The sequence below is a fragment of the Prosopis cineraria genome, unplaced genomic scaffold, assembly GCF_029017545.1.
Source record: "Prosopis cineraria cultivar Desert tree isolate PC_DT_omini unplaced genomic scaffold, ASM2901754v1 PC13, whole genome shotgun sequence".
In the NCBI taxonomy this organism is placed as follows: domain Eukaryota; kingdom Viridiplantae; phylum Streptophyta; class Magnoliopsida; order Fabales; family Fabaceae; genus Prosopis; species Prosopis cineraria.
The window spans coordinates 8,523,988-8,658,519 of NW_026555344.1; the positions used below are offsets into that span (position 1 = coordinate 8,523,988).

The 134,532-nt window shown below is 31.1% G+C and overlaps 13 protein-coding genes and 1 long non-coding RNA gene across 16 annotated transcripts; 4 read left to right on the forward strand and 10 right to left on the reverse strand.

The window, feature by feature from the left end:
- The first annotated feature begins 6,061 nt into the window (after positions 1 to 6,061).
- Positions 6,062 to 6,845, forward strand: LOC129291558 (MAPK kinase substrate protein At1g80180-like). The gene has a single exon (XM_054929008.1). It carries the CDS (start codon positions 6,215 to 6,217, stop codon positions 6,584 to 6,586), a length of 372 nt encoding a protein of 123 aa, XP_054784983.1. The 5' UTR covers positions 6,062 to 6,214; the 3' UTR covers positions 6,587 to 6,845.
- Positions 6,846 to 22,596: 15,751 nt separating this feature from the next.
- On the forward strand, positions 22,597 to 25,546 carry LOC129290826 (probable polygalacturonase At1g80170). Of its 2 annotated transcripts, none has more exons than XM_054927838.1 (9): positions 22,597 to 22,938; positions 23,397 to 23,528; positions 23,616 to 23,786; positions 23,889 to 23,909; positions 23,991 to 24,198; positions 24,543 to 24,624; positions 24,707 to 24,815; positions 24,907 to 25,023; positions 25,256 to 25,546. In XM_054927838.1, exons 1-9 carry the CDS (start codon positions 22,726 to 22,728, stop codon positions 25,544 to 25,546), a joined length of 1,344 nt encoding a protein of 447 aa, XP_054783813.1. In that variant the 5' UTR covers positions 22,597 to 22,725. The 2 variants fall into 2 exon arrangements, with proteins under 2 accessions (XP_054783813.1, XP_054783814.1); XM_054927839.1 differs by having other exon boundaries at positions 22,663 to 22,938; positions 23,357 to 23,528.
- Positions 23,751 to 24,174, reverse strand: LOC129290828 (uncharacterized). The gene is made up of 2 exons (XR_008588570.1): positions 24,033 to 24,174; positions 23,751 to 23,954 (listed from the first exon to the last, which is right to left on the reverse strand). It is a non-coding gene; the product is annotated as an uncharacterized LOC129290828 (long non-coding RNA).
- Positions 25,547 to 26,087: 541 nt separating the features above from the next.
- Positions 26,088 to 29,612, reverse strand: LOC129290827 (peptide deformylase 1A, chloroplastic/mitochondrial). The gene is made up of 4 exons (XM_054927840.1): positions 29,118 to 29,612; positions 28,404 to 28,493; positions 28,232 to 28,299; positions 26,088 to 26,563 (listed from the first exon to the last, which is right to left on the reverse strand). The coding sequence occupies exons 1-4, from the start codon at positions 29,526 to 29,528 to the stop codon at positions 26,323 to 26,325; spliced, it is 810 nt and encodes a 269-aa protein (XP_054783815.1). The 5' UTR covers positions 29,529 to 29,612; the 3' UTR covers positions 26,088 to 26,322.
- Positions 29,613 to 36,559: 6,947 nt separating this feature from the next.
- Positions 36,560 to 37,709, reverse strand: LOC129291549 (glyoxylase I 4-like). Its single transcript, XM_054928979.1, has 3 exons — positions 37,443 to 37,709; positions 37,235 to 37,340; positions 36,560 to 37,150 (listed from the first exon to the last, which is right to left on the reverse strand). The coding sequence occupies exons 1-3, from the start codon at positions 37,595 to 37,597 to the stop codon at positions 36,899 to 36,901; spliced, it is 513 nt and encodes a 170-aa protein (XP_054784954.1). The 5' UTR covers positions 37,598 to 37,709; the 3' UTR covers positions 36,560 to 36,898.
- A 15,158-nt stretch (positions 37,710 to 52,867) lies between these two features.
- LOC129291278 (uncharacterized protein At2g34160-like) lies at positions 52,868 to 55,378 on the forward strand. The gene is made up of 5 exons (XM_054928555.1): positions 52,868 to 53,066; positions 53,348 to 53,396; positions 54,693 to 54,755; positions 54,906 to 54,970; positions 55,109 to 55,378. The coding sequence occupies exons 1-5, from the start codon at positions 52,950 to 52,952 to the stop codon at positions 55,208 to 55,210; spliced, it is 396 nt and encodes a 131-aa protein (XP_054784530.1). The 5' UTR covers positions 52,868 to 52,949; the 3' UTR covers positions 55,211 to 55,378.
- Positions 55,379 to 57,074: 1,696 nt separating this feature from the next.
- Positions 57,075 to 61,111, reverse strand: LOC129290170 (pentatricopeptide repeat-containing protein At1g52620). Its single transcript, XM_054926877.1, is given in 7 exon segments — positions 57,075 to 57,226; positions 57,399 to 57,596; positions 57,679 to 57,842; positions 58,082 to 59,343; positions 59,345 to 59,457; positions 59,460 to 60,491; positions 60,494 to 61,111. Coding segments are annotated over 4 exon segments (2,466 nt in total). The 5' UTR covers positions 60,843 to 61,111; the 3' UTR covers positions 57,075 to 57,226; positions 57,399 to 57,596; positions 57,679 to 57,842; positions 58,082 to 58,371.
- A 5,447-nt stretch (positions 61,112 to 66,558) lies between these two features.
- LOC129289856 (uncharacterized) lies at positions 66,559 to 67,269 on the reverse strand. The gene has a single exon (XM_054926620.1). It carries the CDS (start codon positions 67,267 to 67,269, stop codon positions 66,559 to 66,561), a length of 711 nt encoding a protein of 236 aa, XP_054782595.1.
- Positions 67,270 to 70,232: 2,963 nt separating this feature from the next.
- LOC129290492 (uncharacterized) lies at positions 70,233 to 75,053 on the reverse strand. Its single transcript, XM_054927276.1, has 8 exons — positions 74,896 to 75,053; positions 74,278 to 74,390; positions 73,852 to 73,923; positions 73,408 to 73,443; positions 71,777 to 71,822; positions 71,482 to 71,569; positions 70,563 to 70,620; positions 70,233 to 70,399 (listed from the first exon to the last, which is right to left on the reverse strand). The coding sequence occupies exons 1-8, from the start codon at positions 74,972 to 74,974 to the stop codon at positions 70,349 to 70,351; spliced, it is 543 nt and encodes a 180-aa protein (XP_054783251.1). The 5' UTR covers positions 74,975 to 75,053; the 3' UTR covers positions 70,233 to 70,348.
- Positions 75,054 to 77,201: 2,148 nt separating this feature from the next.
- On the reverse strand, positions 77,202 to 79,840 carry LOC129291509 (RHOMBOID-like protein 5). 2 transcript variants are annotated; one of them, XM_054928908.1, is made up of 5 exons: positions 79,340 to 79,840; positions 78,325 to 78,488; positions 78,061 to 78,236; positions 77,720 to 77,976; positions 77,202 to 77,599 (listed from the first exon to the last, which is right to left on the reverse strand). In XM_054928908.1, exons 1-5 carry the CDS (start codon positions 79,684 to 79,686, stop codon positions 77,563 to 77,565), a joined length of 981 nt encoding a protein of 326 aa, XP_054784883.1. In that variant the 5' UTR covers positions 79,687 to 79,840; the 3' UTR covers positions 77,202 to 77,562. The 2 variants fall into 2 exon arrangements, with proteins under 2 accessions (XP_054784883.1, XP_054784882.1); XM_054928907.1 differs by having other exon boundaries at positions 79,166 to 79,840.
- Positions 79,841 to 81,169: 1,329 nt separating this feature from the next.
- LOC129291057 (DEAD-box ATP-dependent RNA helicase 15-like) lies at positions 81,170 to 89,540 on the reverse strand. Its single transcript, XM_054928175.1, has 12 exons — positions 89,388 to 89,540; positions 89,168 to 89,284; positions 88,456 to 88,556; positions 87,895 to 88,067; positions 87,466 to 87,697; positions 87,227 to 87,345; positions 86,783 to 86,839; positions 86,487 to 86,671; positions 82,407 to 82,551; positions 82,168 to 82,251; positions 81,980 to 82,043; positions 81,170 to 81,544 (listed from the first exon to the last, which is right to left on the reverse strand). Exons 2-12 carry the CDS (start codon positions 89,281 to 89,283, stop codon positions 81,534 to 81,536), a joined length of 1,287 nt encoding a protein of 428 aa, XP_054784150.1. The 5' UTR covers position 89,284; positions 89,388 to 89,540; the 3' UTR covers positions 81,170 to 81,533.
- A 14,588-nt stretch (positions 89,541 to 104,128) lies between these two features.
- On the reverse strand, positions 104,129 to 105,477 carry LOC129291373 (embryo-specific protein ATS3B-like). Its single transcript, XM_054928678.1, has 3 exons — positions 105,293 to 105,477; positions 104,986 to 105,093; positions 104,129 to 104,858 (listed from the first exon to the last, which is right to left on the reverse strand). Exons 1-3 carry the CDS (start codon positions 105,410 to 105,412, stop codon positions 104,583 to 104,585), a joined length of 504 nt encoding a protein of 167 aa, XP_054784653.1. The 5' UTR covers positions 105,413 to 105,477; the 3' UTR covers positions 104,129 to 104,582.
- A 1,427-nt stretch (positions 105,478 to 106,904) lies between these two features.
- On the reverse strand, positions 106,905 to 110,081 carry LOC129291374 (uncharacterized). The gene is made up of 5 exons (XM_054928679.1): positions 109,921 to 110,081; positions 108,970 to 109,083; positions 108,296 to 108,375; positions 107,656 to 107,780; positions 106,905 to 107,278 (listed from the first exon to the last, which is right to left on the reverse strand). The coding sequence occupies exons 1-5, from the start codon at positions 109,971 to 109,973 to the stop codon at positions 107,207 to 107,209; spliced, it is 444 nt and encodes a 147-aa protein (XP_054784654.1). The 5' UTR covers positions 109,974 to 110,081; the 3' UTR covers positions 106,905 to 107,206.
- Positions 110,082 to 125,416: 15,335 nt separating this feature from the next.
- LOC129291372 (phospholipase D alpha 1) lies at positions 125,417 to 129,558 on the forward strand. The gene is made up of 4 exons (XM_054928677.1): positions 125,417 to 125,573; positions 125,924 to 126,023; positions 126,852 to 128,751; positions 128,877 to 129,558. Exons 2-4 carry the CDS (start codon positions 125,931 to 125,933, stop codon positions 129,308 to 129,310), a joined length of 2,427 nt encoding a protein of 808 aa, XP_054784652.1. The 5' UTR covers positions 125,417 to 125,573; positions 125,924 to 125,930; the 3' UTR covers positions 129,311 to 129,558.
- Positions 129,559 to 134,532: the final 4,974 nt, after the last annotated feature.

Sequence of the window (134,532 nt, forward strand, 5' to 3'; positions counted from 1 at the left end):
TTTTCCAAACAACAAGGCAACACATAACCATTCACAAACACACTCATCACAATACATTAATAATGGTTACCTTGTGTTTTGAATAACAAGTTCCCCTTCACAACTCTTCTTTCACCACTATCTTTGTCAATATAATCTACATAATTATTTCACAATACTATATATTAATTTTACATTAAAATAAATAACTCTAATTTAAAGAGTTAGAAAGTCTTAGATTTATAATCCATATTAACACTAATTTAAGATTTATGCCTCATTTAACTTTTCAGATTCTTTTCTAAAATTCTCGTACCCTAATAAACTATTTTTTATCCTCAAATCACTTCTAGTATCACAACTTCATCCTTCTATATTCTAAAAATTCGTCCAAAAATAAATTAAAAATTTTAGAATTATCCTGAAGCCTCAAATCACCTTTCTATAACCTCAAAAATACCTATTCATACTTAAATAAATATTTAATAATCAGAGGTTCATCCCTACATCTCAGATTCCACATAAATTCAACCATATAGATCTAGATTTTAACTCAAAACTTCTTAAACATGAGTTTCAACCTCAAGAAAATATTCTATAATATTTATTATATCTCTAAGAGTTTTAACCTATATTTTTAATCCATCATATCATCAGATTAACTATTCTATAGAAAAATTCTAATCAGAATATTTACTCTATCCTACAAAATAATCACATCACTAGAAAGCTAATATTATTTAGAAAATAACAATAAAATTAATTTTGTAATTAAATAAATTTTTAAATGCTAATCTAAACAGGAAAGTTAGAACATACCTGAAGAAAAAGAAAATAATCCCCCTTGCAAGAAAACGCCGAGCAACGTGAGAGGAAGAGAGAAAAATAATATAAAAATGAGATTGTGGGTCCCAAAATTATATTAAAAAAACTATAGGTCTGAATTTAATTATTCAAACCTTTGGGCCATAAGTTGCAATTTTTTTTAAATTGCATCTTAGCCTCTCATGCTTCCTAATGCACACACCCCCTCCTTTTTATACATGAAGGCACCTCTTCTCTTCCCTCATCTAACCAATGTGAGACTTAGAAACAACAACCTTCCACCCCCCCTTTTTTTGTTCCTTCTACCTTCTTTTTTTTAACACACACATAAAAAAATTATTTATGTATTATATCTTAACTAAATATTACTTATGTGGTTTTAAATTTAAATTTTTAAATTTATAATTAAATACCTAACCATAATATTATTTCTAAATAACCTCAAATAATATAAATTCCTATTATTATCATTTTTTTCTCAAAACCTAAATTCCACAATTTTTTTATTATATAAAAATCAGGATGTTACAAGGTCAATGAGTAGTAATTTGGAGATGAAATTGGATGATCAAATTATATCTCAAGTGAAAAAGTTTAGATATTTAGAAGCGATTATTCAACATAATAAAAAATTGATGGAGATATTGCACATAAGATACAAGCTATGTGATTTAATGGAAGAAAAGCTAAATGAGTTATTTGCGATCGTAAGGTACCTAATAAATTTAAAGGAAAGTTTTTATCAAACTGCTATAAGACCAGTAATGTTATATGGTAATGAATGTTAGGCTTTAATGTAACAACAAGAGCATAAAGTTAGAGTAGTAGAGATGAGAATGTTGAGACAGATGTGCAAACATACAGGAAAAAGTAGGCGTCACATCTATTAAAGGAAAAATGTTAAAAAATCTTTTAAGGTGGTTTGGACATGTACAAAGAAAACCACATGAGGTACCTGTGAGAAGAGTGGAACATATAATTTTGAGCAATGTCAAAAAGGGCTGGTGAAGGTTAAAGGGAACACTTTTAAAAGTTATTAATGAAAATCTTCTAATTAATAATATTTTTAAAATCTTAATAAATGATAGAGTACAATGGTGTCGTATAATCTATGTAACCGACCTCAGCTAATAAGGCTATTGTTGTTGTTGTAATATTATTTTTATTTAAATTCATTAATTATAAAATAGAATATAATGTAAATTTAAAAAATAATTTAAATAAAGTAAAATTAGAAGCTTATTTTATTTTCAATAAAGTTAATAACTTAAATACTTTATTTTATTTTATTTTGACGAGGTGGTTGAATGTATTTTCAGGGACCAGAGGGAGTATGGGTTTTTGATTGTATTTTTTCTTATCCGATGAAAGTTGAGGTCCTTTAAATTGACTCCGCCAGCATTAAATATTGTATTTATATTTTTCTTTTTCTTTTTGGTAGAAATTGCATTTACATTTTTTATATTAGAGATTAGTTTTTTGTCTGGGAAAGAAGACTTGATATATATATATATATATATATATGAACATGTTAAATCGTTTAAATTTAGTTTATATTATTTTATATATTTTTTAAAATATAAATGACAATAAGTTTTAAATATATATTTAAAAAATGGTTAATGAAAATCTTAAATCTTAAAACTATTGCGTAAATAATATTTTGAATCATGAACTTTTAAAATATGTAAAAATTCTCTTTAACTTATAAGTTCTGAATGCTTGAAACATTACTGTTTAGTTGGAGAAAAATCAAAAATGGCTATTCCTTTTTGTAACTGTGGGACTCAATCGCATATTGATATATCACTCATTTTGATTCTTAAAAATAAATTCTAACTATTTAAAAAAAATAAGAAAAGTTACACTTAAATCTCACAAAAAATAATTTATCATTTAAAAGTTACATAAAATTTATAAAATATTCTTAAATCCAACACATTTATAATTTGATAATGGACATTTACTTGCCAAAAAAAGTAGCCTCGATAATTGTTAAAACGTATAATGTCATGTATAGATGTCTCTGCGGACAATATTTATATAAACGATATGAAGATTCAATGATGTGATGTTATATTGCAACAAACACATGAAACAAGCACATGAAAAGCTCCCTCTCTCTTTATCAAAACCCGCACGTATTGCCTTCGCTGTGTTTGGCTGATTTGATGGAGCCAACTCTGATCTTCCGTTCGCTTCACTTTTCTTATTTGTTTCCACTTAAAACAATCTAATTGGTTTTTATATTAAAAAAACTAACTAATTAGCTTTCTACAGGACATCCCCAGCACAAGTGCATGGGACTAATTTTGTGAGGTACTAGGGTTTTATTTAAGAGGTTGACATCTCCCAAGTCTCAACAAATGATATTCTATACATACGGTTTAAGCAGAGCTGGTAATTCGGGTTAAGCACGACGGGTCAAGCCGAACCTGTTCAAGAAAAGTTAGAGTTGAACTTGATTATATAGGCTTTTTTAAAAAGTAAGATATTTTAAACTCGGCCCAAATAAGGTCAATTGTCAAAAATATTACCTCTGTATGTATGCAGAGTCAGTAATTCAGGTTAAACCAGATGGGTTAGCTTGAACACACCTAAAAAAAGTTAGAGTTGAGCTTAATTATTTGAGTTTTTTTAAAGAGTATGATAATTTAAGTTTAATTTAAATAAGCTGGCTCGAATAAGCCCACCTTGCCCAACTTATCAGCTTTAAATTTAGGAATCAAACCATAGTCTACACTAAAAAAAAAAAATGTTGATCCATCAATTAACACAAAAAGACTAACAACTTGTGGTGGTCTGGTTCGATATGAGAATAGTAATTGGAGATACAGATTCTTGAAGAAACTAGACTACCTCTTTGCTATTGTTATGAAAATGATGGGATTGAGAGAATTTCTTCGTAACCATTGTTGGAACTAAGGTTACATAAGAATGAAAGTGTTCTTCCAAATCTACTCAAGCGCTGTATAACATATTTAGCCTCTACTCTAGGAACCATCTGGCAGTTAAAATAGCTGAAGATATAAGAGGATTGTTCATAAGGGATTAAAATATATCCCACAATTATAATATCAGAATTACAATTAATTTTAATTTTAATTGGCTAGCGAAATAGGCTAACAATTAATATGATCATTGAAGAAATCATCATTGGAGAGCCCCTCCACAATGCATGAACCTTTGTGAGGCTCAATTTAATTAGGAGCAGGTTAACTCCAACGAGTTAAAATAAAAAATCAACTAAATAAGAATCAACATTTTCATGTGTCACTGCTAATTAAGAATTAATCCAGATTATTGTATGTATATGCATATACACCATTAGGATATTATCAAATTCTATTTAATTTTTTTCTAAGCATCAATTCCGTGTATCCAACATCTTGTTTCACAAAAGTAAAGAAGTTTTTTTTAAAAAAAATTACTCACACACCCTACACTTTTTCCATAGAAAAGTCCACACACACTCCACATTATTTATCAGAACACTAACTACTAACTAATTTGAACTCGCAATCTGTCCTATTCAAGGTGTCTTGGTGCCACTAGAATAAGTCAATGGCAAAGAAGCGGTTTTTTTGAAATGTGAAAAAGAATTAATCATAGAAAAAAATGTTTATAATTACCACGAAAACAATTAAAAAAACCTTCACTAATTACATGGTAATCACAACTGGAAAAATATTTTTAAAAATCAAATATTCTCTATCAAATACTATCAATTAATTTGAATTTAAATTAAAAAAATTCTTATGATATTTAAATTGCACACTAACGAGTGTGTGTCTCTATTAGAAAACATGATAGTAGATAGCTTAATCAGTAATCTCGTGTTCAGATATTAGATATGCAATTACTCCCAACTCAATTTCAGTTAGTTGAAATTAAATGTAGTTTTCGAATTTAGGGTGCTTTAGATTTAAAATAAATAAATTAAAGGGTTAAGATATAATTTTGCTCTTAAACTATTCTTGCAAGAGCAATGTTGCTCTTAAACTATTCATGATAGTAATGTTATCTATAAACTAATTAAATCAGAGCAATTTTGCTCCTTCGGTTTAAACATCCGTTATTGTAGCTAATAGGACCCGTTTTTCATAAATTAAAGTGTAATTTTATCTTTAAACTATTATCAGAAGAGTAGTGTTACCCTCACTATTTAAAAATTATAAAATTAAATAAAAATAAAATTGTAATAATATTAAATAAAATAATATTAAATTGTATATAAATATAAAATTATAATAATATTAAATAAAAAAAATATTAAATGTCTGTATAAAATAAATATAAGAAAAAATATATATTATAATTTTATTACTTATCAAATATAAGTGAATATTAATTAAATTAGATTTCAGTAGACTCAAAAATCTCTATATTTGCACCTATAACTATCGACATCTTTATAAAAAATGGTTTCAAATCATATTTTATACATATAAATTATTAAAAAATAAAGTTGACTTTTAGTAGGATCTAATTTTTAAATTTTTTTATTTTTTAAAATTTTTTAAGATTTTTTTAATGTTATATTTAAAATCATCTAATTTTTTAAAAACCGTTCGAGTTCTCATTTCAACTTTAGTTTTCGACTTAAGAATAGTTTAACTCTTGTCCAATCTAACTTATTCATAAAAATAATTTTTGATCTAAATCGAGTCGTTAACAACGCCTCCTGTCAATAGTTATGGGTGTAAATGCAAATACTTTTGAATCTACTCATATCTAATTTAATTAAGATTTAATTATATTTGATGAGTTATAAAATTATAATTTATAATATTATTAATTTATGATATTTTATTAACATACTATAAATTTTTTTCTTATATTTTTTATATATACATGTAATATTACTATAATTTTATATTTATATATACATTTAATATTATTTTAGTTAATATTATTATAATTTTATTTTTATGTAACTTTATGATTTTTAAATGATAAGGATAACATGACTCCTCTAAGAATAATTTAAAAATAAAATTACATCATAATTTATGAAAAGTGACTCTTACTAGCTACAATAATAAATGTTAAAATAACAAGAACAACATTATTTTTATTTGATTAATTTATAATAACATTATTATAATAAATAATTTAAGAACAATATTATATTCTTAAAAATAATTAAAAAATAAAATTACACCTTAACTTTAAAATAAAAAAAACAACTTGTAATTTACTGTTTTACGCACCGAAGGCAACTAAAGATTATAAAATGGCACAACACATTGACTTGGTCACCAATATTGCAAAAGACTTGCTTGACCTTTCCTACATAAACCACTTCTCTTCTTTTCCTTTCATCTTCTTCAACAACTCTCCCCTGCTTTTCTCTTTCCTCACCAACAAATAGTAATAAAACTCACAAAAAGCTTCCAAGATCTCTTCCATGGCTGGTCTTCAAAGATCCGCAGTCTCTTTCAGAAGACAAGGCTCATCTGGCTTCGTCTGGGACGACAGGTTCTTATCAGAAGAGTTGAACAGAGCCAACCAGAAAGATGAAAACGAAAAACAGCAACAAGAAGACGACCGTGAAAAGTCTGAGATTAAAGAACTTAACGCAGGCACAAGCGTCCCACCAATCAATACGATTGACCGTAGTCGTTCAACCGGCGGCGGACGGGGGTACCGGACCGGAAAAGTGTCTCCGGCAGTTGAGCCGCCGTCTCCAAAGCTCTCTGCTTGTGGATTTTGCGGCGCTTTCGGGAGAACAGGGGACAACGGTCACAGAACAAGGCCTGGTAAGCACAGATCGAGGTAGTTCGTGTTCTATGATTTTCCGGTGAACGGAGACAGAATGTTCCGGCGGATATGAGGGGTAGGTCTCATCAATTCGTTTCGATTAAGCGTATGTCGAAGTTTTTAGGTCCTATAAAAGGGTTGAGTTCATGTCAGAAGAAAAGAAACAGAGTACTCTGTTCTGGTTTAAGTTGTTATCTGTAAGTTTTGGAGAAAATGTATATTTTTTTAGATACGGTGTTTTAATTAATTATATATTATTTAAATTTTACTGATTAAAATGTGCTTGTCGGTTAGTTAAAAAACAGAGAATATTGAAGAATAGCTTATCCTCCAAATGGCAATTGAGGGGAGGGTTGTAATTATGAGTAAAGTTGTGGGGTTAATAAGAAAAAATGATCTGAATGTGGAGAACAAATCTGAAAGAGGATCTATTTCACATGATTGTGCAAGGTTGTGAATGCAAGTTGAGCATGATTGACTTTTGCTTTTTTAGAAAGACCATTATGGTGGACACAAGATTATTTTATGGGATTGAAATTATTTATTAATAATGTATAGGCATTATTGTTATTATTAATTTTATACTCCTGCAATGTAAGAATGTGTAGTTATAAAATTATAATATTTGAATTACAATGTTTGAAGTTGTATGGGAATCCTATCTGACAGCTGTGTGAAGAGACTTAGGATGATGATTTTGTCAGAATAGATTAGGTGGTTCTTGGGATTAGCAATGAAAAGGAGGGGAAGTTTTATGCTCTGTTCCCCTGTCATTTCTGTTATGTTTGTTTATCCCATTTTCTTATATTCTCTTTATCTGAATTTATAGTTTGGTTATATTTTTTTATTAAAATATTTTAAAATTTTATATTTTTTTATTTAAATTAAAATATTTTTATTAATTTAATTAATAAAATATTATTTATTTTAAATTAAATATTATTTATCAATAGGAGTACTTTTAAAAAAGATAATGATTACATTTCAAAAAATTAAAATTGTTTTACATATTTAAACATTTAACTCATAAAAAATACTTTAAAAGGAAGGAGTGTAATTTTATTTTTTATGAGTTTTTAAATTACCCTTTATTAATAACAAAGAGTGAAAAAATTACTTAATGATTGAAATAGGGAGGCATAATATTGAAATAATAATTATTAATAAAATATTATTTTTTTAAAAAATATTTTGTATTTTAAGATGCTAAATGTAAAAGGGTATTTCATTTCTGTTTTGTTTGCCTAAGTTTTTTTAACCCGATGTTTCGCGAAGTTGAATCCAAGAAGAAATCATGAACACTACTCATTCTTCATATTTAGTTCAATGTAAAGGGGTTAAAAAAAAAAAAAAGGTACCTAGTTACTTTATATTTACCTGGGCCATAGTTTCTTTTATTCTTTATCATCGGAATGTCGTTGATTTGAATGTTTTTTTTTTTTTAATAAACTCTCAGGTTGGTAGCTGGGTCTTTCCCTCATGTAAATATCCTTTACAAGCCGTTAGGAACTTCAAAATAGATACATAAAGAGTGGTCTTCAACATGAGCATCTCTAGCAAAGGATAATCAAAAGTATAATTTGGTTCGATTTTGATTAAAACATAAACCAAATCAAATTAATCAGTTTGCACAAATAATGAAACTTGATCTATTTTTTATTAAAGTCAATTTGGTTTATACATGGATTAAGTTTTAATATTTTTTTGACTCTTTTTTTCTTTTATATTATAAAATCAAGTCATATTTTCAACTTTATTATTTATGAATAAAAATGAATATCATATTAAAAATAAAAATATCCAAATTGTGTTATTAATAAACATCAGAGTATATTCATTATAAGTAACATTAACATGAGTTAAATTTCATTACAAATTATCATAATGTCTATAATGAAAAAAAAAACTTATTTTAAATCAATAAAAAAGAAACATGTTTTAGTAGCATGTAATAAAATATTTGATTCTCCTTAGTCAACAATAACAATACACCTTTTGTTAGTTTGGACCATATTTCACTCTGAAAGCAATTAGCAAAATTAATAAAAGTAAGGTTATGAAAGTATTTTGCACTTGGACTAGACTTCAGTTGAGGTTAAAATTTTAAAAATAATAAATGCTAATTAATAGTCTAATATTAATTATAAAAAATACACTTAAAAATATAAAAAGGTATGGTTTAGATTTGGTTAAGGTTTCAAAAAACAAAAATTAAAACTTAAACCAAATCATTCAATTTTTAAATTTAGAAAACCAAATCAAACCTTACCAGTGATCTATTTTTTTATTTTAATTGAATTGGTTTGGATTGATTTGATTTGATCATTTTTTTTTTTGCTCACCCTTATCTCTAGCCCAAGCTTCATGTGGCGAATGTAACACTACATAGCTGTGATTGAATTATTTGAATGGGACTTAATAAATCAATTTTTAAATTTATTATTTGTTGGCTCAATACATAACATATTACTCAACTTAATCTTATTTATAAATCACTTCTAACTATTTTACTAAAATTATTGAAATGTAATTAAACTATTGATGTTGTCAGATTTTTTTTTAATTTTATCCTTATTAAATGTATTATTTTTAAAAAATAATTTTTCCTTCTAGTAACTTTTCACTCTTTACTTATCAAAATCGTGAAATGATAAAATTGAAAGAAAATATTTAATGGTTCACCTTTTATGCAAAGTGACTTGTAAAAGTTCTCGTAAATTTTAACTTTTATATTCCCCAAGTGTAAGATCCATTGATGCAATAAACTATAATTACCAATAAAATAGATATTTGGTCTCCCATATAAGAACTAAATAACTAATTTACGTGGATTAATGAAGTTGGTTAAAAGTAGCTGTCATAATTTCTTCCCAAATGAACAAAACGCCAACAAAATACCATTTATCTAGACTAGATGGGTATTGTTTTTTAATTGAGTTACTAAATTTTTGAATAACTTTTATTTTTAATAAAAAATGATTTTAAATACATATGTACATATGTTTAACACCCTAAAATTTACTAGCAAATAAATAAACTAGATTTTATAAATAAACATCAATCTTTGAAAATTTGGCGGAAAAGGGAAAAATTAAAACGATTATTATTAGTTAATTTCAAAGTGAATACCAACTACCCTTAGGCCCTTACACATTGAAGCCCAAGCCCACAAACAAATAGTCATATAGAATCAAGATCCAAAAAATGCTCACACAATATCAGACCCAATGAATGCATAAATCATCCAAACAATTCAGACTCATAAGATCAAAATGTAAAATCATTAACAAAATGCCAAGTTGTAAACAAATCAAATTACTTCCACAGCCATACCTAAAGAGTACTACACAAAAAAATTATCACAAGCATAGTTTAACTTACTAAATCATACAATCCAATTTAGTATTAAACAGTAAATTCAAGACTAATGCAATGCAACACATCCTTTTAGTATTTACACACTTAGAATCACAATAAAACATGTATAAATTACGGTCAACCAACATACTCAAAATTTCATTAAATAAGAGTGTATCTTGAGCAGAGTATAATAAAAGCAAATAATAATATAGTTGAAATCAAACAAGGTTCAAATTGCACAAACCAAAAACAGCCTTTTTTTTTTCTTCTGAAAATGGTCCAAAAATGAACTCATCAAAACTCGCAATTTAAACACATTCTTAATGTAATAGGTATTTTAAGACTATTCATAATAATCAATCAAAGGTTTCCAGTATCAAACATCATAAAAACCCAAAATTCTAATACTTCACTCTAGGGTTTGGTTTCAAAACCAAAATCTCAAACTTTCCGCTGATTAAATTCCTTTTAGAACTAATAACAAACTTCATGCAACTCCCTAAAACATTATTCAAGAAGCCAACGATCCAAACAAGTCAGATTTCAAGCAATCATTTTGGATCCAACTTCGCAACACAAAGTAATTACTTCACTGATGCATATTGTAAGCATTTGTGGTTTAACTGTGCCAAGAAATCTAAGAATGAAGAATATTGATGGAGAAACATTTCATTAATCAACAACAATAATTACAAACAATACAACAATCCTTCATTTAAAGGATTACAAATCTAATCATCCCTTAATTTGAGTGATGAATTGTCAGTTTTGAAAGAGGAAGACTTACCTGTTATGTTGTACTGGATGAGTGACCACCAATGAAAAAGAGAGTCATGGATTCAGATTTAGTTTTAATTACACAACAAACACACATCTTGAAAGAGAAGGCAAAGAGGGAGGGAAAAATGAGAGTTTGTACTAGAGGTGAGCAAAATCGAATCGAAATCAAATTAAATTGAATTTTATCTATTTGATTCGGTCTATTCAGTTTTTCAATTTGATTCAGTTTTCTTTTAATGAAAATTTTAGTTGATCGGTTTGATTCGATTTGAGAATTCAAGAATTAAATTAAACTGAACCGACCGAATTATCCATAATTTTCCTTTCATATTTTTGAAAATGTGAATAAATTCTCATCTAGTGAGTAAAAAATATCTTTCTATTACTTGCAGTAATAGTATTTTTTTTTGGTTTAATGTGATGTTCTAATTTTTTTATTTCTATAATTTAGTTTTTTAATGCAATAGTACTGAGTCTTATTAATTTTATCATAAATTATGATATAAAATTGTTATTTTTTCATTGGGCCTTCAACATCGAGGAAAAAAAATTGGATAGAAGAATATATGAACAATTAAATTGTATAAATCCAAATCAAAGCTCATAAATTGAATAGACCGATTGAACCAAATCATTAAAATTCAGTTCAATTTTAATTCAATTCGATTATGTATTTCGATTTAATTCAATCTAAAGTTTTTATATAATTTGGTTGGTCGGTCTTAGAAAAATTAAAACCAAAACTGATCAAATCTTTCGAATGCTCATCCCTATTTGTACATATAGAGATAGTAGAAGAGTGCAAACATAATACTGTACTCTCTTATACAGGATGCTCAACTGACCTCCACACACGCACGCATTCTTGAACGTGCTGGAGTTGCTAAAAATTATTCCCACCAAAAACGCCAAATTGAACAATGAAAAGTGCACACAAAGGTCCAAAGCATATTACACTTAGGTACCCAAATTTTTTCATATTTCTAATAAAATTTCATGGGCTTCTATTGGGCTAATCCACCAAAAATGGATAACCCAATATGAACAAACCCCAAACATGGGGACTAATTGTGAGATGAGGATCAAGTTAGTTTTTCTCTTTGAGACGGGATTTCAACCCCCTAACCTTTAAGCATGATTTGGCACTCTTTATATAAAATTTAGAGTTCACAATTAACTAATGTGATTAACATTAATCACACACTAATACTCTAACATTCCAACAAACAAGTGCCAGACAACTTATATTTTTAACTCATTTCAAGAGTATTAAAGAATTCTACGGCTATGATTACCAGGGGAAAAAAAAAGAATGCTACGGCCATGTCGGGAAGAAATTTAAGATATTTGATGAAGCCCTTCCTATTCATGTCAGATCATTAAGAATTTCCACTTCAAATGATTGTTGTCCTATATTAATTTATTTTTTTGGCATCCCTATATTTTTTTTTCCGATATATGAGAAGAGGTCAATGGCATGACCTATACTCTCTTTGAAAGAATTGCATCTTGGCCTTTTCTTTTGTCTTATGAACTAACAGCCTCATTTCATTGTGGTCGAACATTTTTTTTTTTATATCAGGAATACACAAACACATAATTAATTAAATTATGAGCGGGTTTATCCAATTACATGATTTTCTACATATAATAAATAATTGTAGTGATAAGAATGAGCACATAAATTCAAGTCATTGTCATGTTCATTACTCCTTCTAATCTTATTTATAAATCATATTTTAAAATATTTATTTGATCCTATTTATAAGTTACAGTATAATTTTTTAAGTAATATTTAAAAAATATTTTTAAAATTATCCTTTATAAAAAAGAAAAGATAACATAACATTACTTTTTAAATTTATTATATATGGACATATTTAAAATTTTACATATTTTTATTCTTTGAATTTTTTATATTAATATTAATCAATTTAGTAAAAATGACTTATAAAAAAAATTAAATGAGTACGTTATTAGAGCAAAGTACCTGTTATATGATCTATTAGTTAGGTTGTTACAATTAAAATGTTAACTACATTTAAAGAATACAAAGTACAAAAACTATGGGCCAGGATCGACATCCTAGCCATCATGCAAGTTTGGCCACCGCGAATACGCTATCTTCAAGAACTGGTCGGCTAAAAAAGCGCTATCTTTCCTCTTATTTTCCACCCTAAAAAAAGAAAAAACCAATTTTTAGATGAAACTATTGGAATGTTAAATATGAATTGAGTTGATTTAGTATAGGAAATAAATCTGGCCTTGAATAGAGTTGAGTTACATAATAGATACATAAATAAATAAAAAAAGCTCATAGATTTAATGCCTTAAAATTTTTGCAATATAATGTTATATTTATTTATATGTGTTCTCTTCAATTCCTCATCTCTCCCTTTTCACATGCTATCGGCCTAAGGATTATGTACTATAAAGTATTATTATATATTATATTTATTAAAATAAAAATTATAAAATAATTTTAATAATTTTTTTATTTTTAATTTGGTTTAGATTTAATTTAGCGGATCTAATTTAATATTAAAATTTTTATAATTAATATATATTGATTATTTATTTGTACTTTACACAGTTAAATATAAAATAATTATTAAAATTATTTTATAATTTTTATTTTAATAAATATAATATATAATAATTTAATAATATTTAAAATTTAAATTATACAAATTAAAATTTTGAATAGTTTAAACCTCATTTTAAGGATGAGCAAGAAATCAATTCTCACATAATATTGGGTCCAATAGAAACCACCTAATGCCCCAAAAAGAAGGCAATGGATGCTGACTAATTTAAATTTCATTTTTTTTGGCTGTGGATATCATAATTCAACCACTTTTCTCACCTTTTTTCCCTTTTATCTCAGGACATCTGTGATTGAAAAAATTATGTATAGGTTTTATAAAACAAATTTATTTATAAATAAATTTTACAAAATTTAAAAAACCACATCTATGACTATGTCCCTTGAAATTTAAATGTAATTTCAAATTAAAGTATAAAAATAATAATATCTCTATTAAAAATAAATTATATTAATAAAGTAATTTACAACTCTTAGATATGGGAAATTATAATTGTAAAAAGTTGGAGTGATAGTTGTAAAATACTGATTAAGTAATTATAAATAATTAGTGTTAAACTTTGTTAGTTACATGTGATTGATTTAATTATTAAATATATGAAATTATAGTTATAAAATATTGAAGTAATAGTTATAAATTACTAATGAGATGGTTTTAAATAATTAATGTTAAACTCTGTTAGCTAGTAGCATAGAAATGCATGATTGATTTAACTATTTGATATACAAAGTTATAGTTATAAAATGTTAAAATGATAATTGTAAATATTGATAAGATAGTTGTATATAATTAACATTAAACTTGTGACACATACTCTTTTCATCTTTATATATAAGATGACTTTTAAAAGTTTATTTTGTCCATAAATATAAGTAATATGTCACGATATTATTGAGTAATAAGAAAATTTAGCCCTTGTCTTGAAAAATAGAGTAGATATTAATTGTATGTTTTTACCCACGATCATCATAATATTAATTGTGACATCATTATAGGCAAAATTGAAATGTCATTGTGATTTTATGTTATTTCAACTAAATAATAAATCTTTATTGGTATGCAAAATTATATTAAAAATACTTTATATATAGGGATAAAGGAAGTGATCAATTTAATTATTAGATAAATGAAATAACTTTGTAAAAAGTCAAAGTGATAATTATAAATTACTGATAAAGTATCATAATTAAATTACTTTATTGAAATAATATATTTTTAATACAGGCATTATTGTCTTTATACCTTAATTTTTAAATTATATTTAGGTCCCAAGAGACTTAGCTATGGTATTTGAATTTCACAAGATTTATTTGTAAATAAATCTACTCCATGGGACCTACACATAATTTCGTCTCTGTAATTTTTATCAATGTAAACAGCAATCTAGAGGTCATCAAATGGAACTTTAATTTTTCTTCATGACAAATGAGTAAATAATACTCCTCTGCTCTTATTTATAAGGTACAGGCAAAAGATTAATTTTGATTATATTTATAAGGTATTTTACTAATTTTTTATATTTATATTTACTTTTCTGCCTGTATTAAATGTTAGAAAACAGTATTAAAAATAATTCTTTTTGTTCTTATTAGGGGATATAGGGTGAAATTTGTTAAAGTTTAAAACAAAATTAACAAGATTTAAAATTTTTCTTGGTTCTAATGAAATATGTTGGAAATGACTTATAAATAGAATTGGAGAGAATATATAAGATAAATACTCTATTATTCATATAATCTCTTTGGTCCCTATTATAAAACATTTTTAACTATCTTACTGAAATTAAGGAGGAGTGGCTAAGAAATTAAATTTGCCTGAAAATAAAATAAAATTTCAATTTTACCTCTATTTAGATGAAAGTTTTTCAAATTTATATTACATTATATTTCATAATTAATGAATTTAAATACAGATAATATTAAAAAATATAATTAATTATCTATCCAATGCCTTATATTATAGAGCAAGGAATCCTTCTATAAGATAACCGATAATAGGAACCAAAGGAAGTATGCATTTTAGATACAAATTTCGTCATAAGACGCACAGAACTAATAGAAGGGTAACTGTCTTTTTCTCATAATTTTTTTGGTTCTAAGATATTCCTGCAATTGATAGTTATAAGATTAATCCCTTAAAAAATTTAAGCACCATTTAAAAGGTATTTTGCTCATAAATTTTAATTCATCGTTAATAAAATGACATAAATAACATTGAATTGTAATTTGTAAATAACAGTTGATATGAGCATGTTTGAATTTTCAATATGGATAATTTAGACATTTAAAGTTCCCAAAATATACACGCACACAATAGTATTGAATATATTCCATTATTAATATCTGTATTTTATATAAAATTTCAAAAATAAAAAACGCATAGAACTTTAGATGGATTCTAGTAATTTTTCTCGTAAATGAATTTTCATCAATCGTAAGTAATAAAATGACATAAAATAGCGTTGAATGGCCAAAAAAAAAACGCTTGATATAACATAAGGAAAATGACAATCAAGTTTCAAAAGACTAATTTTATACTAGTTAAATCCCAAGTAATTCTAAAAGGCCAGTGAAGTTTCAGAGTCCTTAAGTGGTATTTTGGTGTCACGGAAAAAGACTGAAACACCCTTCTTCTCAAGTAATTGTTAAATGCTCGTTTTCTTCTCTACTGGAACGAGATCCTATGTAGGACGAGCTCTCATCTCTGCTCGGTTTCTTCTCTGCCTTGATAATGAGTTCCTATATGTGCGACGAGCTCTTTTCTTTGCCCTAATGACGAGCTCTCTTCTGATCTTCTTTGCCTTACTGAGGAGCTATTTCAATTGATTGATCAGAGGAAAGCTTCTCTGCCCTAACATGAGCTCTTTCGATTGATTGACCGTAGGAAAGCTTCTCTTCCTCAATGTAAGCTGTTTTGATTGATTTGTCGGTACATTGCTTCTCATCTGTGTCTATTCTCATCTTGTCATCTTTGTATATTACTCCTCGTCTCTTCTCTGTTTTCTCTTTGCCCTTTCTTAAAAGTCAGTATGTCATTCGTGTGCTTCTGTCTTCTTGCATAAGTTATGGTTTTCCATTAATTTCACATAACCTTTGCGTCTATTATTGTTTATGTTTTGTCTGACTGTCCTTAAGCTGCCTGTATACTCTGGCTTCAGACTTGAGTTCTCTAAGTTGGAAGAAGTATGTATAAATCTTTCAACAACAAAATTTTTAGTTTCTGTGTTTTCTATATTGGAATTGAGCTTGGGGATATTTGATTTGGCTAATGGACTTTGGTTCTATATCATATTTAAGAGCCAATCACAGTTAAATGCAAAAAATAAAGTTACAGAAGCAAGCTATAGGTTGTAGGGATCTTGTAAAGGGTTCTATCCTATGATAGAGCAGTAGGTTAGCAACTTTTACATGTGTGAAATTGCAAAAAAGAATGACAAGGGAACCATTTAATCTGATGATGGGTACATGTGCAGCCTTCTACTTTATCTAACCATAAATATCAGTACTTCGTATCCTTTTCAACCACATTTCAAGCAGGCTTAAAATTGCCATTAGTCCTATTGTTACTTTTGTCTGTCATTGGCAGAAACTAAGGCTAGTAACGTATTTACTTGCTGAGACCATAAGTTATTGCTTATTTTATGTAGTTTCTGGTTGACAATCAGTTTTGTGGATACACAAATTAGAGATAAATTAAGTGTTTGACATGTGTTTTACATGAAATTTGATTGCAAATGCTTATCAAATTAGAAGAAGCTGAATATAATTTTAGCCTGTTATACATATACATGCACACATACATGGATATATACACATCTGCTTTATTAGTATATTGTCATAAATTCAGAATCAAATAAAAATATTTTAATATTTAATAAAATGTCTTCCAAATCATGAAGTGTGAATTACATTCCATGTCATTCAGAAGTTGTTATCATTACAATTGTGATGTAATGGCAGCTCTATAAATAAGTTTGACATAATCAATATCATACCCCATTAGTTACTCGTTTTTTATCTTTTAGGATTTCTTGTAAGAACAACATGATATGCCTTCTTAAATAGAAGAAAAGCTTGTCAGTAAGCCATATAGTAATTTTGTGCTATTTTAAAACTAGTTTGTGTTATAAACTCATTATAGTGAATGCGAGTGACTTTATCCAATGGTAATTAGCATTTGATCCTGCTGTTTTATGTTTTATTAACTTTAAAGTCTATATTAAGATGCAGACTAGTCAATTCATCAGCTTTGCAATGTTGTTATGCAAATAGTTGTTTAAGTGTAGGCTTATGCTTTTATTTAGGTGTTAATTTTTGTAACAGAATATGGCATATCACTATGGTGTTTCCAATTTGAGTACATTTTGTAAGACCCAGTTCTTGTTTGTATCTTTTAGGCAATCTTCTATGTTTATTTTGCTTCCTCTTATGTGAGGTTCTAAGTTTGTTACACCAAGAGATAATATGTGCATTGGTACCCTACCCATTTATGATTATAGTAGCCAAACTATGATGAAATACATTGAAATATGAAGAATCTTTTAGGTGGTGTTTGGTATGTGCATTCTTTACATTTGTATTGGGATGATATTTGTAATGATGTGGCTTGGGACTGTAATCACTGCGTATACATGTCCTTTACGTTTAGCTTATCTATAATCACAGTGGCCTGATGTTTTTGAAAATGACCACTATTAGCCCCTTTCTCCTCTCTCATATTTGCCAAAGTTTTAATTAATCCATTAAAAGCTGTTACCCTACATGTTCACTATTCCATGTCAGTGTATATGTATATGGTGTGTTTTTGGGTGTAACATTTGGCTGAATCTATTTCATTTGCTTTTGTTGCAGACCAAAAAAAAGTAATTTGCAACTGAGACACTAAGAAATTATGGACAACAAGAAAGCTACAACAAAAAAGAAGTCTGGATACGACAACTTCAAAAAAGAGTTTCTAAAAAAATGAAGGAAAATTCAGTGGTCTTATAGAAGCCAATGATTCAATGTGAGTGGCAAAAATTATCTATATAACGTGTATTTCCTGCCAATTGAAACAGCTGGGCTGTTACTTATATTACTTTAATCATATGGTGATCCAATTCAATGTAACAAATGAATCATGGAATTTTCTAATTTTCTTATTATTTTAGGACAAGTGAAGTGATATAAAACACTCTTTGTGACTATCAAGCAAGCTGAACAAGCAACCAAATCAATTATATATAGCCAATGTTGCAACTGTTTGTCAAAATTTTGGGTGAAATAACTATTGAATTTCTTAAAAAAGTTATTATTCTAGGATAAAGCTCCAGTAATTTGCAACTGAGACACCAAATTTTGCAACTTCGTTAGGAAAATTTTGCAACTGGTACTCAAAATTTTGGATCGAAGAACTATTAAATTCCTACAAGAGTTAAATCTTTTACGACATGGCTCCAGTAATTTGCAACTGAGACACTAAATTTTGGAACTTCTTTGAGAATAATTTATAACTTATAAATGAAATTTTGGATCGAAGAACTATTAAATTCTTACAAGAGTTATTCTTTTAGGATAACATTTCAGTATTTTGCAACTGAGACACCAAATTTTGCAAGTTCCTTAGGAATAGTTTGCAACTAGTACTCAAAATTTTGGATCGAAGAACTATTAAATTCATAGAAAAGTTAAATCTTTTAGGACAATGTTCCAGTAATTTGCAACTGAGATATCAAATTTTGCAACTTTCTTAGGAACAATTTGCATCTGGTAGTCGATATGTTGGATCGAAGAACTATTAAATTCTTACAAGAGTTATTCTTTTAGGACAATATTCCATTAATTTGCAACTGAAACACCCAATTTTGCAACTTTCTTAGGAATAATTTGCAACTGGTACTCAAAATTTTGGATCGAAAAACTATTAAATTTGTAGAAAAGTTAAATTTTTTAGGACAACGTTTCAATAATTTACAACTGAGACACCAAATTTTACAACTTCCTTAGGAAGCATTTGGAGCTGGTACTCGATATTTTGGATCGAGTAACTATTAAATTCTTACAAGAATTATTCTTTTAGGACAATGTTCCAGTCATTTGCAACTGAGACACCAAGTTTTGCAACTTCCTTAGGAACAATTTGCAACTGGTATTCAAAATTTTGAATCGAAAAACTATTAGATTCTTACAAGAGTTATTCTTTTAGGACAACGTTTCAGTATTTTGCAACTGAGACATCAAATTTTGCAACTTCATTAGGAATAATTTGCAACTTGTACATGACATTTTGCATCGAAGAACTATTTAATTCTTGAACTTGCAAACTTACCAAATTAAAATGTAATAATATATCACTTAGAAATAAGTTACTTTTGACATAAGTGATTTTTGCATCAGTGAGACAGTGAGAACGTTCCATCTTAAAATATGGATACTCGATGATAAATTCTTACACTTTCAGTTGCAAAATGTCGAATCTTCATGCCAAATTTTTAGAGACGTGAAATAAAAAAAAATCTTTCATGTTCAGTGACAAAAAAGCGTTCCATCTTCTTTCTTACGAGAGCCGTTTTGCAAGAAATTAGACCTTAATGAAGTCAACTTTTTTGTTTAGATGCAGGGATTTGCAAAAAAAAAAAAAACATGTCTAAACGCACCATCCAAACAAACTCAGTAGAGAATAAAGCTTCCTTGAGTCAATAATTATAGGGGCATTTTCGTCTTTTTTATCAGAACTCTGATTTGTGAAAAACAGCATGGGACTTTATTAGCCTTTTAAAATTACTTGGGACTTAACTGGTATAAAATTAGTCTTTTGGAACTTAATTGTCATTTTCCCTATAACATAAGCATGTGTGTTTATTATTATTACTATTATTTTAAAGAAATATGGCTCTGAACGTTTAGAGTACCCAAAAACATATTTGAAATTTTTTTTTTTTTTGGGTTTGAGAAACGCATTTGAATTCAATGCACGCAAACTCGATGTTTTATTTTTGTAATGTGTTTGACTTCTAACAGCTGACAAAAGTCATGCAAATGTTGTTAAGATCATAAAAGGGGTTAGCTTGTGATATAAGACAAGGTTAAATAAATACTAGCCATGTTTCGCACCATAAGAAGTTATTAAAGAAAAAGTTAAAACGGTCTGAAAATGATGTGAAACAAAAAATGCTCAATTCAGAGCAACAAACATAGCACAATGTCCTTAACTGCTAAACTTTTCCTTTTGTTTTGGTTTCATGATCTTACTATGTTATGTTGCTTCTTCCTTCATTAAAAAAACATGCTTTTGACTCGTTCTAAAACAAAACAAAGAACCCTATTAATAAATATTGGTCTAATTGATAAAAATTTAGCTTATAATTTCTCCCACTGTTGATGTGAAGACATAATTGATAGGTAATTTATAAATATTTTTGTAAACATTATTTGAATCTAAAAATATACATTAACCCTGATGAATCTCCAACACTCAATTCATCTAAACTTTTGATTTATCAAATATATATATATATATATATATAAAGAAACACTAGTTTAGGATTCACAAATTTGGCATGCATGTAACAGGTAGCGTAGAAAGAAAGAAAGAATGATCATGACAAAGATCTATGGACATCACTTCACACAATTAGTACAATGAGTGAAACAAAAGCTCTTTTCTACTTTTGTTACCTTCCTGCTACTTTCATTTCTTGTTTTTTATGTCCTATTATGAAAATGTAAAAACTCTAATTAAAAAGTTGAAAAAAAAAAATGAATGACCCTTTTATCTAGTGGCACCTTAATACCTTTATGGTCCTCCCTTAGCAAGAGGTTTTAGGATCAAACCCCTATTGTGGTTAAAAAAGAGAGAATATGTGTGTCGGTTTGTTGTGTGAGGGATGTTGAATGTTGTAAAATACATGCGTATGAAATGCCCTATCCTATGAGATAGCGTTAGCTAGATGATTAAAAAATAATAGTAAAACTAAAAAGAAACTTTTTTGTTTTGTTATCACAGTAGTTTTTTTCTTTTTAGAAAGGTTTGTTTTATACATAAAAATTAGTCCATTTCCTAAATATTTGTTTAAAAAACAAAATTTTTTTCTGCTCATGTTAATATAAATTAATGATTTGAGGAAATCCTTATAAATATAAAATTTAAATCCTCTTTTTATATAGCTATTTAATTATATCAAATTTGAGCTTTATCAGAGTCCAATTGACGATAACTCTTACAAAAGCGTCTTTTACATTTACACAAATTTGAACATGAGATATATGTTCAAGTGACCATAGTCTCTTCCATTAAGATCACTGCTTGTCAATAAAATTTAAATCTATTTACTAATTTTTATTGTCTTTCTACCACATAAACACAATTTTATTTTACATACTCCTTCCAGTCTTTTTTATAGGCCTTTTCTAAAAATATATTTTAATCCTTAATATGTGATATTTGATGGGATATTAATTATGTTTTTTTAATATTATCCCCTAGTTCAACTCATTAATTATGAGAGAGCATGAATTGCAAATTTTGTTTATAAAAATCATTTAAATAAGGGTAGATGTTTATTCTACACAGTGCTAAATTTAATCATCTCTCCTTAATTCCAATGGAATAGTTAGAGGTATTGGAAGAGTAGGTCTTTATGGGTTCAAGGTCAATTTTGCTATTCAACTTTATCTGAAAAGCTATTGGGGACGAAACTCAATTATAAATCCATTCTATCCATTCACATTAAAGATTTTTTTTCTTATTATCTTGTCATTTTCTAACTGTCTATTCACCTTCATCAATTATGAGTCAATTTAGTATTAGTAGGCTTCACTACATTTTTTTTAATATTTTTTATTATAAAATATTTAAGTTCAAGATACCCACTAATCTTTTGACATAAAGTTAAGAAATAAAAATAACCCTTAATCTAATATTTTAGAATAAAAAATATTAAAAAAATGCAATACAAGGCCCATTATGATGAATGAATAGTGAGTTGATAATAGAGTGAAGAGAGAAAAAATATTTAGTGTTGAAGATAAAATTTACCTACAGTTGAATTGAGAGCTCACAAAGCTTTAAGTGAAGGAGCACAAATAATTTTAAACCTTACTTTTTTATTAAGTGCGTGTTGCACGGGCAACAATTTTTTCTTTTATACAAATAAAAGCAAAACAAAAAAACAAAGCAAAACAGCAATTAAAAAACTAATGCACGGGCAATATCTTCTGGCTATCATGGTGAGAATTTTTTCTTTTTGCCAAAAGTTTACAAAAAATAAAAAGAGTTCGCCGTTGTTTATTTATAGGACTAGAATACTAGACTGCCGTTAACTGCACCGAGACCGGGAAGCTGTTCGTTGGAGTGGACTCAGAGAGATTAATCTAAGACTGTCTCCCTCTCGCCCAGGTCCCTCCTCTGTCGGCCGACATGGTCTGACAAAAAAATGACCAACCCGAGATCTGTTCCATCTTCTCCATTTATAATCATCTCCTTTCATTTTCTTCTTCTTTGTCTACGCACAAACCACATCCAAGGATTCGATGCTGTTGTACAGCTTCCACGCTCCGGGTCGGTCTCCGCCCGCTTCACTCATAAACGGGTCCTTTCTTTGGCTCAGTATGGGGGAGAAGGGAATGGCCATCATAATGACACCAAGGTAATGATACATTCTGTAACTCTACCTTCCTACATTTTGTTATTCGTTTCTGATACAGCGCCCTTTTTCAAAATAATGATTTTTATTTTGTTGCTTAAGAGGGCAACTTTTGAGAACATTAGTGTTTAGTACCTAAGAGTTAAGAAAAATGTATTCTTTAGCTGTAAATCATGTAACTTAGGTTTTCTGGGGAATCTACTGCCATGTGAACATCTGAGATACTGATCATAGTATATCAATGTGCTTAAATACTTAACAGTAATTTTTACCCAAAAGAGAGTATGAGAGATTTTCATGAGTTTAATAATTGATTTTCCTGTTGTTGAGTCTTCTTACTTGTTGGCAATAAGTGAGAAATCTTTGAAAATTTCTCTGATAAAACGAGGTAGAAATCTGCACTTGCTAACTAAGCTTTCAGGCACCATGATATCATCAAACCATTTCTCAACATCTTTCAGGCATTGGAGGAAGTTTGGAAAACTGCTTGTGCCATGTCTGGACGAATAACTATCCTGTTCCCCCCTGAAAAGGAATTTCTGATTTATCCGATTGATCTTGGAGGCCATTGCAGATCTAAGATCACTTTAAAGGTATGTATCAAGAATACATTTATAATGACATTCAAGATCAATTCTTGGAACTATATCTTTCAATGATCTTTGTCAAATATTGGAAAGATCTTAGGTACAATTGTTGCCCCCAAAGATCCTGAAGTCTGGGATGGTTTAAATCCGCGAAAATGGCTTTACTTCCATGGCTTGAAATATCTTACTCTAGATGGTGGAGGCAAAATCAATGGAATGGGACAAAAATGGTGGGACAGATCTTGCAAGACCAACTCATCAAATGTATATCTACCTTTCTATTTTAAGATTCATGTCCCTTCTTTAAAACAAAAATTAGATGTTATGAATGTACAGCTGTAAGTGACTCCAAATTTCCTTTGGCAGCCATGTCGACCAGCTCCAACGGTTAGTGCTGCTCCACCACTTTCCGCTTGGTCATCTGTCTGTCAGCTGAATATAAATCTTAGTTAGTTATTTACACTGCAGGCCATAACTTTTCATAGATGCAAGAATTTGAAAGTCAGAGACCTTATGATCCTAAATAGCCAAAAGATGCACATGGCATTCTCTAGCTGTATGAGAGTTGTTGCGTCAAAGCTTGTGGTTTTGGCTCCTGCTTCCAGCCCTAACACTGACGGAATCCACATTAGTAGAACAAAGGGTATAGAGGTTAAGGAGAGCTCAATTAGAACAGGTATGTTATAATCTTTACATCACATAGCATCTTCTATTGATTTTCATGAACTGGTAGTTTCCTGATAAGTTTTTACTGTCTAACTGGTTGAATATGACATGCTTTTCGATTTCTGCATATTCTTTTACTTGATGCATAGATTTTACTAACTTCTCAACCAGTTGTTTCAAATCAAGCAGCTAACTGTTACTTCCATGTTTCTGTCAGGGAGATGAAAGAGTGGTAAAAAAATGCAAATGCAAATACAAGTGAACAATGAACTAACCGAATAACACCATGTTTATCTATAATCAGTAATTGAATCCAGGAAAATTATTTACTATCATCATCATGCTTAATGTCAGGAGATGATTGTATCTCTATAGTTAGCAACTCTTCACGGGTGAAGATCAGTAACATTTCTTGTGGTCCAGGCCATGGCATCAGGTGAAAGTCATTTTTTCATGAGTAAGCTTTTTTACATTGAGCAGCATGAACATGTTAAGTAATACAAAAACCTGTTCTTCAGCATTGGAAGCTTAGGAAAATCAGGAACATGGGAGAAGGTACAAGACGTAATGGTTAGTGAATCTTATCTTTATCAAACTGATAATGGAGTGAGGATCAAAACATGGCAGGTAAGACTTCTTTACGAGATTGAAGCATTTTTCATTTCTTCTGTCACGCAGAGATGCACAAGCTGATCAACTTGTCTGGTTTCTTCACTAGGGTGGTGATGGTTTTGCTTCCCAGATCACATTCAAGAATATCGTGATGGCGAATGTATCAAACCCAATAATAATAGACCAGTTTTACTGCGATTCTCCCTATCCTTGTCAGAACCAGGTACAACATTTTCCCCAGCAACGTTTTCAGGGATTAGCCTGCCACAATGTTCTATCACTCTTTGTTTTGTTATAATACTAATTATTTTTCCGTTGGCTGATCCCAGCTCATAGTACACACTCATTTCTAATATGTTTATACTTTGCCTTTGATATTGATAAGGGACATGGAGTTTAGTAATAAATCAATTGAAGTTTAAATAAGGTATCAAAAGCTAACATCCATTATGCAGACCTCAGCTGTCAAAGTGGAGAATATATCCTTCATTGGTATCAAAGGAACTTCGGCAACAGAGGAAGCTATAAAATTTGCTTGCAGTGATTACTCTCCTTGTGAAAGATTATACCTGGAAGATATTTTTCTCACACTAGGCTTTGGAGGAAACATAAGATCATCCTGCTGGAAAGCTCATGGTTCTACAAATGGTTGGATTTACCCTCCTCACTGTTTTCCAGAGACCAATGATTCTTTCGATGCACCAAAAACGTGGGAAGAGCTGGAGTCTCTTCTTCTACCTTCCTGAGAAAATATGCTCTGTAAATAAAACATGATCATATAGTATATGGCTGCATTTTCTATAGCCAATTTACGGATAACAAATTGCAAGTAACTGTCCAGGTGTTATTTAATTCTTCCTCTTGTGTGGTCAAGGATTCTTAGGCTTCCCCAGTAAACTTAGCTCATTACTAATTACAAATAAATTTATAAATGTGGTAAAGGTAAATCTTTTTATTAAAAATGTGTCTGATATACTTAAAATTCTGTTCAAATAAGAGCCAAAATTTACAAGTTAGCTGAAGCACACAAGTTTATTGAAAATACTGTACGAAGAAGACACGCCCAAAAGACAAGACAACCCACTAACCCGAGATCACAGATCAATGTAAAATCATCTGCACATTTGCTTTACTAGCAGCCACGCAGAGAGGGCGACCTATTCATTACTTGTTTTTAACAGGATTGGAAATTAGGATCTCCAAAGTAGCACATATGCGAACGTTGCTCAACCATTTCAAGTGCCTCTGAGACTGCAATTTCAACGAGCTTTAACATTGACACTTAACTAAAGTGAATTTGATTGGAAAAGATAACATTATGGAGAAAAAAAAGTCGCTATAGGAACATAATACAACAAAACTTATTGGCTTTCCCCATATGCTCAAATTAATTGAGACAACATTCAATCATCTAGATGACAGGCTCCAGTTTAGACCCACATAATTTAAAATCCTCACTAACATGCATAAGAAAAATGCATTGATAATCTAGTAAATGCAGCAGCAGCATCAAAACCAGGGGTCAGTGGGGTCCAAGTTTGGGGCAGCCCTGGGCCAGAGGTAAGCCCAAGTTTTCTACCGTTCTAAAAGTTCTGGGTACCATTTTATCGACATAGAGGATTCCGTCAAGATGATCACACTCATGCTGTAATATTCGAGCCTGCCAACCAGAAGCATTTATTTTGATGAGTTCACCATTACGATCCAGGCCTGTAACCTCAACATCAAGGTATCGCTCCACCACAGCTCTGAATCCCTCGACACTGCAGAATAACAGTAGGGAGGAAGATGTTAATAGCCCTGGATAATGATGAATATATGTTGTTGCACACCTCATTGCCACATCAAACGCAAAGCACTACACAGGCTAGAATTATTGCCCGTAAAGCTACTGCCATTACTATAATGAGAAACTGGCAGTCAAGTCTTTTTTATCTCTATCAGATTGCAACTAAATTGAACTTAAGAGGAACCATCACCCACTAGGCAGTATCTAATGATCCCACCATGCTGCAATTGCAAATCCCCTACGACTAATTGTGACCTATGTAGCATGGATACTTCAAAAAAGTAAACATACCTGTATTCGATACGTATCTGATACGATATTTGTAAGATACTTCTGCATACATATCTCATATTCTAACATTTGTGATATGATTTTTTTTCAATACTTTTTTACTATATTACTTAAAAACTTAAAAAAACACTTAATATTTTAGTTAATTACTATAAATATATTTATATTACTTTAGAAATTTTTGTTTAAAAATCAAAATACCTACACTTATATCACAAAATGTTAAAATATATATTATAAATATTCCCGTACCCGTATCCTAAATTTTTGAAAATTTTCCGTATCCCCATATCATGCCGTATCGTATCGGATACTTGTACCCGTATCTATGAACCTAGATTGTGACCATGTTTGCTCTTCAAATTGATAAATCAAAATTAAAAAATTCTTAAACATTAGTTTGCGCCAAAGCATATAGATATTGGGCACCAAAAATTCAAAACACATTAAAGCAAAACTTGCGCATGCATGAGATTGAATTTAGTGATTAGAATGTTCTTAAGATCCCGATGTCTTGAAATCATTAGAGCATATGCAGATAATCATCCTTTACTTGCTTACACCGTTAAAAATTCTACAATGCATTTTTACAAAAATAATGAATATGTTCAATAATTGGGTTGTTTGAGGAAGAAATCAGCATTTGATATTTCCTTGAACTGGAGTTAGACCAGGAAATGTATCAAATTGCAACAAAATTAAGGGCACAAGCAAATCTACACTCCAAATTTACTAGTTTATAAATTTTTTATGGAATTGGATTTTTTTTTTTTTTTTTTGGGGGGGGTGGTTTGATCAATTGCTCCTTTAACCCAAAAGGTTCTTCTTTGATTCACCCAGATATACTGCTGTCTATTAACCTCTACTATCTCTTTCTTTTACTAGTTTTTTTTTTTTCTTTTCTCACTTCAAAGAGGCATTTGAATTACTTTATATCAAGGGTGTATATATAAAATCCATTAGCTGCACAAACTATCAGAGCCAACCAAAAAAAAAAAAATCAGCATTTTGAGGTGAATGCTGATTAAGAACAATTATCATTTCCCACCACATCAACTATGAAGCAAATTCTTAAATGAAAGCTCTGGCCATTACTTATGAAAGAACAACACATCATCAACGGTCTTGACAGTTCATTTAAATGTTCATGTATAATAGATTTATGCACGGATATTAAATGTTTCATTTTGAAGAGAAATAAAAGGTGTGCATGAGCCTATATTTCTAGCCTGACTTGATCTCAGCTACTGCATTGTACCATGTGCAAAAAAGAGTTAATTGGTAGTGTGGCATAGCAACTATGGAAGCAGAAAAAAAATTATAATCCTTTAGAATATAATGAGAATGTTACCTCAAGCACCCTTCAAAAAATAGGGCAGTCCTGTTGCTTCTCTTCTCTAGCTTTGGATTTATGATAGCCTGCCTCAACATAACTAATGAATTTGTATTTCAAGATAACAGACCTTAAGGAAAAAACTACAGATTTTATAATAAAGATTTCCTCTTTTGTGAGATGGACATACCAAAAGATCAAAGGGTCGCCTATCTTGAGCTTTTATCTCTTCCTTTGGAGCAAAACTAATATATTCTTTTGTATCCTCCAAAACAATTATCTGCATACACAAATAGACAATACACATTTATTATTATTGTTTCAGCATATTGCTCAGTTATGCTCATAGCAACATGCTATTATAAATTGCAACACTTTAAATCTTCAGCATATTGTTAAGCAATAAACATTTAGTCACCTATGGATTCCTCCACTGCTCAGAAATCATATTTACGAAAAGACAGTTATATTGAGAGAAATTTTCCTCCTTCACTTTAAGAAACAAGTAACACAACATTTTGTCCGCCCGTCTCCAGGTATTTCTGTGTGTAATATATTCATATGGTACATTGACACCTAAAGACGGTGAGTTCAATTTACAAAATTCAACAAATAACCACTAAGAGGTTCGCTTTAAGTCCCAAATCAAGAAACAAAAGATGAAAAGCAACCAAGGAGAACCACCTAGACCGTCCACTATTAATGGAAACATTATGACATCACTTGTGCTCAGAAGATAAGTACATGACCAAAGAACCATATTTTACACAAAATTCATTTTCATAGCTGTTTTCTTCCTCATGAAACGGTTACAATGTGCCACTCAGAGCAAATGAGCTAAGAGTTCAGATTTCACCAGGCAGTACCAATTCAAGAAAATTAAGTTATCAAAATTTTGACTGACCCTCAAGGGAATTCCAATCTGTGGAGCAGCAAGGCCAACCCCGGGAGCCTTTCTCATGACCTTTATCATATCATCGATAATCTTCTGAATCCTCTCCGAGCTTATTTCGTTAGGATTAACTGCTTGGGCAGGTTCATGCAGAACCGGATCGCCGGCTTTGACAATGTCAGGCAAGCTCATTTTTTTATCATCTCCAAGACCCAGAAACCATCCTGCTTTGGCCACCCCACTAGGAGATCCCGAGCTGAAAGATTTTGAGGCAGTGAGGTTCCCATTGAACAGTGAATTACGAGCCTTGAATAGTGATATTCGAGCAGGGGGCAATGTCGTGGTCGTTGAAGCAGTTAGGAGGCACCTTTCGGCTAGTGATATAGGAAGGAGACGAAGAGATATACGGTGGAGTGCCTCCATGGGCTTTCTCGGTTCTGACTTGATTTCTGCAAATTGCGATTTCGTATTCAATGTCTCCTAGGGCTTTCTCTGCTCTTTCTCCATTGCAACGTTAGTTACATGCGATTCCTTCACCTTTCAATGTATATTTAATTTTATTTTTCAAAATTCTCTATCATTAATTAATTATTATTTTATTAATTAATTATTATATTAATATAATTCATATGGCATGTGGCATGAAAAAAAATAATTATTTTTTAACATAATTTAAGAAAAGTTTGTAATTAAAAAAAAAAAAGGAGGTTAGGTTGCAGATGTGTTTCACCTAATTCTTCACTTGATACTATATTAGGTGATAACTTATCAAGCTTCCAAATATTTTCAGCATCCAGAGAGAAGGGGGAGGAGAGATTAGAGTTGTGCAAGCATAGTATTAATGGGAGGAGAATTTTTTTAATATTAAATTTTTCTTGAACTCTTAGAGCATTTAAAAACTTAGAATCAAATTAAATCTATTGACACTCCTTTTGAGTGACATAATGGATGGAGGTAACTGTAAATTTAAATTTCTTTATATTTATGTTTTAAGTATTTTTGATGTTATGAAAATTATGAAAATGTGTTATATGTGTGAGTGTAATTTTGATGTTTTCAGAAAATATATAAAGTGGGTAAAAATTAATTTGTTAAAAAATATGGGTGAATCAAGTAAACCATGATTCATTACAAATTATAGAAATGGTTGAGAACTTTTTGAATGTGAATTGTGAAGTATACATGTGTAGATGAAATTAAGCATGTTGATTAAAAAATTGCATCAAAAGTTACATTGGAAAGATATAAAATCTTATAGAAAATTAACATTTTAATCAATTTTTTAAAAATGTAAATTAATTAATAATAACTTATATTATGTTCTAGAATAACAATTTACTTTCTTTCAATAAGTGGTGGGAAATTTGTTTTCTTCTATTTTTTTTATCTTATATATAGAGCAAGTCTAATTATTTATCATATCTCTTTTTTTTATTAGTTTATTTTTCATATTCCAAGGAAGATTGGTTGACGAGTTTAGAGTTATGTATATGGAGGCATAAATTTCAAATTAACAAAAAAAAACCAAGGACTAAAATTAATTTTTCTCTTATTTACAAGAAAAATTAGTACTAATCACAAGTAAAAACTTAATCCGGTTTAGGGGAGGATACTCCTAGTCTAGTAATAACAACAACAACAATAATAAATGTAGGGGGTAATAGATTAGTTTTAAAATTTTAAAAATATGGTTTTTCTTACTCTCGAACTCAGGCTCAAAAGTCACAAGAGCATGTGTGCAAGAGAAACTAAAAAATGCCAATTCATGGATTTGTTTGCTTTGCAGATTTTGCAAATCTATAACTGTAAAAACTACTGACCAATTTTTTCATCAAATTTGAAAAAGTCGCTAATAGCAAAGGGGGAATGTCTCTCTCACACAATCGCACAAGTTATGCTTTACATAGAAAGCTGCATAGATTTCCTTTTGTTTCAAAACATCAAGATTAATGAATTTTCAAACACATGCATAGAGTTTATAAGTTGTAAAATTCATAAGTTACAGAAAAAAAATGTGACTTGATACGTTTAAAGTGCAGCTCATAATCTAAATTTATGATATTACAACTATGCCATTGTGTATGCTTTACATGACACGAGTCTCAAATTTTATTTTGGGCTTATGCATACAAGCTTTGGCCCACTAGATCTTCAGAAATGAAACCCATATTGGATGATGATTTCCCTCAGGGCCTGTGTGTGTTTTCAAGGGATTGCAACAAAACAAAAACTTATATCAATTATTGTCCAATTATTTTACTTTTTTAATTATTAAAAAATATAATATTTTTATGTCTCATTGACCAATCTTACATCTTATAAAAAAAAATTGCAAAACATAAAAACAAAGATAAAACAATATCAATAAGGTGGCCACTTTTTTTTTAGAATAAAGTCTACATGTAGAGCTCTGTTAGACTTTTTAAAAAAATAAAATAAAATATATTGAATTGATTAACATGTTTGAACTTAGAAAAGTGAAAGAAAATAGAATCAGATTAAAAAATCAATTTAGATATAAATCAAGCTGCCTTTTCTCTTTTGTCCTTTTTCATCTCGTTAATTGACATATAATTGCTAATTCGTGACATTATTTTAGGCTAAAATGAATCGTATTCAAAATATTATTCATTTTCTTTGACATGTATCCATCCATTAAATGAACTTAATATATATACGAATAAGACCTCCCACTGGCGTTAGATAAAATCCAAGTCACTCTCAACAAAAGTGACAGCAGAACGATGCGACGGACAGGCCACAACTGACAAACCCGAGATGTGTTTTATATTTTCGGAAAGATGATAAAGAGATTTTAAAAAAATTAATTAATTTAAATTAAAACAAGTCTCAAATTTTAAAAGTTTGTGATTTATTTTTTTAATATTATAATTATATTGTGATGAATTATTAATTTATTTTTTAAATTTTAATATAGTTAAAGAATAAAAAAATTATTTTTCTTGTTAAAATTTAAAATAAAAGTTATAAATTTATCATAATACAATTGTAAAATTAAAAAATTGAATTGTAAATTTTTAAAATTTAATACTTAAGATCTAATTTAAATTAATTAATATTTTTGAGACCTATATGTCATTCTTTCTATTTTCAATGGTGATGACAACTGTGTGTACGCACCACCAGGTATATGATCAACTTGTAAAAGATTTACTTGATTTAATTAGAAATCTCAAGTTGAAATTTTGAGTAACATTGATTAAAATTTTCAATGGGAGGCATGTCTCCTAAAAGTTATGTCCAAACGAATTGAAATTTTTTTTTATAATATAACAAATTAAAATTTAAATTCTTATAAAAAAATATGTCAATATTTAGTATTCAACCTTATTTCAAACAAAATCATCTTTAAAAAGAGGATAGATGTAATCAACCATACAAAAAAAAAAAAAGTTTCCCAAAACCATGATTATCTTTTTAAGCATTTAAATTATATTAAAATAATTGAAAATATCAAAATTAAAATACCATCTCTAACTTAAAATTATTAATACTCTACAGCTCCTTAACAACCCAGATCCATGAACCAGGGACCTAATGCATTTATATATATAAATAGTGCCTCCCATATTTCTGATTTGCATTTAATGCCATGGAAGGGCATAATTCATCATACCCATATTTATTTTCTCAGGCTGCAAACAATATATACTTATGTGTATCTATGTATAGTCTATTCAAATTCATTGATATATAAATCAACAAATAAAGTTAAACAAAACCGTAATGAGATGAGCGGCAAGAGTTGGCATTTTATTACTAACAAAATTTGGCTCAATTTATAAAGATTTAATTCACAATTAATAAGATAATGGGGTCAAATTTTATTGCTAATATATAACAGGACCTTGTTAATAAACAATTTATAAATATTTTTTAAGCATTCTTTGAAGTTAAATGTATGCTCAAATGCTATAAAAACTCACCTAAATTTTCATGTTTTGAGGGAGAAGGGGAGCGCATTTTGCGTGCAATGTGCAATCGTTAAGCCGCGAGATGGGTTTCCATGCTCAAATAATTATGTCACATTGATATGCCTCTTATTGTTGACTTTGCAACGCAACTCCATAGTCGGCATTCGGCAAGATGCGATGGACAACTGTTTTATAATAATGCCATATTTAATCGAATATACCTTTTTATTAAAACAACAACATGTTTTTGGCGCCAATCTTGGAACCTTGAACACCTCCAGCTTGCCATGGTTGTGAGTTGTCACCGTGTTTTCACACAAAAGAGATGGCGCAAATTAATGAAGGCCACGTGCCACTTGTTCGATCCCTTGTCATGTTTTATATATGCGGGTGATCAACCACACTAATCGTATATCAATTATATCAAGCACCGGTTATAAGGCTTGAAATTGAAGATCAGAAGATCAGATCATCAAAATATGAACGATAACAATATAATGGATTTGAAAGAGAAGAGATCGTCATCAAAGAAGGAAGAAGAAAGAGAAGAAAAAACGGCGTCGTCGTGGTCGTCAAATAAATTAAAGAAGGAGGAGGAAAGAAGCAGTTGGAGGTGCTAGAGAGGACGACGACGTTAAGACAACAGTTGACGAAAGTGCAGAAGCTTTCATCAACAACTTCAGGCAACAGCTCTTGCTTCAGAGGCTTCACTCCATCGAGAATTACCACCAGATGCTCACCAGATGCCTCTAGCTTTTTTTAGAAGAGAATGACACATAAGAATCTAATAAAAATATTAATATTGAATTAAAATTTTTAACATTAATATTTTTAAATTTCAATATTTTTTTATCGTATTTCAATATTAAAGATTTACGTTAATATTTTTATAAGATGCTTGTCATTCTCCCCCTTTTCTTACGCCCTACCCACCTCCATTTATCTACCTGTCTTCGTGAAAAGCAAGGGCCACCACGTGTCAGCTTCTCACGGATTTGATCCTGGTTAACTAGAAGACTTGGCTTTTAGTTGTGTGTTAGAAATTAAAAGACTGTATTGCCATCTTTTAATTAATCTAAATCCGTATTTTAAGTATTATTATTTGTTATCTACTTGTCTTTGTAGTTTTGTTCTCTCCATTTTATTCATGCTCCAGCATAATTCAGAGTAATATAATGACAGTAAGCATCCAGTTATCACTGTATATAGGGCCAAAGGGCAATATAATGACAGGAAGCATCCAGTTATCTTTGTAGTTCAAGAGCCGTTTTGAATTATAAAACTCATCTTTTATATAATGTTCTCTTTTAATCTTTAAAAATATTGCAATGTAACTTTTATTATTAATAAAAATTAATTTAAATCATTAATTAACCCAAAAATAATAAAAAATACAAAAAAAATTATAGAAAATGATTTAAAAAATACAACAAGAACCCCAAAAAATTACATAAAACAGCCAAAATTTTTTGGTTATTTTATGTAATTTTTAAAGTTATTTTTTAATTAAATAACTGTCAAAGTTAACTTTTAATTTTTGATTTGTCAAACACTAAAACATGTGTAGGCACAGCTCGACGAACCCGTGGTGTGAGCATCGTAATGATGCCTGGGTGCCACTTGAATTAAAGATTATTGGCTTTCTATTTCTTTTTAATTGGCATCTCTCAGTCCCTCTCATACTAATTATGAAGATTAAAAAAGTAAATGACTTGTTAAGACAGACTACATCGTACCACTACTTGCTTAATATATACTGACGCATTCGACCAGACTTGTAACCCAAAAAAAAAGGGCACGTTGTTGGCATGCGGCTAAATTTTAGTATGCCAAGAGCAAAAGGTCGTTGTCTCTGCCTCCCGATCGAACTAGGGCATCATCAAAATCTGTACTTTCCAACTCAATAAACGAATCATGCATGTCATTATATAGTGATTTCCGTTCACATGTCACACACCTCACATTTATTTTTATTTAAAACTCTCACAAAATATTATAAGATATTTTAGAAAGAATAACAATCAGGTTTCTATTAGAAGATTAAACTAATTATATATATATATATATATAGATTATTGCAACAAAATTTTCTAAAAAAATTGAGTTGAAAATATCAACATGTAAATTTTAAAGTTTCAATTGCAGATAAAGTATTTAAATTTTAAATATAATCCTCATATTTTAACTGAAATTTTTATTTGTGTTTGTCTGAATTAGTATTTATGCAAAACTATGTTTTAAAAATTCTGTCAAAGACATAATTATCATTAATTTAATCTTTTATGATCTAATTAATTTGTTCTTGTATTTTAATTTATCCTGGCTTAGCTTTTCGCACATGTATAAATGGAGATTGAGTTAAGTGATTCGCATGCGTAAAGCTGTCCAATTAATAATAAGGTTAACCATAACATTAACATATGAAAAGTAAATTTAATTTCGGATCAAGCTGAAATCAAAATTATTAATTTTAGTCCTTTTTTATGTGTAAATTCTTTGATGGCTAGCCTGGTCCAAACTAGACTCAACTTTTGGCGAAAAAGGTCTGTTGTTGGCTGGGCTTCGTGAGTTAAGATTCTTTTTCCTTGCTTTTTCTGCTGTGGGGTAGTTTGTTTAATAAAATACTAGCATATAGGATCTTGGTCGGTTGGTTCTAATGGAGGGGAATATTGATTCCATATTATTATCTGGGTCATTCAATTTATTCCTAAAATATTATAATATATTTTAGGAAAAATAACAATCAGGTTTCTATTAGAAAAAAAAAATTAATAATATATATAGTTACATTCTTTCAACAAATTTTTCTAAAAAAATTGAGATGAAGATATCAATATGTAAATTTCAAAGTTTCAATTGTAGGTAAAGTATTTAAATTTTAAATATAATCCTCATATTTTAACTGAAATTTTTATTTGCATTTGTCTGAATTAGAATTTGTGCAAAACTATTTTTAAAATTTTTTGTCAAAAACATAATTATCATTAGTTCAATATTTTTATTTTACTAATTAATTTGGTATGTTTTTCAAACTAATGATTCAAAAAAAAATTTTAAACTATTCTGTATAATTATTTATTTATTTTACAAACGTAAAAACAGAAAGCTATTTTAAATATTAAAAAAATTAAAAATTTGGGAGAGTCGTGTCTTCTGTTAGCTCCCTCTCTCCACCCTGGTTCGCAGGACACGTATACATGACAATAAAAGCGGCAAATGGTCGACTTGATTAAGCAAGGATAACAAATAGAAGGATGATCATCAAGTGAAAGATACTACTCTATCAAGACTAATGAAAATTTAAATCGGTGACTGTCTATATTATTAAAATTTAAATCAATAATTTTAAATTCATACTCCACATAAATGATGAGTTTGTTTGGATTGTTGGTTTGAATTTCAATGAACCAATTTTAGATGGTATAAATAATCAGTGTTTGCACTAGGGTAGTGACTAAATCTAAATCCACCAAATGGTACAAAACAACATTACCAATCAGAAAACTAACAGATCATCGATTGGGAAACAGTGCAATAATTATTCACAAATCAAAACCAACCTAAACACGAAAAACAAAGCCACTTAATTAATTAAAAGGAGATCGGCTTGCCAAAGTAGAGCAAAAGAACAAAACAAGTGTCGTATAGTTCCTCTTCCAGGCGATCAATTGAATTATTTCGACGTACATACGACTCCATGTCATTGATTTGAATACTTCCAAACATGATCTCATTAATCAACTGTATTGATTACCATGAATATGTCTCTTTCTCTTCTCGGAATTCATAATCGTGCCATTATATTGTTGATATCTGAGAGATTTCAAATCCGATACGGCTGGATCGATGATAGTGTTCTTAAGGCAGGACCACCTGCTGAATCTGCTGCTGCTGCAACATCTGAAGGTTGAGCTGAGAGCATGATCTGGCGACCTCACCAGCCAATGGGATCATAGGAAGACTATCACAGTTACATATCTCTATCATGAACCCATCTGGGTCGTGAAAAAACAGCTGATCCACTTGAACCCCACCTTCCTCTACCACGGACCTCACGTACGCGATCTCCATCTCCCTCAGCTTCTTCTCCACTGCCCCCATGCTCTCACACTGCCAAACACAACTCATCAGAATCATCACTAAACGCCTTTATATATATATATATATAGTCATTCAGTATGAAAATCTGATCACCTGAAAGGATATGTGATTGTCCTTAGGGTTAATTACAGTCTTCTTGGGCAGATTCTTTGGGTCTTCTGCTTGCAGCAAATGAATTCCGATTCCGTACCCGAACAGCCTGTGCATACATACACAGTTCACCACCACCGTCATCATCAAACAGAGAGAATGTAAGAAATTAAAAGCAATTCGTTTACGTTTCCGTCGCTAAAATTAATACCAGGCGCCGTGGAAATCGAACGAGCCAGGTCTCCTGACAGGGAAGAAGCCGAGAACATTCTGGTAGAAGTTTATGGATTCTTCCACTGATCCACAGATGAGGGAGATGTGGTTGACGGACTTGAGATGAAGAGGGTTTCCTGAACTTTCCTTCATGTTAGTTTTCTCGAGAAACTAGCGAGATCGAGAAGGAAAATGCTCTCTAGACGTTTCAAGTGAACTGAGAAGATTAAGGAAGCGAGAAAATTGGAAGAAGAAGCAGAAGATGACGGACGACCAGTGAGAGGAGCGATTCAAGTAAGCTCTATTTATAGAAAGCTACGGAGGAAATTGCGGAGGAAGGAGATGCTGTAAAGGCTGCCACGTAGATATCATGAACTTTTCAAACCTGCCAGGTTTGGATTTCTCTGACACGTCAATCACACGTTGCTGAGTAGGAAGGGGATCATCTTTGTCGGATAGTCTTCTGGCGTGGGGCCGGTCACGTCATCATAGATTTTATTTTTTTAATTGCAAACTACTTGTGAGGCTGTGAGTGAAGTCGGGAGCTTGATTCTTCAGATTGAGAACTCATGTTTCATTTCTGATCTCCAAAAACAAAAAACAAAAAAAAAAAAGCGAACCAATATTTCAATTTCATGATTGGGATGTGAAGATTTTGGGGAAAGTATCTGCAAAATTTTCAAATTAAATTCTTCTCATACATGAATTTAATTTCTTGAAAAAATAGGCCAAATAAATATATATTTATATGTAATATAAAAATTCTAGTAAATGACATAGTAGAATTACAACATTAAATTTCTACTAATATAAAAATATATATCTGTAACATTAAATAGTAGATTTTTTTTTTGAATTTGATGTAACATATAAGGCAAGACCCTTGCCAATTATGTTTATAAGCTCGTATATTATTTTTCTGTCTCTTAATTATTTCTTTTATTTCCACATCACTTTCTAAACATGTCTCGTGCAATAATTGTAACTATAAAATTACAATAAATTAACTAGACCATTAATAAATTATTAAATATGAGGTTTATTTTTTAATTTCATGCAAATTAAAAGATTGAACTCAACTTTTCCCTTGATCTGCAGGAAATTCTGTGGCATATTGGATACTCTATCGGTCTCCCTAATTTCATTTATAAGATAAATTTTAAAATATTTATTTAATTTTATTTATAAGTTACAGTGTGACTTTTTATATAATATTTAAAAAATATTTTTAAAATTATTCTTTATGAGAGAGAGAAAATAATATAATATTACTTTTTAAATTTATTATATAGGGACATATTTAAAATATTACAGCTAGGAGCAACAAAGAAGTTTATTTTTTTATAGCTTGTTATATTAAAAGATCGTTAATTCTATTTGAGATAATTTCCTTTAAGACCACAATCAATTAATTAGTTAATAATTTTTAATAATTAATAAATTTATGGCTAAAGCGTACATTTAATATTTTAACTTAATACAAAGTTTTATTTTAATCCTTTAATTTTATAGAGTGTATTTTCGGTTCTTCAATTCTAACACCATTAGTTTTATATATAACAAAAAAATTATATTAAAATTTTTAAATACTAACAAGACATTTTCAAATATTAACATTTTAAATTTAATTTTTTAAAAATAATAATGATTCAATTAGTAGTGTTAGGGTTATAGGACAGGAAATATATTTTATAAAATTAAAGAATTAAATTAAAAATTTATATAAAATTAAAAGATTAAAAATATACATTAATCCAAATTGAATTAAAATTAAAACTACGGTTGCAAAAAGTTCATTCGAACACGTCGTTCATTCTATTTATTTATCAAACGTTCATTATGGGATCAAAAAAAGATAACCATAGCTTCGAATGCACCTCACAAACATGATTACTTACGATCATACGGGTCTCATTATATTGCTTCACTATTTATTGTTACTGTCATTATTATTTATTCTCGTGCACACAAAAAATTATGTAAGAGTAGAGGCGGAGTTAGAAAATTTTAGTAAGGAGGGCCGAGATGACAAGGATATATGATAATCAAAAGAAAATTAAATTTATATATATTACTAACATAACATAAATATGTCAACATATATATTTATATTCAATTTTACATATATATATATATACATATATAAAAATAAATAATTTAAATATATCATTAAAATTTAAAGTTATGTTTAATTTAAAAAATTCTATATCAACAAAGTAACAATGCTCAATTGTTACAGATTTTTTTATGTTGATGAGATCTAAATATTTCACAGTAAAAATTATTTATATAACAAATTTCAATAGCTTGATTATTGCAAAAAAATAATAATTTTTTTCTAAAAAAAATCTTTTAACCATAACTTTTAACTTTTAGATAAGTAATTTTACGATAGATATAAAAAATGTGACATTGAATATATTTCAAAATTTTTGTTACAATCCTTGACAAAATTTGCTAATAATAACTCTTATAATTTCTTTAATTAAATATAAAATGAAAGCAAAATTAAATAATATCAATGCTTTAACTACAATTATAACATTATCTTGTTGACAATATAAATTAATTTTATGATAGTTATATCTTTAAATTACTGAAACAGTTGGATTATAGATGTATAAAAACTACTAAATAATTAAAATAAGAATTCTATTTAGTGTTTCAAAATTTATATAATATGTTAACTCATGAGGATTGAAAAAATATAACTCTTATATTTTAGTAAACAAAATTAAAATATTATGAGAGGCCATGGCTTTTGTTGTTCCCCTCTTATCTCTGCCCCTGCGTGGGTATGTCCAAGTCTTATCGTAACAAAAACTTGTTGGTGCATTCATGTTGAAAAGAATTGGGGGTCAAACTGAAAAAATTTCATACCACGTGTTAATTAATTAGTAGTTTATTTTTGGGGTCAAGTGAATGATAATGAATGTCAAATTGACATGTGGTGGAATAGTTAATAAAGGCTGGGCAAACCGTGAAGGATGAGATTGAGAATGAAGGATGTGGTGTGGAGTGAAAGGTTACGCGTAAAGGTTGGCGTGCGGAGAATCACAGAGATCACCAAAAATTGACCAAACTACATATTCACAACTTTACAGGTCATACCATCCCCTTCATTTGCATTTACGATTTTGAATTTTCTTCCCAATACTCTGGTACTCTATAATTAAAGGGAGGTAGTTAAAATTTAAAATAATATGACATTGAATGGATGCTAAAATTAAAAAAAATAAATAAATTACTACATGATACTTCCCGTAAATGTGATTCGATTTGTAAGTCTCTTTTAATATATTTCATAAATATAAAAAAATTTAAATTTTATTACCTTTATGTTAAAATTTAATAATTTTTCATCTCTATTGTCCAATGATGACCAAAATAATTATTTTTAATAATTTTTCAACATCTAATAAGAATAAAAGGATAAAAATTAATATAAAAAATAATAAAATATTTTATAAATAAAATCAAAGAAGTATATAAATGCATTTTGTTTTCTCATTGGTATGGATTTTTTTCCTGTGAAAACAAGTAAACAAGAATGATATATATGAAAGTCCAGAAGGAATACGAGTCACTGGTTTTCAGCGTATGAGACTGGATTGAGATTGCTTTTGGCCAGGACACGTCATAGTAAAATTGGAATTGATGGAAATTCCAGCGCATATTATTCCTTTTTTTTTTTTGGAGGTTATTAGAAGTATAGAAAGAGGAAAAAATGTTTGTTAAGAATGAAACTGCTCGGAAATAGGAAAAAATAAATGGATAAAGAGTATCTTAATTTTAAAATTTCAAAAATTAATTTTACAGTCATTCTAGTTTATTATATATATTAGTTATTAAATTTAATTATATTTGATATACTTCTCATATAAGTTCAAGTTCATTTATATTTATACAACCTAACAAAATGTCCTGACCCAAATTCTGTATATATTTTGTGTTTGTTTACCCCATCTCGACTCTTATTGACATTATTCTCGTGGAGGATAAAGCTAACTGTAATGGGCAAGACAAAACACAACCTTAATACAAGCAAGTGGATAATATATATATATATATATATATATATATATATGGAACTAAAAAGTGAAAGGTTGTATAAAATGTTATTGACCCATATGAACCATTCAATGTTTATATTGATTTTATGAAAAAATGAACTCATGTTGAAAAACAAAAAATCATGAAGCTTTTGTGTGAGAAATAAGCTGAAATTAACCTAAAAAATTAAGTGGTTAGGATCGGTCCAAAGATTGAGTGAATCAAATCTGATCGTATTTAATTAATAAAAGGTTGCGTTGGTAAAAAAAATAATAATAAAAAGTTGTGCTTTTAAGTTATATTAGACACATGACAGTCCAAAGACATATGCATGGAGCATATCAACTTGCATTAGATATTTAGAATTTCTTTTTGGGAAAGAAAAGATATTTAGAATTATTGGATTTGATGATAAGGTAATTTCATATTCATCATTTATTTAATTCGCTCAATCATAATCGAATGTAATAATTCATCTCATTTATTGATTTCGTCCTCGTTCAGTCATGTTCATGGGAATGTAATAATGCAATGTACATTCTTTCAACAAGTTGGTTCTCATATCTTTTTTCTTTTGTTTTTTTTTTTAAATAGTCAGATGGCTCTCATATCTCAACTATGCTGTAAATGGATTGAGAAAATAACTAAATACTGAAAACGAAAAATCAGCTTCACAAATTTATAAGTTGTATATATTTTTAATGAACGGGATATTGATATTGATATTGATATTTTGATGATATCGATTGATGACTAATATTTATATACTTAAATAAGAAAATAAAAAAATATGTTTTAAATATTTAATTAATATTTTCATGTAAATGATGTTTAAAATGACTTTTTATAAGTTGAAAAATAAAGTTACTTATGATCAACATTTACAAGTCTTAATATCAAATTAAAAATTTATTAGAGGGGGAAAATTTTTTGCTAAATATAAATATAAATTAAAATAATATATAAATAAATTATATGAGAAGTTTAAAAATATATAGGTTAAAGTACATATTTAGTCTTTAAATTTGATACAAGGTTTAATTTTGATTTCTTAATTTTACAAAGTATCTTTTTTGTTATTTAACTCCAATATTGTTAATTTTATCAATAAAAAATTCCTACATTAAACTTTTAAATATTCACAAAATATTTTTAAATGTTGACAAATCAAATCTAATTTTTTGAAATAATAATGATTAGTATGAAAAATAATCATTTGAATCTAATGGTGTTGGGGATTATATGATTGAAAAGATACTCTCTTCATTTAAAGATGTGAGATATTTTTTGAGGGTTAGATATTAAAAAATGTAAAGTATTTTTAATCTTTAAAGGTATAATCACTATTTTTTTTAAATATCTCTATTAAATAATTTTTTTATATTTATTTTAGGGTAAAACACCCTATTAAATAACGATAAATATGAAAAAAGATATAGTTAATTTAAAGACAAGTAACTATATTATTATGAGAATAAAATTTAATTAAAAATATCTTGTATTTTTTTAACGGAGGAAGTACTTTATAAAATTAAAGGATTAAACTGAAATTTTATATAAAATTAGAAAACAAAAAGTACAATTTAGCTAAACACATATTAATGTCATTTGTATCATAAATTTAGTTTTATAACGAATATAAGAGGAAGAATATTTTTAAAGAAAGTGTGGGGTAATTAATTTTTTTATAGAGATAATTGTAATTTTAAAGGGGGTAAATGTAATTTTAACTAAACTTTAAATAAAATTTTTACCTTTTTAACGGCGGCAATTGCCCCCTCTATCTATAGCCTACCTATGTCCTTATGCATTATTGTTTGCATAACAAAATTAGGCCCTTTCATAATGATATATACTCTTTTTATTTAAAAATATGAGACCTTTTTTTTGAATCTTGGTGTTTAAATATATAAAAAAATTTAATGTGTAATTAATGAATTTTTTTGAAACATACCCTTAACAAATAAATCATTCACCTTTATTATATAAAATATTCTATTAAATAACTATAGATGTAAAAAGATAGTATTAATTTAAAGATAATTACCTGAATTTTGGAGGGATGTAAGTAAATAATCAAACTTGTTAGATATGTTTTATATTAATATTATTTTTTTTTGTTTTTAATCCATGCCACGCGCGCGCACATACGTATATGAATGTATATATACTCGTAGTCTGTTAGAAATTTGTCATCTCTGTGTCGTCGTATCCGTATCTACCTTCGATATTTAGTCCTTAAATATATGGAAAATAAATATTTTGCTTTAAAAATATGAATTTTAGGAGATATAATAAGTTATTTTTATTAAAAAATAACTATAAAGTAAATTGTATAATTAACTAACTAAAATAAGTTACATTATTTATAACATATAAATAGTGCGATTTTTACGTTTGCGTTTGTTAGCGGGAAAAGTTAAACTGAGAAAACATTTATGTTTATGTTATTGAGAGGGAAAAGTTAAAAACAAAAAAACAGGTTCAAAACATATTTGCTTTTACTATCTGTATATATAATTTTCTTAATTTCTGCAGGTACTAGTAGTGGCACGGACAACATTTGGAAAATCCTCTAACGATGGCCTACAGCGAAGAAAATCAAATCATTCTTTTTTTTTTTGGACCCAAAAAAATCATTCTCATTCATATAGCTTTTCACCTGTAGAAGAGTGCATATATATGAATTTTGGGTAAGAGTAGTTAGCAAATTAGTTTCTTTTTTCAAACTACATATATTTAGGGCAAAAAGATAAATTTTTAAGCTTTTATATTAGTTACATTAGTAACATTTAATGTATTTTTGAATTATTAAACAATCCATTCGTGCTTTCATTTTCTTTTGAAATTTCACATTTATTTTAATGATTTAGAAATTTGGCATTTTTACTATTTTAAATTTATATATATTTTTATAATTTTTAGTGTGTGTGTGTGTATTATGATTTATTTTTATGACTCTTTAAATATATCTTTTGAAATTTTAATATATGTTTTTAGAAGCTCATTCTCTACACACTGTTTCGAACGCATATATTAAAATTACTCATTGAGAAATAATAATTTTAACATTACTTGATGATCTATTATGAATCATAAACTTTTAAAATATATATTTTAAACTCTAAATAATTAAAGTTGATATAATTTTACTTATACTGTTAAATTTCAACAAACATTCATTAATTTTTTTAAAAAATTGAGGCTTAATGTGCTATTTTCATCAAATTTCACTCTCTCCCTCTTTTACTGTTATTTGGTAAAAATCACATAGTAGGCCATATTTTGAAAGATATTTGTGTAAACTTAATGATGAGGTAAAATTATCCAAACTTTAATTGTTTAGAATTTAAAATATATCTTTTAAAAATTTAGGTTTAAATTGTCTTTAAACTTATAGTTTAGAGTTTAAATTGTATATTATAAAGGGTGTCCTAAATTAGAACTTAATCATCATACTAACCATCACACTAATCATGGTTAATCAAGAACTAACTCAAATGAATTATCCATTACGAGAATAACCTAAATAAATTTTTACCATGTATTTTTCACAAACTATTTAATACAAAGGGATCCAAAGTTTTTAAAATATTTTAAGAACTCATATCATTTAATTAAACATATGCGGAAGCATGATAATAATTATTTTTACTTGCACAAATATTTTGGCCCGTAATTATAGCACAAGCATCAAACCACATTCCTCAAGACCCAAAATACATTTTCCTCAACAAAAAACCCATAATGCAAGTGGATCAAGAATATATTATCCTAGTTGGCAATATCATAAACTAAATACACATATCAAATAAAAGGAGAGAGGCCTATAGAAGTGATTATTATCACCTGGCCTAATGCTCCTTTCCTCTGTTCTTCTCAGATGAACTAGCTCCTGTAATATGTTAAAAGAGAGAAGTGATTACAACCACTCAGTAACCAAGGTATATCTAAGTTATACAAATGTATGATAATTAATCATGAATGCAGGTGGCCAATAAATTTATCAAGGTGACCATTCAAACAATCACATTAATAACATGTTAATCACATTAACATTTAACTTATGTGAATAATTTCAAAATAAAGTCAAGTACAAAATTTGCATAAATAGCCACATATACATTATTTGCATAATTACTACATGTTCTCATTTCTACAATTATAATCATATTTTCAACATAGCCATCAATCACTCAAATGGCATGATAATAATAATATGCATGATCAATCTCTTCCTTATATCCCCCTTATTTCCTCTAACATGAAAACCGTGGGCTAACAACCAGAAGAGATCGTCCATGTGGTGAGACTATCCAAAGCCTTAATCATATCATGAGAGGCTACCAGGCCAGGGTTACCTTACTCACTTATGAACATAGTTTCTCCCAAATCACACATTATGGGATGTCATACCCAAAACTAGCTCTACCCAAAACTTCAGATAGGCCAGTAGGGTCAAGTCCCTTAATAGGAACAATGCTACAGTACCTTACAAGGTAAGTAGCGACTATAACCCCTAAAATTATTGGTTAATAGTCAAGTACCATATGAATTTTGTAAAACCACTAACTCCTTCACTAAGGCGAACTCCTGCCATATGATCATGCTCATGAGAAAATGCATTTCAAAAACTCATATATATAATTCAAAATTATCCCACATGCTCATCAACTTTCTTGCTCAACAAACATCAAGAATCATCATATTTCAATCATGCCTTTTGCATCAATTTTTTTAAATTATCATACAAAACCACATTAGCATCATATAAAACTCAACATGCTCATACAATTCATCACTGTGCATAATCCACAACTTATAACTAAGAGTGTACACATAATCATCAACCATCAATCTCATTATTCACATCAAGTCATAATTAACTTGGTCACAAGTCATAGAGTCTCAACAAAGCCACATGTATTACAAACAACCATTTCAAAATTTAGACATATATATATATATATATATATTCTTTTATTTCACCAACATAATTAATTAAATAACATACAAATGCATAAAATAAATTTCCCCCAGTTACCCCAACCTTTGAAAGGTTAAAGGTTACCCCTCAAGTTATAACACTTCCAAAGCTCTCTAAAGCTTGAATGGTGTCAAAAAAAAATTAATCCACAATTGATCATATTCTAATGTGTTAATAATATTATTAACACAATTTTCACTCATACTCTAACACCAAAGTATGTATTTTATTTTATTTTATTTTATATTTATTTTATTTTTTATATATATATTTTTAAGAATTTAGTCTTAGTCTCTTGAATTCTAAAATTTAATTTCATGTATTTGAACCTATCTACTTGGTTCAATAGTCTCCTTCACAATAATTTCATTTAAATAATTTTCTAATATCAAAATTTTTCTTTTTATTTCAAAAATTCGCACATAAAAATACCCAAAAATTACAAACTTGATTTCAAGCCTAGAATCATTATTTTATAGCCATAAGAATTTATTTTTCATCTCAAATAATCATCTAAATATCAACAAATCAATTTATATTTTTAGATTTAACCAAAAATCTACCCATAGGGATCCAGGGATAAACTCAAATGCCTCAAATTCCAATTCTATCAACAAAATAATACTCTAAATATTTATTATACTACCAATAACCTCAACAACCAGATTTTCTCACCAAAAACATCCCTCTTTCAAACCTTAGGTTTTCTAAAATTTCAAAATCTGCAGCTCAAAGGAAAAAATGACTAAGAAAAAAATGTTTAGAACACTTACCTAATCATAGAATATTAAAATCTCATCTGAAATATCCTAATATGGAGCTTCACCTTCTAAATCAACTCTTTCGCAGGTGTCGCGCTCGCTATCTCTGTTTTCGCTCTCTGTGTCACGCAAGAAAGAATGAAGAAAAGAGATGAGAAATGAAAAACGCAAGAGAAGTCTGGTGGTTTTAAAATAAAGAGTGGGTTCCACTTCCCACTATCTCTTTCTTCATTTTTTTTTTATTATATAATGTCAAACGTACACACACCGTAATTGTCGTTTCCCCCCTTTTTTTTAATATAATATTCTTTTTCCTTCTTCCTCCTTCATCCTTATTTATTATCTTCTTCTTCTTCTTTTTTTACCTTACACACACGCGTAGAGAAGGAAACAAAAGAAAGTGAGTGGGAAAAGCGGTTTGTCTCTTTCTCCTTTTTTTTTATCATATCAAACACACACACTCACAATAAACCGTCCCCATCCCCCTTTTTATTTTATTTTTTTTATTTTACATATCCCTTTTCTCTTTTAATAATAATAATAATAACAATAATAATAATAATAATTCTATTTTTTTTAAAAAAATCATAATTTAAAATTTAGATTTATACTAAATTAAATCTAATAATAATCTCCTTACTAATTTGCTTACCTCTAAATATTTTTTAAAATTTTTATTAATTTAAATTAATTATTAAAATTTAAATTAGAATGTTACATATATTAACCTTATATATGTAAAAAGAGGTGAGAAATAATAGAATCAACAATTCAAAATGTCTTTCCCATGTTTAATGACTTACAGCCACAAACTTCTAAAATTGTGTCGGTGGTGTTGGCTTTCTCAAGCGTGTTTTAAAATTGAAGTGGTCCTGATATTTTAATTAGTTGATAGTTGATGCTAATAAATTGATCTAACATATATTTAAATATTGCTATTGTTTTGCTCTTCAAAATAAATGATACTCTAGAATTATATTATTCCCTTAATCCTAAATTATACAATACTTTTAGACAAAATTACACATGTCAATAAGGCTTATTAAATACATTTTATAATTTTATTTTTTTAAAAATGAAATAAAACATAAACACAATAGAGGAATCATGGGGCACATATCACTAAATAACATTTTCTATAAAGTAGCGAGCTTGATCAACTTTTGTGAATTGCGATTCTGTGCTATGAAGTCACAGCCCAAATCCTCCATTTGCTTCTCATAATGGAAAAGCACCAACGCCAAAACTAGGAAGAAAGAGGAGTTCTAGCAAGGCAACAAGGGATATTGGATAACCTGATTCAAAATTTACGAGAAGTGGAAGGAACAAATGGTATCTGAGGCAAGCATTGATGATACGTGATTTCATTCTTAAGTCTTGCGTCAGATTCAATCGACTTGTGTGAATAATATAATTTGGTATAAAATTTATTTACATACTGATATTGATTGACATTAATTATAAAATTACATATAATAAAAGTGGGAAAAACCACTTGTAAACAAATAGAAAAGTATGAATGACCCAAATTACATTCTGTGGGCGGCCGTGGAATTGTGCACTAAACAAGTGATTATAACCTAATCAAACTTGGATTATATATAACATAATAGATGTGACAAGTCTAAGCTTGACAAATTAAGAATTGACATTCTTCAATTAATGTATAGATTTGTGTGTGTGTAAACTCAAGATAGGGAGTTTTATGAAAAAATATTATTCAAACACTACGTAGAAAGTTTAATTTATATCAATCAAAGATTGTAAGATTATGAAATTTTCTAGCAATTTTTTGGTCCTTACTGAAATTAATTTTTTATGTGAAATGACCAAATTATTCCTAAGGTTTTTGTTTTGATTAAAATCATGATTCATTCATAACCAAATATTACAAACTCAAATCATCTCTATATGGCCATTTCTTCCTTTCCTCTTCTATCATAGATGCTAGCTACTAGATTGCCATTGAAGACTCTACCACCACCGAGATTGTCGGAGTCCTTGCCACTAGTAAGGTCTCTGATAGTCAATCATCGAAGCTTTGGTGTTGGTAACAGTTTTGTTTCAAAATAATTTGTAAAGGTGGCTAGGGGGTTTGATTCCATGACTCCTTGACCACCTAAAACCTTTAGTGGCTGCCAAAAAATTCATTTAATTTTATATGAAAAAATATGTAGTAGTTTAAGCTTTTTAACTTCCTTTCATGTTATTACGTGTTATTAATTCTTGAACAGTACTTATTATTTTTATTAATATTACTTGTCAATTTGACATAATTACAAGTTGATAGTTTTAAAACCTTATACATTTTATTTGTTAAAAATTTGAATGTATTATTATTAATCAAGAACAGGTTATTATCAAAATTTAAATGGATACTTGTTAATGAAGGGCTAAACTTGTACAATCAAAACCCATCTTATCCCATTTTTTAACTTGTTACAGTTTGAATGAATTATTATTATTTTGAATGCGTTGCTTAATTATATAAGTGTTAGTCCTTCGTGAGTAAGTATTCATTTTGATTTAATAATAATAATCAATTCATGATTAACAACAATACATTCAAACTTTTAACAAGTAAAGTGCATGAAATTTAAAGCTCCCACTTTGTAATTGACTACATCAGACTAATAAGTAATATTAATAAAATAAGTGCCATTTAAGAATTAATAACATATCATTATGTTATAGCTTGAAAGTGGTTTAAAAATTTGGATTACTCTATACATAACATGTGTGTGTGTGTACGTATGTATTTGCCTATATAATTAAATGGGTTTGATGGCTTGGTGGCTATGAAGCTTTTTAGGTGGCAAGGAATTATAAGATTAAACTCCTCATGGTCACCTTTACAAATTATCCTCAAATAAAAGTGTCATTGGAATTTCGGTGATTGGAAGCTGGTAGAGTCTTCAGTGATGATTTAGTGTCAGTGCTAATGACAATGAGAGTAGTTTATTTTTTATTATTTTAAATTTAAGGGCAATATAATTATTTCATGTAAATTTTATTTCGGTTTAGAATCAAGGAGCTACAGTAAAATTTCAGAATCTTTCCGTGTTTGACTGATATAAACTTTCAACTGTGGTCCTTGAGTAATATTTTCCCGAGTTTTATTTGTGCCTTGCACAAGGAAAGTTAAACGAAGCCGAAGAAAATCCTATGCAACGTGTTCTATTCGCGTAGTTTATGAACAGTAAGTTAAGAAAAAATTTATTCATTAGTCACAATTGTTTGATAATGTGCGTGTGTGTGTATTATATATAATATATTATAATTTGTACAACTGTCCTATTTTGTCATCCAACTAATTTTAAGTGCAAATAATAACAACAGGAAACAAATGCCCCCACCAGTATGAATTGGATTATGACTATGATTTTGATCTTTGCATGCCTAATAATGACACCGTTCTCTATTACAGTGACTCCTTTTATGTATAAAGAAAAAGGTAGCGACAACTTTATTCCATAATTAATGTATAAACACAGGCCAATGGACTCTTAAATAATTGGATGGATCTCGCGTATACAGAATCTAAAAAAAATGAGTTATATCTTTTTTTTTTTTTTGGGTTGGCCAAACAAAATGAGTTATATTATCCATGTCTTGTCTTTAGGGAAAAAAAATCCATGTCTTATAAATAATAATTTTTTTACTAAGAGAAAAAAGTTATTCACAGATAAAGATCAATAACAATTTTATTAAAAAAAATTTTATTTTCATTTAACAAAATATATTTCCATTAATCATTTAGTACAAATAATTATATTTCAAATTCATTGAATGTGATTTTCCTTTTAAATTATTTCCAAGGAACAAAAGCTAAACTCGAGCCTCAAAATTATTGGTTCAAATCCTGTTAATATAAGTATTTTTTAGTAGATAATTTATAAATATTTTTGTAAATATCATTTAAGCCCAAAAACATGCTTCGTTTTTAACAAATTTTTGAAACTCAACTGATTCAGAGTTTTTTATTTTGGGGGGGGGGGGGGGGGAATGCCACAACCAATACTCATGGATAAATTAGTGTAAATCAAATGCCCAAATCTGAAACATGTTTTTTGAGAAAACAAAAAAAAAAATGTGGGCGCTACCTTTAAAAAAAAAGTCCATTCCTGGCGCCTTATAGATTATTATCATTTAATAAATAGCTAGAAGAACTATCCAAAAAAAATAGAATCAGAATTAAAGTTTAAAAATCATTAATAAAATTTATAAATACTTTTTTAATTAATTAATATTAGTATCAATCAGTTGACCTAATTAATTTATAATTTATAGAAGTTGTGGTTATTGAACTCATTTTTTATATTTTTTCTTATTAAGATAATCTTATTTGATATACTATTGAATATTAAATATGAATATTTTTTTTAATATAGATTCAAATATTGATTTGTCTTATTATGAAATCATATAACATTGGTTCGTCATATAGTAAAGTTGTTAATTGGGCATTTTGTATACCAAGTTTTAAATTTTTATTGGCTGGTTTAAGAAGATATGATCGCTCACAAATTCATTTGTTTCTCTCGAAACAATTGATTATCTTGTCTACGAAAATCGACATCATGCTCCTTTAGCTTTTTTGTGAGTTCAAGTGAAAGGAGCTTAGAAGTGTTTCTTGTACGACTTACCCACTAGATTCACTCATTTAACACTTGCATTTTCACAATTTTTGTTTTTTTTTGCTTTCGCATCCAATATCCTAAAATGTCTAAATATGTTGGATTCATTGCCCGTTTAGTTTACACCAAACTAATCCAGATCCCCTCTTAGGTGGGGTCTTTTTGAGAAGGTTTGCGAGTACTATCAGTGAGACATGCTTTACATGCTTGGTTGTGCTGCTGCTGCTATTCTGAGACCCGAATATGAGACTTAGGTTTGCAATTACTATCAGCGAGACATGCTTTACATACTTAGTTGTGTTGCTGCATATTCTGAGACTTGAATATGAGACCTTAGGTTAAACCATCCAAGTTCTTAATCACTAAGACAAGTGCCATTTGATTGCATTTTCACATATTAGTTGGCTGGATGAATCCCTGTGTTTGTTGTTCTTTGATTGGGCTGTCAGCGTTTTGTTGTTCGTTTTGTTTCCAATGTGTTGGGCCCAAGGGAATATTGTTTCCTTCTTATGCAACTTATTCTTTAACGTTTTTATATATCTACCTTATTGAGTTAAATTCGAGAATTGTTAAGTCTAATTAAGAAAGATCTCCTAAAAATATTTTCCAATCACATGCATTCAAATTATTCTTTTAATTTCTGCATTGTTCTGGTTTTTTTGTTTTTGTTGTGTTTTTATTTTTTAGTTATTGGTGTGTTAGGTTGTATCTAGGTTTTTTTGAGTGTTTTCTTGGCTTCGGCTATTAGTAGTTGTGTATTTCTTTCTTTTATTAATAAATTGTCTTTTGGCCAAAAAAAAAATCATTCTTTAAATTTTGGATGATCTGATTTATATTATGCACTTATTTTAGTGGGACTGCGGAACGAGAGGAAGAAAATGAGTAGATTGCAATCAATTCGTGCCGGAAAACAAACTAATTCAGGTCGCCATTACGTCGGACTACTTGTGCTTTATGTTTCGTCCCCGTCACCTTTACTGTTTCAGCTCGAGGGGATTGCAAAACCAGAAGCCGAAACTATAAAGAGAAATTAGGGTTCTGAAGTTGATCAATTTGGGTTCACGACAATGGAAGCCATCACGGAGGGAGTAAACAACATCAATATTTCAGATTCGTACAAAAAGAATCGCATCCAAGTTTCTAATACCAAAAAGCCCCTCTTCTTCTACGTTAATTTAGCGAAGGTTAGCCGCGCCCTTCGGTTTTGTCGGTACTTTTTATTTTATTTTAGGAGTGTTAAAAATGGTTTTATTCTTCTTGAAGTTTCCTTTTCTTCAAGTTGTTGTTTGATCGTGGAAAATTAGCTGCCTTCAATTTGGTGGTTGGTGCTCAATTATCTTCTTCTTAAAGGAGTTGGGTTTAAAACAATTTTCTGTCTTGTTTTGAAACATTGAACATTTGGTGTTGCTAATTCATTTATTGGATACAGTGATTTTCCTTAACTGGGCTCTTGTTTTTATTGCAGAGGTATATGCAACAACATAACGAGGTCGAGTTGTCAGCACTTGGAATGGGTATGAAATCTTAGCCAAATCCATCTTCTTTAATATTCTTTTGGCTATTGTTCGCTTCCCCCCCTTTCTATATTCCATATTACACCTTAGAAATTTCAAGTGTCACGCTACTTGTCCTTTTCCATCCTGCGGCATTCCACCTTTTAGAGCATTAGGGTTAGAAGTCTTAATATGTTTGTGCTGATGTTGAGGACTGGAATGTGCCATCCATTAGTGATTTGAATTTCCCCTTTTAAATGGTTAAAGCATCTGACATACAGATTTAGCATATGGCTACTGTGCTTTGGTTGATAAATATACTAGAGCTTAGGAATTAGAAAGCGAGACGTGGAGAATTTACTAATGCGTTCCCCTTTCCAATTTCTTGCTTTTTTCCTGATTGGAGAAAATTTTCAAAATAACGACTTTGAAAGATGTTCCCCCGAATGAAATTGTTTTGGAATGTAGACTCAGCTGAGGTGGGGGAAAATGATGTGGACTCAGCATATCTGTTTGGGTCTTGGGCTTTGAAGGAAATGAAACTAGATGTATGTGGGGGTGGGAACTGGTGATGCCAACTCAACGTTAAATTTTTAGTTAGGACAATATTGTAAGCTCTAAGACCTGGCGGAGTAAAGCTAACATTACTGTATGAGGATTTAACATTTCTAAATGTGGAAAAAAATGTCTATTCTTTAAATGGCATGGGCGTCGGAAGAACAATTAATGATGAGTAATGCTGGAAATATTGTAAATTTATTGTTTAAGTAATGTGAAAGAAAAATTATCTTGATTTATGATCAACTTTCAAAAAATGCGTGAATTCATGAAGTAATGTTTTGCCTGTATGCCATTGCGTCTTTTTTGGGAAAAAATGAGGAGGAAGAGAAAATGGAGCAGATGAAAATCAGTACCGAATCTAGAGTGAAAGTCTAGACTCTAACATGATTAACGCTAGGAGAATTTTATTTCCTTATTCTCTCCTTATTTTGTTTGGTGGATGTATCATCCGTTTATTGTTTTGCAAGCTCTCATATTGAGTTGCAGATAAGGAAATTATGTTTTAAGTATGCTGTCATTTGTTATTTAAGCCCAAGCTGCTGAAACATACTAATCCTAGCGTTTTTTTCATTACATTTTGCTTTCTTCCTCTCGTTGTTGAGTTGGACAGTTCTATTGCTCCTGGGATAGTAAAACAACGTTTGAAAAATGAAATCTATTTATTTTTTTCTTTGTAGTATTATTTTTTCCCTACCTCTTCCCTATGTTTAAAGATGCTTTCTAATTTTATTTTTTTTTTTATTTTCGTTGTCATAGCTATTGCCACAGTGGTTACTGTTGCTGAAATTTTGAAAAACAACGGGCTCGCTGTTGAAAAGAGTGAGGGCTCGCTGTTGAAAAGAGTGAGATATTATCTTCTTCACCTTTTCTTATTTGGGAAATTTTGCTCCCATCCCTCTCTCATTTTGATCAGACTTATGGGAAAGGTTTGGAAAAATGAATTTGACCAGTGATTGAATCATAATGCAGAAATCATGACATCAACTGTTGACATAAAGGATGATTCGAGAGGTAGACCCGTCCAGAAGGCCAAGGTAGGGGTGGAAACTTAACTTGATGGGCCCATGACATGTTTTTGGGATGTCTTCGTCATCCCCGCTGAATATGCTTGGGTTTTGTTTTTTATTATACTTGGCTCATCAAAGTCTCACATTTACTACAACTTGTTGTAGATTGAAATATTACTCGGGAAGACGGCAAACTTTGATGAGTTGATGGCTGCCGCTGCCGCTGAAGATGGTGAAAATGGAGACATTGAGGAGCAGGGTGCGTGAAGCTTGTCAAACTCACACCTGTTTCTGGTGAAGACATGTTCTCTGTAATGATTTACATTTTTTTTTCTTAGGAGTAGTAGGCAAGCATAGAATTCATTGCAGACTAACCTGGAACATTCGATTCCAAATTTCTTCTATTTTTACTCGGAAAAAGCGTTTCATTTTTTATATCTTTCATTTCTCTTGCTGCCTTGCTCGTTGAGATCACTTCCTTGGAGGATGCATTGGTACGTTCCCTGATTTTTAAGAAGTGATGATATTTGGCTTTCAGCGAACATCAATGCTCTTGGTCTTTTCTTGCCTACCAATTGTAGGCTTCTTGCCTTCTGGCGATGACAGTTTTGAAACTACGAAATGTGTAGAATTAGTTCAGTGACTCTACTTAAGATTATTCAAATCATTGAATGCCTTAAGATTATTCAAATCATTGAATGCCTTACCAACGCGGCATATAAGAAGTATAAATGGAATCAGGGAGGTGGTGCCTGGTTATACTTTGCTTTGTTTTACCCAAAAGGAACGCTGTAAACAATCTATATAAATATACAATTTAAAATAGAAAATATTTATTATTTTTGAAAAAATTTTCTTCTATTTTCTCTTATTTTTTCCCCTTACTTTTCTCTCTATTTGAACTAAGCTTTTGGAATGACGGATGACACCGGTGTGTGATAGTACATATCTTTTATGCAAAAGCCGTTATTGTGTTTTTGTTTTTTTGGGTAACGTTAACCATTGTACTTTCTGTTTATCGATAGCAGTTCAATTGTTATTATTCAGTTAACATCTATAGAAAGGGTAATGAAATCCAAAATATCAAAATTTAGATTGAGTAGATCTCGCCAATTAAATAACATATTATGTACTTCCTAAGAGCGCGATCCAAAATAGCATCCAAATTTTTTACAAGCATATTCAATTTTGTGAGAAAAGTAAACCCTTGATCTGATTGCTCATGACTTCTCTCTATTGATCATATTTACAGGCGCGAAATCCTCATGTGCATGTATCTCTCAGCAAGAGCCTAAAGCAAATGCATACTCCCCGCAACCACGCGTCTGGGCCAAATCGATGAATTATCATTCCCTATCAATATAATAATTTTATTTGTATAAGTTATAAATATTAACTTATTTATTAATTCTTTTATACGATACAAGACTAATTTTATTTGTGTAAGTTATAAATAATAGCTTATTTATTAAATTCTTTTACACGATACAAAACTAACATCTCATAAGCGCGCGCGCGCGCGCACTTCTATTTGACTAATTTAGACGCATTAGATATCTCCTTTTCGTTTGAAGGAGACGGCTAAGAGAGATATGATGTTGACAACTTTCTGAAAGCCAGGAAGACCCCAAAAATCCCACTTCGCTCGTTAAGTCAAACTGAAAAACATGATATTCCTGAACAAAAGTTAACATCATAATCATCACTTAACAATAGAATAACAATTTTGTTAAGTACGGAAAAGTGAGGAACATGAACAATCACCGGCAGTTTACTAGGTTATATGCTCTCATTATAACCAGATCCATCATTTTGGTCAAGATACTTTCATGTCGTTATCTTAACCATCTAACTGGAATCAAGAAAGGATGGTTAAATCATTAACTTTGTTTGAAAATAAAACAAACTTCTAATTTTAACCCCTATTTAAATTAAAAAAAATTTTCAAACTTGCATTAAATTCTCTTATTAATAATGAGTTTAAATAAAAATAATATTGAAATAACATAATTAATAATATCATATCAAGTACCCTTATATAAGGACGAAAACATTCTTTCTAAAAGAATGGATAGGGACAGGAGGGAGTCCTCAGTTAAGAGATTGATATCCTTGTCATCATCAGAAAACAATTGATCAGAGTGTAGCTGAACAGGTTGGATTTGGAATTAATTGCTTAACAGCTCAGCAGGGTGGATTTCTTCAGCGAGTGTAGCTGAAAGCATCCTCAATTGCTATCACGAACCCAAAAATTTCATTCACATCTCTCCTCAGTTCTCAAGCCTGCAAGGATCAAAGAAAAGATTTCAAGAAATATAAATAAAAGAAATTATACAAATATTTCATATTCAAAGTTATATAAAATTTTTAGGGCTTTAAATCTAAATTCAAAACCAGCATGCACACAAAAAGTAAGTCACAATTCACAGAGAGGGGAAGAGATACGAAATTATACCAAATTATGATGCAAGCATCTTTTCATCCCAATCAAGAATAAAATGTCTCACATTCTTTAATCCAATGTCCTCATCTGTAGCCAGAGCTAATATCCTCCACGGTGTTCCATCGACAAGAATGTGGTTCATTTTTCAGCAGTTCTTTGTGAACCTTGATATTGACCCCACCAAAGAAAACATCAACTTCAGTGGCAAACCTGAAAAAATATAGAACCATCCAGTGCGAACTCATTGAAGCAACAAACCAATTCAACTATATTTGGTCTAATAAAGACATACCTGACAAAGGAAATGCATTCCCAAATTAGCTTGAGGGATGCAACTTGTTGCATTGACGAAGGGACACCAAAAATGGAAGTGGACATTTAAGCACATACGATCTTCCGGATCCTTTTAACCAACAAATTTTCATGACATAATCATATTACGGTAGTGGTGATTATCTGAGAAAATCAAAATAAGTAAAGACAAATGGTGAATCTAAATAGTGAAACGGAAATTGAAACATAGAAGCATTAAGCAACGAGCGATAGACAAACATGCATATCGTCAATGTCAAAGCCTAATCAGTGAAATTATTCTCTAGAAAGGTGAAGTGAGTTAAAGGAATGAAGTGTACTAATGTAATGTGCATATAAATGTACAGAAATACAAATGATTTAATTCAAACATCAGAAAATACCTGCATAAGACAACAGATTTCAGGTTTCTTTGTTGTTGGAAGCCGTCCTCATGTTTTGAACTTTCGGAGAACAAACGATGTCAAAAGCCTGTCAGTTCATCGAAGGTATGTTCGTCAAAGGTTTAGCAACTAAGATAATTGGCACAATCTCTCTGAGAGTACTATCATTAAGTATATCAAGATCTCGATTTCCTGAAGCAAAACGGAAACCTTATCAAATATATCCATGTATATGGCTCTGCCAAGGAGATTAGTTTCTTTAGTTCATGGAATTTCCTCTCCATATGACACTATAACCTTGAGATGTATTGACTTTGTTGATCAGAAAACTTAGAGTCTTCAACCAACGCCTGCAAAATATATGAAGCCTCTGAAACCCTTTGGCATAGAAATTTGTCCAATGCCAGAGAATACTCAACAGCTGTTTCGAGATCAATCTTTTCTAGATCACAGGATATAATACCCCTCCATTCTTTTGACCTACCTTGTATGCATAAGCCATGCAGTAAAGCAGCAAAAATTACAGAATTGAAAAGGAAACCCTTAGTCAGAATCTTGGTTTGCAATGACAGAGCAGTATCAACCATTCCATGTTTACAAAGACAAATAATTATAGAATTATAAGCAGCAGCGATTCGGTTCCATCCATCTGAAATCATCCTTGCAAAGAAGTGCAAAATCAAGGACTTACCATTATCATTAGACTCATTTTCTTCATTAACACTAGCACTAAGTGTATTATTTGTTAAACCATTTATCAGATAATGCACTGTGACATCACTAGGAAGACACCTGTTCAACAGCATTAGCTCAAAATAGGATGTTGCTGTTGCAAGTTTACCATCCTTACAAAAACCCCCAATTAGCATGGTGTATGTGACCACATTAGGCTCTAAATTAAAAGAGCTCATCCCCCTGAAAGCCTTTTCAGCTCTGCTCAAATCTGCCTTCTTGCAGAATCCGTTGATTAAAGTGGTGTAAATGACCACATTGATCTTACATTTCTGTTTCAGCATCACACCAAACATCTTGAGTGCACTATCCAAATCTTGATGCTTCACATATCCATCGATAACTGTTGAGTAAGTATATTCATCTGGAACATGACCTGCCTTTCTCATCCTATTGATGCATGATAGAGCATCTGTGATCTTTCCAAGTTTACAGAAACCCTTAATCATGGCATTATACCCGACAGTTCCAAGGTTCACACCCTTGTCAATTGCGAGTTCAAAAATATTTTTTGCCTCATCAAGTTCACCCATTTCTAATAAACCCATCCACCAAAGTGGCATAAATGTATGCATCAGGTTGAACATTTTGTTCAAGCATTTCTGCTAATAGCAGTTTGGCAGCAGGAAACCTCCCTTTCTTAAAAGGCCGCTCATCAGAACATTGTAGATTTGAGCATCAGGGAATACTCCCTTTTCCAGCATCCTCTCTCGGATCATCAAGGCACCATCAATTTCCCCTGCAACAACAGCTCCATGGATAAAAGCTCCATAAGAAACCAAATCAGGCTGATCTCCTGTTTCAGCAATCTTAATAAGCATATTTGATGCCTTAACATAATCCCCTTGCCTGCAATAAGCGTGCAAGAGGGGAGTATAACTAAACTTATTAGGCACCAATCCCCTCCTTTTTGCCTGATCAAGGAGTTCACCAGCTTCCTTAATTCTTCCACTCCTGCATGAACAATTTATCAGAGTATTGTAAGTTGTAATATCTGGTTTACATCCATTCTCAATCATCCTCCTCGCTGTGTCAACTGCTTCATCTACTAAACCATGTTTGTATTTAGCATCAATAATCTCATTATACACTTGTACATTCACTTTCAATCCCCTTTCAGTCATTTCTGTCAGAAGTTGATCAACTGCATCAAATTCCCCAGACTTACAGAATCCATAAATCATAGCCCCATAAGTTTCTAATGTGGGCAAAAATCCCTTCAATTTCAATTCCTTGAAAACTCTATTTGCACCATTAAGATCACCATTCTTGCAATAACCATCAATGATTGTATTGTAAAATACAATATTTGGCACACAACCTTTTCCCCACCTGTCTGCAATCAATTTCCGACCTTCCTCAACCTTTCCTTCATTGCACAGACCCTTCGCCACGATAGAGGTACTATAGTTATCCACAACGGTACCTTCCCCATCATCTCTTTCAGACATTTCATCATACAATTGACGTGCAATCTCTACTTTCCGATGTTTCACTAGAACTTGAAGCAATGAATGACAAGCCACAGTATTAGGATAACAATTATGTATTTGACGCATCGTATGAAATAACTCGAGAGCCCTATCAGCCAACCCAGAATCACCGTACGCCCAAATAATAAAACTCAATGCTTCGGGGGTGGGCTTTATATTTTCTATTTTCATGTTCTTCAACGCCACTTCAATTCTGAAAACAATCTAAACTTCGCCAAAAGTTTCAGAAGCGAAGAATATGTTGCCCCGTCGAGAGAACAAGAGTACGGTCTTCTGCTAGCCCAATCAAAGAACTTCAAACCCAGTTCTGCGTTGTGTACTCGATCTAAAACGAAATGCGCAACATCGGAAACAAGTATTCCGGATTCTGCGAAGTGGGTTTCGAGGGAGTCCTCCCACTCCTTGTGGGTTCTAAGGATGTCGACGGTGTCGAAAACAAGCTTCTTGATACGAGGCGTGAAGGCAGTAGGGTTGAACGAAGTCGTTCTTGCGTTGTGACGGCGGGGTTTGATTCGGGAAAGAATAGCCTTCGACATTGGGCCTGGCCAACGAGCAAGGAAAAGTTTGAACCTTGAATATTGTATTCATTTGGGAGCTCAAATGCTAAACGCTGTTAGCTCTTTCGTTCAGCACTTCAGTTCAGAATATTTGCAGAATCTCCGATCAAGGATTTCAGAAACCTACTCAATCTTAGAGCGGAAGGGAAGGGATTAGACCATTGAGATTTGAGGCGCCAACCTCATGGACTAAGCTAGAACGTTGGCTCCCAAGGAAGCAGCGCCAGTTACTCAGAGTCGGACCACGAGTCAGCGCTAATTTCCCAGGGAAATCACGACTAGGAACCCATAAAAATATTAATTATAATTATAGATATTAAATTATTAAAATCATAATAATAATAATTAAAAAAATATAAATAGTTAATTAAAAAAGTTATTAAATCACTTGAAGTTATTTGTAGGGTCAGTTAAAAATTTATGAGAGTCAAATATAAATTTTATTTTTTTACTATTAACATACAAATAAATTATTTAAAAAATCAAGTAAATACACTTGAAATTATTTATAATGTTAATTAGAAATTTATAAGAGTCGGTTGTTAATCATAAATCAATCACTTATAAACTTTTTACATTCAATATATAAATAAATTATTAAAAAATTTATTAAATATTATAATTAATTGTAACATTAAATAAAAATTTATGAAAGTTAATTGTGAACTATAAATCAATCACTTGTTATTACTTGAAAAAGTAACAAAAGATGTTGGAAATTTTTTAATGTTAGTTGAAAATTTTAAGTTAATTGAAAAAAATAATTTATTGCAAGGAAACATTATAATCTATTATTAAAATTTTAACAATTTAAGGTCAGTAATTGTTATTAATATTCTTATAAGATCCCAATTGTCATTTTTTCATTTGCCAATGGCCAACCTGACAAACGCTACACTCTCCTCCGGATCGTTCCACTCAGGTCAGAACTCAAGAGAATTAAATGTGAAATTGTATTAAAAAATGTGAAATTATTTTGCAAAATGCAATGCTTTGTTTGGAGGTAGAGAAATTACGGGAGAAGAAAAATTAGAGTGAAGAATATGAGAGTAAACAACTTTTTTCTGTTTGAATAAAAGAAGAAAAGTGGGAGGATAGAAAATAAAGAAGAAAATTAAATGTATTTTATGCTCATGTTCTTTTTGTTTCGTTGGGGTCTTGTGGCAAACAATTTCATTCTTATAATATTTCATGATCATATTTTTAAAAATTCACTTTTGATTTGTTAAATAGAAAATATTTTTAAGATCATTTTCTTTACTCTTTTTTTTTCTCCCATCCCATCCAAATATGAAGAATTATCACATTTTCTTTTGGAGGGATTTCATTATAGGACCCTAAATTAATAAAATAATAAAAATTGCAACGCAATGACCAAAGTGCAACGCAATTGAAAAGTGCCCTTAAAATAAAAAAGAAAGACTGTGCAAAATTGGAGTTGGACTTTCGATGAGAGAAACAAATTCCTACATGCACGTCCCCTCTCGCCGTTGAACACCATTTACAGTAAGTCGCATAATGATTTCCCTTTGATGATGCTGACGAGGTCCCATGAGCATTGCTTAACCTTCTATTATGTCATCGACGGCACAACCGATCTGTTCGAAGAGAAAGACTTGGATATAATTTCTAGACTGGGTGGCCTTATGATATCATGGCCTGCAGATTCAAGTCTATCTTAGAGGAACGTGTTGCAGCAGTGCACAAAGCAAGCAAAAATATGGCTTACAAAGGTCGACCAACCCATTAAGTCAAATGAGGAATGAGGTCTTCAAATTGGCATGTTATAGTTTCTTTTTAATTTGCTCTCTGATGAGGAACGAGTCGACTTCATGTTCAAATTATTAGATCCTTGAAGATTTGTCTCATATTGGTGCTTGCGCAGTTTGTGAATAATGTGAAATTAGATGCTAATAGTGTAAATCTACTTGTAAATATAGCAATGTGAAGTTGTTATTCCTTAATGATTATTGTTACTAATATAATTTGTTCCCACTTATACCTGAATTTATTATTATTACATATTACTTGTTAAATTATTACTCTTACTTGTTAATTTTTTTGGGTAGACCGTCGATATCAAGTTATGGTATGAAAATGTAGCGTGATATATGGACATGTAAAGTGATTTTGATTATAATTTAAAATTGTCTTGTTATTCAATGACTCAATTGTTCTAATATTGATAGTTTGAATGTATTAACAAAATCTCATGACACATATCAATTCTGTTAACATGGATTGATACATGTTCATAGTGTGAAGATTAGTATCAAAGAACTAGATTATTTCACATGGAGAGCATTTTTCTAATGTAAATTGTTCTGCAACATTACAATTGCAAAGTAAGTGGCTAGATGAAGATGTTGCATATTAATGTAATTAAAGTTGTAGTGTCCAAAATAATTGTATTTCATGTTGTAAAAACTTTTATATTATATTGTAAATATGATCATTGTGGTTGTAAATTTATATCTAGTCTTGGTAAGGCAATTAAACTTAACACTTTAATAAGGTACCAATTGGCATTACAACTTGGTTGTGCCCCACAAGAAGAGAAGCGCATTAGGTCCATTATAGTTTATGAGTTGAGGTCAAGTATGCCAACACAAAATTCAAACATGGCTTATTGAATAACTAACTTTATAAGTAAAATGTTTAATATGACTCGTAAATATTTTTATATTACTTGTTAAATTTGGAATGTTACTTGTTAAATATCTAATATGTATAAATTCAAACATAGTTTGTTAAATGACTAACTTCACAAGTTAAAATAACATATCCATTATAATTTATAAATTTATTTACGTTGCTTATTAAGTTCATAATGTTATTTATCAAATAACTAACTTATGTTAATCTATAAATGACTTGTTAAATGACTAACTTCAAAAGTAAAATACCTAATATGATTTATAAATTCCCTTATATTACTTATTAAGTTTGGAATGTTACTTGCACAATATTCATCTTGTGTAAATTCATGTGTAACTTGTTAATTATTAACAATACAAGTAAAACACATAATATTACTTGTACATTTTTTGTCAAGTCCAAAATATTACTTATCAAATACCTAACCTATGTAAATTCATACATGATTTGTTAAATTATTAACATTATGTGTAAAATATCTAATATTGCTCGTATATTTTCTTATGTTACTTGTTAAATTAAAAATGTTACTTATTTGTGCAATATCTGACTTTGTAAATCTAAACATGTTAAATAACTAAATTTACAAGTAAAATGTCTAATATGACGTATAAGTTTTCTTACATTGTTTATTAAGTCCATAATATTACTTATGCAATATCTAACATGTGTTAATCCAAGTATAACTTGACTTCACAAGTAGGGCTGCACAAATACTGGACTGGACCGGGTTGCATGCCAACCCGAAGTCTAGTCTGAATGGAGACCGGGCTAGAATTTTCAGTCCAAGGACTGGTTCAGTCTTGTTGGACCTGGGACCTGGACCGGGTTGGACTTGGTCCACTGGGTTACTGGACTAGTCTGGTTTCTTGAATCCAACTCTCTCAAAAAAAAAGCCCTTATATCCCCTTCCCTATAATCACTTGCATTAATATCATAGGCTTTTTTTTATATCCCTTTTCTTTTTTTATATTGTTTAATATTTTTGCTGTCTACGTATGGCATGAAAACACAATAGAACATATATGCTTTGCATATGTTTCTTTTTTCCAAGTCTTGAGCTAAAGAGGAATGAGAGCATGCATGAGAGTGACGCAAATACATAAACTCATTAATATATTCATATTCAGAATATATACATCTCACTATAGTCTACTTAGTCAACAATTCAACATTTCATTGTCAAGCTCTATAGTCTATCCAAAAAAATGACTATCCACATATTCTAGCCAACCACATGATATAGCTAGCTAGCCAAAAAATAAGCATTAGCTTATCAAACTATCATCATGCTTCTTCACATAACAAAAAGTTAGTGAGATGTGCCCAAAATATATCCAAAATATCTGAAAGTTTAAAAGTTAACAAACATAAGCGCCATACAATATCAAATGATGCTCACACAACCATCCTCTCCAACATCAGTAACACTGGAAAGATCTAAAAAAATATATAAAATATAAATAGTCAATGGCATTACATCACAAATAAAAAAAATACAACTGAAACATATAATAATTCATATAAAATATAAATAGTCAATATCATCATTGCAACACATACCAGTCTTCACCACACCCTCGGTCTCTTGAAAATTATCAAATTCTTGAAGCATGGATGCAAATTCAGAGATGGATTGTCCAGGAAGCAGCCAATTTTGAGCACATATAAGTGCTTCAGTCATCTTTGGTGATAATGAACTCCTATAAGAGTCCACTACACGTCCTCCTGTGCTGAAGGCTGATTCAGAAGCCACTGTAGACACTGGAACAGCCAAGACATCACGTGCCATCATAGAAAGAACCTTGTATTTGCTAGAATTGGCTCTCCACCATGCTAATATATCAAAATCATCATCAACAGGGGTATCATCAGCAGAATTAGATAAAAGATATTTATCTAATTCTGATTGTGGGTCTAATGAGGTTTTTTCTTTTTGAGATGCTAACCACCTGCGACCTGGATCTATACCCCCTTGGCCTTCAAGCATTGAACATGTTGATGATCTTGGAAGTGTAGAAGAAGAAGCATTGCTTGGGGTACTAGTCCCTAGTCCTTTAGAATACTCATCAAACATACGGTACAAGACATCTTTGATCTTAATTTTCATGGCCATGCAAACTTCAAGATCAAGAAAAAGCTGCTCAAATATATGATTCACATAAGCAAGCTTGTACCGAGGATCCAAAATCACTGCTACAATGAGTAAAGGATTCACATTTTCTGTTTGACCCCAATATTTTTCATACTTGCTTCTCATACTTAGGGACATTTCCATAAGCAAAGGATCAACATTCACAATGTTCTCTTCCAACAACTCATGAATAAGAGCAATTTGATGGAAACAAGTGTTAGAAGTAACATTTAGTGAACTTGAAAACATCAAAGTTATGTCATAGAATACCTTCAAAAATTTGAGAAAGACACGCGCCTTGTTCCAATCACTAGCTTTAGGAGGGCCTTCACGCTTAGTGCCTCCAATGAATTGCCTCATATAATCTTCATCTTCATCTTCTAGGCGTTCAAAAGCCTTTTGAAACTTCAAAGCGGATTCCAACATCAAGTAAGTTGAATTCCACCGAGTATTGACATCAAGGCAAACAAGGCTAGTAGTGTCCAATTTCTCCAACTCAGCAACACTTTTAAACTTTTGGAGATGAGCAGGAGAAGAACGAACATATTTAATTGCATTGCGAATTGCATCAAAGCTGTTCTTCAACTCCTTCAACCCATCATTAACCACCAAGTTAAGAATATGTGCACAACATCTCAATTGAAGGTAATCACCCCCACAAACCATGCCCTTCCAATTCCTAAGCCTTCTTTTCAAATAAGATAAAGCCGTGTCATTAGACGATGCATTATCCATTGTTATGGTAAACACCCTCTCAATTCCCCATTCTAATAGACACTTCTCAATTGTCTTTCTAATTGTGTCACCCCTATGATTCTCAATCATGCAGAAATTTAATATCCTCTTGTGCAACTTCCACTCAGGATCAATGAAATGACAAGTAAGGCATAAGTAATTGAAATTTTAAGTAGATGTCCAGCAATCAGTTGTCAAGCAAACACGATTTGCAGACTTCTTCAACACTTGCTTCAATATCTTGATTTCTCCAAGGTATAGTTGCCAACAATCTCTAGCAACTGTTGTTCGCGAAGGGATTCGAAATCTTGGTTCCAGCTCTCTCACAAAATTTCTAAACCCATACTTCTCAACTATCCTGAATGGCATCTCATCACAAATAATAAATTCAGCCAATGCCCTTCTACATCGTTTTTGGTTGAAAACATGAGAGACTAAGCCCCCTCCTTGTCCACTTGGCGTCACGTAGTTCAACATTGATTGCTTTGGTATTGTGGTAGCCTTATGTGGGTTTTTAGGACATTTTGGAAAGTGCCTTTTCAATGATGTTGTCCCATGCTTGTTTGGGTCACAAGCATAAGTTGCATGACAGTATTTGCAAGAAGCTTTAACCTCTCCATTTGTTTCTTCCAAAGGTAACTTCACAAAATGCTCCCAAACTTGTGATTGTTTACTCTTTTTTGCAGGCTCTTTTCTCTTTCTGCTCACATTCTCTGGACCACAATCTTGTGCAAGGTTAGAGGCAGGATCAATAGCTACAAGAGGAGGAGTTGGTGGAGTTGGTCCAATAAGAGGTGGCATTTCATTTTGACTAGAATCAATTAATTGTGATGGCAAGGGTTGGTCAATACTAGCAGATGCAGAAGTTTCGTCCACCATGTTTCTAATATGAAAAACAAGACACAATGTTAACTTATAAAATCACAAACACAAGTATAGAGTCAGACTTTTCTCAAAGAAGTATGACATATACAGAGGCACAGAGCCACTTCTCTGTCATGATCACCAACAAACCAAATCCAACAATTAATATTATAAGCACAGGTAATCTAATTGTTGTAGAAATTTATCCTTAAAATACTGATATAAGGTTCAAATATCAGAATAGCAACCTCACCGAAAATAGAATAAATATCAGATTATATCAACCAAAAATAAGGAATGATCCTCCAAAACCGAAGCCATCTATAGCAAGTTAGCAACAAAAGATCAGTCATCAGTCTATAGCAGCAATAGAAGCGTGTCTCGCCAAAAGGGTGGAAATGTGAACTTTTGAAAATGGTAACAATAGTACATCTCTCACCGTAGCAGCCTTAACGAAAAGCAAACAAAACCAAAAAGAGAGAAGTAACAGAACAGAAGCATGCGAAAATGGAACAGAAATCATCGAAGAAGCCAGAAACAAAGCAAGAAAAACCAGAAACCAAGCAAGAAAAACCAGAATGCAAAAACAGAGCAACGAAAAACCATAAAATAGAGCGAGCAAAACTAGAAGAAAAACCATAAAATACGAATACCTTTCAGCTGCCGACGCTGTCGCTGGAGAAGAAGGAGGAAAATGCACGATGAATCGAAAGGCTGAGTGAAGTAGTTAAGCGATCGTGATGTTCTTCTTCATCGGCATGCTTGAGGAGAAACAGAGCAACGGCCGACCAAGGAAAGGCAGAGAGATGAGTGAAACCAGAGAGCTACAGCTAGGGCAACGGGAGAAATGACAAATGAGGTACTGAGCTCAGAGCCTCGGACAGATACTCAGACTTCACGGACCGAATCCGAGGCATGCGTGTGAGGAACTGTAACTGAGGCGTGAGACGTGAAGGTGAGGCTCAGCGAGTCAGTCTGTCAGCGTGAGATTTTTTCATTTTTTGTGTGTAAATAATATAATTATTTAATATTTAATATTAAAAAAATAACCTGGACCGGGCCAGACTAATTGGTCCAAAAGATCAGTCTCTAGTCTGGTCTAACCCGTATGTGTAGTCTGACCCGTTTAGTCCAGTCTTTTATTCGGGTTGATTTTTTTTAAGACCGGGTCACACCGGGTCAAACCAAACAGACCGGGTTTGAAATTTTTTTGCACAGCCCTATTCACAAGCAAATGTTTAATGACTTGTAAATTCTTTTACATTATTTATTAAGATCAAAGTGCCACTTATGCAATATCCATCTTGTAATCCATTCATAACTTGTGGAATTAATAACTTCATTTGTAAAACATCTAATATTACTTGTAAATTCCCTTACGTTACTTGTTAACTATACCCATACTTTTGGTTAAAAAAAAAAACTATACCAATGCTTGTAAATACTCAATTAAACTAATCGAAACAACTAATTTGAACATTAAAAGAAGCATAGACACATTGTAGCTAATAGTCAATTTACAATTTCAAGATTATAACATCAAGCTCATAACATCCATGTATCTCCAATTACAAAAGGAAGAACATCAAAATGAAATTGTATTTTAACTATGTCATTGTTGCTTTGTTTTTTTTTTTTTTGGCATTTGTTGTCTAGCTAGTTGATATTAGTGAATGGGCAGATGTAGATCTTAAATTATATGGATGTTGCACTAGCCATCATCAACATCTTCTTCAAAGCTCTAAAACTATGCCATCTAGTATTGCTTGTAAAATGCCTTACGTTGCTTGTCCAATCTGTAATGTTACTTGTCAAATACCTAACATGTGCAAATTTATATGTGATTTATTAAATTACTAACCTCACAATTAAAATATCTTGTAAAGTTTGATAATGTACTTGTCTTCAAAATAATGTAAATTCCCTTAACTTCACTCGTAAATTGTAAAATCTTACTTGTCAATTCTCTTGCATTATTTGTTAAAACCAACATATTACTTATGTAATATTGTCAAAACTAGATATTTGAAAATTAACAACCAGTTATAACTAGTTAACAAGTAATATATATTAAAATAACTAGTTGTTTTCTAGTTCCATATCTTGGACAAAATGGAATCCTCATGTACAAGAGAAAACAAATATAAATCAGTAATAACTATCAGTATGACAAGAAATCATCAGGGAGCTATCTATGCATCTGTTATTACAAAAAGAAGAAAATGAAATAGCCTTTTCACTATCAGAGTATGGTTATCCTTTGCGGTTCTCAACACTGACAAAAACAATCAATCCATGGTGTCGTAATGCCGAATGGCCGAACCTTTGATAATATACTCCAAAGTCGACAACAGCTTTGAATAACCAAATGGAAGACCTGTGTTGCATAAGAAGAAAACTCAAGCAAATGCCTCGCACGTCTTCAAAATAAGTTCCGAATATGATTTGCAAATAGTGAGAAGATATGTCGAAGCTTTCTTCAAAATGGGTTTTATCAGACATTTTTTTCACATTAAGGGCAATGATGTCTTTTTGCCATGAAACTTAAATTCATTTGGATTATCAAAAGCTGCAGTGTGATTTCAGAATTGCATGGTTCTGATTTGGAGATGTATTGCTACAGTGGTACTATAATGAAATTCTCCCTTTTCTTTTCATTTTCACATTTGCTGGTAATTGCAAACATGAAAGTGTCAGTCATAAATAAAGTGTTCAAGTCTTAATCTTAAGTAATTTCTAATGATTTGTAATAGGGACTTCTCATAACATGTGTCTGAATCAATATTTATAATCATTTTTGAACTTTTTTTAGGAGATCTAAATATAATTAAAAATATTTTCGACATTCAAGTCTCATCCTCCCATACCCTTTGTATCACTTTGGGGGAGAAAAGTCCCCTGAAAAGAGCTATTTTTTCTCAGCATGTGGATATTCCACAAACCTTAACTTGTCCATTAAGGCATACAGAAGCGGGGGGTCGAAATCAAACTGCTTTGGATTAGTTCATAACATTAAATAGTCAAATGATACAAAGGATAATGCAATATCACACCCTCAAGGAGGTGCTGGCTCTTCTTACAATAATATCTTTTTCTAGTCTTTTGAAGTTATTACCAGCAAAGCCAAAGCACCAATGAGAATATACTGCAAGAAAAACCAATCGAGGTTAGCAAACTAGCAAATTTCGTGCACGTAATTTCAGACCATTCAAAATTTACATGATGCACTTTTATCTGTGTTATATTGAAATTCAGGGACCCAAGAAAGCATAAATCAAGTTCAATCAAGATTGGTAGAGAAAACAAACCTTGATGACAGGCTTTTCAGTCATAACGATAGTCACCCAGCCAACATAAGGTAAGAACCTGCCAAATAAAAAATAAAAGTAGCATTAAAATCAATCAGAACTAATAGCATAAGCTATCTTTCATTTAGACATCTTTATCTACATTAGTTGTAGGACCCATGCGCTGCATGGAATCTGAGGCGACTTATATTGTTCGCAACTTGTAAATAGCGCAGCTTCTTAAGAATCTTCTATAAACATATATATTGATCATTTCAAATATCTTGAAGGAAGAACTGTCTCTGTCAACTAATAATTTGATTCTTAAAATCAAGAGTTTGCTGAAATTAGCTAAAGCACACGTAGATTTCTTAAAATAACAAATTCATTACGAGTTTGTTCTTTCAGTATTTTGTGATCACCTGACAAAAGGACCAAAATGCATTGAGCTTGTTATTTTGGGGGATTGACAAGTGCATTAGCAAAGTTTAAAACTAAATAGGACTAATATCATGGACCAGATTATAAGATTACTAAAACAAAAATAAAGCCTTCATCTCGTGCCCAAGCCAGAAAGCATGAAACTTCAATGTCAGGCACCAGTCTCAGTTGGAGAGATAAAGCATGCAACTTTATAATTCCAAAACAAATCAATAATTCAGGGTTGATCTAACATGCAAGCTATAGCGTTATCAAGACAAATTTAGCGAGCAAGTCTACAAAGAAATAGCACTAATGTACCAAAGTAAAGGAGTTAGCTCATTCAATCAGAAGAGATAATATCTTTCTCCTTCACAGTCTAAGATTGGATTCCTCCCTAATGCACTCTAGGAAGGGAATAGCTGGACGAAGTACATGGACACCCGGACCATAATAACCGAAATAAATTAAAATAAACAAATAACGGAGCAAGTGTAACAGGAAGGAAGATATATTTTACCCAATAGCTCTTCCCATAATGTGGTGCCTCTGCAGCCATAGCTGACCCTGAGCATACAGTAGCCTGTCATCCCCATAATTGTTGTCTCCTGCAAAAGGCAGTAATATGTAGAGAGTAAATATTAGAAATTAATTAGCACTCCCTGAAAAGACATCCAAAACAACAAATCATATGATCTACAATGTTTTGGGGGGAAACGTATGTAACATGTCAAACAGGTGTCATATAACAAAAAACCACAATACAGAACCTCCAGTATTTTTATAAATTCACCTAGTTAAGAATAACTCACTACCTTTCGTGAGAACATCAACCTCCCTGGTATCTTGTCGATTGTGAACCTGAAAATAACCAACCATTAAATGCAATCATAATAATCATAAATTACCTGGTAGCAGGTAAACGTTTTGGAAAAACAAAACATTCAAAATGTTGATGATAACATTTCTTGAGAAATTAGTTTAAGGAATATCCTGATCACAATGTCATAAACTACAATACAAGTTATCATGGTATTCCTCTGCTACCAGAGAGGGATATTCATAAAATTTTGGAAGTACAATTCTTCTTTACTTAGGGGGAAAATAAAAAAATATCCTCAACTGATGATCCTATGGAGAATGTAATCAATGACAAGACCTAGATAAAAGTACAACATCCAACAATACAAAGATCAGTAAGGATGACAAGGTATCCAATGGAGCATGGTACATTGAAGCTGATGTCTTAGGGAAAAGTTTTTTGGGAATTGAGATACAGAGCTAAGTGACTCAAATCCACATGAAAGAGAGTGTGGACATCAAATTGTATGTAAACTTCTTTTGTTATGGTTCGAACGTCATTCTGGTGGAGCTTAGATAAAAAAATTAGCAAAATAACACCCCAAACCCAAACACCAAAACCTTGCCACAACACACACACCGACTGATATGCTAATATGAAACTACTTCCGGTCTCAAATATAAGGCACTTTTTTATGTTTTAGTGGTCCAAAATATAAATTACTTTTTAAGTCATTAAATGCCTTTTCTTGAAATATCCCTCATTAAATTTGGGCTAAAGTATGTGAGAGACACATGGGATTCACTAGGAAGAACTTCAACCATTAATTAAGCGTAAATATGCAAAAAATTATGTTTTACTACAAATTTAATTACCTTAACTAAGTTTGAGCAATTCTATTTGTATGTGTAAAGGTAGGTATTAGTGTTTTATATTTGAGACTGGAGGTAGTAAATTTATACATATTCATAACAAAATCATGCAGAACAAACCATTCTACCTCATATTGAGTCAAGAGGCAGTCATGTGCTGAGGCATAGAACAACTGAATTAGTCACTTTTATAATCAAGGAGAAACTTGTTAAACCACAACCACCAACACTAGCAGCAACAAGAAGCCTTACCCTACTAGTTAGGGTCAGCTAGATGGATTGCATGACGCCATTATACTCTATCATCAACCAAACTCTAAAGAATATTGCTAACCAAGAGATCTCATTCAACAACTTTCATAAGTGTTTTCTTTGGTCTTCCTTTACCCCTCTTTACAAGGCTTAAAATTATCCATTCCACTTTCCTTACCAGTGCCTAGCACGGCCTTCTCTATACATGTTTAAACCCTCTCAAACAATTTCTACCATTTTCACCTCAATTGATATCATACCCACTTTTTCTCACATATGCTCATTTTGGATTTTATCTTTTTGTGTATGTCCACACATTTATCTCATCTTGGTCACTTCAACTTCATGTTCTTGTTGTCCCTTTAAAGCTCAGCATTCACTACCACATAATATAACTAGTCTAATAGCAATTTGAACTTCAGAAATCTCACACAAAGTTTGGAAGGAACTTCAGAACTTCAATCTAAAGCCCAACTTCAGAAAATAAATGCTAGAAGTATGGCAGGAAGGTTGAGCTTACCTTAATTACACGATGAACAATTGGAATCTCACGGCCCTAGACACCAATGAAAAAGCAACACAAAACAAAAAACAACAAGGCATATAATATTAGCAAGAGAAGGAGATAAAAAACAGAGCAGCTGTAGCAGAATACAAAAACAGATTTGAAGAAAGTAATAAACATAAGTTTTCAGTGAAAGCCCAAATAGAGAGTTAAGATATTAGGCTTAAACTTGCTCTCAAATCATACCACTAATTAAACATCACCAAAAGGGATCAATGAACAAGAGAACTAACAAAGACCTGGAGATACAGAATAAAGAGCAACTACAATTAGAAGTTTGATATCAGAAGTTACATCAGTACATTAATGACATCACAAAAAGAGTGCTCTTTGTCACATAATATTCTATCACAAATATAAAGGGTAAGCAAAATAGAGTAAAATTAATCAAGGACTTACATCTACGTTGAATACCACAATCTCCCCAGCACGAATCGGATCTTTGCTCATGTGCAAAAATAGGATATCCCCCTGCACATGATATAAGAGAACATTTGTGAACTGATCAAACAAATAGTTCACTTTTATGGGAAAATTTTTCATATAAGATGCAGCTTCTCTCTTCTTGTTGGCGTCAGCTATTAGATGAACAAAATGTTTCTAGAACCAGACCAAACCTCCTGTGTGATACACTGGGAAAAACATAAAAGAAAAAGGACATGCATTTTGAAAGTGAATACTGAATAATAATTGTACAGTAGCAAATGATTTAAATTTTATATACCGTATAACTATTAGGATAGAAAAGACACATGAAATACAATCGGTCGCCCAAAATATTTTGATACATATGTACTAAAGCCTTCATGCATTCGATTCACTTACCCTCTTAAATCCTGGTTCCATGCTTCCAGAAAGAACAACCACAACGGGAGATTCACTTCCAGTGAAACACATGAGCGCCTTCCATATTATCAGTGCAGATGTAACAATCATGCCTGATCGAGATCAAGCATAAATGACAAAATAACAGTATCATAGACTGATCAGAACATAACCAGGATAATGGCAAAAACCAACACAAAAACTGAGTGGTGCGGGGAATTATTCAGCCATGAAATATAATGTTGTTGGAGAGCTGGTAAGCTGATTAGGAATGTCATACTTGACTACAATATCCTCTTTCATTTGTTATTCGAAAAAATGCCCTGAATAGGCAAAAACTATAGAACGAGCATAACATGATAACGAAACAAATTCAGAATGCTCGAATAAACCATAAGTCTAAAAATGATGAAATTTGTGTGGGCACTTTCCTGGTTCAATTTATAGGTACAAAAAAGTCAATTTGAAGTAAACGAAGAAGCCAAAAAAATCGCTTTTGCCCCCATTCATTGCTTCAATTTTGTTAACTTCACAGTATACCCACATTATTGCAGCGCTTGATTTTTTTCGTGTAATGTCAGACACACGCACCCAGAGAAAGCGACAAGAAGAACTAACCGAGACTAACAGCCTGGGTAAGGACCTGGCGGATCTGAAGAGATTTAATGGATTCCACAGTCTCACCGATCCAACCCATTTTTGCGTCGCTTCTGATTCAAATCTTCAATTTCTGCCTCTTACCAACCTCCTTAATACTTCATTGCTCTCTCTTTTATTAGGACCAGACTACACGGAATTTTTTTTTTTTTTTTTAAGGCTGCACACAGATTTATTTACAAAACGCAGAGAGGGCCGTTTCCCATATTCATTTGACCAATAAACATATAATTCATATTAACTTTCTCACCATTAATTAAATGTAAGTGTAAATGATATTTGTTGTTTCATTCAGATAATTGGTCAATAATAATAAAATCTTAATCCTAGAAAAAATTAAATTTTATCAAGACTCTGATTTGTACTAAATCATCGTTAAAAAAGGAATTTAAACAAAGTTGGTGGAATTATATGAAAATAAAGATTTTACAAAATAAATTAACATTATATATTGCAATATTGCAGACCTAATATATATATATATATAGAGAGAGAGAGAGAGAGTTATCTAATATTCAGTAATATTGATGCAGATTCAAGCACTATTGAATCCAGTTAATTCTTCTGAAAATGTTTTCTATCAAACCATACTATTTACAATTCTATAATCAATTTGTCAAATTCCAAATTATATGAGAAAAAACATATAATTATATCATTAATGTTATTAGCTATTCTCTCTAATCTTATTTATAAGTCACTTTCAACATATTTCAATAAACTTAAAAAAAAACTTTAAAACCATTAAATTTTCTTAAAATTAAGTTTTTATCTTTACCTCTAATAAATATTTTTAAATCTCATTACTAATATTTTTATTTAAAACATTTAATAAGGGTAAAAATGTAAAGAAGAATATTGAAAATTGATGAGTGTCCTATAAATAAGACTAAATTATTTCTTTTCTCTTTACTTGATAAATAAGACCAAAGAATTATTAGGTATTTCTTGACATGATTAGTGATTACCAAAAATTTAAACCTTCTTCTTTAATAATAAATGTTAAACTCTTTGAAATATTGAAAATCAACTAAACAATTTATTTTATTTGAAGAGTTAAAATGTAACATACAAACCCTGCATTTTGTTATATATTAATATTTCTTAAACTTCAGTGCCTCCTATGAGTAAAAATAATTGGATGTCATATTTAGATGGTTCCCATCAATATTTTTCAACATTGACATTTATTTTTATTATATGGTAGAAATTTAAATATACACTTCATCATGCTTTAATGATTTATCGGCGTGGGTTGCTAAAAAATTGATTTATCAAAGGCTAATTTGTACGTAAGAAAAAAAAAAGGGCAAATGACAACTAAGAACGAAAATTAATATAAAATCAGAATCTCATTATAACTCAAGTTCAACATTGAAACTCTTTAAAAAAATCATGATTCAGTATTAATCTTCTTAGAAGCTCCTTGATTATCATTTAAAAAAAAAAAAGATTTACCCACGGATTCTTTATTGTGCATGCCTCTTATGCATAACAAAATTTCTACTTTCAAATCAAAATAAAAATTTCAAAAATATATAAACGAACTGCTAAATGAGGTATTGGTGGAAATGGATGAGTCTTTTGTTATGCAAAACAAAGCTTGTTATACCACATTTCAACATTATACCTTGAACTAGGACCCAATATGCTTCGAGTTTCAACTTGACGTTAGCTTGTATGCCTTCTGTTTCTTTTGGGTTGTTCAATTGGAACGGACCATTTTCGGGGAGCACAAAAACACAAATTCCATTTCAATATAACTCAAGGCAACTTCAGCAGTAATTTAATGGGCACTTGTTGAAGAATGTGTTCGTAAAATATTTGAAAATTTTCTCTAAAATAGTAAAAATGGAAATCTCCAATTTGTTAATTATTCGCTTAATGGATCACCCTCTGGCCTGGAAATCAGTTATACCAAATATATAAATAAAACAGCAAAGGCAAAGGCTAGATCAATTCTTTAAAATGGCAACAAACATTAGTTTTTTTTTTTTTTTTGATAAAGAACAAACATTAGTTTAGTCTGTGGAAATACATACATACATACATACATACATACATACATTAAAAATATATATATATATATATATATACAAGACTTCAGCAATCTGTGTTTTTGTAAGCTCGTTCCCATTTTACAATGCAGATGAGTGCATTGCAATAACCTGAATTAAAATCTAAATCAATTTCACCATTTATATTTGTTTCTCGAATTAGAAACGAAAGGAATTTTGGTTTTCGATGTTCAATGATCAGTTAAAATATACTATTTCATAGGGTCCAAAGAATTGGGGAAGAGAAACTCAAGAGATTCCCCCTTATCTATAGAGGAAGCCAAATAATTACATGTGTATCGCCAGAAATCATCTCAGAATTTGTGCAAGCTTCAAAAGTCCAGAATTTGTTTATATTTCTTCTACAAACAATATGACTAAGCATGTACCTGAAAAAAGAAAACAGGAAAAAGTTCCAAACTATGAAACATCTATGTAAATTCAAGTTTGGCGTCTAAATACATGTATTCCTTTATACACATCTGAACAGGGAGGTTCTGGATGAATACTTGCAAATTTGAAGAAACAAGCATTCTGTCTTTTCTCAGCATTCAATTTTTTCCTTTGGTATCTATTTCTTGAATAGCATAATTAAGCTATATGCATATCTGCCAGCAAAATACATAGCGTTTGTGAGAACAAGTTCAGGAAGGCATGCCAACTAAGGCTGAACCATTTTTTCAGGGTAAAAAAGTTCAAAGAAAAGAGAATGATGATCAGCTCCTTACCCAACAATTAAGATGATTAATGATACGACAAATAAGAGATATTGACAGAAGGTGAACTTGGATTTACGCTTGACATCATATCCTGGAGGAATATGCTTACGATTTACATATCCATATTGAGGGCGCATTAAAAGAACAAACCCCAGGAGGAATCCTGATGTGAATCCTCCCACATGAGCCGAATTGTCAACACGAGGCAGAAATCCAAGAGACAAGTTTAGGGCACTAATGACCAGAAGGGTTATAAGAGCTGCACACTGGAAATTAATTTTAAACAATGGGTTAAAGTTTGTTTCTCACGAACTCCTCCATAAAAAGCTTTCATACATAGAATACGCCACCTTGTTTTCATAAATTGTCCAGTTCGTTAGAAGCTCAGAAAGCATGGCTCCAAGGAGTCCAAAAAGTGCACCAGATGCACCAACTGATATGGTTGGTTTTGCAGATGCTTCCAAATGCAACATTGATATTAAGCTTCCAGCAAATCCAGAAAGCGTGTATAATAATCCAATTCTCACTGCAATATATGAGATGAGGAAAGTCTATATCCTGATAAACTTCCAAAAAAAAGTAAGTTCAATAGGAAAACTCGGTAAAATGCCTACCGAATCCAAATTCCTGCTCAAGGCGGATTCCTATGGATAAGAGGCTAAACATGTTGGCGATTAAATGTATAACTCCAGCATGAAGAAACATGCAGGTTAATAGGCGCCATCCCTCATTGTCCTCCACCACTAGTTCCTTTTGTAGGGCTCCTAACTTTTGCAGCCTGCAAAAGTTGGAACAAACAATCAAACCTATAGATATCGACCTATAAGAGATACAAAATTAATCATATAAATTATATTTTTTTGTTTGGTGCAGGAAAAAGCAGACGATAGGAATATGAGCAATCCTGACTTTGATCGTTCAAGTGCTGCTGTTTAGCGGACAATGATAAGTTTAGTGGCTTTGAGTATAAATTCCACTATATCCTCACAAGAACATCAATTTAATCCTGGTTTTTAAACTTTCTTGAGAGAGACTTATGCTTGATGGTGGAAAATTTGATAGTAGAGAGGAGGATAAGTTAAACATACAAATTTATCAAGATTTATATCCAGACAGATACAATGCCAATATTTTAACTCATTCCTTTCCACCTTCACACTACTCCTACGTACGGAGTTAATCAACATTGCAAGTGCTGTTCAACTAGATTGTTCATTCTTCCAGTTGAACAAATATCATTTCCTGTTAATTTCCAAAAGAAAACCACAACTCTCTGGGAAAGCTTCATACATTGAACATTTGGAGCTAAAGAGAACGAAACAAAAACCCTATTGCGATGAAATTTCCCTCCCTTCTTTTGCTCAAAGAAGATCACTAGTCCCAGTTTCCCAATAAATAATCCAACTATCTAAACCATCAATTAGAATTTGAGAAAGAAAAGGGACTAATCCTCACGTTCTTGTGGAAGGCCCGAGAAGGGGATTCTCCTTGAAGGGTTGGAAAGAGAACCTTCCCAAATATTCTGACAAGAGACATTTACGATCTTTGTCTATTTTTGCAGGGCAATCATTGTAGTACATCGAATACCAAAAAAGTGCCACATTAACCACAAATATGAGAGGCACAAACCATGGGAACCACGGCTTCGGAAGTGGTGGGGAAAAACGCGGTGTTGGTTGCGGAGTTTCTGATCGGCTCTTCCGATGCCCGCGTCTCGTCTCCGTATCAGAAAGCGGCGACGGTCGACCACCGGAACCTCCATGGGCCGTTTCAACGTCATAGGGAGGTGATGGTCGGCCCTTGTGGCCGCCATGAGCCGTCTCTCCGCGATCGGTTTCAACGTCGAGGGGAGACGATGGTCGACTCCTGCGGCCTCCGTGAACCGTGTCAACATCGTAGGGAGGGGATGGTCGGCCCTTGCGGCCTCCGTGAGCCGTCTCGATGTCGGACGGGGGAGATGGCGGGCTCTTCCCCATGAGTGCAGCTTTTCCGTCGCTTGAAAGCGGCGGCGACGATGGGTCGCTAAGCTGCACCGATTATTAGAGACATGAGAGAGGGAGGGAGAGGGACTTAATTTGGGAAGGATGGATCGAACGATCCTCGTGAGCTTTGGCGGTTAAAACAACACAGTTTCCCGCTAATAGAATTCGTTTCCCTTTGCTGTTTGATTTGTTTAAAGTGAAAAATACAAGCATACCTTAGCCATGCTACTCCCTCGTGTTCTAATTTAAACTCTTAACGATAATTCATTAAGCAAATGATTTATAGACAAGAATTATAAACAAGTCTCATTTAAAAATAAATAAGTCATATTTTTATTTTAACAACAATTTATTTTATATTGATTTTTTTCTGTAATATTTTTTAAGTAATTATTGAATATGATTCTCCCTAATTTAAATAAGATTTGACATTCAACTATGCTTAAAAAGTCTAAGGGCAATTTAAATTTAAACAAGAGTTAATTTTATCTCTTAACATTAACTTCTTCTTGTATCGTCACAGTTAGTGAGTTCTATATTATATTTATTTAATATTTTTATTATAAAATATTTAAATTCATTATACTCTTGGTCACCAATTGTTTGAGTTAAGTTGAAAGCTAAAAATAATTTTTAATCTAATATTCATTATAAAAAATATTTAAAAATATAATATATGGCCTACTAATGATAAAGAGAGGGAGAAGGTGAAATAAGACAAAGTTTAATATTAATATTAAAAATTAAGATATAATATTAGAGTTCAGAATCTATAAACTATTCCTATCAATTACACATATTAATGTATTTTATGTAAGCCGATTATAATTCTTTTTTATAAATAACTAATTTGTCGAGAAAACTTCATATTAACCCCTTTACGTTTAGACATATTAAGTTGTAAATTATGGTAACATTTTAACTGTAAATTCGCTAAGATCCATAAATATGAGAAGGCGAGTTCTTAAAGACTCAAATGATTTTACACGGCACCCTTTAACTTCTTGTAAATTTCCGTTATTTTGCAATTACATGGTTGTTAACAACTAGTCCTTTTAAAATTTAAAACTAACCATCACAAATTTTTAATTAAAATTTCATAATTTTCAACTAAACAGGTCAGTAATTGAGATGGATTATATAACCTTTTCACATTCATAACAAATTAACCAGGTCCATTGCACATTTTTGCAAATTTAAAGTAATTATACATAATTTACCCTTTGATCTTCATACTAATTACTAGTGCATTAGCATTTGAAGTCTAGGAAAATTATTTAAAAAGAAAATTGAAATGACAAGGACGTGTCACGACAAAATAAACTATCGTTAAGATATATATGTAATAATTCTGGGAGAAATTGCGCATCATATACTAGTGAACGTCCAAAAACAAATTGCATGCGCCAGTAAATATGATACACTAAGAGTGTGTCAGATTTATGTGCGTGCAAATTTTAAAGTAAATACAAGGGTATAGCTTAAATAACAACTAATATTGTCTTAAACAAAACGAGAGACAAAATGAAAGCGTGGAAGTATTTTACAATTAGCATTCATACATTATACTAACATTTAGCCTAAAATATAATAACCAAGCATCAAAAATCGCTTTGAGATGCTTAACCATCTACCTCTCATGCAATACACCCTCTTGCAATAGCAACGAGAAGCTCCAGATTTCCAATAATTCATATTACATCAGTAACCCAAATTCAGATTTAAGCACATGAATAACGGAAAGAAGCCAGTATCTTCCACAAGCAGATGAGCTTGCAAGCTCCGAATAACGTCTTTCTACCGTGTCAAACAACCAAGACGTCCATCACCAGTAAACTTTATCAGCTGGGCACTGCGGGAAAAAAGGAGAAATAATACATTAAGATCTCGATGACCTTTATAAGTAATCCATTAAACATGTAATACAACAATATCTGCAGTATTAACACTATCACAGCCTTTTCTACTTAAATTCCACATTCAAAGCATCCTGTTCTGCTAATAAGCTTTAATGGTCCAAGTAAAAAACTAAGCTAGAACTACAAAATTCTCGACGTCTCAAGTTTGAGTCCTAGATATGCAATCATGTCAAATAAATGTCAGAAACATCATTGAGGTACCTATGAGGCCCCTATGGGTAATAATAGTCCCCACATAACAAGGTTCAGATTAGTCTGGGCAGGAAGCGGTAATAACCCCCAGATTTCCTAGGACACCATGCAATGGAATTGGGGGGAAAAAACTTGCTGAAAATGTAAAAAGCCTGCAAAGAGGAATATCATCTTACTATATGTGGAAGTGTCGATTTGCTCAGGAAGCTCCTTTATATCAACCTCAAACCTTGACTGCACCTGAAATTTAAGTTTAAGCATTTGTTAACGGAATCATCACATGGGCAAAAGACCCTGTATCTTTCCTTTCATCGATGGTGGTCTAAAAATGAAATTCTGATGTCACCATGAAAGTGGAGGAAACCTGATTAAGAACATCAGAATCAGAGGAAGAAGACACAAACGTGATAGCAAGACCCTTGGTGCCAAACCTACCAGCTCTTCCCACCTATGAATGCAAATGCCAAGAACTTAGAAGAGGGAAGGCAAGGCATTCATATACAACAAAGCATAGTGCATATCACAAATCAGAGACCCAAATTATACGGAGTTATACGCACAAACTGACTAGCCTCAAAAGCATGAGGCGAAGAAAATAATTACCCTGTGAAGGTAAGTATCAGCCGAATCTGGCATGTCATAGTTGATAACAATATTAACACGTTCTATATCAATTCCCCTTCCTACTAAATCAGTTGCCACAAGAATTCTCTGCTTCCCTTCCTTGAATCCCTTGTATCGTTTCAATCTGAAAAAAGCAAACCATGTAAAGCTAGGCCAGGTGGTGTCTGATATTGGTGGATAAATGAAAATTTCCAGAGTCACAATTCATTTCATTCACTAAGAAAGAAAGAAAGCACGTTAGGTTTTTGTGGGATGAAAAAATAATATAACAACAAATCTGATCCTAATTAGCCATAATTACCCTGAGTAAGGGAAATAAACGAAAAGAAATTAAAACAGAATTACTCTGATAATAGTGATGAAAATAAAGGATTACAAGCTACAATTCCAACAAAAAAAATTCCACATCCACTCGTGATTAACAATTATTGATAATAATATGTTTTTTGCTTATATATAATCAGGGAATTTTGAGAGAGAACCCATAAATAGGAAACTGAACACCGTTAGGAAAAGTTATATCTGCGATCCAGGTAGGATTTATTTAAACAACACAACATGCCTTGCCTAAATTTTAAAAGCAATTGCTAAGTAACCAACAAGAACTAGCCAAAGTCTATAGTCCATTTAATTTGAAACCAGATGCATAGGCATTGCAACTCTAGACTTACCAAAGCACATGCCCCAAAACTATAATCAATTTTAAACACCAAAGTAGAAGAGATGGGAGAATAACATCAGGAGGCCAGAATGAATAAAGAAAAAATGTGAAGGGAAAGCAATCTGCATGCACCTACTTAATAGGGGGAGACAACTCTGGGACACTAATCAAGGTGCTCACAAAGTTCCACCTTTCATGGGAATGCTTGTCAGCAGTAGTTCCCAAGAGTCAGCTGCAAGCACTCGCATGAGAAAATCACAATGGCAATTTGATAGAGGTAGAAGAGAGAGAGAGAAAGAGAGAGAGAGAGGAGAATAGAGAGAAACAGAGAGATTAATTCCATTCATAATTTCCCATTACAACCTAGAGACTTATTTATAGAGAATATATCTAAATACCCAAACTACCCTTATATTCCTAATTCCCCTACTTACTCCTATTATTCCCAATTCCCATGTATCAATACTCCCCCCAACAAGAGATCCTTGTCCTCAAGGATCAGTACAAAAGCAGGAAAATACATATCTAAAATAAGACTGAGCTATAAATATATATATTTTGTTGGCCTTAAGTTGCTAAAACTTAAGGGAAGAGACTATTTGACAATAATTTGGAAGTGAAATTGGGAGATCAAATTATACCTCAAGTGAAAAAGTTTAGATATTTGAGAGCCATTATTCAAAATAATGGCGAAATCAGTGAAGATATTTCATATAGGATTCAAGCTGAGTGGTTTAATTGGAGAAAAGTTAAAGGAGTTATTTGACCGTAAGGTGCCTAATAAACTTAAAGGAAAGTTTTATCGCACTGCTATCAGACCGACAATGTTATATAGTAGTGAATGCTGGGCTCTAACAGGACAACAAGAGCATAAAATTGGAGTAGCAGAGATAAGAATGTTACGATGGATGGGCGGACATACACGTAAAGATAAAATTCAAAATGAGCACGTACACAAAAAAGTGAGGGTAGCACCTATTGAGGAAAAAATGGTAGAAAATCGTCCGAGATGGTTTGGGCATGTACAAAGAAGACCAAGGGAGGCACCAGTGAAAAGAGTGGAACATATAACTGAGTCCGATTAAGAGGGGTAGAGGAAGGCCTAAAAGAACACTCTTGGAAGTTGTTGAACGCGATCTCTTATTTAGTAATATTCCTAAAAGCTTGATAAATGATAGAACACAATGGCATCTTACAATCCATGTAGCCGACCCCACCTAGTAGGATAAAAGCTTGTTGTTGTTGTTGTAAGTTGCTAAAACTAAAATACTTTTAAGAACAAAATTAATGGACATCAAAAGCCCAAACATGCTGTAGCACTCTGTTAATCCAGAAGCCCATCATGGCAAGCCACATAAACTTGTAATAAGCCCATTGTTGAAGCTTGAGAACATCCCTTAGCTCCATTTTCAAGACCCAATTCCAACCAAAAGCTTTTTGAGAAGCCCAAACTTCATCAACATAATGTCTAACATCATTGTAATTAAACCCATTCGGCATTATTCACTTTTCAAAAGGCTTTTGGGCCAAGGACGCGGGAGAAGCCCAAAACATGTGCAAGCAAGGTCTAACAACACTTTTATCAAATCCATTTCCAATGGGTTTTAGCTGATTGACAAGTGGATCACGCTTGTGGTGCCTCTGGAAATTATTGGTAAATACCTGAAGCAAACACTTGCAGTCATGAATACGCATTCTTATCGCTGGAAAAAATCGAATAAACTTCAGCAAAAACCCGAGACCCAGTCTCTCTTCACTCAATCCGATTTCTTTAATAACCCTACCTGACCCAAGTTTTCGGCCATCTGCTATCATCGTCACCGCATCTATCACTATCACCGCATAGCTCTGCTTCCTCATTATCCCTGAAAACATCAGCTGCGATGGCCTCATACTCACCACAACCCCCTGCGGCCGTGACTCCACTTGTGCTCGATAAGTCAAGTTTGCCGAACCAAAGCTCCTCACTATCTTGAGGAACGTCTTTCTAGTTACCCCTTCCGATGAGCGCACGAACAGAGCCACAAAATATGGGTAGTTCAGATTTTCCACTAATAGCTTTCAAGCCAAGCAATTCGACTATGAACCATTCATCTCCATAGTCTGACCCAGGTTGAGATGTTCGGCACCAAAGTCATATAAGACGAAAGCTTTCTCGCTACCTTTGTAGACCACAAGTCAGTTTCTGTTATCCAGTAGAGTTGCGATCAACATCACTGACCTTATAGCAGCTGGGCTCCAATCTAGACGTGTCGATTTTAACAACGCTGTCGCACCAGTGACATAAGGACAAGCCATTAAAGTGGGAATGTCTGGAAAACTGTGAGCCATCGTCATCACTATCAAGGTTCTCGTCGAGCTTCAAGGTTGTGAGCATTCTATCGACTTCCTCTTCATCTATAGTTAGGCTAGCAACTTCATTCTGCGTCACTTCTGTAGTCCTCTGCTCTTGATTTGCTTCAATCTTGAGCGTCATCCTCAAGTTTTTCTTCATCTTCGACAATATCATTCAACTCCCCCATTGTTTCTGCGTCTATGTTACTGTTCTGTTGTTGGTGGTTGAACTCAAGCTCAGTTGAAACATGGTTCAGCATGTTAAACGGTTCACCCATAGTGACCATAGGAGAGTTCAAGTGCTGCTTGGTAAGCATCGAAAGCTTAGCCAAGATTTTGTGCATTTGTTGAGAAATGTGAGACATGGTTTGCTTGATCTCACTGAAGTCATGAGTCTGTTGGTGTAATATCTGCTGGTTGCGTTGAAGCCAAGCTGATTGCATCTCCAAATGATAGTCGAGAACACCAAAGCATTCATTGGATCGACTCTCTAGCAGAGCCATGGCCAGAAAGGAGGATCTGATACCTTTGATAGAGGTAGAAAAGAGAGAGAGAGAGAGAGAGAGAGAGAGAGAGATAGAGAGAAACAGAGAAATTAATTCCATTCATAATTTACCATTACAACCTAGAGACCTATTTATAGAGAATATATCTAGATACCCAAACTACCTTCATATTCCTAATTCCCCTAATTACTCCTATTATTCCCAATTCCCATGTATCACAATTTCTCTAACATCCCCGATAAAAACCTTATGAAAGCAGCCTTCTTCCAATTTGTAAAGACATTAATAGTTGAAAAAAGATATAAAAATTTCAACAGAAAAGATTTAACTTCACATTGATTCCTCTTCACTTTAATTGCACGAGTTAATCTTCTCATTGACAAAGTTGAGACTTCCAACGCATCAATATCCAGGGACCAATTCACAATGGGAACACAATCAAAGAATACCTAATTTTTAAGATAGATAAGGCTGGCAAAACCTTAAGTAGCAAAAATAATTCAGAATACACGAAAAGGCCAATACACAAGTCGGTGGGTTCAATCAAATCATAGATACCTTTCTTCTTGTGACATTCCTGAATGTATGCAGATTGATGGAAAGTTGCACTCCACAAGCAACTTGTTCAACTCTGCTGCTCTGCTGACACTTTTGACAAAAATGACCACTTGGTTGAAGTCCAGGGCATCAAGAAGATCATTCAACTTACGGCTCTTCTCTGCCTCCTTCAATTTGATGTAGTGCTGAAAAAGGTCACAACAAAAGTAGAGCAATTAGACAAATGAAAACTTAAAGTATCAACAAGAGGAAAATATAACAGAAATAAAATATAAAAAGGAGTCAAGAAATTACACCTGTACTAAACCATGAAGAGTCAATTTAGCCTCATCATCTACATAAATCTCCATAGGCTGAAAGGGAAGAAGATCATCAATACCATGACAAGACACCATTCTCTAGTTGGCAGGAATCAAATATAAAATGAAGTGCAAGAGAAATATAAATGATCCTCAAATCTTGTTACTACTAAAATCATGCCAAATAAAAAAATTACTGAATCATATGCTCCCCAAACAAGTGCCAATGCTTAAAAATTTCAACAAGTTATAGGATGATACTACTTCAGGGAATCCCAATCAACAAAAAAGCCTCCGCTACAATAATGTTGATGAAATTCAACAAAGAAGAGGGCAATGATGATGGTGATGCCATCATAACAGCAAGACAATAATAAGCATAATACTAAAATATGGGAAGCACTATGAGCTCAAAGAATCAACACATGAAGAGAATATTACATCTTGCATAAATTTCTTGCAAACAGGGCGTATTTCTTTACTGAGTGTGGCCGAAAACATCATTGCTTGTTTATCATGGGGAGTCAATTTGAAAATTTCTTGCACATCTCTTCTCATGTCTACAAGCAATAAAAACAGATAAAATGAGAAATATGATAAAAGAATAAGAAATCAATATAATTTTGTCAGATCTATAAATTTAAAAAAATGCAAAACCACGATAGAAAAGGGAGAGTTACCAAGTGATTCAAGCATCTTGTCACACTCATCAAGTATAAAATGCCTCACATTCTTTAAGCTAAGATCCTTATCTCTAGTCAGGGCTAATATCCGCCCAGGTGTTCCAACAACAATATGAGGACATTCATTTGCAAGCAATTCTTTATGAACCTTGATATTGACCCCACCATAGAAAACAGCAACTTTTATTTCGGGAAGATATGTGCTAAACCTCTCAAATTCATGGCATATCTGAACAAATTTAGAAACAATTATAGCTTTAGTACAAGCATGCAGACTTAAGCACATGTGCATCCATGTGTACTGGAAAACATAATAAAATCCCTTTCAACATGGAAAAACATTTTTTTCGGTGAGGGAGGCGGGTTGCACCGGCAAACCAACATCAATATATTTGGCAAATTAATGACAGATTCAAGAAGACATGCCTGATAAGCTAGTTCTCTAGTGTGGCAAAGAACAAGAGCCGCAACTTGACCAGGAACAGGATCAATTTGCTGAAGTGTTGAAAGAACAAAAACAGCAGTCTTTCCCATCCCAGATTTTGCTTGGCAAATGACATCCATTCCTAAAATAGCTTGAGGGATGCATTCATGTTGCACTGATGAAGAATCAAACAAAATTGAAGTGGACGAATCCTCAGTAAGTATTATATGATCTTCCAGATCCGTTTAATGGAAACTTTACCAACCAAATTTTGTGCCGTTATCATAATATTTGGTAGTGATTACCTGAGAAAAAACATAATGAATAAAGATAAAGGACAATCTTATTAAGGAAATGGAAATTGTGATATAAAACGAGACAAAAAATGCTAAATTGTGTATTTATTCAATGGCAAAGTCTATAATCAACATAATAATCCCCTAAAAGAGTTGATGAGGTAAACGGCACAACGACCTGTCCCCCCCCCCCCCAAAACCAGTAAGGATAACAACACAGCAGACTATGTTTGATGCGGTAATGAGAAAGCATAGACGAGAACTTACCTTCTGAAGGATGCTCAAATCCTGAATCCACGATGGCTCGAAGAAGTTCTGGTTTCAATAGGAAGTCTCGAAATCCCGAACTGTGAATCCCAACATAACCCCTGCATCAAAATAGAAAGAAAATTTACCCTTTTAATAAGGATGTAGGAACCTTACAAGGTTTAAATCATGAAGAGACTGTTCAGATGTGTCACAATCACAAGGAACGTATTGTAGACTATGTAAGCAAACATGATATTTAGTTATTTACATTCCGCCAACGACAAACCCAAAAAAAAAAAAAATACAAAACAACAAAAGAAAGAAAGAAAAAGAAAAACAGAGACGAAAGAAGCATTTTCCAAGTGATAATATTATAGCCAGAAAAACAAAAACCACTAAACCACTACTAACTAGCCAGAAATCACTTCTTGACACTTCAAAGATCGAAATACGCTTTGACCCCTACCAAAAAACGAAAAAAAAATTGAAGCACATATTTCTCCTTCCACTTACCCATATTTTAAGTTCTTAACGCACCCAATCAATTCGTAATAAATTTTCACCGAAGAAGTGCAACAACAACAACAACAATAACAAGCCTTTATCCCACTAGATGGGGTCTACTGCATGAATTATAAAACACCATTGTGCTCTATCATTTATCAAGCTTTTAGTTCACCGAAGTTCACCGAAGAAGTGCAAATAATCAAAAATAAGGAAAGATACTAACTTCTTCCCGGATTCGGTACCATCTTTGCCCGAGACAGCGTCGGTGGCTTTTTCATCTTCCTCTTCGTAGTCGATGAGCTCCTCCTCGTAGGCTTCGTTGTCCTTTACTTCTCCCATTCTATACACAACGACGTCGAGGGTTAGGTCTTTTCGCGATAAAAAAGATTACAAAAAGTGAATCACTTGAACCCTGTAAGAGTTGAGAGTTCATCGCAGCTAACCTTGAGCTTAGAGATCAATACACAAATTAGACGAGATAAGAATAGGGGATAAACCCTAGATCTGGGTTCTAAACAACGAAAACAGATAGCGGGAGCAGGGAGGTAGAGGCAAAACTGCAGAAGAGATTTTGTGACTGTGAGAGCGGAGAAGATATAGTTCATGCCGGTCGTCAATTGTCCGGATCGGATCCAAAAAAATTTATTTTACTTTTTTTAAACACAAAAAAAAAAGATACAAATTTAATCATAAATTATTTTTTAAAAAACATTGATTGCTTAAATTATTAAATTTTATAAAATAAATTAAAAATTTTTAAAAATGGAGCATCATGGCCGGCCATTAACTTCAATTAATGGACATTATGTGAAGCACAAAATGACACATAGCACGACACAAACACGACACATTAGTATGATAAAAGTTCAAATTTAATTACGAACTATTTTTCAAGAAGCATTAATTAGCCTCTACTATAAAAAGGAAGATCATTCAATATCTTTCCTTCAATTTTGACCAAACATCATTTTTTTTATACTTCTGATGCTTATAAAGCACAATCTCTCTAATCTTCTTACCTTCATTCTCAATCTCAACTTGAGAAGAAGAGGTTTAAAGAGTTATTATCTGAAAACATTCACAAATACGATACTAACAAAGTAGAATAAATAATTTATGACTAAATTAAATTAGAATCAAGCTTCTCCCATGCGAAGTAAAATCAATTTTCTACTTCATTGACATCATTTTTGTAAATATCTTCAAATAAAAACCCTTTGAACCTCTTCTTTTTGAACTGATACTAAGAATGAAAGCCAGAAGATGGGAGAAATTGATGCTTCATGGGCCTAATAAATATGAAAATAAATAATATTTGGTTAAAATTGAAAGGAACATATTGAATAGTCCTTTTTTTATAATAGAAGCTACCCGATGCTCTTTGAAAAATAATTTATAGCTGAATTTGTACCTTTACCATGCTGACGTGTCGTGCCCATGTCATGACATGTGTTATTGTAGGCCTCACATAACGTACATTAGTTGAAATTAATGATGGGCCATTGAATGCTTCATTTTTTCAAATTCGTGATTTATTTTGCATCACTTGATAGTTTATGTCATAAGATGCCCCTAAAAAAATAGTTTATGGCTAAACTTGTTACTTTATCTAAACATAAAATTATACAAACAAAAATATTTTCCTTTTAACCCTGACTTTCCATGAGTATCCTTTTTTTTTAACCAGAAACATGTATCCTAATTTTATCATTTTTTTGACTCGAATGCTTGGAATGGATACTGAAAAAATTGAGTTTTCCATTTCAAGTTAAAATATGCTCTTCCTATTTACAAAATCCTGCTTGTTGATTTGCCAAGAGAATACAACTTTTGATGGTTTTAATGTGTTTTGATATGAATTTTTGCAATTTTTAATGTTCCAATTCTCTAATTTATCTTTTATACAATGCTCCATCAACTATTGAATGTGCTTGAAAGAATAATAAGGTGACATTGATGGAGTTAAAAATTTTTAAAACATCACTAGCCCAGTTTATATTTTGTGTTAAAATGTTGATGAGATGGAATTATAAATAAGCACGAAGGGAAAAAAAATGGTCCACATCTTAAACCATATTTGACCCCTAAAATCCCACTTACTCAGGCATGGGAATACACTGTCAAACATAATCTTTTGAAGTGCTAGTGACATGTTCGAATATTTAATGTTATTAATGTCATCTTACTATCTTTCTTTCTTTTTTTTTTATCACATAAGCTCCCTTAACAACAAAAATTATCTCCTCCGAAATATTAAAGATAAATAATAGATCTTTTCCAACTAAGTCTCTGCATACTTAAGAATTGAGATTCAAATCCAACCATTTACTAAATGGTATGTGTTGGTTGGAAGATTGGGAGAATTTTTGTCTCATCATTTGGATAGAAAAGTAGAGAAATTAACCCCTCTCCCAAAATGGGGGCATTCCTCTTCTCCTTCCCCTCCTCATTCCCTACTCCTCTTTTTCACCCTTCCATTAAAATTCATTCTCTTGCCCTTTCCTGCAACCAAATATAATGTAAGTGGCGAGAGCTCTTATTCATGCTAGGGGTAAATAGGCAAAAATGCACATCAAGTGGTTAACCAGAAGCATCTAGTAATTTAATGTAAAAAAAGGAGAAAAATATTCATAGCATTATCAAAATTGGTGTAAAAGTAACCAAACCGTTAACTTGCCCTAACATTCGTTAGTTTATAGTGTTAAATACTGACTATATTTGCCATGTGTCAATGCTTGCTTATATGGACTAAAAAGGAGCAAAAATACCTAAAAAATGTAAGCCAGGAGCATTTAATAACCTAGAGTGAGAAAAATAATAGAAATACCTATAATGTTTCTTTAGTAGATTTAATGGTGACTAATACATTAAATCTCTTAAATATTGACCGTTTAGCTAATACTAAAGTAAAAGTTGATCATTTTTTGTTGAGGTGGACAAAAAATATTTTCAAGTGGAATTCTATAAAAGTTGATCGGTCGTTATATGAATACCATGTGAAAAATGTCATTTTGATTGAGTAACGAGTTAAATCACTCACTTCTTTACAACATTGTCGGAAGCCAATTGAGGATTTCAAATCTCATCATGAATAAAATTGCTTAAGGTTATGCCAATGTTCTCGGGATAGGTGGTGTAGAAGATGTGTGTTGTTAATAAGGCGTTACAAGTAGAGACAATCTCCTTCATGAAATACTTGCATTCTTTGTAGCGAGCCACAGTCTCTTTGTTCTTGATCTTCGATTGCGTGCAACCTATTTTACTGTATTGAATTTCACGTTTTGCAGACAAAAAAAATGAGTAGAAAAGGGAGGAAGGAAGGGGGTGGGATACATAGCGATAAAAGAAACTACTTGGCAAGTTAACGATTTTTTAATGGATTAGTCACTAATGCACCTACTAAAGTAATGTTGTAGATACTTCCACCCTTTTCTCACTTGAGGCTATTGGATACTCTTGGCTTATAACTTTGTGAGTATTTTTGCCCATTTTTTAGTTCATGTCAGCAAACATTGACACATAACAAGTACAATCAGTATTTAACATTGAAAACTAATAGATGTTAAGGCAAGTTAATGATTTGGTTATTTTTACAACAATTTTAATAACGTTATAAGTATTTTTACCCCTTTTCTCACTTTAGATTATTGGATATTCCTAGTCGATCACTTGATAGGTATTTTTGCCATTTTCTCTTCATGCTAGCTTTAGTTGGTTACCTTATCATTCTTCTAGACATAGTCAAAAGTAGAGGTATTAAAGTTGTAAATAGGACGAACTAGAGAACCTAAAACAATAAAAAAAATATATAGGGATTTACTTCCAAAGAGGTTAAAACAACAACAAAAAAATCTTGTTTTTATCACTTTTTAGCTTTTCTATCCTCCCCATCTCTTTCTTTTCAATTAATATTGTTTTGAAAAGTTATTAAAATATTTTACACCTAATTGTGTTTGATTGGTGTTATTTTGGTGCAAGGTGAGGAGTTACCCAGCAATAACGAATACCAAAAGTATTTGAATAATTAAAATGAAGAAGTATCATTATGAGCTAGGAATCTAAACATTTAGGGCCCATTTGGTTTTCTATGTTTTACATCCAGAAAATAAAGTTTCACTTCCATAATGCTAAAAATTATTTGAGTAAAATATTTTACAGGAAAACACATATTGAAAACACATCTAAACAGTGATTAAAAGTGAATTTGAAAAAAATATAACTATTTAAAACTTTTGAAAAGTGAATTTAAAAAGTATAATGTAATTTGACATAATGTCTCTAGTTTAATGTCTTATTTTTTAATTTAAAAAATAGTTAATTTATTAAAAATATAATTATCATTTCAATAATAATAATTAGGTATCAAGTTTTTAACATTATAAATTAAATAATTAATCATGTCAATTTTTAGCATTAATGTGTAATAAAAATTATAAATCTTTATCACATTTGCTAAAATTACAAATTTAAAAAGTATAAATAATAGAGATCAAGTTTTTAGCATTATGAATCAAATTTTTTGTTATTTAAAATATTTATTATATTTTTAAAATATTTTAAATATATTATATTTGTATAATAAAAATTATAAATTATTATAAATCAATATCTTTTTTAGTAATTGTACATTTGGAAGTACATTTTATTGTCATAATTCAAACAACTTTTAATGTATCAAATTAATTTTTTTAAAAATGTATCCAAACAAAAATTTTATTATAACAACTGACTTTTACTAAGCTGACTTTTGTCAAATGAATTTTTACCAAATAAACTTTTGATAAACTGAAAACAAACACATGTTCAGTTCAATTCCATTTATCTGAATCCTTGGCGTTGTACTACAATTTAGGCATTGTGCAAAAGTATGGTGTGTTTTGGAGATAAATAAAGAGTAAAGTTATAAATTTGACCCTTAACTATTTTTTTAGAAATACTAGGTAACCTACAATATATGGTGCAAAATAAATTTTTAATTTTAAAAAACAAAACATCCATCGACCTTCATTAATTTTTATTTGACGACCATTAACTTTTCATGTAAGGCCAAAAATTTTTATTTGAAAATAACATATGGTACTCTACCTTAGCAAATAAAGGTGCAAATCTAGTCATGAACTATTTTTTAAAAAATAATGAGTAGCTTTTACTATAAAAAATAAACCATCCAGCACCTTTCCATTAATTTTGAGCAAAACACTATTTATTTTCAAGCTAATGGGATTAACAACGTGTAACATCCTGATTTTTATATAATAAAGAAATTGTGGAATTTAGGTTTTGAGGAAAAAAATAATAATAATAGAAATTTATATTATTTGAGGTTATTTAGAAATAATATTATGATTAGGTATTTAATTATGAATTTAAAAATTTAAATTTAAAACCACATAAGCAATATTTAGTTAAGATATAATACATAAATAATTTTTTTTATGTGTGTGTTTTAAAAAAAAAAGAGAAGGTAGAAGGAACAAAAAAAAGGGGTGGAAGGTTGTTGTTTCTAAGTCCCACATTAGTTAGATGAGGGAAGAAAGAGGTGCCTTCATGTATAAAAAGGAGGGGGTGTGTGCATTAGGAAGCATGAGAGGCTAAAATGCAATTTAGAGGAAATTGCAACTTTTGGCCTAAAGGTTTGAATAATTAAATTCAAACCTATAGTTTTTTTTAATATAATTTTGAGACTTACAATTCCATTTTTATATTATTTTTCTCTCTTCCTCTCACGTTGCTCGGCGTTTTCTCGCAAGGGGGGATTATTTTCTTTTTCTTCAGGTATGTTCTAACTTTCCTGTTTAGATTAGTATTTAAAAATTTATTTAATTAAAAAATTAATTTTATAGTTATTTTCTAAATAATATTAGCTTTCTAGTGATATGATTATTTTGTAGGATAGAGTAAATATTTTGATTAGGATTTTTCTATAGGATAGTTAATCTAATGATATGATGGATTAAAAATATAGGTTAAAACTCTTAGGGATATAATAAATATTATAGAATATTTTTTTGAGGTTGAAACTCATGTTTAAGAATTTTTGAGTTAAAATCTAGATCTATATGGTTGAATTTATGTGGAATCTGAGATGTAGGGATAAACCTATGATTATTAAATATTTATTTAAGTATGAATAGGTATTTTTGAGATTATAGAAAGGTGATTTGAGGCTTCAGAATAATTTTAAAATTTAATTTATTTTTGGACAATTTTTAGAATATAGAAGGATGAAATTGTGATACTAGAAGTGATTTGAGAATAAAAAAATAGTTTATTAGGGTACGAGAATTTTAGAAAAGAATTTGAAAAGTTAAATGAGGCATAAATCTTAAATTAGTGTTAATATGGATTATAGATCTAAGACTTTCTGACTATTTAAATTAGAGTTATTTATTTTAATGTAAAATTAATATATAGTATTGTGAAATAATTATATAGATTATATTGACAAAGATAGTTGTGAAAAAGGAGTTATGAAGGGAAACTTGTTATTCAAGACACAAGGTAACCATTATTAATGTGTTGTGATGGGTGTGTTTGTGAATGGTTATATGTTGTTTTGTTGTTTGGAAAAATTATGAATTATTGAAAATAAATACTGTTATATACTTCTGTGAAATCATTGCTAAGTGGGTTAAAAATTTATTTTTGTTTATCATGATGAGATATTATTGTTCGGATATATTTCTGTTTGGATATTTGAATGATGCATGACTTGTCAGGGTATTTTAATGTATGGTGTTAATGAAAATTTCTGTTCGGTTAATTATTACCACGTGGTAAGCCCTCATTGGACCCAATGAGTGGCGTGTCGCTTGGTCCAACTCACCTTTGACCGGGTGATTTGGCGTCCGAGCATGGCGAAAGGAGGATATAAGGTGCAGTTATGCAAATTAAATACTTGTTCAGTTTGTTTGAAAATATTGTTCGGTTAAATGTTTTGTGTGCCCACTTAGCAATCGCATGATTAGTTACATCTGCATGCATCATTACATATTAATTTTTGGTTACTGGGACTTTTAAGTCTCATTCCCCGTGGTTAATATTTTTACAGGAGCAAGTCCGGCCGAAAAAGCACCAGAGGTGTAACTATGGTGTATGAGACACCATCTTTTACGTAGCCTCTTATTTTAGATTATACAATGTATCTTGTGCCAACTTAGGACATATCTTCTTTGTGAAGCATGTAAACTCTAATCCTTTTTATTAAAAGTATTTATATGACCAAGAGGATTATGTCTGTCCCTCTTGATTTATGATCTGATTTGAATATCATTACATGAGGATTATGTCTGTCTCTCATGGTTTTAATTGCCTTTTTGAATATTTTAAGACTTGTGTTATGTCTTGGATGTATCATGGTAAGAAAACTTTTTACCATGATAATGGTTTTAATAATTTGCGAAAAATCGATTTGTAAATTTGAGAGTGTTACACAACACGTCAATCTCTCTAATCTTCTTGCTTTTATTCTCAGTCTTAGCTTAAGAGGACAAAACTTAAAGAGTTTTTATCTAAAGATATTTATAAAAAGGATGCCAACTAAGTAGAAGAAAAACAGAAAGAAGACAAGGTTTCATTTAAATCTCTGTGACAATTCAAATGAAGTAACAATTTGAATTGCGATGCTACTGCACGTGGGAAAAGCTTGATTCAATTGCTTCATTTTCTATAAAAATAATGGCTAAATTAAACTTGAATCTAGATTCTCCCACATGCAGTAGCATTGCAGTTCAAACTACTGCTTTACTTGAATTGCCATAGAGAATCAAATGAAACCTCTTCTTCTTCTTCTACTACTACTTTGCTAGCATTGTTCTCGTAAATATTTTTAGATAAGAACTCTGAGCCTCTCCTTCTCAATCTGAGCCTAAGTGTAAGAAGATTGGAGAGCTTGACATGTTATAAGTCTCATAAGGGGAAAAATAGATGGTTTTTGGTCAAGATTGATGAGAAGGTACTAGATGGTTCTTTTTTTATAGTAGAGGCTACCTAATACTTTTAAAAAAATAATTCATGGCTAGATTTGCACCTTTATTTGCTGAGATTGAGTGTCAAGTGTCATTTTTAGTAACAAAATATGGGCCCATATAAAGAGTCAATAATTCGAGTAAGTCAAACTTATTCAAATCAAACTCAATTTGGGTTAATCTTATTTAGGTTGGGCTTGAAGTATCCTGTAACACTTGCCCTGATTGTTATCTAAAAATCACACAATTCAAATAAACTAAGTGTGGTTAAGGAATTAATCCTAAAACCAACTTAAAAACAAATCATTTAAATCACTAAGCAAATACACAATTGCAAAGTAAACATTTAAAGCCTTTAAAAAAAATTTATAGGTTTTACCTATAGCACGCGGAAGCAAGCTAGACGAAAGTGAAATAAAAAGATGCTGTCATGACAGCATTAAATTGCTATCATGACAGCCCTCCTGAGCCAACTTCCGGGAGGCACCGTTTCGTCATTCGACCTCCGACCGAAGTGATTTTAAAGCTCACACGTCACATTCAAAGGGTACTATAAGTATACCAAATTTCAAAAAGATCCAACGATTGGATTGAAAATTAAACATGTTAAAAAATTGGTTATTTTTGCTGTCAAAAGCTGTCATGACAGCACTTCCAGACCAACTTCCGGAGTATGTCGTTTCTCCGTCCGATATCCGATCGATGTGATTTCAAAGCCCACACGAAGCTTATAAAAGGTTTTACTTGTGACCCAAATTTTAGAGAAATCCAACGGTTGGATTAAGATTTGGACACCCGGATGCAAAAGTGCAGCTTTTTGGTAAAAACCATTTTTAAAATTGTCTAAATCTCATCCTAATGGTCACAAACCTGTGGGAACACTTTGGACACGTCAAATAAGACTAAAAACACCTGATAGACCATTCAAATGATGGAAAACTCCCATACATCAAAATTTGACCACTCGGGTGCCATTTCCCAAAATGGACCCTAAACCCCCAAAATGCACAAATCATACAAGAGTGGTCACAAATCAATCCAAATACCATGTATTTATATAAATACATATGCTAAATATTTTTACTTGGCTCAAAGCTCCTTGTGGGGCCCACGCACCCACTCTCTCTATCCAAAATGTATGTTTGCCCATAGCACACCATTTGCAATGCAACCACTTTGCAATTGCTTATAGAATCACACACACACACACACACACACACACACACATTAAAATAAATATCTGCTTGTAATAGAAACTTAGTCTACTAAGTAAATCCATCAAAACCACATACCATAACCAAGTTTCCTAGCCACAAGTCTACAAACAAGCAAAAATTCATACCCAAGCACACAATCCACACATATTCACACACACATACATAATCATATCCTACTGGCACCCTAATCTTAAATACATTACAATATATTTGCTCAAAAGAAAGGGTTGCAGTTCTTTACAAATCACAAGCAAACCCCTAGTTTTGCTCCTTTCCCCGTCCACTACTGGATCCTTCGTCTGGACCTAGAATATTGAAAAGAAAGGGGTGAGACAACCACAGTCTCAGTAACAGCAAAATCTACATTGATTATTACAAAGTAAGCCATAATCAAATAAACGAATAATAAATTCAACATAGTATATAATTTAGCCATTTAAAATGCATGAATGCATGACTTAGGCCGGTATGGCCTTTCATGACCAACAGAATACCCCCTGGCACTCTTTAACTCGCAGGTAAACCTTATACCTACTTGTACCTCCACAGGCACAAAACATAATCTAAGGCATGATCTAATCCATCGAACCTCCTATGCCCCTTCGACGTGAATCCTAAGCAGTTGAAGCTAACTCCCTCCCAGAGCCAGCCCAACTTACTTTCCCTGTGAGGGCTACCTTGGCCTAAGCACTCAACCTCACACTTCATATGTTGGATTCCCTCCCCCACTGAGAGGTGTCGAACACTCAATACACTAACCACTTTAGTGCACTGAGCCCACAATACGTAAGACAACACTGAGTACTGACAGTGTGCTATAGAATATCAAAAATCCACACCTTCTCATCGGTGAACTCCCACCGAGATCATGCCTTTTACTCTTGCCTACTTTTCCTGAGTATTGACCATTCAACACTCTAAAGTAGTATAATATTTATAAATCTCATTTCCATAAAAACATTGTTATTAAACAATTAGAAAACATATTTGCACTATAATCAAAGTAGTACCCCATAACCCCTTATAAAGCACATTTAATCTTTTAAAATATGTAATGCATGATAACTAGTAATATTTATTCAAAAATAGCTAAAACAAAGTAATAAGAAATATAAATTCCCCTGTTACCTCAACCTTTTGGTACCAAAAGGGTTCCCCTTGTACAAAATAAGGCTCAGCTTGTTCCTTACTTCTCAATAAGTTCCACCAACAATTTCTTACAACATATAAGTGATCCACATCACTTATCATGACAAATAGCATTAATGAAAACTATAACTCATACCACACAACTTGGGTCAATGAGTCATAATCCACCCTAATGGTCCATATATTAAACCAAACATTCACATAGTATCACTTAACCACCAAAACTATTTATTAGCCATCATTAGGCTAATTTTCAATTTATATAATTTTTTATCAATTAAAAACCTTTACTTAGTGTCACCAACTTTCACCATTAGCCCTTATTACAAAAACCAAACCTTAATTTAAATCTTATTGGGCTTAAATAGAAAAATTATAACTAAATCAATATACTTAAACCATTGAAGAGAAAAAACCCAATTTCTCAAGGTTTATTTTGTACCCAAAACACCTCTTTTCATCCAATTATTCACTCAAAACATTAGATCACTATATAAAAACTCAAAACATGCTCCTTAGGATCCAAAGAAACAAAAGCTTATAAGAATAAAGCCTTTGAGATCAAAATTCAAAAATATCCTCTTCCAAAAATTGAATAAAATCAAGAGAAAGGGAAGAGGATTGAAGTAGAGAGTTTACCTATCGTGTAGCCGAGCTCGCAACGGTCGCAAAGACTCCTAGATTCGAACCTAACTCCCTCTCTTTCTCCTTTCTCCTTTCCTTTCCTTGTTTTTTTTCTACGTTTCTGGTCTGTTTTGCTCTTTAAAACTGATGCTAAAATATTTTGGGGTGAATTACAAGAAAGGGCCCAACATTTTTTTTATTGCACAAAAGCCCGGGTCAACTTTGGTAATTTTTCCCATAGTTAAAAATCAAATAAAACTAAACTTTTGCCTAGTAAAATTCAAACTCTGGACCTCTATCAAATTATTCTAAATTTAATTTAATTATAGATATTTTATTTTATTTTATTTTATTTTTATAAATTTGAGTCGTAAAATTTCGAGATGTTACATATCCTACCTCCTTAAAAAGTCCATATAGCCAAGTTCAGTTTTAATTTTTTTTGGGCCATATTCAGGTTGGCCCATCTAGCTTGGCTAAAATTGCTAATTATACATACATATAGAGTTAAAAATTCCAACGATGATTGATTTAGTATTTTAAGACTTAAATGTCCATTTAGAGACATCATCAATGATGTGAAGATGCTTTTCCACGATGACAGGATTATGAAAGTTTATCATTTGTATCATGATCATAATTTTTATGTTGACTTTTTAGCTAGGAATTCTCATTGTTTAGTTGATGTTTTTTTTGTATCTTTGATTATCACCCAAGCTTTCTTCAAGGGTTAGGGAATGACGAGGGATCCTCTGCTCTTGCCTTAAATATTTTGGACTATTTGTAGCCTTATAATAGCACCTTGATTCTAGTTTATAACAACAACAACAACAACAATAACAGCAAGACTTAATTGTTATTCTTTCTTTCCTAAAAACTAATGAAGTTTAGGGAAAAAAAGGAACGGGGACAAAGAAAAAAGGAAAATGTAAGTAGGTGCCTATTAGCCATGAAAAGACCTACATGCGCATGCAAGAAAGGAGAGTCCTTCTCCCCCAACTCTCCAATTTATTCTCTAAAGTGTTCATTTTTTATTGCAAAAAAATTTAAAATTCAATCAAATTGTCATTATTCAGGTGGCTTTTAGTTTACTTCCCCATTTAGAGGTGAAAATAAGTTAGACCGAGTTAGGCTTTAATCAAATAGGCCTGAGCCTGTATGATAAATTAGACACTTGAGCCTAGCCTAAAGCCCGTATAAAGCTTTTTTACAGCTCAAGCTTGAGCCTACATAAAGCCTAGCCTAACTTGAAAACCTATTTAAAAAGCATACTTAAAAGTAGTTCTTTTAAATAGGTTTTCATTTTAGTTTTAAATTTTTTAAATATATTTTATGACTATTATAATATATAATATATAATTTAACTTATCAATTACAATATATAATAATTGAAAAGACTTACTAATTGCATTAAAAGAATAAATTAATTAAAAATCAAATGGTAAAACTAATGTGTTTATAATATATTACATTATGTGTGTAAATAGATTGGCCCGTTGAGCTCGTAAGTTAAGCTTTTAAAAAAAATCCTGGCCTAGTTAACTAAATAGACTTAATTAAAAGCTTGAATTTGGCTTAAGCCTATTTAGTAAATAGGCTGGGTTGGACTTGAAGTAGGCCACTATGTAAGTCTTTATTAAGAGCCTGACCTAGTTCAACCCCTCTCCCCATCTACACACGCAATTCTTGATCTACGACCACCTTATGGTGCTTATTGCTTTTCTTACATGCACCAACCGTTTTTTTGTTTAAATGAAAAATCACAATCAAGGACCATCAAACAAAATTTATTGCTCTACAGAGCCAATTAATTTTGATATTACTCTATATGATCAAATGATTTGAGTGTAATTAAAATTTGTGTGAAAAAACAAAACTAACCCTCATATATATATGCTTTTTAACAAGTTCCCATTAGGGAAGAGACAAATTCCATTTTCATTTTGACAATAATTAATTCCCTCATTAACAAAAAATTAGCTTAGTAGTAGAGAGAACAAGTGTTGTGATTTGGTGAAATCCAAATTTTCATTTAGAAAAAACAAGTCTCATTTTTATTTCAACAGCAATAAATTATTTTATTAACAACTATAAAATACTAATTTTGGTGGCAAAGAGGAAGCATTGTGATTTGATAAATAAGTTCTTATTTTAATAAAATGTTATTTTTATTTTAATAACAATCAATTATCTCATCACAAACAAAAATATATGCACGCATGCGTGCATATATGAGAAGTAGTTGTGTTTTTTCATAAAAAATTTTAATTATATTTATGTCATTTGATCTAGTAGGACAATATCAAAATTATTTAGTCCTGCAAAGTAATAAATTTTACTCAATAATCATTGATTGTGGTTTTTCCTCGTTTAAAGTTAGGGAGAGGATATCATTATGAGAATGACATTTAAATTTCAAAATATAAAATTAAAGATAACAAGTCTTCAATAAAATTTTGTAAACAACGAGTTATAAATATTAATTTAAATAATTATATTTTAGAATTCTTGATACAACGTGAGAGTTACATTTGAAATTTAAATTTCTTATTTGTGACCTAAACTTTTAAATTTTCACTTATTTGAATAAATATTTGTAACTCATTTTTCAAGAAATTTTATCCAAATCAAACTATCATTAATTCAAAGTTTTTGAACTTAATTGTCATTCTCCCAATATCATTGGACGACCCTGAAGCACCTAGTTTACATGCAAAAACCAATGCATTTTAAAATATCATACAAAATCAAGGAATTAAATTTTATTGGCCAATTACCAAAATAGCCTTGACTTATTTATTTTTTCCTTAGAAAATCCCTCCACCATTGTCGTTGGCACCGAGACTAGGGCACTAGACTATAACTTATTGTCGGAGCTACAACATCGGTGAAGGAGTTGGTTTTCTCTATGAAAAAGATAATGGTATTTTGGTAAATTTCATATTTATTGTTTGTAGGAGAAAAAAATAGGAAGGAGGTAAAATTAGAAGGAAAACTCATGAAAATAGTTTTTTTTTTAAATACTTTTAAAAATTTCTCCTTCTATTTTTCATCATCCCTATTTTCTTCCTACTTTTCCGTTCGCTCAATCCAAACTAAGCCTAGGAAGAGAAAAGTGGGTAGAAAATAGGAAAGGAAAGAAAAACTACAAGGAAAAATTTTAAAAAAAAATTGTTACTACTTTCGGGGAAAAAATTGTCTGATTTTCCCCCTTCCGTGCTTTTATCTCCATTCAAATAAGTATTAATGTTTCAATGCTCAAAATCCTTTTGAGAAGACAGTTTGAAGCGCCCCTTCAAAATCCTTTCAGCTCGTTTCAGATCTATTTTTGTTATAGGCCATTTTCAAACCGAAGAATCGTTTATATTTAACGGACCAAAGAAAAAGACTTTCTAACGTTTTGAAGGTCATGTCCAAACCGGGCCCTAATGTTATCTCAACCAATTGAATTTAATTCGATGGTTAGAATCATAAATTTTTAAAACAAAATTTGAATGGCAGTGCTAAACTACCAATCCTATTTGAAATTTTGAACCATTAAACTCCATTTGAAGAGGGTGATCATATAAAATTATTTACCATTTTATCACACCTTTATATATACCAAGAGGAATCTAGAGACAACTCACCAAGAGAACATATTTTTCAATCATTATGGTTTATTTTAGTTTCTTCAACTATGAAAATAAATTTCGTTAATCATAAATCAATATTCAAATAGTTTATTACAAATAGTTTTTTTTATACAATTATCTATTATTTATACGTTGAGCCTGGAGGGATTATCTTGAATGCAAAGCCCTCCCAATATTAGTTGACCAACATGCTTACAAATGGTTTTAAAGCCCAAGTTTTTGCCATAAAATTCTCAATAAGAAAAGTAAGCGAATCAAATCAAAATAATCATGCCTGTAGATAAGTTTCGTCATGCGTAATGTAACATGTGATTAGCTTAAAATATTTCACAGAATTAAAATCAATAATATTAAATAAAAACCATATTTTACCAATTTGAGCCACCCACGGATAAAAAGGATTAGGTATTTAGGTGCACCTAAACTTGGCAGAATCATCAGGCAACCAAAAATAAAGACATCATCAAATCTACAACAACATTAAAAAGATACTTTAACAGGTAACCAAAAAAAAAGAAGGATAATGTTCTATCAAAAATAAAAAGGAATAATGTTGCAATAAAAATAGACTGACATCACAGACACATAGTAATATATGGAATGGAATCAAACCACAGAGATTTGTTCCTTTTTATAATCATATTTCACATAAAATTAGAGATATTTAAATATCCCTTTTATATATAAATTTTTAATAATCAAAAATAAAAAAATAATTGAGAGGTTGAGGAATTACAACGAGCATTAACAGAGTGGGAGCATTAAATGCTCCATTATCGCATCCTTAAAAAAACTAACATCCTTTTTTTTGGCCAAATACAAAAAGTAACATCATGAAACAATGTTTGATATATAAAAAAATATTTTTAAAAAAGGAAATGAGAAACTTTGTAGATGCATTTCTCATTACTTTTCTAAAAAACACTTTTTTATATGTCAATCAAATATTACATAAAAACCATTCCAGGCCCTTGCTACACCGACACTATCATTTATTCTTTTCAATTCGATCCATCTTATGAACTAATTCCATTGCTACATCACTACTACACTGTAGCTTTAGAGACTGAAGAAGATGATCCATGACACAAGTTGAATCCATACCAGGTGCCACTGGGAATGAAAGTGTTGTAGTAAAACGTAACGGCCTTCGTGTAATATCCATACACTGTTACTTTCTCTGGTTTCCATCCATCGGATCCACTCCTGTACAAATACAGATAGCAGATTTGATGCGTACATGGACCGTGTACCTCATACGTATCCGTAGAGCATCGCTCGAATGCTCCAGAAGATGGATCATCTATCCGTGGAGCATAAACCTGATTGATTACCACCACCAGATTCCAGATTGATCACGTGTTGAGCATGATCAATACATGGAAAAGACACAGAGTGATTCAGGTTCAGAAAAATGTTGAAGGTGAAGAAGTATTAGAAATTACTAACCTGATTGCCATAAGCATCGCCAAAAGCGAGACTGATCTGATCTCTGGTGTATCGAGATGAAGAGCAGCTTGTCTTTATGGTTACTGTGTACGAACAGCTCGCCCCGTTCTGCAACAGACAGATCAAGTACATATATATCTGAGATCTGGAAATACTAATTAAGTTTAAATTCGAATTTGAGAATCCCTATGCAATGTCCTCTTCCTGGAGAATCTTTTGCTTTATGTGATTGTATTTCTAGGGCCATGTTGAGTACTTCATCCGATAGAAAAGTAATTTTTGAGAAGAAAAGAAAAGAGGGTGTTACCTGATGCTGGGTTTCACTGAGCTTGAAGGATTCGAGAGCTTGCGGCTGATTGAGGATTGGATTGGCTTCTGAAAAGGTAGCGAAGACGGCAATTATAAGAACTGAAATTAGAGTTTTCATTGTTGTGCCTTTTTTCTAGTGGGAGAAGAACCCGTGAGTGAATGAACTCTGTGAACGGAGGGTCTTCTCATCGGTCTTCTTATTTCCAATGGAGATGTTCTTGTCTGATTTTTTTTTTTTTTGGGTAAAAAGATATTATTGTCTGATGGGATCTACAAAATTAAGTAATAACTAGATTTATTATTCCAGAGGAATGTATGGGAATATTTTAATAATTAAAAGGTAAAAATAAAATATAAGTATAAATTTTTTTAACTCAACAATACTCCATCTGATTCACTTTATTGACCACCTCCTAGAAAGATGAAGTAATTTACTTTATAATCATTGATTGATAATGATACTTTATTTTCAATGAAATGTTCAAATTATCTTTAAAAAGTAAGAGAGAGAAAAAAATAATATTATATAATTTATTTATTTTTTGAGGATTATGTTTGTAATTTTATTAAATTTTATTCTTTATACTTTTATTGTATTGGTATTGATGAGATTGATAAAAATAATTTATAAATAAAATCAGAAGGAGTATGTCTTACTTGATGAGCCTTTCGATTCTACTTATCTAAATTTTATTTTATATGATAACAAATGACAATATTTTTAATCAAAGGAAACCATTGTCAATTTAATCAAATAGTTATGACTTGTGATACTTAAAAAATACTGAAACTCAAAATTTTTGAAAAGGACAACGTACATGAGAGGCATTATAATCATGAGTTGTTTTAAATTTTCTGAGAAAAATATGTTTTAAGAATTTTTAAGTGTTAATAAAATTTAATAATTGTAATTAAAATACTTATTTAATATAGATGACTCATTTGAATAATCTTATACTCTTATTTCCTCATTCTGATCGGATCTACAGAATTTACTAATAAATTTATTTCTAGATTAATCATATAAAGACAAATATGATTGAAAAGTCCGTTTAATAGTATTTGTACGTTTCTTCATAAATGAATGTTAGAAGTCTTACCAGGGGGCGAATGAATGAATATTGAAAGTTTTTCCAAGTCAATATATATATATATATATATATTGGAAGTTTCTTTTCTTTTCTTTTCTTTTTTTTTTTGTTTTTTTGCTTTTCGTTTTCTTTATATTACAGGAAAACTGATTGCGGAAATATATTGGCCCATAGATAGGGCAAAACCATTTCACTTCCAAGCCAACACAATTAGCTGGTCAAGCCTGTGAAAAGACCCTGACACAATTAACCTCATATTTTACTTTTAATTAACTTCCAACAGTTGATTAGCTGAGAAGAAAGAAGTGAATTACGATGGTTTGTTTATCAAATGGCCACAGAGATTCCCAAACAGTTTTACATTCACTATCTTCTAACCTAACACAACTCACCTCTTTTATCGGGCTTAAAGCTAGCTATAAGTCAAAGGCGTTCTGTTCCATGATACAGCTACAAACGTATAATTTTTGCACTTGAAATATACTCCGTGTCTTACTAATTAGGTTCAAAATCTGTTAGTGTTGTGCATTACGTTGCCAATATATTTATCCCTGAAAAGAATACATCAACATGAACAATGAATGGTACATAATAAGCAAACCAACATATGAAAGGGATGGGGGGAATAGTACATCGCCCAGGTACATGATATGATAACCACATTTCTATGAACTGTGTTACAAATCTTCAAAATCAATACCAAACAAAAACAAAAATTAATAGGAATATTTTCCCTTTGCCAGGGAAAACTCACTACATGATGCTGGTGAGCAAATGAACCTCGGAGGACTATTCAAGCTATTATAGCCGGCTTTAAATATTCAGAACTCCGTTGGAGGCTTCAACCTCATCAATCTTTTGATTCTATCTTTCTCTGTATTTTCCAAATATCCCTTGAAAAGATACACAAGGAAAATGTCAATCAACAAATCCAGAAGAAATTACCCAACAATAAAATGCAGAAGAAGCAAGAAGCTTGGTTCAATCATTGTCGAATACAGGAAACAAACAGTACTAAACTTTGACAACTAGTATATACTACCATGAACATCCCAAAGGGTTTAACCAAAACGGATAACATGACATCAACGATCTGTCATAATATCTATAGTCCCACTAAATGAATGGTGCCAACGGTCTTACACATACACGATGAATGCCAACAATTGATGTGGGCAAGCACAATGAATGAACAGACTAAGGAAATGTCAAGGATTTCAGGTTTGTCATTTCATCAAAAATGCTGAAATTATCGAGAATGTCACCTCACCTTCCAAACAATTTCATCCAAACACAAGCAGATTCTTCCGTACTTGTCAAGGAAAAGGCGCTCAGTTGGAGGCTTGCCACACACGTCCTTCACAACTGAGGTTATCACAAAGATCACTTCTGACACTGGAGAAAAAAAAAATGCGGTAAGTACTAGTGGAAGTCTTTACAAACATGCATCACTGTCTGTTTACAATGTCCTTTTTCCGTTCTCACTTTTTTCCCCTTTTAGTACGCTTGAAACCGCATAAACAGGGTTTAGAACCAACGATTTCTTTACCTTCACCTTTGCTCACAGTAGAGTGAGATATGCGTTTCATTGATCATTAGTTTTTATCGCTACACAATTTTAGAAGGTATTACCAAAATCACAGCATTATTTCGTACAAGTTAATCAGATTGGCAACCTTAACAAAGCAGTCATTCTACTTTAAAAACCAGAAAAAGGTAATTATTTTCAAGACCAAAAGAACTAGTCACTCCAATCAAATGTTATCTTAGAATCCCTCCCCCACCTCAAAGAAGAAAAAATTACCAAGAAAAATTGAGCGCAAGTACACATATAATGTATTAGATGGCATATCTCTCTAATGTTGTTTGATCAATAAATAAGCATCAAAAGAGATGCAGTAAATACATACAGGCAAGTTCATCATACTCATCCTTTCCGACAACATAGATGCTGACATCCCCAAGCACTGTGTATACAATATAAACAGACCTGATAGAAAAAAACATATTCTCCAATTAAAAAACTGTTAACATCATTGGAGATGGAACCATAAGCCAAGGAATACAATTATAGAGAAGAAAATAGTAAACTTGAGAGAAAGTCGTTTGTTTCAATTCAAATTTCTGATTTAAATGGCTGTAGCTACTCTAAACTGCTATACTTCATTGAGCATGCTGGTCATGCAAGGAAGGTGCAGGTTCCTCTTCTACAATTTATTCCCACCTTTTCAACTTTGAACGACTCTGAAATGTGCCATTTTTCCAATCTCAGGTTTATTCTATTCAAGTAACTAGAACTATTAGCTTGTTAAATTTTATCATGTTAAATAACACACCAGATAACACGCCCTATTCCATCTAAGTTTGCATTGATGCTTATTCGCTAAAGAGTCAACAGCCATTTCATCTAAGTTTGCATTGATCCTGATTCAGATAAACAGACAGCCCACATGAAAAGTCAATCCTCCCAAGCAGTTCCCTAAAGCTTTCCAATGGTGCACTCAGGCAAGGTAATTTGTATAGGTCTGAATATATGCATCATGTCTTCAAGGCATGATAAAAATGAGGGAACAAAGAATGTTACTTGTGGCTAGCAACTAGGAGCTCTTCATTTTTGACACCTTTCAGGTTATCAGATCCCAGTTTGACCAAGAAAGAGCGCCAATGCAGCCGCTCCTCTGCAGGAACTCCATGAAAACTGCAATGAGGTAAACCACAGAGCTAAGCTCAAACATCACCATAAAGTTTATATAAATGTCTTTGTTTAATGCTAGACGATTGCAGAGCTACTCAAAAGATACCACACAAGAAACTCCTCAATTTGCCAGGTTATATAACAAGCTCAACAATATTTACTACCTCTATTTCTACCGTACATGATCATCAATTTTTGTTTTCTTTCAACAACTGCACCAGTGCTACAAGTCAAGAACAACAGCAGCAGCAGCAGCAAGCCTTACCCCTCTAGGTGGGGTTGGCTACAAGTCAAGAATGCTGTATACAAATTCAAAAAATAGTATTTGAAAAGCAGCTAGGTACTTTCATAAAAGGCTTTTGTTTCCCGCTTGAAAATTACCCGAATCAGAGTACTGGACAACTTATCAACTCTCAGTGAAATTTCAACCAACCTAAAAACTAAATTTCACTAGTGATGCAGCTAACCCAATCCCCTTGCTCATCATTGGGATAGGGCAAGAACTATAACACCTTATGCTGCACTGATAAGTGCTCCTACAGTAGGAAATTGCAACTGGGTTGTTTGCTTTCTGCTCAAATACCCATTATTCAAATTGTTCACATAAAAAGAACAAAACGCCTTACTACCAAGATCAATATCCAGTTAAACCCGATCCCGATCCCGATCCAACAGAACATCAGATACTTACCAACCTTCATATACAATTATTCCAACACTACAGCGAGATCCAACGTTTATAAGTGAAACTTCTAATCAAAGAAAAAATCACATACAATATCGATTACAAACAAGGGAAAATGTTATCTTCAGAAACGGGAACAAGATATCGGAACGCACCGTTCGATGAGGATATTGCCCTCAGCGTTGGCGAACACGACCGCAAGTATCATAGTCTGAACTCTCAATTTCTCGCCAATTCTCGTCTCGCTTTGTTGGTGTGGAATCTCCCCCTCTTCACTGAATTATAGTTTGTTGTGCTCAATTACTAGATGTCCAGATCCGCAAGCTATTAACGAACCGCTGGACGCTGGGAAAACTTTCCGGGAGAATGACATTGAAGGCTTAAATGAAACATTTTATCTCAACAAAGGACCCGTTTGGGTAATTCTTAAAAACACAATAATAATCACTCCCTCTCTTAAAAAATATAAAAATATTTTTTAAAAAGTTAGATATTTAAAAATATAAAATATTTTTAATCTTTTAAAATATAATTATTACCTTCTTTTTAAAAATATCGCTATTGATAAATGACTTTATATTTATTGTAAGGTGTTTAATAGGAGTAAATATAAAAAATAAGGTTAATTTAAAAAAAGTAATTACTCAATTAAAAAGGTCTTACATTTTTAAATAAAAAGAATAGATCTTTTAAATATATTTTTGTTAGATGTAAATTAAAAATCAAACATGCACAAAGGTGCAATGAATTTTAAAATACACAGAAATTTTGTTGATCCTTAATTGATCTTTTAACAAAATTAAAACTTACAAATTTATAATTTATTTTTTAAAGTTTACAACTCAATTTCTTAATTTAATTTAAGAACACAGCTTTTTTTATAAAAAAATAAAATTTTAATATTGAATTTTATAAAATTATTTATTCAACTTCAAAACTTCATCTAATATTATTTACAACTTTATATCCCAATTTTACTTATAAAATACAATCTCAATATTTATTTTTCTCATTAAAAATTAATTATTCAATTCCAAGAGTTTGTAATTTACTCTTTGTAATTTGTAATTCTATTTATCTTAATTTCCAACTCAAGTTTCAAATTTTATTTAAAAAATGAAAGATTTCAACCTTGAATTTATAATATTATATTTTTGTCATCTACAAGTATTTGCAACTCTATTTATTATGATTTACAACTTTATATCTCAATTTGATTAATGAACACAAAATCTCAATATTAATTTTATTCAAGAAATTTTATTTATGAATTTCTAAATAAAATTTGAATCTCAAGTTGTAAACTAAGGTAAATGAAATTGCATATTAGATAAAGTAGATTGGAAATTATTGGAATTAAAAAAGTAATTTCTTATGAAAAATAAATATTGAAATTATGTTCTTGAATAAAATTGGGATACAGGGTTGCAATTATAATAGAGAAAGTTATAAATTCCTGAAATTGAATAAATAATCTTATAAAACTCAACATTAAAGTGTTATGTTTTTTATAAAAAAAATTTGTTCTTAAATTAAATTAGAAAATTGAGTGGCAAATCAAAGTAGAAGAAGTTGCAGGTTTCAGAAAATAGGTTGCAAATTTGTATGTTTAAAATTTTATCAAAAGATTAATTAAGGACCTTAGGGACTTTCTTTACTTTTAAATATTTGTTGAGACTTTACTAAAATAAAATGGTTCCAAACTTTTTTTTCTTTTGGAACAATTCTCTCTCTCTCTCTCTCTCTCTCTCTCTCTCTCTCTCTCTCATCTCTCTCTCTCTCTGTGTGTGTGTGTGTGTGTGTGTGTGTGTGTGTGTGTGTGTGTGTGTGTGTGTGACACTAACACCGTGAATTTCTAATCAAGCAATAAGTACTAATTTTCCCACCATAACCATAATGACTAAACCCTTATGAAATAAATTGTTCTACAATTATGATTAATTTTTGTAACCTTAACAATTTACTTAATTTGAAACACAATATAAGTTAGATTAAACTATTTCACGATTTATTAATAATATTGATTGAAACTTTGAATTGTTAAAAATATTCACATCTTTCTATTTATACCCTTATTAAATGTTTTATATAGAGCCTTAATAATAATAATTAAAATTTTAATGTATGATTTTTTTTAAAACAGTAATAAAAGAAATAAGAGTATAGTTGAAAAAATAAATATAAAAGTTATTCAATGCCCTATATTTTGAATCAGGTAAATTTTTTAAAAAATGCCTCATATTGTGGTCTGAAATGTGTATGATTTTAGCTCTTGGTTGATTTCAAATTTTTCGGGTAATTCTCTCAGTTATTTTTGCTACAAAAATAGCCATGTTTAATTATTTATATATTTATTGTAAAATGTAAATAAGGCATCCTGAAAGTACAAGTACAAAGTTCTCATTTGATGAATCTTTTAAAAAAAAAATCGTTCAATGTACAGGATAATGTGATAAATAACTATAGGTCCATACTTTCAATGGGAATATAATTCACAATGCTATATTTCAGTATATGTCAATAAAAATCTGCTCATCAAAACCAGTCAGTCAAACAACTCATTATTGGTATTTATCTTGCTTGCTGATTTTTGAGAGGGGAAGGCTTGAAAGATCTAGCAAATCCTAAGGTCAGGCAAGTGATACAGGGATAAAATTCCAATACACAAGGTAAAGGATATAGTCTCAGATGTGGCTTAAGCATGAATAAGAATCTCTGCAACTATCACCATATCAGAGTACAATCAGAATGATGTGTTGATCCCATGTCATAAACATGTAAGGTGAAAGCTCTTAAAGATATCCATGCTGCAGTAACAATCCATATGGACTTTCAATTCCCCATTTATATAGCGTACTAGTGCTTAATTCTGAGCTCTCACCTTATATAAAGTCCTGACTAAGGTAGAAATAATTGCTGTAAAATCACTTTGATGCGGAAGCTGACATTAATTAGGTAAAAGAAAGCTGGAGACCCATTATGCGAATAGAAACTACAAGGGAATGAGAAATTAAACTTGGAAATCAGAAGAGCAACAGACATTAACTAAATTCTAGGTCAGTTGAATGCTAGAGCTATCTCCCCTGCCACTTTAGTTGTAGACAAACTTCATGCTCTTCTAGAACTAACCAGCTCTGTTTCCAGAATTTGAATTTCAACAAAAAGACTAAATGTGTCATTGAATCATCTACTTACTAAATTACGAAGGATTTAATTTTAAAAAAATAAAGGGTCAAATTTGAAGGGTTAGTTGCATACTTTACTCTAATTTGAAGAGGTGTGTTTGCCAAAAAAAAAAAAACAACCACCAGACTGTTCGATTACTTATTGGGACAATGAACAATAAGGATAGAAAACAACAGGTAATAGTTGAAAGATGGAAAGAGACCAAATTTGCGGGACTCAGCGAGCTCAACCATGGAGCAGATCAGACATAAGTGTGTGTGAGAGAGAGACAGGGAGAGGGGGGGTGGTAAATATAAATGGCACCATAATGCATTTACTTCCTTTTTAAAAAAAAAAAAAATCACATGCAAAACAGAGGACCGCGATATCAAAAGTATTTCCAGCTCTAACAAGAAAAAAAAAATTGGTTAGAGGAGATCATATACCTTGCAAGATACAATGGCTAATGTTGGACTTGGACACGCGAAGAAGATGAAAGACGACGGACGATGAGTAGATCACAGCAAAACACACCTTCTTGTTCAACGATGACCAGATATTGCAGACGATGGCCATGGATTAGAGGCAGGTCGAACGCCCAAGAGACAAATAGCTGGAGATATATCAAAGGATATCTGATTCATGGGTATGTTTGGTAGGTGTGTGGCGTAAAATTGCAAATTTAGCCATGATTTATTTTCTGAAAAGCATCTGGTGTCTTATATTATGAAGTGATGCAAAATAAATCATGAAATAAGAAAAATGTAGCAGCTAGCACCTTTCGTCAATGTGCTACCAACACCGTTGAGAAAGAGAATTATGTTAACATGACCTACCTCATCAAACCCCTCTTGCTTCCCCCCTCTCTCCCTTTCCTACCCTCTGAACTCCTACTTGAACTCATTGCCTTGTCCATGGTTTTCATGCACCAAAACCCAAGCCTCACTACTTCATTGAACATCGGCTGCCGTCATTGTTTCTTGTTTGAACCAGAAGTCCTGCTCCTACGATCACCGACCCGTTACCCACACACTTTGTTGTCATTCATTTTCTCTATGGCTAGTGTAGTGACCTCAACAATCGTTTCGATTCAGTCTAAGGAGTTGCAACATGCTCATGTGGAGATTCAAGCCTCTAACTTTTGATTCAGTCCTTTCGACCTATTGCTACTCTTGCTTTTGGAAATGAGAAGGAGCTAATGAACGATCCATGATAACGACACTATTGTACCCGCCCGCACCACCAAAATCATTGCTCGACTTATCCCCTACCATTAAATGAATCTAAATTGAACTGCGAACAAGGAAGTTTACACACACACCATCGTCTTCCTTACAAGGAAACATGTCGATGGTTGCAGATCAATGAAGCCCATGGTGGACTATTGGGGTTGAGGGACGATGATGGTATGAAGCGGCATCATTGACATTGAAGACAAGCACGGGATTTCTGTTCGTAGTAACGAATTGCAAATCTCTCATACTATAGTTGCTCATTGCCATATTATAGTAATTAATTTTTTATCATAGTTATTTGTGTGTATAGCTTCATTTAATTTTATTTTTAATGTTGTTATCATAGTAAAAAGAATTACAAATTCCTATACTATAATTATTTATTGTCTATATTAAAGTGGTTATTTTCTTTACAAGAGTTATTTGTATATATAACTTCACTTGATTTTATTTTTAATACTATTATTATAGTAAAAATAGTTATCAATTTCTCATATTAAAATTGTTCATTTCTCATAATGAAATGGTTTTTTTTACTGTAGTTGTTGGCATGTATAGGTTGACTTAATTTTATTTTTAGTATTGTTATCATGGTAAAAATAGTTACAAACTTCTCATATTGAAATGGTTAATTCTTCTATTGAAAATGCACATAATTTCACTAAATTTTATTCTTAATGTTGTTATCACAGTAAAAAGAGTTACAAATTCTTTATACCTCAATTGTTCATGCGGTATTAAAGTTAAATATATTTCTTTGCTCCTCTTCCATGTTAAATATATATGGATTAATGCCATCAAAACAAAGATGCCATGCGGTATTAAAGTTGAAGGCACTTTGCGGGAAGTGATTGATATAAAAATAGATGAAAAATGAAGCTGTTATATAGACAATATTAGCAGTGTTTTGGCAATGAGGAAGTAAAGCTGGGATTACCTTCCAAATTGGAGAATTGCATATAGCAACGGCACATGAGGGCCGAGTGGAAACTGTTAAAGAAGATGATGTACGTCGATTAAGGAGGGAAGGACACATGGTCATTGATCGCTCTCACAAGTATATGCAATTACAATAATAAATTACTCAAAATATTTTAGATATCAAACACACAGAAAAGTTACACTTTTACTAATTAAAATAATTAATAATTCAAGAAAAATAAATAAAATAAATAATTTTGATAAAAATATAGAGAATAAAAATAAATCAAGAAAATAATGATAGTAAAACTACAATCACTTAAAACGTTGGGGTTTAAGATTTACCTTATAGGTTGTTAGTTTTTACACTTTAAGTTGACTCTGATCAATTATAGTGACAACTATTCCTAAAATGTCTTAATATTCTCCCGAATTATTAGGCCCTTTCTAATTAGCGTTAAATTCATTCTCACAATACCCAAGTAACTAATTAAACCGTCAAGCTATACTTTAAGTCACCACAAATTTCTAAAACTATCCATAACCTAGTTATTTATATTTATTAATCTCTAAATCTAGGTTATCTCTTCATCTCCCAATCCATCAAAATTATCTATAGATTTGATTAAATGGTGGCCAGTCATTAAATCAATATGAAAAATAAGAGAAATAAATATAATTAAAAAAGTAAAAAAATATTTATAAATATAAATGCAAAGAGTCAAAACAAGAAATATAAAACTAACTCCTCAATTGAGCTATATCCCTAACCCAACTGGATAATTTAAAAATACGTAATAAAATCAAATAAAATCATTCTAAAATCTTTAATTATAAAAAATGATCACAGAGAAAATTAATAAATAGAAAAAAAATAATTATGAATTGTAGAACTTCACAATAATCTCACTTTTAATTTTTAGAATGCTTCTACTAACTCTAAATATCTTAAAAGAATTTTTAAAATACTTAGATAAGTTATTGAATGACTATTCTCTTAATAGAGGGAGTATTTATAATTAAAGTGAAGGTTTTTCTTTTCTTTATTTTCCTAATCAATATAAAACTTTAATATATATATGTATATTTCTTTGACCTTTTCCCCGTAAAATCCGCTTTCAAAGCGCGTGATTGCCTCTCTCCCCACACCCTACACGTGATATTGTGCTTCCTTGAATTAGAGGGGTGATTTTGTGACATTATTCCTTCTCTCTCTCCGTGTGTGTGTGTATTTTTTCATTTTCTTGCTTTATTTAATCTATTATTTCTTGCAAAATATAAAAAAAAATGAGTAGATTTTATGGATGGGTTGATTTTTGGGCATGGCGGTGATCATCCACTGAACCGCCGCCACCCTTTGCTGCAATTTTTATGGATGCAACTTTGTTCTTGTCCCATGGCTAAGAAATCGGTGATGGCACCGAGCATTAGTTGTGGCGGGGTGAATTGACAAAATTATAGAATTAATTTTATCATTTCTCTCAACATTTTAATTTTATTTCAACCCTTAATCTGCAATGAAATTTTATACTTCAAGAAGTTTTTATTTCATTGTGTTTGACCAAGAAATCTAGACTCAAATTTTCTCAAAGAGAAAAGAAAGGGAGACATGTGTGCGGGTAGAATATGAGAGGGGGAGTGTTAAATCATGGTGGGTCCCATAAATTTGAGTAGATGGATATTGGTAGCAAGTTGACGGAAGGTTATGGTTGCTTTGTTTTTTTGGTTGGTGTATTTTTTTGCATCATCTCATAATATAAGATACCTCTTAAAAAATAGTTTGAGAGCAAATTTGATTTTTAATGCTTCTTTCCACATTAATATGATTTTTATATGTCTTAGTATCTAATTATCTTTTAACTTTAGCTCATTCGCCAAAAGAACTTATGGATTGCATTTTGTGAATGATAGATGAATAGGTCATCCCAAAAATACAAACAAGATCTATAAATATATCCTGGATAGATATATTAAAGAGGAAAGAAGTACTTTGTGAGGCAAGTTTTGGGCAATTAACGGAGCAAATTAAATTTAAGAAAAATTACTTATAAGTTTCACATAAAAAAATTAATTACTATAAGATCCTTGACAACTAGCATTAGACAATTTACATGATTTCGTGATAATTGATTTTTTTGTACGAGATTTCAACCTAATTCTTTCTTAAATCTATGACCCACTTTATTTTGCTTCATTTTTGTTTGCGGCAAGACATTTTTTGAAAATTTTCTTTGCCAGTCACCTAATAAAATAAAACTTCCTGTTATGTGTGTCTGTATATTAATTTTTGAAAGACAAAATAGTGGGAAGTATTTGGTTGGTCCAAAAAAAAGGAAGAAGTATTTGTGCCTTCAGCGCATGCGAGTGATAGAAATAGAAGCTCAGGTTGAATTGAACAGAGTTCTTCCGTTGACCTCTTCACAAGTCACTCCTCTTTATTCTTATTTATTTTTTATGAGTAATTTATCCTAATACTTCTGTTTTCATAAAATATTTCTTTTTGAATTATTTTTCACAAGCATTTCTACTCTAATGCCTTTTTTTCGTTCGTTATATCTTTTGAAGTTCCCTGTAGCACTTTATTTATCCTCCTTTTATTGATTTTTTTTAGCAATTTAGGAAGGATGAAGTGTGTGTTTGGTTTTCAGTTTACTAAAAGTTTATTTAGTGAAAGTCAATTTAGTGAAATTCAATTGTTGTAATGAAATTTATGTTTAGATATATTTTTTTAAAAATCAGTTTGATACATTGAAAGTTGTTTAGTTTGTGATAGTGAAATGTGCTTTTGAATGTACAATTACCAAAAAGAACATTAATCTATAATAATTCATAATTTTTATTATATAAATGTAATATATTGAAATATTTAAAAAATATAATAAAGATTTTAAATAACATAAATTTTGATCTATAATGCTAAAAATTTGATCTCTAATTATTTATATTTTTTTAATTTATAATTTTAAAAGATATAGTAAAAATTTGTAATTTTTATTATACATTAATGCTAAAAATTAATATGATTAATTATTCAATTTATAATACTAAAAAATTTGATACCTAATTATTATTATTATTAAAATAATAATTATATTTTTAATGAATTAACTATTTTTTTAAATAAAAGAATAAGAGATTAAATTTAGGGTAGTAATGGTCAAATAACATCTTACTTTTTAAATTTACTTTTCAAAATTTTCAAATAGTTACATTTTAGAAATTTATTTTCAACTACTGTTTGAATGTAATTTCAAAATATGCTTTCCTGTAAAATATTTTACCTAAAAAACTTTTAATTTTTTAAAAATAAAATTTTACTTTTTAAATATGAAATGGAGAAAAATCAAACGGAGCTAAACTAAATTGCACTTTTTAAAATAATTTGAAAAGATATTAATATTTTTAATGGACAAATGAGAAGACGACGCGTATCAAAATTCACACGCTTCGGATCCCTTTCTTACGTCGTTGTCCCATCAAATGTGAATGACATTTAATGATTTAAATCAAATAAAGAGCCTCTTACCAAAGGCCAAAGGGTGCTTGTCTAAGGGTATGTTTGGATTGCCATCAAATGCTCTTTTAGTTGGGAGGCAACAAATTCATTGGATGAATTCAAATCATGTTTGGGATTAAAAAAAAAAAATTCTGAAAGCTCGGTGGCAAGTAAACGAGCCTTTTGAGTGAAGTCATTTTTCTCAGCCTTTTCACTAATGCTTTGTTTGGTTAATGAGAAAATATGAGAGAAAAGAAAACATGAAAGAAAAATAAAAAAATACATTTTTTTTCTATTTGAATGAAGAAGAAAAAGTGAGAATAAAAAAAAGTTGAAAAGAAAATAAGGTGTGGAACCCACTACATTTTCCTCCCAATTTTTCTCCCCAAAGGTAGAGAGATTTTGAGAGTAAATTCTTATTTTCATTACCTACCCTCCCCTCTCTCTCCCTTTTTTGCCCACTTAACCACATTAATTCCTCACAAACAATTAGATTTTGATTTTCATAAAAATTTGTATCTTTAACTTTTTAGAACTAATAGAATTTTAACAACTAATTTTAGTATAATTTGATTTGATGATATTGATTTTAATATAATTAATTTGATTTTAAAAAATAGAAACAAAATTTGTGTCTTTAGCTTTCTACATTTTTTTAACATCTAATTTGATGATGTTAATTTTAATATAACTTATTCTTTCAATTTATTTTTACAAGAATAATTACATTAGATATAATATATACTGATATGAGGGTATTATAGTCATTACAATATTTATTTATTTATTTTTTCTTTATTTTTTTTTGTCTATCAAAACACAATGAGTGATAATATTTTTTTTTAATTTTTTCCTCTCTCCATTGTTTTTTATTTTTTATTTTTCTCTCTTAAATTTTCTTTCAATCTAGATGGAGGATTAGTGTTGGCTTTGTAAAACATTTGAGAGCATTAAATGCATCTTAAAATTTGTCAATCTACCCTTTTTTGGTGAGGTAAGTTGAATGGAGGGGGGGTGAGGAGGGACCAGATTTTGGGGGGGGGGTGTGAAAACGCAAAAAAACAAAATGGAATGGATTCCACCGTATATTTTATTGTTAAAAATATTAAATATGCTGACTCAACAAGAAGTTGACTAACAGAAATGATCTTTATTTTTTTTAAATAAGGTATAAATATAAATTTAATTAATTATAAATAAAAATTTATGTTATAATCTAAGAATTACACTTAATATTTAAATATGTATTTATAAATGAAATTCTTAAATTTGCAATTATTTAAATTTATATTTTTAACTTATTTTAAAAAAAATTTATTAAAAACTTAACTATAATTAATTTAATGTTTCAAAACCTAACCCTCATTCTCTCCCTTATAATTAATTATAATTATAATTTTTTAAAAAATATTTAGATACTTTTACACGTGTTAAAATTGTTGTAGTAATTGCATGTGTGTGTCAAGAGGCTGAGGGTTTGAACTTATCCCTTGCATGGTAATTTAATTAAAAAAGATTTACTAATTGCTTCAATACTTGGAAAGTAGTTATTTGTTGTTGGTTACTCATTATACTTATTAAATCAATTATAATTTTTTTTACCGGAAATTAAATCAATTAAAATCAAATTGAAGTTTTTCGACTCAAATCAAAACACGAAATAGGAGAGCGACAGGACCCACAGTTATCTATACAAAGGTGGAATAATATTATTGGTTGAGGAGTGTCAATTACGTGATCACGGAGGGCACTGTTGTGTTGTCAAATCTTATCTAATCCTTCGCTCCTTTTGCAGCAACCAACAAGCCTCCAAGAAAAGACTAATAAGTTATATTGTCTCTATCACATTCAATCCAATCAATATTCAATTCACATCATGGAAATAAAAATAGAAAAAAAAATATGAGGGGCAAAACAAAAGCTTTTCTCATACTCTCCTTAAAACATTTTAAATCAAATATGCAAACTCTTATTAAAATAATTATTTTTTTATTTTTCAGCCAATAACTCAAAGTAATCATTATCCATACTTAAATGAACATTTTTAACATTCACCTTTGATATATATAAAAATAAGGAGTTTATAAATCTCGTTAACCAAATATACATTTTAATATTAACCTTTTTATATATAAAAATAATAATGATATTATGAATATTATAGGGCACCATACCTTGCTTGCTCCTTGGCCATACCCCAATATTAGCCCGGCGACTGAACATGCTCAAATCCTTTCAGGTTGCTTTGTTTTTGAGTGAGGCTAGATTGGGCATTTCACACGTCCGGGCTACATGCTTAACCCTACAAAGTAGTCACTCTACAACACATACTAGTCATTGAGCGTAAATATGTTATTTCGCTATAAATAAAAATGTCAAATAAATCTCCATGAACTAAATAATAATTATTTCATTTTACAATAGTTAACTAAAGTTATCCTCGCTCGTTGCACCGGTGAGGACTTGTCCAGTTATATGAACCTTATAATGAGTATGAAAAGTGTGAATAGGTACAATATTATAAAAATAAAAGGTCTTAAAAAAAATAGAACAAAGTGAGTAATATTACGCGTCATTGATGATGCGAATGGAGAACATTCCCACCTTTTTATATATATATATATATATATATATATATAATACGAATAGCTTATACGTGCATTATAGCATGGATTTTCTAATAGTAATTGTTTGTAATAAACAACAAATGACAAACGTGTTAAAAATATTGAGTCTTAATTGATAATAAAAAAAATTTAAGTTTCTTACCACAGCTCACTCAGATATAAAAAAATATAAAATTTTCGTAAAACAAGTATTTGATTTTATTGAAATACGAGAAGCTACAAGTCTAAATTAAAAATAAAATTAATTAATAAACTAAGGCTACAAGATGTAAAAGTGCAAGTTTTTCATTGAGTGTCGACTGTTTTCTTTTGCGTCTTCATCTTCTATTTATAATATTAGAGTGGCGGTAGCTTTTTCTTTAAGACCTAGCAAGCTTTGCTGAAAAAACAAGAATTTCGTGAAACTCATGGCACGGTCCTTATTTCATACTCTCCATTTTGGTAATCAACCCATTTCACCAAGATACTTGAACGTGAAGTTTGTAGATTTCGACGTTACTTGAAATCATGTCTTTTCGTGCCAACGATCTAATGTTTGCAACTAACGGAATTTTGACATGTTTATTCTATCATGGCCTCTTACTGAGTTTTGGGGCTCGCTCTTTTATTCTCTTGAGCCTGATGCTTCAATTATTTAGTTGTGATTTATATGAGTAATGTTTCATATTTTAATCCAAATAGTAATAATAATATAATAGTAGGATCGAAGAAAAATTAGCACCTTAACCAAGATTTAAAAAAACAGAGAAATATTTATTTATTAACAAAAGACATTGGTGCTATCACATCATGTGATCCGTCTCTCAAGCAGTAATCTGTTTTATACTTAGGTTGTTTATCAATAAAATTTTACATCGAAAATGAGATTTAAATCTAAGACCGTACAAATTATAAGACAAATCCTTATTAATTATAAGAATTTCTAAATGACCATAGAAAGACGGGCTTTGTTATATATTTGGGATCTGAATAGCAGATATTTTATGCGGTAATCACCGTCCTAATCTCTCAGTCACGTTGGTTTGTCCTGAGATTCCGTTCAACTGAAAGCTTAAATATTACACCTCTTATTTTATTTATAAAGCAAAGATAAAAGAAAAAATTTAATTTTATTTATGAGACACTTGTTAATTTTAAATGCTTTTTTTTATATTTTTATTTTTATTAAATATTTTAAATAAAAATAACAATAATGAAATTTAAGAACCAGGGAAAAAGTCAAAACTTGTCTAATTTTAAAAAATTAAGAAAATTTAAGGTTTTTTTATTTCAATAAAATATATAAAAAATAACTTATAAATAATATCAATGAGTATTATATAATATTGATGAGCGGATTTGTTGACCTCTTATTAATTTTATGAAGTTTTTGTGGTCTTTCCCCGTCTCTGGATATGTATGCAATTATTATTTAATAAATGAAGAAATTGCACCGTGCCACGCAGCATAAAATATCTTTATCATTTTTCTTTTTCAAATACCCTCAAAGTGACAGGAAATTTTATACACATTGATGATTTTTTATTTCCGCTGTCGTTTTGCATGCATTTAATAATTAAGAAAATTAGATATGAATCGCCAATAAAAGACTTATTTACATACAAGTCCTGCAAATTTATAAAAGTACAAATAAGTCACTTGAAATCTAGTTGCATTTTGTTATGAGTTTGAAAATACCACACCAGCCCCGACTTTCAGACTTATTCAGCTATAAATTATGATATTTCAATTTTAAATTTATGAAGATTGACGGTAGACATAGGTTAAAAAAAAAAATGTCATTCTCCTCTTGCATTTATAATTTGTCCTCATGGATTAACAACTAAAATGTGCTAACTTAAAATTGAAATATCCTAATTTAGAATTAAATTAAATAGAAGATATATATATGAAGTTGGGGTAGTGGGATCGTTTCACATCCATAACAAATTACAAATAATTTTCAAGAAACTTTATTAAATTTTTATAAATTTGTAGAACTTATTTATAAATGAGAGACTTATAATTAGTTTTCCCTTAATAATTCATCCAAGTTAACATGGTTTGGAAGATGGGATCCATCTCGGATAAGGGGTCTCTGAATGAATTTAATCTTGTTCTTCATATGAAGATTTTATTTGTGGATAATTTGTAAAATAATATATAAATTTTGATAAACTTATAAAACCCAATATATTTAAACTTTTGGAGGCTGTTTGAAATTATTTTTATTTTATTATTTTGAGAATTGATGTTTTATAAAACATATTTTGAGAATAAAAAATAATAAAAATAAGTATTTTTTTTATTCTTCTGTATTCTCCAAAATAATAATCTCAAAACACTTAAAAGTTATTTTTATTTTTTATTTTTCAAAGAAATATTTTATTTTTTTATTCTTTAAAATATTTTTTAAAATATATTATTAAATAGATTTTTTTATTCTCTTATTCTTAAAAATAAAAAATTATTTTCAAAACAAATTATCCAACAGGCCTTAGTAACTGCGATATAAGGGGAAATACATACATTCATATAATATATATATATATATATATATATCTATCTTATATTTATATGCATGGGTCAATTGAGGACCCCAATAACATTAATATCCAACTATATTGAAAAATATGGCACCAAAGCCGATTTTAAAGCAGAGAATTCAGGCTTCGTATCTTCGTATGATTGGCGTTTCCGACGTCTACGTATCTAACTAATTACATTTTATTACACCCCCAGAAAAAGCCTATTGTTTTTCTGCCGACTTCTAGATCAATTGATCAGAGTCAAACAAGATCAGGTAAGTTAATATATATTTACGCTTATAACTCATTTTACAAACCTCATCAATACAAATAAAAAAATATAAAAAATAAAAATATATAAAATTTTAAATATGCTTATATATAATAAATTTAAAAAATAATATTATATTACTTTTTCTTTCTTATGAAAACTAATTTTAAAAATACTTCTTAAATATTATTTAAAAAGTTACATAATAATTTATAAATGAGATCAAATAAACTTTTTAAAATATAATTTATAAATAAGACTAGAGAGAATATTATACAAGCAACATATACATATACATATATAATATATATATATATATATAAAAGTGAGATTTGGTTTCAATGTGATTTAAGTACACATTTAAAAAATATTTTATGTGATATGATAATAATAGTTTGATTTAATCTAACAATTATGAACAAATTTTTGTTAAATAATACTCAAAAATTAACAAATCTCAATTTTTTAGAAAAAATAACATAAATAAATAATGTTATGATCGTATTGGTTATTTCAATTTTTTAAAAAATTATATATTAATGATTTTTAATTTTAAATACTAATCAAACGTGACAACTATAATATGTATCCTATATTAGTAACGCCGCTCTCATCGCCTTGGAGTTAAACTACTTTGAGTAACCCACACTGTTAGACCAATGAAAAAGTAGCACATTTTCCAAACTTACATGCCTCTCGTTGGATGGTTTTCTGATATGATATCATTCATTTTTCGTTAATTTAATAAATGTAAAAGACAAAAAAAAAAAAAAGAAAGAAAGAAAGAAAGAAAGAAATCATCGATCATAATTCATAACCACAGCAATAATTTTTATATAATTTGCAATAATTTTTTTATCTAAAAGAAGGGGGTGTTTAGACAATAAAGCTTATAATTCAGGCAGATTGTATTTATTCAAGTCAAACTCAAATTAAGTTAAATTTATTTAGATCAAGTTTAAAATATTATATTTTTTTTAAAAAGTTCATATAATTAAATTCAACCCTAACTTTTTTCGGTTGAGGTCAGGCTAACTCATTTGGCTTAATTAAAATTACCAACTCTATTTATAGATGAATTTGTAAATTTTAATGATAAGACTTATTTGAATTAGGTTAAATTTAAATCAAATTTATTTAAATCAGATCTAAAATATTTTATTATTTCAAACAAATTTATATAACTAAATTCGGTTATAATTTTTCTTGGGTGAATGGCCCAAATTATTGGTTCTCATTACAAACAATCAGCGACCTCACCAGTGTGAAAGTAAAAGAAAAAACACAGGAAAGTCAATAAATAGTGATTGTGGTGGCGATAATTTTCAAATTGCATAATCAGTAAAGTAAATACGAAGGAAAGCAATCTTTTGGTGATTTGATTTTAATCCTCGTAAGAATAACCTCTGGTTACTTCAGTAATAGTGTAATAACTTTCTGGATCACACTCTGCTTTATCTTCCCACCTTTTTTTCACTTCTCTTGGGTATCTTGTATTTAAGTAGTCTCATAGCAAAGATCGGATCTGGTCCTGACTACCCCTTTTCTCTTTCCCTTTGATTCTCGGATCTCTCTGCACTGCTCAGGTTAGTCTCTTCTCTCTTCTATCTCCATTTCTAGCAATTTGTTTGAAGAGTTGTTTGTGCAATGAACTGGGTTATAGCGTGGTTGATTATTAGCTTTCATGCTCTTGTTCTATATGTTGAATTGGATAATGATCTGTGTATCTGCACTCATGTGTAAGCCCATTTTTTACTCACTCGACTGTGATACGATCAAATTATTGATATTGATCCTTGAGAATTTTTTTGGAGGTTTGTCATACCCTTTTTATTCGAGCTGATTTCAGTAATTTTAAGCGTTGTCAGCTAGTTTTACTGGGTATGTGATCTGATGCGAAATGGGTTTGTCTTGCTTTCTGCGAATTCGGTTGCAGGTGAGAAATGGCGCAAATTTTGCTCCATGGGACTCTCCATGTCACGATCTTTGAGGTGGATAGGCTGAAGACGGGCGGCGGCGGCAATATCTTCAACAAGGTGAGATTAATTTGTCGATTGGGATTCGTTTGTGACTCCTGACTTTCAACTTTTTGGCTTCTGACGTGGGTGTTTTCTTTGTAATGAAGAATATGGAAAGTAGAGATCTGTTGATGGTGGCGATTCAGTAAATCAAACAGCTAAATGGACTGTCAGCGTGATTGTAATATAGATAAATAAATTGAACAGCAAAATATGCTAGAGCTTTTAATCAAATCCAAGACCTTATCCTTTCATGTCAAAATTGAAGTATTCATATTTCATATTAGTTGATTTTGAGCAAAGAGTATTAGAAAAAGAAGTCCCACATCTAGTAATTAGAAAGTATATTAGGTAGGAATATCTAAAACTTACAATGTGTCTAATCAAGTGGCCTAAGCTAGTTTTGGTGAACAAGACAATCCTCAAGCACACTCATTATAAACTCATTATAAGTTCTTCTTGCCACTGGCTTTTGAGTGCGTATCTATTTGTGAAATTAAGGATCAAATGACTCCTCGTATCCTTTGTAGCAGCTTTGGTTTTTGAATTTCACTTTGATAGCCTAGCTTTATACTTATGAGAGCCAGCTGGAGTCTTTCCAATCACGGGCTCGACTGCTTTGCTTGACGTATTCATTATTCTTGTAGAATGCCATGGTCATTCAAGATTCCTCTACCCCTGTACCCTATCTCATGAGAAGATAAATACTGTGATTGTAGATAAATTAGTAACAGATACATGTATGTTCATGTAGTTTAGAAGTTATCACATTATTTTTGCACATTATTTTTGCTCTTTTCGTTTTCTCATACAATATATTTTATTTTTTTATTGCTATTTTTGCAGCTCAAGGAAAATCTTGAGGAGGCGGTTGGTTTTGGAAAGGGAGTTACTAAACTCTATGCAACCATTGATCTTGAGAAGGCCAGAGTTGGAAGGACTAGAATTATAGAAAATGAACATTCCAACCCTAGGTGGTATGAGTCTTTTCACATTTATTGTGCTCACATGGCTTCTGATATTATCTTCACTGTGAAAGATGATAATCCTATTGGGGCAACCTTAATTGGAAGAGCACATGTGCCTGTTACGGATGTCTTGGATGGTGATGAAATAGATAGGTGGGTTGAAATCTTGGACGAGAACAAGAATCCCATTCGTGGTGATTCAAAAATCCATGTGAAACTGCAATATTTTGATGTCACCAAAGAACGCAGCTGGGGTCGGGGTATTCGAAGTGCCAAATTTCCCGGAGTTCCATACACTTTCTTCTCACAGAGGCAAGGATGCAAGATCTCTCTGTACCAAGATGCTCATATCCCAGAGAAATTTGTCCCTAAAATATCTCTTGCTGGAGGTGAGAAATATGTTGCTCATAGATGTTGGGAGGATGTTTTCGATGCAATCACTAATGCCAAGCACTTAATATACATTACTGGTTGGTCTGTATATACTGAGATCTCCTTGGTGAGGGATAACAGGATTGCAAAGCCAGGGGGAAACATAAAACTTGGTGAGCTCCTCAAGAGAAAGGCAAGTGAAGGTGTCAGGGTTTTAATGCTTGTTTGGGATGATAGAACATCTGTTGGTTTGTTGAAAAAAGATGGATTGATGGCTACTCATGATGAAGAAACTGAGCATTACTTCCATGACACTGCTGTGCATTGTGTTTTATGCCCCCGCAATCCTGACGACGGGGGAAGCATTATTCAGGACTTGCAAATTTCTACCATGTTCACCCATCACCAGAAGATTGTTGTGGTGGACAGTGAGTTGCCAAGTGGAGGATCAGACCAGCGACGGATTGTTAGTTTTGTTGGGGGTATTGATCTTTGTGATGGTAGGTACGATACTCCCTTCCATTCACTGTTCAGAACCCTGGACTCAGCGCACCTTAATGACTTTCACCAACCCAACTTTCCTGGCGCTGTGATCACAAAAGGTGGTCCCAGGGAACCTTGGCATGACATTCATTCCCGGCTTGAAGGACCCATTGCTTGGGATGTTTTATTTAACTTTGAACAAAGATGGAGGAAGCAAGGTGGGAAGGATGTACTTGTTCAGTTGAGGGAACTTCAAGATGTCATCATTCCTCCGTCCCCAGTTATGTTTCCTGATGATCATGAGACATGGAATGTTCAGTTATTTAGATCTATTGATGGCGGGGCTGCTTTTGGGTTTCCAGAGACTCCTGAAGATGCTGCCAAAGCTGGGCTCATTAGTGGGAAGGATAATATTATTGATCGTAGTATTCAAGATGCTTATATTAATGCCATTCGACGAGCAAAGGATTTCATCTATATTGAAAATCAGTACTTCCTCGGGAGCTCTTTTGCTTGGAGCGCTGATGATATCAAGCCTGAGGACATAAATGCTTTGCATGTCATCCCAAAGGAGCTTTCACTTAAAATCGTCAGTAAGATTGAAGCTGGGGAGAGATTCACTGTATATGTTGTGGTCCCCATGTGGCCAGAGGGTATCCCAGAAAGCGCATCTGTGCAGGCAATATTGGACTGGCAGAGGAGGACAATGGAGATGATGTACAAAGATGTAATTCAGGCACTAAGGGCCAATGGAATTGAGGACGATCCTCGTAACTATTTGACATTCTTCTGCCTTGGTAACCGAGAGTTGAAGAAAGATGGAGAGTATACACCTGCAGAAAGACCAGATCCTGATTCTGATTATCTGAGAGCTCAAGAGGCTCGGCGCTTCATGATATATGTTCATGCCAAGATGATGATAGGTGAGTTTGAAAGTTGAATTTGTATCTTTTGTTAAAGCAGTCTTACCATGTTTCTTTTGCTTTCTCTTCGAAAATATTCTTTGATGATAGTAGCTCATGGAGCTTCTTCCCCTTCCATTTTGCAGTTGATGATGAGTACATAATCATAGGATCTGCCAACATCAACCAGAGATCAATGGATGGCGCCAGAGACTCAGAGATTGCCATGGGTGCTTATCAACCCTATCATTTAGCTCACAGACAACCTGCACGCGGCCAGATCCATGGTTTCCGCATGTCATTGTGGTATGAGCACCTTGGTATGCTGGACGATTCCTTCTTTCATCCTGAAAGTGAAGAATGTGTCAGGAAGGTGAACCAGATGGCTGACAAATACTGGGACCTCTATTCGAGTGAGTCGCTGGAACGCGACCTTCCTGGACACTTGCTTCGATATCCTGTAGGGATATCTGAAGGAGGAGAAATCTCAGAGCTGCCAGGATTTGAATTTTTCCCTGACACCAAGGCTCGTGTTCTTGGTGCCAAAGCTGACTACATGCCTCCAATCCTTACAACTTAGTTCATTTCATACTTGCTTCAGATAAGCTATGACTGCTTCAAATTCAAATTCTGGTTTTCATACCATACTGGTGGATGGTGGTGCTAAAGGAATAAACACAATGTAGTGTGTGATGTCTCTGTAAATGTAACTATCTAGACGAGGATGTCCATGTCAGTTGAGTTCTTAGTGTTTCTGATTCTGTGATGCATTGTTGTTGGCTTTTATGATCAGAGCTACTTGATCTTATACAATAACTCAGTGTTTTATCTTTTGTGTATCTTTTTTCCTGCTCTACCTTCACATATCTGTTGTTCTCTTGCCTTCTGGAATAATTCTGCGGTGTCCCGACCGTGGCTTTGTTTGGAAACTTGTTGAAAACGAGTGATTGCAATTTTGAAAGCAAAGTTACTCTCACAGTGCACATTTTGATCAAAGCCAAAGGATTTCCAAACGCACAAACGAAACAACTTAAATTTCAGTTTCTTCTTGATATATTGTGTGAAGAGCTTCTTGTACTCTGTGAAGACACGGTTTTATGGGAAAAGTGGGGTAAAAAGAACTTGTGAAACATGATTTGATAGAGGATTCAATAATGGGGTAAGGCCAAAGAAACGTCATGAGTCGGTAGAGGATTCAATAAAGGTGTGGTTGTGCCCCCAAAGCTTGGGTTCAATGGGTAAAGGAGTCGTATTAGTTTAACTAGAAGTCTCATCGAGTTTTGAGAATACAAAAGCATTAGTGATTGAGTTCCTTCCCAAAAGAGGTCTGCTCAGTTCAACTTAAGATAAACCCAAGATATTGGGTACTCCGCACAAGGGGAAAAAAAGTGTGGTTGCTTGTGGGAGGGTTCATTGATCTACTTGAATTTTTGCTTTGAGTTGCCAAGTGGAACGCTAAACTAAAATAGGAAGAAAATGGGACCAATGTTAATTTCTTCTTAAATTCATTTAAATTACATACTACTCCGGTCCTTAATATAAAAAAAGTTAACGAACTTTGTGCTCTAGACTTTCAAATTTTGCCTTGTATTAAAAATCTAAGGGTGTACGTAATTCCTTGCTTTCATTTGTTAAATATTAGTAATTTTCAAGCTAAGCCTCCCCCTTTTTTTTTTGTTCAAACTGAATTTGAAACAACATTTATTATAAAGATAAAAGTATTTTTAAAAGGAGGGAGGGAGGGCATTCTTTTTTACTTAAATATGTAGTAACCCAATAGAACAAGTCTCCCCCTTGCTCCCTATGCTGTCCTCATAAAGGCAGAATTTTTTTTAATCCTTTTTTATTTTTCCCTTGCCCTTGTGAGCAGTGGCGGAGCCACATATTAATGAGAGGACACAAATATACCCACTTACTTTAAAAAATATTATAAGTGTGGTATAGAAAATTTGTAATTTTACACTCTCTACTTTTAATATTTTACACCCTCTAAACTAAACAAAAAATATTTGAGCTCAAAAGCTTATTTGATATGAAATAATTTAATAATTTACATAAGATATGAAGAGCATATATATATATATATATAAAAGATCATATCAAATTATTCACTATAATTTTTAGAAGAAAGATGATAGTCAATTTATTTATGTTATTATAATTTTATTCTTATATTATAATTATTTTTTAAAAAAATATTAATTTTTTTATTAAATTATCTCGCACCCCTTACTTTTGAATCTTGGTTCTGCCACTGCTTGTGAAGGTAGGATGAAAGCAGGAGGGCTCTCCTCTCTTGCTCCCTAAGCCAATAAGATAAAAATATTAAAATAGGTGATAACAGTATATATTTTAATGAGAATTTGAACCTTAATTTAATATATTTTGAAAAATTAGTTCCTTTTATTTAAATTCAACTTCATTAGTCTTTTCTTTGTTCTTTTTAAAGAGCGAAAAAGATCAATGTGTCAAAATTTTTCTTTAATATGGCTTTATATACACGCGCATGCAAACAAACACGTTAATATTGGGTTCAAATTTAGATCTTTGTTTTTTTCTTTTTTAAAAAAAAAGATTACGTTGCCACTAAAACAATTGACTGCTGACAGGTGAAGAAAATAAATGTCTCCATCCAACTTTTGTCTAATTTCAGCAACCCCACGATAGGCAGTGTCCAAGTGGACGGTTATAATTTTTGCAAAAGTTAATATCATATACTAATTCTAATTACTTTTTTCAATTAAAACCGTTTATAATACGAGCATTCCCCTCTCACACTCCCACTCGCTATTTTTAGCCAATCTGATCAGAATAATTATTTGGCTCTAAGACATGCTCAAAGACTCAAGAATCTCCTAAGAATGTAATCATTGCTTATTTTGTGATCTAATATTTAATCATGTACACGTGGCCTCCCTTTAAGCATTGTTGGGAGGGAAATTACTAGATGTTCTGAACATGTGAAGTTATACATACTTTCTCCCTTGCTTAGTGTACAAGGAATAAAATATTATTTCTCTCTCCCTCTTATTTTTAAGGTTAGTTTGAGAATTTTAATTTAAAATAAAACAATTCTACAACTAATGATTTATAAAGTAAATCAAATTATATTTTTAAAATGTGATTGATATACAAAACTGAAGGATTATGTTAGTGTGCGTCTGTCCTTTGCATAAAAAAGAGTTAGGTTAGGGTTCATCCCCCCTAACTCATTAAGACTACCTTAAGGTATTGTTTGGTTGGGGAGAAGTGAGAGGAGGGGAATTGAGGGAGAGCCCCCCTCCCCTCCCCTCCCCTCCCCTTTGAATCAAATATAGTTTAAAATGTCTCTTCATTTTGAGCTCTTAAACTAAAGTTTGGCCTTTGTAGTTGGTAAAATTTTATTTAAGACTTCTTGATCATACTTAATTAAAAAAAAAGTTCCCTAAATTTTAAAAATTCTCTTCGAATTTGGAATATTGAAATGAAATTAAAATGCAGAGTAAAATTATTACATTGTCCGTCATTGCTTTATTGAATCTTGATTTTATTATAAGTGTTTCAATTATGATAAAAGAAGTTATTCATTTTTCTATATAAAATTATTCATTGATCTACATGAAGTTATTCATTAGTCTACAAGAGTTGTTTATACCATTATTAAATCTTAATTTTATTTCAAATGTTATAATTATGATAAAATAAATTATTTATTTTTTTATATTAAATTATTCATTGACCTATTAGAGTTGTTTATGTCATTATTACTAAATAACTTTATATAGAAAAATAAATAACTTTTTGCATGTCAATGAACAATTTTATAAGGGGCGATTAACAATTTTAATAGAGAATAAGAAGGGATAGTGGATAATGAGAAAATTTTACTCTGTATTTTAATTTTATTTAAGTACTTTTAATTTAAAGTGAATCTTCAAAATTTAAGAGGTCCAATATTTTCATTAAGTGTTGTCAAAGGTATTAAATAAAATTTTTCTTTATATTTTTTTAAGGCTTATAAATATTTTCTCGAACCTATTCTTTCCCATGGCATTAATTAAGGGTAAGACTGGGAGGGGAACAATTAATTTTTACATCACATAAAATTTTGTATTTTCTTGATTTATGTTTTTTCTAGTTGAGACTTACATTGACAGGCGGAAGAAGTATTTTTTATTAAAAATAATAACATAAGAAAAAGGTATCGTGAGAATATCTTTTTATAAAATTAAAATAAATTACAAATTAAATTATTTCATGTAATATTGTATTCTAATATTATCTATTAATTTTGTTGTTGAATTGCCTTCTTGTCGTTTCATGTAACATGTGTCAAACGATGGTTGATTCCTCGTCCATGATTGATTACACGTGGTCATATTTGATTGGGTAATAATTAATCAAGCACTGATTTCACATGTCCCGTGTGAGCAACTGAATCAGATGATGGTATTTTTTTTTTTTTTTGGTTTTTTGTTGCCAAACAGGTGATGGTACTTGATAAGATTACTCTGTCTTTCTTTCTTTCTTCTTTGTTTTTTTTTTTTTTGGGTGAGCCACCCAGTCAATTTATCACATTGACAAGTCATATTCATGGTTAATTTTAAGCCAGAATTATTATGATATTTCACGTTGCAAATATCTTAAAATATCATAATCATAAATTTTATAAATGGTGTACACTGTACAGAAAAAAAATCATTTAATGTTTGGCAAAAAATCATGAGTTTGCAATATATGTATTTTTTGTTTGAATTGAAACACAGGCAAAAGTCCGAATAAAAAGTCTCACATCAGTTTATCAGATTGATTTAGGTCAATATATTTTATCAAAGGTTCATTCAAAACAGTAAAATCGCTATCTCTATTATGAGCATCTTTAGAGTTTGTAATCTATTAATATATAATATATAATGCATAAAGGTTTGGACTATTTATAAATCTTTTTTTTTTTACATAAAAACTCATTGGCTATGTACGGTAGCAGTGACAAACCTACATGTTAGTGGGTGGGGTTAGAACTAGTAATTCAATTGGGTTGGACTCATATGAATTGTCTTGTTAAATTAAACTTGTAAAAAAAACCTATAGAATCAAATATGATCGAAATGGTCTCAAGTTTCGAGCTTAATCATGCTAGTTTGAATTACCAATTTTTTTAAAAAATTACTCTAAAATTAATTATTTTTATCATAAAAATATTATATTTACTTAATTAAAAAATGTAATATATTTTAATTTTTTAAAAAGTAATTATTAACAATTTTTAAAAGTACCCATATTGAATAAATCACTTTATATTTTTTTTAAGGTGAACTATCTTATTAAATAGGGATAAATATGAAAAGATAAAATTAGTTTGAGGACAAGTTTTATTTGAAGGTAAAATTTAATTAAAAATACTTGATATTTTTAAATGGAGAGAGCATATATTTTTAAAAATATATATAAAAAATTACATGCAAGACATGTAAAATTCACCTTTTCTGAGCCCAATTATTTTAATATTTTGATTCTACTGAGTTTTAATTGTGATATTTTTACCTTTTACCCTGATCGGTTATTGATTATTTGTTTTGATAGGTATAATTTATTTCCAGGAGTTTTGAGCAGGTTGGCGGTAACTTTTACATTATTTAGGATCACAATGTATACTTATACAAAACCCTCTCTTTTCTTTTCTTTTTTAAAATTTTAAGATTCAATAAATTTAACTTTTAAATAAATTAATCGTCTATTTAATTAACCATTTAATTAATTAATTAATTATGGACCAAATGAAATATCTCTCGTCAAATCCCTAACAACCATTTTGTTCCTTTT

What these genes read in the sequence shown, in the direction of transcription:
- LOC129291558 (XM_054929008.1), top strand. Translation starts at nt 6,215, where the DNA reads ATGGCTGGTCTTCAAAGATCCGCAGTCTCTTTCAGAAGACAAGGCTCA.
- LOC129290826 (XM_054927838.1), top strand. Translation starts at nt 22,726, where the DNA reads ATGACCAACCCGAGATCTGTTCCATCTTCTCCATTTATAATCATCTCC. An exon ending in GCAAGACCAACTCATCAAAT is followed by an intron (nt 23,787 to 23,888) that starts GTATATCTACCT and finishes TTCCTTTGGCAG; the next exon opens with CCATGTCGACCAGCTCCAAC. An exon ending in GGAGAGCTCAATTAGAACAG is followed by an intron (nt 24,199 to 24,542) that starts GTATGTTATAAT and finishes GCTTAATGTCAG; the next exon opens with GAGATGATTGTATCTCTATA.
- LOC129290827 (XM_054927840.1), bottom strand. Translation starts at nt 29,528, where the DNA reads ATGGAGGCACTCCACCGTATATCTCTTCGTCTCCTTCCTATATCACTA. An exon ending in AGATTGGAATTCCCTTGAGG is followed by an intron (nt 28,494 to 29,117) that starts GTCAGTCAAAAT and finishes TTGTGTATGCAG; the next exon opens with ATAATTGTTTTGGAGGATAC. An exon ending in GGCGACCCTTTGATCTTTTG is followed by an intron (nt 28,300 to 28,403) that starts GTATGTCCATCT and finishes ATGTTGAGGCAG; the next exon opens with GCTATCATAAATCCAAAGCT.
- LOC129291549 (XM_054928979.1), bottom strand. Translation starts at nt 37,597, where the DNA reads ATGAAGGAAAGTTCAGGAAACCCTCTTCATCTCAAGTCCGTCAACCAC. An exon ending in TTCGATTTCCACGGCGCCTG is followed by an intron (nt 37,341 to 37,442) that starts GTATTAATTTTA and finishes ATGTATGCACAG; the next exon opens with GCTGTTCGGGTACGGAATCG. An exon ending in ACAATCACATATCCTTTCAG is followed by an intron (nt 37,151 to 37,234) that starts GTGATCAGATTT and finishes TGTGTTTGGCAG; the next exon opens with TGTGAGAGCATGGGGGCAGT.
- LOC129291278 (XM_054928555.1), top strand. Translation starts at nt 52,950, where the DNA reads ATGGAAGCCATCACGGAGGGAGTAAACAACATCAATATTTCAGATTCG. An exon ending in TCTACGTTAATTTAGCGAAG is followed by an intron (nt 53,067 to 53,347) that starts GTTAGCCGCGCC and finishes TTTTTATTGCAG; the next exon opens with AGGTATATGCAACAACATAA. An exon ending in CGGGCTCGCTGTTGAAAAGA is followed by an intron (nt 54,756 to 54,905) that starts GTGAGGGCTCGC and finishes ATCATAATGCAG; the next exon opens with AAATCATGACATCAACTGTT.
- LOC129289856 (XM_054926620.1), bottom strand. Translation starts at nt 67,269, where the DNA reads ATGGTGGACGAAACTTCTGCATCTGCTAGTATTGACCAACCCTTGCCA.
- LOC129290492 (XM_054927276.1), bottom strand. Translation starts at nt 74,974, where the DNA reads ATGGGTTGGATCGGTGAGACTGTGGAATCCATTAAATCTCTTCAGATC. An exon ending in TACCCAGGCTGTTAGTCTCG is followed by an intron (nt 74,391 to 74,895) that starts GTTAGTTCTTCT and finishes GATCTCGATCAG; the next exon opens with GCATGATTGTTACATCTGCA. An exon ending in GGTTGATGTTCTCACGAAAG is followed by an intron (nt 71,570 to 71,776) that starts GTAGTGAGTTAT and finishes TGCCTTTTGCAG; the next exon opens with GAGACAACAATTATGGGGAT.
- LOC129291509 (XM_054928907.1), bottom strand. Translation starts at nt 79,686, where the DNA reads ATGGGGAAGAGCCCGCCATCTCCCCCGTCCGACATCGAGACGGCTCAC. An exon ending in TGAGCAGGAATTTGGATTCG is followed by an intron (nt 78,237 to 78,324) that starts GTAGGCATTTTA and finishes CATATATTGCAG; the next exon opens with TGAGAATTGGATTATTATAC. An exon ending in TTAATCATCTTAATTGTTGG is followed by an intron (nt 77,600 to 77,719) that starts GTAAGGAGCTGA and finishes TTTTGCTGGCAG; the next exon opens with ATATGCATATAGCTTAATTA.
- LOC129291057 (XM_054928175.1), bottom strand. Translation starts at nt 89,283, where the DNA reads ATGGGAGAAGTAAAGGACAACGAAGCCTACGAGGAGGAGCTCATCGAC. An exon ending in GGTACCGAATCCGGGAAGAA is followed by an intron (nt 88,557 to 89,167) that starts GTTAGTATCTTT and finishes ATTTTGATGCAG; the next exon opens with GGGTTATGTTGGGATTCACA. An exon ending in ATTTGAGCATCCTTCAGAAG is followed by an intron (nt 88,068 to 88,455) that starts GTAAGTTCTCGT and finishes ATTCTTCATCAG; the next exon opens with TGCAACATGAATGCATCCCT.
- LOC129291373 (XM_054928678.1), bottom strand. Translation starts at nt 105,412, where the DNA reads ATGAAAACTCTAATTTCAGTTCTTATAATTGCCGTCTTCGCTACCTTT. An exon ending in TCAGTGAAACCCAGCATCAG is followed by an intron (nt 105,094 to 105,292) that starts GTAACACCCTCT and finishes TGTCTGTTGCAG; the next exon opens with AACGGGGCGAGCTGTTCGTA. An exon ending in GCGATGCTTATGGCAATCAG is followed by an intron (nt 104,859 to 104,985) that starts GTTAGTAATTTC and finishes GTAATCAATCAG; the next exon opens with GTTTATGCTCCACGGATAGA.
- LOC129291374 (XM_054928679.1), bottom strand. Translation starts at nt 109,973, where the DNA reads ATGATACTTGCGGTCGTGTTCGCCAACGCTGAGGGCAATATCCTCATC. An exon ending in GGCAATATCCTCATCGAACG is followed by an intron (nt 109,084 to 109,920) that starts GTGCGTTCCGAT and finishes ACCTCATTGCAG; the next exon opens with TTTTCATGGAGTTCCTGCAG. An exon ending in CTCCTAGTTGCTAGCCACAA is followed by an intron (nt 108,376 to 108,969) that starts GTAACATTCTTT and finishes TTTTTCTATCAG; the next exon opens with GTCTGTTTATATTGTATACA.
- LOC129291372 (XM_054928677.1), top strand. Translation starts at nt 125,931, where the DNA reads ATGGCGCAAATTTTGCTCCATGGGACTCTCCATGTCACGATCTTTGAG. An exon ending in GCGGCAATATCTTCAACAAG is followed by an intron (nt 126,024 to 126,851) that starts GTGAGATTAATT and finishes CTATTTTTGCAG; the next exon opens with CTCAAGGAAAATCTTGAGGA. An exon ending in TCATGCCAAGATGATGATAG is followed by an intron (nt 128,752 to 128,876) that starts GTGAGTTTGAAA and finishes TCCATTTTGCAG; the next exon opens with TTGATGATGAGTACATAATC.